The 144,179-nt window shown below is 34.5% G+C and overlaps 3 protein-coding genes, 1 long non-coding RNA gene and 1 pseudogene across 4 annotated transcripts; 2 read left to right on the forward strand and 3 right to left on the reverse strand.

Moving 5' to 3' along the window:
- Positions 1 to 1,536: 1,536 nt before the first annotated feature.
- Positions 1,537 to 37,386, forward strand: LOC128235792 (uncharacterized; annotated as a pseudogene).
- Positions 37,387 to 43,663: 6,277 nt separating this feature from the next.
- LOC128234664 (uncharacterized) lies at positions 43,664 to 44,776 on the reverse strand. Its single transcript, XR_008260993.1, has 2 exons — positions 44,600 to 44,776; positions 43,664 to 44,333 (listed from the first exon to the last, which is right to left on the reverse strand). It is a non-coding gene; the product is annotated as an uncharacterized LOC128234664 (long non-coding RNA).
- Positions 44,777 to 45,628: 852 nt separating this feature from the next.
- On the reverse strand, positions 45,629 to 67,447 carry LOC128235793 (synaptogenesis protein syg-2-like). Its single transcript, XM_052950588.1, has 17 exons — positions 67,353 to 67,447; positions 61,045 to 61,317; positions 60,725 to 60,828; positions 58,296 to 58,473; positions 57,817 to 58,149; positions 57,016 to 57,315; positions 56,487 to 56,804; positions 55,428 to 55,706; positions 54,599 to 54,910; positions 53,323 to 53,601; positions 51,535 to 51,819; positions 51,012 to 51,344; positions 49,576 to 49,881; positions 48,369 to 48,518; positions 48,083 to 48,104; positions 47,639 to 47,727; positions 45,629 to 45,648 (listed from the first exon to the last, which is right to left on the reverse strand). Exons 1-17 carry the CDS (start codon positions 67,432 to 67,434, stop codon positions 45,629 to 45,631), a joined length of 3,663 nt encoding a protein of 1,220 aa, XP_052806548.1. The 5' UTR covers positions 67,435 to 67,447.
- Positions 67,448 to 78,251: 10,804 nt separating this feature from the next.
- LOC128234660 (uncharacterized) lies at positions 78,252 to 79,676 on the forward strand. The gene is made up of 2 exons (XM_052949037.1): positions 78,252 to 78,478; positions 79,409 to 79,676. Exons 1-2 carry the CDS (start codon positions 78,313 to 78,315, stop codon positions 79,579 to 79,581), a joined length of 339 nt encoding a protein of 112 aa, XP_052804997.1. The 5' UTR covers positions 78,252 to 78,312; the 3' UTR covers positions 79,582 to 79,676.
- Positions 79,677 to 114,555: 34,879 nt separating this feature from the next.
- LOC128235794 (hemicentin-2-like) lies at positions 114,556 to 135,907 on the reverse strand. The gene is made up of 6 exons (XM_052950589.1): positions 135,655 to 135,907; positions 131,570 to 131,914; positions 117,642 to 117,769; positions 116,703 to 116,799; positions 115,996 to 116,232; positions 114,556 to 114,857 (listed from the first exon to the last, which is right to left on the reverse strand). Exons 1-6 carry the CDS (start codon positions 135,905 to 135,907, stop codon positions 114,556 to 114,558), a joined length of 1,362 nt encoding a protein of 453 aa, XP_052806549.1.
- Positions 135,908 to 144,179: the final 8,272 nt, after the last annotated feature.

Here is a 144,179-nt window from a genome sequence, read left to right on the forward strand (position 1 = left end):
CCCCCCCCCCCGATCTTGGGAATAGCAGGGACTTGGACTTTCAGTACAGCCAAAACCGGCTAAATTCCATACCATGCGGAGACAAACAGTTGGTAAAATACCCACCAAAGTCCCTGCACCCCGGGGACTCGAGGCAAGGCCAATTACCCGCTGTATTTAAAACAGACAAAACCACCGCATTTACCCGGCAATGTGGGGCCACCTGAAAAGCATAAACACGACCCATTTCACCGGCTATTCCCCGCATATCCCCGGACCTGGGGTGGCCGTGGTTACAATTGACTGGTGCATTAATATCACAATTTTAAAGAAAATCTGAAATACCCTACTGAACTATGCAGAAAGATGACAACTGTGACGCAGATGCAAATTGTTTCGAGTTATTTATATAATCATTATTTTTCACATCAATATTTGCAACAATTATTAACATCTACTAATGCTAGTAATTACACGAAGCAAAACGACATCATTGTTTTTTGAATATCACTTAGTTTGTATTTCCGTGTTTTACTGCAACTTACTTTTAGTGGTGGGTGACCTTTCACCAGATGAATTTCAGTCATTAATTGTATTGCGTTAAATTCAGCCAATTTGACCACAAGGTGATGATGTTATTCAATTAATTATTTTTAATTCTCCTTTTTAGCACTAACAATCCATTGTAAAACTCGAGTGTGCTGCCTTAAATCCGATTTGACATCGGAAATTCCACGGACATGTGTTGGTGCATCCGCCATCTTGGATAAACCGGGTCATTTTGGGTCATGCCATTAACACATCATATTTTGATGATTCTACTAAAAGAGTCTACAGTATGATATATATTTTAAAATATTTCGTTAGTTCAAAGTATTGAATTAATTATGTTTAGCAACAATGTACTTCAGTTCGTAACATTTACGGATTTAATTTTATCGATACAGTAAAATGGCCGAGGAGTTCCGAATGAAAATTTGTAGTAATGTAGTGGAACTATTTCCATGTAGTAGTCAATATTGGCGAAATGATTTATCAATATAAATATTTGATTTCAGTACCAATTGTCAATAAATTATACATGACCCACTTCTCTCACTATTCGCCCAGACATTTTAGAAAAAAACTATGTAACAACCACTTTAAATCAGCTGTGTATTCAAAACAATGATGAGAACTATTTACTGAGCGCACTGGCGTTCTTTGGCTTGTAGTTTGCTCGGCTGATGTGCCTACTTAGGACGGGCCCTGAGGGGCACCGTCCAAAAATGTTAGTGTCTAACCCTGGATAAGATGCTTTATATCCTGACTAAGGTAATGAATCAAACCTATTTGAATCTATTCTTCATCATTTTGCTTTTGCACATGTACATATTTCCAATTGATGTTTTATTAGGAAAGGCTTGGAGACAGAGGTATTAGTCGAGAGGCAGCAGGTGGAGATTTTGACTGCGAGGAAGAGACTGAGGGAAAGACACCTGCACTAAAGATTGCTTTAAGGGTGAGTAGGAGGAAACCAGGTAATCAGGTGTGTATTATAGTGGATAGTTGGCCAGGATGGATGGAGAGGATGAATTGGATGGAAGGACACCTGTACTGCAGACTGCTTCCACAGTTAGTGGGGAGAAACAGGGTAAAGAGGTGTACTCTAAATCACTGTTTGTAGGACGCTGTCATAGGTAGGACGCAGGCAAAAAAATACGAGAAAAATCAGGAGAAGCAGCTTAATACCACTAGCATAGAAAGGACGCAGTGAAATAATTGTCAAATTTGTCATTTGTTTTGATGAATTATATTAAATAGAGAAAATGGAAAAGGTTATTAAATAGTACAGCACATGTGCATAAATGATAAATTATATTGAAATAACAAAGGTACAAGTGGTATAAAGCTTAAAAATAGATATTTACACCTCAACTTCCATTCCTTAAATGAACTGCCTTTCGGCAATTGCGTTTATCAATCGATGAACACAACATCTTCGGATATGTTCAGATCGCAATTCATCGCATAACAATATACATGAAAACTATTGATATTGTTATTGTTTGTATTGTGTCAGCAGGTCCCGTAAGATATAAATCAGCATTTTAGAAAGTGTTAGGTGTTTCAATTTTACATTTAAAAGTGATTTCATGTGGTTGATCTTTTCCGGCGTTATTGTGACGTCATTTGAAAAAATGTTTCTTGTTACAGTCGGGTCGTTCTATTTAAAGAATGGGTAAGAAATGATTACTGAAAGCTTTTCTGAAATGAAATGAAGTATTTTCGGACTCCACACACTTTGACCAGCCCAATTGCGTTCATACCCAGATAATGACATCAACCCCGTAACTCATTCCTTAATTAATTGCAATACTTTGTTAAGTAATCAATAAACAATAAACAGTTTCATTCTGTCATCCCGATGTTGCTCTCCTCAAAGCCCTCAAATTATTTGTTGTTGTTGCGAATTGTTTAAGCAACAGCTGTTTCTTGTTCTTTAATGTTCTGAACACCTAAGCTAAGTATTTCATTCACATGGTATAATGAGACAAACAACACTGTCATCACAACAGTACATACTATTGGTTAAGTCAGGCAGCAGCAGTAAGGTATAGCGAGTTTTTCACACCTTTACACAACCACTGTGCACAATGATGCCACTTCCTATGATGCATGTCTTAAAATGCTACAAAGCACTTAAAAACTACTGTACACTTTTTTCAAGTACTTTTATTAATATTTTGTTGTCGTCTGTTGATGCTAACTGTACCTGATTTCCTACTGCCTATATCACTAAATCCATCAATCGATGTGAGTAATATCCCTTTGAAGTGAAATGTAAACAAACACATTTCTTCCATTTATCCAGGGCTTCCATTAAGAATTCGATACTTAAAGTGTGAACTTCCAGTCCATCAATTTTGGAAGTTTTTCACTGAAATGTGGAAGTTTAAGTCTCCCAATATCTTTTTCCACTATTTTTCAACTAGTATGTTAAAAATGAAATAATTTGCATCTTTAACTTTCGAAATTCACAGACTTAATTCACAGACTTATATTATAATAATTCATAATAATTTTACTTGAATACTGATTGAAATTGTAACCATTTAAGTAATATTGAACCCATGTTTTGATATTATGAACTTCCAAGCTTTCAACTTTGGAAGTTTTCTTCAAAATTATGGAATTTTTTGTACTTCCAAGGAATCAATTGTGGAATTTTTAACCCATTTCCAGAAAGTAATATACTTCCAATCTTCCTTTAACGGAAGCCCTGTTTATCTTCCTATCTAAGCAACTTCGGCCTGAAATGGACTTGAAACGTCAAAAGCCTAATACTATAAGACGCAAATTTTATTCATGGGAATTCAGGGTGGAAAAGGTGCGTCCTATACACAGTGATTTACTGTATTGTAGGTGTTAGTTGGCCAGGATGTGTTGAGACAGTGACAGGGAGGAGGAAATTGAGGGAAAGACACCCATACTGGAGACTGCTTCCATGGTAAGTGGGGAGAAACAGGGTAAAGAGGTGTGTATTTTAGTTGTTAGTTGGGCAGGTTAGTTTGAGACAGTGACAGGGAGGGGGAAACTGAGGGAAAGACCAACATACTGGAGACTGCTTCCATGGTAAGTGGGGAGAAACAGGGTAAAGAGGTGTGTATTGTAGTTGTTAGTTGGGCAGGATGGGTTGAGACAGTGACAGGGAGGGGGAAACTGAGGGAAAGACCAACATACTGGAGACTGCTTCCATGGTAAGTGAAGAGAAACAGGGTAAAGAGTTGTGTATTTTAGTTGTTAGTTGGGCAGGATGGGTTAAGACAGTGACAGGGAGGGGGAAACTGAGGGAGAGACCCACATACTGGAGACTGCTTCCATGGTAAGTGGGGAGAAACAGGGTAAAGAGGTGTGTATTTTAGTTGTTAGTTGGGCAGGATGGGTTGAGACAGTGACAGGGAGGGGGAAACTGAGGGAAAGACCCACATACTGGAGACTGCTTCCATGGTAAGTGGGGAGAAACAGGGTAAAGAGGTGTGTATTTTAGTTGTTAGTTGGGCAGGATGGGTTGAGACAGTGACAGGGAGGGGGAAACTGAGGGAAAGACCCACATACTGGAGACTGCTTCCATGGTGAGTTGGGAAAAAAGGGAATAAGAGTTTTGTATTATTAATTTATTCTGTCACTTGCATACAAATAAGTCCAATAACAAGGTGCTGTGTAAATTTTAGTTTATTAGGATAGTAGACGACGTGATGTTTATCTACAGTCAGTAGGTCATGTGACCGCGAAAACGGACTTTCTTTCTATTCTGAAATGTGAGAGGAAAAGCACAAATAATGTTTCAGTATCTTAATAATAGTCTGCCAACAACCGACTTCAAGAATCACTCGCCTATAGAGTCCCATCACTCTGCATAATAAAGACACTGGCAAAACAATCGATCAGAAAATCTACATGTGATGTGAAAATCTTACCCCACCCGCAATTGCTGGAAACTGTGCAGCATTCAACAATAGTTAATTCTATTTCTGTGGTGAATGACAAAATTTCACTAACAACAGAAATGAATTATCTCTTTGCCGGTGCAGTTCTGAACATCCAACACTATTAACATGAATTAAATCCATTTAACATATGGCGATTGTTTGTAAACGCTCGTGATCTTGAACCATGATCGGTGTACTGTACTAGTTTTTTGTTTGTTTTGAAATTATATTGAATGATTAAAATGCAATGACTTTGACTACAAGCGTATTGAAAAAAGTTGAACAGTTTTGAGAATTATTTTGGGGGCGATTTAAACATGGATACTGTCAGAGTGTGCTGAGGTCAAGCAGGAAAAAAAGTTGCCCCCCTTATTTTTAAAGACACTTAATAATTTTAATGTTATTTATAGTGTTTAAATAAACAAAGTTACAGGGTAAATAGAAAACTGCGGCTCACCCGATAAATTCCTCCGCCTTACTAGCTAAACTTTCTTCATCCACGGCACTAACCTAGTATTCTCTACTTATAGCCAACAGTTCGCATGATTGAGTGGAGATAAAGATAGGGAACTGGAGACTAAGTGACGGACACCAGCATTAAAGACTGCTTCCGCTGTAAGTTGGGAGACATTTGATACTGGTGGGGTGGATTCGGTGGGGTGGAGTAGGGGGTGCGGGGTGAATTGTAGTTAATTGACATAAGGCCAGGTGGGGTGAAATTTTTATTTTTATTTTAAGCTCACCTGAGAACAAAGTACTCCACATAAGGTATTGAGAGGGAGATTGTCCGTCGGTTGATGTGGTGTGTCCGTCCCTCTGTCAACTTTAAACAACTACTTCTAAACCACCGTGACAATTTCAACCAAACTTCTCAGGAATGTCCCTTGGTAGTCCTTTTCCAGATTCCCTCAATAAAAGTGGTTTCATACAGAACCATTGCAGCCAAAAGGAAAACATTGAAAATCTTCTCTTCAGAAACCTATGGCCTGATTTCAACATATTTTTACAGAATTGTTAATAAGGTCATCCTGTTCCAGAATGTGTATGGGCATTATATCTCAAAAAGTTAATGCTTTGTAGCATTTTAAACAAATACATATTTTTCATGTTTTTATAAGCCTGAGTAAAAAACATATTATAGTTTCACCTGCCATTTGCAGGCATGAGGCGTCTGGTAGGTTGTCCTATCAATTACTTAACAACCCTTTGTCCAGTCAGGTGAGCGATACAGGGACATCTTGGCGCTCTTGGTTTAAATATCAAGATGTTATAGCAATGTTGATCATAGCTTTTAATTGTTAAGTTTCCTACCAGGAAATGATTCAGCAACAACTTATAGCTCTCTGAGTGGAGGGTTACACTGAATTGAGCAAGGATACCGTAAAGAAAGTGTAAAAAGTATATAATTCTTCTATACACTTGATCACTAGTGCGATATGCATGTGTGTACCAAAACCAAGAACTGTCATTCTGCTGATCATATTTGTTACGTATGTCCATTTATGATTCAACTGTTGAACACAGATCAAGCTTATAGGTTAAAAATATGATGATATCTTGGGCATCTTCATTAACATACTGCCTTCCAAAATGATTTAAATAATGAAGTATTGAAATATATCTACTGTAGAAACATGTACCAGAGAGCTGTTCAGAGATTGGCACATTTCTACAAGACAGTTGAATAGAGCATTCGTGAATTATAAGGCCTTGTTGTAAGTAAAAACCTTTGTTACTTTCAAACAAAACAATATTATTCATTGTTTTTATCCCCCGCCGAATTACGCTTTAACAAAACAATATTATTCATTGTTTTTATCCCCCGCCGAATTAAAGGTTTCGGGAGGGGGATATTGTTTTGGCGTTGTCCTTTCATTCCGTCTGTCCATCTGTCCAGTACCATATCTTGGTAGAAATTGATCAGAAAATGTTCAAACTTGGTCAGAATGTTCCCCTTGACCAATTCTCGACCACCTGAGAAAGTGGGTCACAGGGGTTCAAAAACTAGGTCACTAGGTCAAATCATGGAAAAATCTTTGGAACATCCCAGAGGCATTATACATGGTCAAATAATCATGAAATTTAATCAGAATGTTTTCCTTGATGAACTCTTGGTCATAAATAAAACTGGGTCACATATGATCCAAAATTAGGTCACTAGGTCAAATCTTAGAAAAATCTTGTCCGGAACCATATCATGGTAATGATTGGTCAAGTTTTATTCAAAATTGGTCATGATGTATCCCCTGATGAAATATGGACCACTTGAAAAAGAGGGTCACATTGGGTCAAAATCTAGGTCACTAGGTCTAATCTTAGATTTTTTTGGTCCTGAATGGTAATGATTGGTCGGATTATGTTCAAACTTGGTCGTGATGTACCCCTTGATGAAATATGGACCACTTCTAAAAGTGGGGCACATGGGCTAAAAAACTAGGTCACTAGGTCAAATCTTAGAAAATCTTTGAAACACATAAGAGGCATTATTTATGGTCTAATATTCATGAAACTTGATGAGAATGTTTTCCTTGATGAAATCTTGGACATGTTTTAAACTGGGTTACATGTGATAAAAATTAGGTCACTAGGTGAAATCTTTCAAAAATCTTGTCTGAAACTATTTTATGGTGGTGATTGGTCGGATTATTTTCAAACATGGTCAGAATGTTCTCTTGGGTTCATTTTCGACTGTGTTTTAAAAGTGGGTCATATGGGTCTAAAACAAGGTCAATAGGTAAAATCTTAGAAAAAATATTGGGAACACACACTAGAGGCAATCTAATATGCATGAAACTTAATCAGACTGTTTTCCTTGATTGTTGTTGAATAGTTTGAAACTGGGTCACATGGGGTAAGAAACCAGGTCAGTAGGTGAAATCTTTGAAAAATTGTGTCCTGAACCAAACATTGGTATTGAATAGTCAGTTATGTTCAAATATGGTCAGAATGTTTGCCTTAATGAAATCTTTCAAGAGTTTAAAAATGGTCACATGGGGTCTAAAACTAGGTCATATCTTACAGAAATCGTCGGAACAATCTAGAGGCAATACATCTGCTCTAATTTCCATGAGACTTAATCAGAATGTTTGCCTCGAAGAAATCTTGGAATAGTTTGAAACCAGTAGGTCATGTGGGCTCAAAAATGAGGTCACTGGGTCAAATCTTAAATAAACCTTGTGGACACTCTTGAGGCTATATTTTTTGCAATATATTTGGACCATTCTTCATGAAACTTGATCAGAATGTTTGCCTTGATGAAATCTAAGATTAGTTTGGAACAGGGTAACATGGAGTCATACATGCTACATTATATACAATATTTTTTTAGTTCAAACAGTTGCAATCAAACTCATATGTGGATGTGAACGCGATTTTGATCATTGTTGTGCTATTGTGAATAACAAGAAAAAGCGAGAATAAAATCGCGCACTCTTGTCCCCTTGATGTTTCATGGTATTTTCGAGCTTAAAACTTAGTTATTTGTTGTCAACATAAAAAAAACCACATCAATTTCGGCAATAAACCCTCTGCAACACTATTCATTGACGTTTAGTTGATCATAACCTTTTAACGTGTGTTTAATTTACCGAAAGAGTTGGTCAGCTGTTCGGCTTTTGGACTTTGGTAACTTCGTTTGTATGACGGTTGCAAATATTTCTGGCCGATGATGTGAGGCGTTTTTGAAATAAAAACAGTATTATGTTATTTTTTTGAAATGAAAGGACATTGATCAGAATATGTTTATAACCGATATTTGTTCACATTCTGACGAACAGCGCAGTAACAGAGACACCGTTTCCCGGTTTATCACGAGGAACATCCGGTGTTAAACTTCAGTGTTTCTGGGTTCAAATTGTGGAATTACAAGTGGTAAGTGCAAATAAAATGTTATTTATTCATTAAATGATTATGTTTAATCAGTATAACACAATCTACAAGCTTCATAATGCAATTGGACAGTTCTTTCACATGGCAATCAAAGTAATTGACAAAACCTGGAAGTGAATTCTGCGACACCTATTGGAAAATGTTTTTTTTGTTGTTAGCAACCGATAATGATCCCCAAAGTTAAATGTTAAATAAACTATGAGTCAGTTCACGTTGTCACAGGCCTCGACGGTACCTTATGATATAGAATATTTTCAAAATGATGATCCAGATTTTGCAAATGTACTACATAAACTTGACAATCTTTATTTCAATGAACTTGTGCAGTCATCTCAAAGTCAAAATATAAAAGATTCAGATGAAAGGTCAATTTTATCATGTTTGATAAATAATGATGATTTTGATTGTGAAATAAACATTGAACAAGAGTCTGATAGTGAACATGATGTTTCTGAAACTAGTTTCAACGATGATGTACTTACTTTGTCAAATGATTATGATGGGTCTTCAAGCCCTGAAGATGTCAAAGAGATTCAAAATGTAAACACACTGTGAGCAGAAACATGTGGATGTAAAGGATTATATAATGGGAAACCATGCTCGTCAGTAGTTGATTTTGAGAAACTATTAGCTTACAGACAAGACTGCATGGACCTTTCAAATGATGAAAGAGAACTTGTTATTAAGAGTCTTTTGCTTGCCCATAGAGTTACCACTGGCAACATATTGTCCAATAAGAAATCACAAAAGACCCGTGTGAAACCATCGCAGATGTATTATTTTATGGGACACACAATCTGTAAAACCTCATTTATTTTTGCACATGCAACATCTTACTGCAGTTTGCAAAGAATGGCAAAATCACTGGATTCTGAGGGGATAAAGCCCAGAATTCATGGGAATAAGCACAAGGCCCCAGCTAACGCCCTTAGCTTTACAGACAGAAGCAGGTTGAAAACCTTTATTGAAAATTATGCAACAGACAATGCTTTGCCATTGCCAGGTCGGCTTCCTAATTGCCCAAATCACTGTTCTTTTATTGCCATCTGATGTTAACATTTCTGAAATTCATGAAATGTATCAGGAAAGTGCTGTTGAGACTGGCTATAGACAAGTGTGTCTTAAAACATTTCGAAACATTTGGAATGAACTTTGCCCTAACATAGCCTTGGCAAAGCCAACGACAGACCTTTGTTTTAAATGCCAAGACTTTGGTGTAAAATTGGGAAAGTCTGGTCAACTGAGTGATGAAGATAAAAATGAACATGTGAGTACGAGGCTCATCTAAGCTCTGCCAAAAAACAAAGAGAGCAGTACAGGGTCTTAACTGCTGCAAGCAAAGATGTTTATAGCAGTGTAATTCTTTCACAAGGTTAGAGCCATGCCAAAACCAAAATAAGATTTATATGTTAATATATTGATCAAAAACATGTGTTCTGAGTACACTTTTCTGTGCCACAATTAATTATTATTTACCCTAACACTTTCTGATACAGTGTATATTACTATCATTTGAAAGTTACTGAATAACGGTCAGATCACCTGTTTTCATAAAATTACAATACTATTTGATTTTTTTTTAAATGCTATAATTATTGTCTTTGAAGTTGCTGAACCATGTAGCCAAGATGTGCACTACCACTACTCATGGGATTTTGCCCAGCAAGTCCACTATCCACATCATGCGCAACAAGTTGGGCCGATATATTTCGCCACCCCACGAAAGTGTCAAGTGTTTGGCATGTGCGCCGAAGGTTCAGGTATATTTTTATGGTTAGATGTCACTCGGAATTAAACAAGGAGTAACAGAATAAGACAGATTTTATACCAAATGTACCAGTAAAAATTGTCTTTCCAAGTCAGAATTAAATTTTTTGCTTGGATTTTTTTATGTTGTCAGCTTTGCATTCTTGTTCAAAAACTTTTACATTGGCCATACTTAGAAATCCTTTCTAAAGATTCAACGTAAACAAGTAAAACACTCTTGACCTTAGCTTGGATTTTAAAAATGAATTCTAATTAAATAACATTGATCTGTAAAAGCTCTACAGCTATCTGTTAGTGTCATTTTGGGTTGTCTACATTATCTTCTTGCTGACTATTTCAGTAACATTTTATTATTATTTGTGAAATCATATAAAGGAGCTACCACTGTATGATGATATGATGTGAAAAAAAATAATAAAAAATGTCGAAAACTGACATAAACTTGGTATTGATGAGTACAATGCATTGAAACTAACTAACTGAAGTACCACATAGTTTACAATTAATTTATTTTTCACATTTTTTTCATATTTTACCATTAAAAAAGATTATGTATGTATACCTAGTAGAATTCATTTTTATGCGTGATTGGCTTGTCGATGTTATCACGTGAGATTACCAAGTTACGTAGCACAGTGAATACAACACTGGACTGCAATTTTGGCGACTACAGATCGAACATTAACATTTTGGTATTTTTTTACAATTATGATATCAAAGAGTAAAACATTTTATTAAATAATTGTCCTGAGATTCGTTACAGAAAAAACATTTTTTTGGTGCCAATCTGGTGTAAAGTCCCTTTAACAATAGTTAATATTTATTTATACAGGAAAGCAGACATTTTATTTGGTGGACGAGGCCGAATTGCCGGGGAAAGGAAGCGACAGTGTCGGCAGCATGGCCCACCACTACTTTTAGCACTTTGGCGTCGGTGAAAACATGCTGAGGTATTTAGTGCTTCAAAACGATTACCCATTAAAATTATCTATAGAATAATTAATGGATTAAAGGTTTTAACAGCCTATGCAAACTTCATCCTTATTGCTGAGAAGAGATTATGAGAATCAATAGTGAATAAAATAGATGATGAAACTTAACATATATGAAACACATTCTTACTCAGATTTTTTTTTCCATTTCACATTCGATGATTGATAACAATTAAATATTAGGATTAAGCTATGGCTTATGAAATGTGTCCCTCATTATAACATTGTACTGCATATAGCTTAAATATGAAAAAAGAATGTATTATATTTTCCAGGTTCATTTAGATAATGCCGCCGGCCAAAACAAGAACCACACTGTGCTTTGGTATGCCATATGACATGTTATGAAAGGTCAGTTTTTTAATCTGTTAATAATTGTTTGTCTGTTTTTTTAGGACTAATGCATTGAGCTGTCTTTTGAAATCAATCACATCATTGATATCTGCGAAGTGGTGATGCTGTAATGCCGAGAATCTTCAAGAAATTGCCCACACTGTATCCGCTCTTCAAAGTCCGGCCACAACATCCCACAGCTGGTTAATGACTCTCAGCAGCCAGTCACATTTCACAGTTGGAAATCATTCCTAGATACATATTTCAAAACTCTAAAGAATATTACCAAATACCACCATTTCTATGTATCAAAATATAAACCAGGAGTTGTAGTTTGCAAAGAGTTTGTAGGTTCCTCAGAAATTGAAGTTAATCTTTTGAGGATGAATCCAGAATGTGGTATTTTTCCTGAACTTAAGCACGCACCATGCCTAGATGCTGCACGTCAATGGTACCTTTACGATTCTATTGGTCCATTCTTTAGATCTGAGTCATCAAGATCTGCAGTATGCCCTAAACCAACTCTGTGTAAAGACAAAGTTGATATTGCCAAAAATGACACACCGAAAGGCAGTAAACGCAAACATAGCCTTCTGTGTTAATTTAATGTGGACTGTTTAAATGTAGTGCTGCATAAATCTGTTTTTGTCAAACCAGTCTGGAAGTTTACTTGTGTCATAAATGGCATTTTAAGCAAGTGTAATAAATTTTAAAATTACATCATAATAATGAATGGTGTTGAAAATGTGAACGCTTTGTAGTATAAATGTGTTTAGCACTGTAAATACTCACATTAGTAGGATTGATATGAATATTATATCACAGGAGAGGAAATGCAAAATAACTTATTGGAATTGTTTACTCAGATTGTTATAGGCTTGCCAAGTCCCTTTATATTAGGTGGACAGAAAACACTTGTTTAAGCAACTTTGTATTAAACAACTTGAGTAATATCCTCTACATCTAAAGACTAACACAATTAAGATATATGTATCTCTGCCATCTGAAACATGAGAAATAATATTTGCTTTTTTGTGTATTACTAATATCATTGGTTGCATTGCATTGTGCAAGTGTTTTTTATAACAAAATCATTGCAAACTACAACTCTGTTTTTTTTTTGCAAATAAAAGAGACCATGCAGATTTTTCCTTAATCACTTGCTAGGCCTTTAGCATTACGGAAATGTGACTTGACAATTTAAGAAGATGCATTTTTTATAATTATTACTTCAGTTGAAAAAGACATCTCGATGAATTAACTATTGTCATTTACTCATTTGTTGGTGAAATGTTGATTGTAGATCAAATGTTTGTGGCAAATGTGAAAAAATGATCAAAAAATGGCTTATCACATGTAACCATAGCAACAGACTGTTGTTTCCATAGTTCTTTTATGTCACTTTGTACATATAATAAGCAATGTGTACTCATTGTTTCTATTAGTTTATGTGTTAGCTATAACAGACAGTAAATTTAGTATTTCGACATTGATACTGCATTTAAAGTAAGAACATTTTTAGTGGACATTGTTTTCAAACTGTTTATCAATGTGTAACAGAATGATCCATATCTTTTGATTTCTTTGTACAAAAATGACTTGAAACTTAAGTTTTTATATCTTAGATACTTGGTATCATTTACATGCCAATAACTTAAAATGCATTGTATATTAAGAACACATTTTTGTGGCAGACTTTAAAAATGATTGGAAATAGCATTTTCATTAGTAACCATAGCAACCGATTTTTGCTTTGACCTTTGTGGCCAATTTCTATGTCATTTAATATGGACATTAGCAATGTTTACTTGCTATTTTAATTTTGAAGTTTATGTAACACTTGTAAAGATAAGTTAAAAATATAAATATCTTGACATGGATATTGTATTCAAAATTAGAACAGTTTTGTTCAAATTGTTTTTTAGCCCTGTGTATCAAAATGTTTCATATGTTTTTTAACTTTTGTGAAATTTGACTTGAAACTTCAGATTTAATTTCTGAAAATACTTAGTATCATAAAGATGTCAATAACTTATAAATAATTTTACTTAGATAATTCTTTGTTATGCAGACTTTCAAAAATGATTGGTAATAGCATTTTCATAAGTAACCAAAGCAACTGAATTTTGCTGTGACCTTTGTTGTAAGTTTCTTTAACACTATGGACATTAGCAATATATACTTGTAATTTTCCTTTTGCAGTTTATGTGATACTAGTAAAGATACATAGTTGTATATTTTAATATTTTGACTTTTATACTTCATTCAAAATAAGAACAGATTTAGCGAACATTTCGTTCAAATTGTGTTAAAGCCCTCTGTTACAAAATGTACCATATCCATTGGGGTTTTTTAATATTTGACTTGCAACTTCAGATTTTATTTCTGCAATTGCTTCCTATCATAAAAATGTCAAAAACTTAAAACACAACTTTATGAATAACATTATTTTTTGAGAAACATGTAGAAAATGAGTGAAAATGGCATTATCAATAGTTACCATAGCAACCAAATGCAGTTATGATCTTTTCGTAAACTTTTGTAATCAAACAATGAGTGCTTAATTATTGTTTCTATGCTAAAACTTATTATATGTTACATGTAAATAGTCCTTGACAATGATACTAATCTGACATGGATATTTCATTCTAAATAAACACATTAGCCCATACATTTTGTTCATATTGATTTCTACACCTGTGTTACGAAAAGTCGAAACTTTGAATTTTTGTTCTAGAAATACTTGGCATCATAACGGTTACAATATCTCAAAATGTCATTTTTGGGCCAGAATGATCATATTCCCATTCCCATCCACATATATAAATTTCACCAACAATTGATTTCCATTCCTTGACTTAGCACAATCAGGCGGGGGATATCAATTCAATGAATTTGCTTGTTTGATTTCCTTTGAGGGCTATTCTATTTAAATATACAATCTGACCCAGAGGCACTTTCTAAATAGATTGCCCCCATTTAGGAGTGAATTTCTTCTTTGTGTTCCGAAAAAACAAAATTGCTATCACAAACTTGAATAACACTTTTCTTCTTGGCTGTGACTCTTTAGCCTATTTTTTAAAATAGCAAAATCATAACCATGAAATTCCACAAATAAAAACAGTGTCGCAGAAGTTATATATTATTGGTTACTGTTATATTGTGTTTACAGGTTCAAGTATGATGGTGGTGAAGTGAGGGATCTGGCTAGCTGGCCATCCTTATACAAAAGTTTACATCAGTTATTGCAGGTACATATAATAAACTTATTAAATACTCCCAAGGATTTTTGCATTCCAAAATAAATGTACAAGGAAGTTATGACCTAACATTGTACAAACAAATTTTGCTCTAAATACTACCACTTCATAATGTATAGACAAAATTATGATGGGAATATCAGTAACTGTTATGAATTTAACCAACTCATTTTTTAACATTTCAATTTCTATAAAGAAACAGTGTTATATACAGAAGCAAGATAAAACAAGTGATTAATATTTAACAATTTAGGCAAGGGAGGCAAATATATCAATGGAAAATGAAAATATGAAAATCGCAGTGACCTCCCTTTGACTGTAAAATTTATTCTCTGTTATTAATATTTATTCTCTGTTATTAAATATTATTATAAAAATTATACTTATTATTAACAGCTCGCCTGTATTTTGGAGAACAACAAGTCATTGGCGTCATTGTGGTAAGCGTTAGCTTGGTCATAAATGAAAACAAGGTGGACATTCGGTTCTTCAAAATACAGTCAAGTTTATAATAATATTATTGATATTCAAATGGAACTTTGTACACATGAGACAGTATAGTAAGTCATATGTACAGCACGTACCATAACTCTTGCTTTACTTATTGTAAAGTCACTTGGCCTTAAAGCTGCACTCTCACAGATATACCATTTTTACATTTTTTTCATTTTTTGTCAAATATTTGCATAAATATCTGCAAAACCAATGATAAAAGATTGCTGACAAAAAATCAGATCACAGATTTTCATATTTCCATTCAAACAATAATGGTTTATGGCTTAAACCGTTACTAACAGTTTAAGAAAAATGCATTAAACATCAAGTTTTTAACTTAAATATTAAAATCTGGGTTTTAATTTTTTGTCAGCAGTCTTGTATAACTGGTTTCCATGGATTTTCACAAAAATTGGCTTGTTTCAAGGCAATTTTAATAAAAAAAGATGTCAAAACGTTCAATCTGTGAGAGTGCAGCTTTAACTTAATAATCATTCAAGATGTTCATATAATTTTAATTTGTGACTAGATACAAAAATCAATGGTTGTAGGAGGAGTCTTGGGGCTCTATCACATTGGGAGTCAAGGGGAGCTGTGGGTGTAGCCTGCCGACTGAAAATGAATTTTTAGCCTTTTTAGACAATTTGAAGAGTAAGGAGGCTTAGTTTTAGGGCAGGTTGGCATTTTACTTATTCATTCGATTCACTTAATACTTCACACAGCTGTTCAGGACCATCACACAATGAGGATTCATAACTCCATATTATGTTAAATACAAATTATGGCCCTGGTTGACTTAGGGACTTCGGTTAAGTTTTAGGGCACATTGGGACAGATTAAAGTTTTAGGGCAAGTTGGGATTTTAACTTATTACTTCTATACCCTTCATTAAGTGCCTCACACATTTGGTAACAGCCATCACATAGTTACTCCATATTACCCTCAAATACAAATTATGGCCCTTTATTGACCTCTCATTATTTTTTTTTTGCTTTTGGCAGGAACATTTTTATATTTTTAACCAAAGTGAAACCTGTTTGTTAGAATGACGTATGCGATTTTTGGGGCGGGCCGGCATAAGAGCGGTGTCAAACTCACCTATGGTATCAAATATTTTCAGTTAGGTTTAACATACAGTAACCAAGAGTCATGGTCAAGGTACAGATCACAGCTACCGCCCCCCCCCCCTTTTGCCTTTCCCCATTCATATTTGTAGTTAATTCAAACATTTTGGCAATGATTTGAAGGTTGTCAGAAACGATTATTGATTATTATTATTCCTATCATTTTTTAATCAGCCTAGACTCAAACATAGTTAATACTGTAGTTGGTCAACCAGTCTGAAGTAAAATGGGATGGGTCAACCAGTCTGAAGTAAAATGGGATGTTAGAGTATTCGACTGACATATTTAGGTAGTATATACGCAAAGCCTGATTGTAGGAAAAAAAAGTTGGTTTTGTTTCGGACATGGAAAAAATAAATAGCTGACCAATATACAAAGAATTTGTATTATATAATTAGCAAAATGTTTCTCCTGTGATCTACCACGTGTTTGGGCCAATTACAAAATTCTGCAAATTAGAAGATATCGAGTGTTCATCAAAGCAAAAGAAAGCAGCTGTTCGCGTAAATCTGATGGTTATCTTGTCATTATTATTGGGATGTTTGGGGATGTGTGAATGACAAACCAGGTTTATGTATTACAATTTTTACTGATTTAGCCATTTTGGACCGAAAATTTATAGAAATGAACAAATTTTAGATCGCTTTGTAAGCCATTTTTTAGCTCGACTCTTCAAAGAATAGGTGGGCTATACTACTTGCCCCAGCGTCAGCGTCGGCGTCCGGTTAAAGTTTTAGGGCAAGTTGGGATTTTCACTTATAAGTCCAATACCCTACATTCAATTGACTTAATACTTCACGCAGTTGTTCAGGGCCATCACATGATGAGGTTAGATAATTCCATATTATTATGCCCCCTTTTGAAAAAAGTGGGGTATATTGTTTTGCACATGTCGGTCGGTCGGTCGGTCGGTCTGTCGGTCGGTCGGTCGGAATACCAAATGGTTTCCGATCAATAACTTGAGAACGCTTTGACCGAGGGACCTCATACTTGGTATGTGTATTGGTCATCACCAGCAGATGAACCCTATTGATTTTGAGGTCAGTGGGTCAAAGGTCAAGGTCAGTGTGACCTTTACATGAAAAACGGTTTCCGATCAATAACTTGAGAACGCTTTGACCCAGGAACCTCATACTTGGTAGGTGTATTGGTCATGACCAGCAGATGAACCCTATTGATTTTGAGGTCAGTGGGTCAAAGGTCAAGGTCAGTGTGACCTTAACATGAAAAACGGTTTCCGATCAATAACTTGAGAACGCTTTGACCCAGGGACCTCATACTAGGTAGGCTTATTGGTCATGACCAGCAGATGAACCCTATTGATTTTGAGGTCAGTGGGTCAAAGGTCAAGGTCAGTGTGACCTTTACATGAAAAACGGTTTCCGATCAATAACTTGAGAACGCTTTGACCCAGGAACCTCATACTTGGTAGGTGTATTGGTCATGACCAGCAGATGAACCCTATTGATTTTGAGGTCAAAGGTCAAGGTCAGTGTGACCTTAACATGAAAAACGGTTTCCGATCAATAACTTGAGAACGCTTTGACCCAGGAACCTCATACTTGGTAGGTGTATTGGTCATGACCAGCAGATGAACCCTATTGATTTTGAGGTCAAAGGTCAAGGTCAGTGTGACCTTAACATGAAAAACGGTTTCCGATCAATAACTTGAGAACGCTTTGACCCAGGGACCTCATACTAGGTAGGCTTATTGGTCATGACCAGCAGATGAACCCTATTGATTTTGAGGTCAGTGGGTCAAAGGTCAAGGTCAGTGTGACTGTAAGCTGAAAAAAGGTTTTCTGATTGTCCATATTTTATTTTCTTATATAGTAGACAGTAGAAATTTATATGTCACTAAATGCATGAGTTGAAGTATCAGTTTTCAGTGAACATCTAGTTTAATTATGCCCCCCTTCGAAGCAGAGGGGTTATATAATTGCTTTGCACATGTCGGTCGGTCTGTTGGAAGACCAAAGCTTGTCCGAGTGATAACTCAACAATTCCCGGACCTATGGTCATCAAACTTGACATGAAGATTAGGTATGACCAGTAGATGACCTGCCTCATATGCATCCAATGACAAATCAGCTGTCATTTCAGTCCATGCATATTTCATTCAATTGTCCAAATATTTCTGGCAACTTGGCGCTCAGGGGGCATAATGTTTGACAAACATCTCTTGTTTTTTTCACAGATTATGGCCCCTGATTGACTATGGAACTTAGGTTAAAGTTTTAGGGCCAGTTGGAATATTTATTAATAACTTCTATATCCTTTGTTCAATTGACTTAATACTTCACACAGTTATTCATGACCATCACACAATGAGGTTAAATAACTCCATATTATCCTAAATACAAGTTATGGCCCCTGATTGACTTAGGTTAAAGTTTTAGGGCAGGTTAAAGTTTTAGGGCAAGTTGGGATTTTCACTTAAAACTCCAAAACCATTCATTCAATTGACTTAATACTTCACACAGATGTTCAGAGCCATCACATAATGAGTTTAGATAACATCTAAACTCCATATTATCTTTTATACAAATTATGGCCCCTGATTGACTATGGCACTTAGGTTAAAGTTTTAGGGCAGGTTGGGATATTGTTTAATAACTTAATTCTATACCCTTCATTCAATTGACTTAATACTTCACACAATTGTTCAGGACCATCACCCAATGAGGTTACATTACTCCATATCCTTAATACAAGTAATGGCCCCTGATTGACTTAGGTTAAAGTGTTAGGCAAGTAAAAGTTAAGGGCAAGTTGGGATTTCAATAAAAAAACTTCTATACCGTTCATTAAATGCACTTAATAAAATTCAAAATTATTTACGAACATCTTACAACAAGAAACATAACTCCATTTTAAGCCTAAATACAAATTATGGCCCTTATTTATTTATTATTTTTTTTGAATTTCCTTTCAAAGGCATATTTGTATATTCTTAACCACATTTTCGTAATGGGAAATCAAGTTATTTGAATGACTTGCGTCATCATCATCAGGTTTGGGCCGGCTGGTGGGAGGGCAGCATCAAAGTCACCTTATGTATCAAATAAATTTAGTTAGGTTTGACATAAAGAGACCAAACTTGGTATTATTACATCGTTATTGTATAATTCTAAGTCAAAGCGGCGTAGTCGAGCGTGCTGTCTTACGACGGCTCTCGTTGTTACTAGAAGTACTTTCCATGCATTTCTACAGCTCAAAAGCTGTTCAAGGTATGAAATAACTCCTTGGAGTCTTGATGAAATGACCCCAAATGCTCAACAGTATTGCAATTAAATATTTAGGTGCTTTATACAACTTGTGCCATTGATATTTCAATTTATATTTACCGGTAATCATTTATGCTGTGCTGTACCATTTAATAACCCTTGCTATGTTCATGATTTAAAATTTGTCAAAACTTGTATGGTTTCTGCCGATTATGACATTTTTTCACTGCATCCTTACTATGGTATAGGTGTTATAAAGTATATTTTCCCTTTTTTTCCTCGAATCTTTTGCCTGCGTCCTATCTATGCTAGCGTCGTACACACAGTGATTTACGGTGAATCTCAGTTTATGAAGCAAACCAAAATGATTGTTAATGACCCTGCTGATTGTGCAGAGATTTTAAATTGTGATCTCACAAGCAGTCACGATTGATAAAAAGCATGGCTTGTCTCCATTAACCCTGCTAAAATGGTTATTCTTTGATAATACCAAATTACATTCCGTTTCTGAACACATACAGGACTGTCTAACCCTTTTAGGCAACTGTAAGTAGAAGTTACAAACAACATAGTCAATAATACCTGGCAACGGTTAAACTTAACCAAAATGAATCTAATTCTAATCATCTTGCTTTAGTTCATGTATAAATTCTGTTTTATCAGGAAAGGCTTGTAGAAGGATGAGTATTATAGTCGAGAGGCAGCAGGTGGAGATGGTGATGGGGAGGAAGAAACAGAGGAAAAGACACCTACACTGGAGATTGCTTCCATGGTAAGTGTTGAGAAATGGGGTAAAGTAGCGTGTATTATAGTGGATAGTTGGCCAGGATGGGTGGAGAATGTGATGGGAAAGAAGAAATGAAGGAAATAGACATCTACACTGGAGACTGCTTCCACGGTGAGTGAAGACAAACAAGGTACAGTGGTGTTTATTATATTGGAATGTTGTCCTGGATGGGAGAAGAATGGGGGGGGGGGGGAGACGATAAATGAGGAAAAGACACTTTTGAGACAGCTTTCACAGTAAATGTTGAGAAACAGGGTAGGGATGTGTATTATAGTTTATAGCCGGCCAGGATAGGTGGAGGAGGAAATGGAGGGTAACATGCCCCCACTAGAGACAGCTTCCATGGTATGTGTGGACAAAAAGGGTAAAGGTATTTCAATTAAAGTTCTCTAGTGGACAGTTGGCAGGATTGAGTGCATATAACGATTGGGAGCTGGAGAAGGAGGGCCCGACACCCGCATTAAAGTCTGCTTCCGCTGTGATTTGGTGTGGAGTGTGGGGGGGGCTTGAATTGTAGTGGCCAGGTTGGTTAGAGAAATAGAGGATGAAAGGAAGTGAACATCTACACTGCAAACTGCATTCACAGTGAGTTGTGAGAAAAATTCCAACTACTGGACTGGTATAAGCTTTATTTAAAAAAAAATCAAAACAAATAATATCCAGATGTTTGAGCTTGATTTAATGTCATTTTTTTGTGTTTTAAAGGTGATGGTCTTAGCTTTGATTTTTTAGAACACTATATACTTACCTTACCAAGGAGGATTTGGTTTGACCCAAACACAGGGAACATACTGGTGACATTTCATAAAGGTTTCCACCCTGGAAAGGATTCATTCCAGCTTATAGCTGTCTGAATGAAGGGTTGGGCTGGGATGAATTACTAAAAAAATATAAAAGAATCTTCGATACACATGATCACAAGTTGTCAACTTGTGTATATACACCAAAACTAAGTACTATTATTCCTTCTATCATATCTGTTATTATGTCTCCCCCTCTCTGGGGGAGACATATTGTTTTTGCCCTGTCCGTCAGTCCGGTAGTCCGTCAGTCCGTCAGTCCGTCCGTACGTCACACTTCGTTTCCGATCGATAACTGGAAAACTGCATGACCTAGGATCACCAAACTTGGTAGGGAGGTTGGTCGTGAGGTGTAGAGGATCCCTTTTGTTTTTGGGGTCACTAGGTCAAAGGTCAAGGTCGCGGCGACCCCCAATATAAAAAACATTTCTGCTCAAAATCTTGAGAACGGTTTGACCTAGGTTCACCAAACTTGGTAGGGAGGTTGGTCATGAGGTGTAGAAGATCCCTATTGTTTTTGGGGTCACTAGGTCAAAGGTCAAGGTCGCGGCGACCCCCAATGTAAAAAACATTTCCGCTCAATATCTTGACAATGGTTTGACCTAGGTTCACCAAACTTGGTAGGGAGGTTGGTCATGAGGTGTAGAAGATCCCTATTGTTTTTGGGGTCACTAGGTCAAAGGTCAAGGTCGCAGCGACCCCCAATATAAAAAACATTTCTGCTCAAAATCTTGAGAACGGTTTGACCTAGGTTCACCAAACTTGGTAGGGAGGTTGGTCATGAGGTGTAGAAGATCCCTATTGTTTTTGGGGTCACTAGGTCAAAGGTCAAGGTCGCAGCGACCCCCAATGTAAAAAACATTTCCGCTCAATATCTTGAGAATGGTTTGACCTAGGTTCACCAAACTTGGTAGGGAGGTTGATCATGAGGTTTAGAAAACTCCTATATTTTGGGGGGTCACAAGGTCAAAGGTCAACGTCGCTGTGACCTCTAATGTAAAAAAATATTTCCGTGCAATATCAGGAGAATGCTTTGATCTAGGTTCACCAAACTTTGAAGTGAGGTTGGTCATGATGTCTAGTTGATTTTGCGATCAGTTGGTCAAAGGTCAAGGTCACTGACCTTGAGGTGAAGAACCGGTTTCTGCTCAATAACTCAAGAACGTTTACACCCAGGAACTTCATACTTGGTATGCCAGTTAGTCATGACTAGTTGATGGCCCCTATTGATTTTGGGATCCATCATTGATTATTTCTCACCTACGACCACACAATGGGGGAGACATGCGCTTTTTCAAAAAAGCAATCTCTAGTTCCCTTTATAAATCAACTGTTGAAAACAGGTCAAGCTTGTTAAAGAGGATACTAGTATCTTGTGCCTGTTTGAAATAATAATGAATTATATCTCCTGTAGAAACATGTACCAGAGGCCTGTTCAGAGATTGGTACATTTCTACGAGACACATTGAATGGAGTTCGCGAATGATATGGCAATGTTGTAAGTATTAACTTTTGTTACTCAAATTGTAACAATATTATCCATTGCTTGTTTAAAAACCAGTAGTGAACTAAATTTCAAGCAAGGGTTTTCATGATATTCATCAAAATTTTAAATGACTTTTTAAAAGTAAGTGTATAAAAATCATCAGTTGAATGTTACCTTTCCTGTTTGTCTTTACGTGTAGACTTGCTAGACTTGCTAGACTTGTAGACGTGTAGCTTTTCTCATAAATATTGCTACTGGGGTCTTTTCTCAACCCTGGTTGTATTTTTGAGGAAGATAATAATAATGCTTTGGTGGAAAAAGCTGATTAACTTGTATTGTGAAAAGGAAACTGCTCATGTTTTAATGGAAACTCCACTTGGATACACTTTGAGGACATTTTAAAGATGTCATCTTGCTACAACTTGGTCAAGCAGTGGTGGATCTAGTGAGGAGGGGCACAAGTGCCATTGCCCCCCCCCCCCCCCCAGTTGGCTGGCATTTGAACCATGAAAATCCCTAATTTTAACCTTAAATTGATACCTTAACAAATAATAAGCTGATCATATACATACAAATTTATTTTTTCATAACTAAGTCCACTTTGTCAGATGTATAAAAGTATTATTGAATGAAGGGTTGAAATCATCAACATTTTTTATACGTGTCATTTCAATACTTGTGAAATAAAAGTTTTGACAGGATTTAAAGGTTGTGCCCCACCCAGTTACGAAATCCTGGATACGCCACTGTCAAGGTTAATACATGAAATTAAATTTTTATGTTGACAGCAACCATAGACAATGAGGAAGCAAGCTCTATCACCCTGTCTGATATTTCTTCAATTGTGCCTTTAAAGGTAATGACCTTTGTGAACTATATGCTTTGCTTTTCCAATACAATTTGTTGTTAGGTTTTTCTTGAGAGGACATAAGTGTGCATTGCCCTTTAGACCACTAATGTCAAGGAAATGGCCACTGTTACTGAAATTAGAAAACCTTTACCTGTTTACTGGTACATACCCACAACCTCTTGTGTTGCATTTTTCCTGGCTGCTCCTGGTTATCAATTCACAACATGGTTGTGAGTGAAATAATTGATATGTTATCATATTTTGTCGTCTACTTATTAATGGATTGGAATTTTGACCCATAGAAAATAAATCACAAGGTTGTTTGCTGCAGTATTTTTTTAAGTCGCTAAATGATAAACTTTTATTAGACTAGACACAGTCATCATCTGTCATTCTGACCTCCTGTGTTTGTTCAGAATGCATTAAAAACATCCAAGTAATGTTACAGGTAAACAGGAAGTGACATCATATTGGGCTCTTACTATTGTGCACCTTGTTTATGTGTTTTTGTGCAGTAAAAGATGGGTAATATTCTTCTTGTGTTCTGATAAGCAAATGCTATCATGATAGATGAAAATGATCACAAACTGAAAGGTCTCATTTTGGCTGGGCTAACACTACATCAAATATATGTTTAACAATGCAACAGGAAAAATAGTGTCACAATTTTCATCTAACATTATTAATTGTAATATTGTGTTTACAGGTTCAAGTATGATGGTGGTGAAGTGAGGGATCTGGCCAGACAGCTGTCCTTGTACAAGAGTGTACATCAGTTGTCATCTAACATTGGTAAATGTAATATTGTGTTTACAGGTTCAAGTATGATGGTGGAGAAGCTAGACAGCCATCTTTGAACAAGAGTGTATACCAGTTATTGCAGGTATCCATCCATGAGTATTAAGCTATAAATACTTCCAAGGATTTTTGCCTTCCTACATAAATGTACAATGTTAATGACCTGACATTTAACAAACAAGATTTTTTTTAATAATGGTTAAGTTTGTAATTTCCAAATTTGTTACAAAGATCCTCAAACTTCTTTTCAAGACTCATATTGCCTTTAACATTTTAACAGACATATTCATAATTTACGTCACAGAGCACATGTACAGGTTTGAGGTTCATCAAGGAAATAAGGAGGAAGTAAAACTGCCACTTCATATTCTAAAAAAAAAATGGAAATCTAGTTATGAAACAAACCAACTCATTACTTTTGATATTTTAATTTCGGTAGGAATTACCATATCAATATTGTATTAAAATAGCTGTTACAGTGGAGTTAAAAATGATAATTTAGTGAGAAGTTCAACATTTAAGGCAAGGGAGACAAATCTATCATGAGAAATGGTGAAAATGCAAATCTCAGTGACTTCCCTTTGACTTTAGAATTCATAACCTACCAGTATTATCATTATTGGTATTATTCTCTATTTAATATCATTATTAGTAATATTATCCTTATAAGCTCATCTGTTTTTAAAAAAACAAAAATACCAGTTATTGTCATAACCTTGGTGTCGTTGGGTTGTTGTGATTTTTTTTAACTTGGTCACAACTCAGAAAATGTTCAAGATAGTCAAATGAAACTTGGCACATGTTTTGCACGAGACACTAGACACATGTATGGCAAGTCCCATAATTCTTCCTTTAACTATTGTAAAATAATGTCCCTAAATAGTTGGAAAAAGTCATGCAAGAAATATCACATGGCCAATAAGTAGGAGGTATATCCCCTAAATATTGTAATGACCCTGTCATTACACAGGTTACTCAGCTGGACATTTACTTGCCATCTTTTTGTGGAACTAACATAAAGTACTGAGATATATTTGAAGACTATGATATGTTTTATAAATTGATAATTTAACGTTACACTTACTTTAGGTCATGTCTGTTTAAATTCCATCCAATCATTTTATTTCTGTTGCTATGTACATACAAGAGGGGTTCTCCACCAACCTTACATATACATGTTGAATGTATGTGAACTGATAAGTTTAACTGCTTCATCATTTTCTTAACTAGATAAACATTATTAACAGATTTATAGTTGTCCTATAATAAACATTTATATTTTGAGCCACTTCGCTACTGCTTGATTTAATGTCTTGAATTTGTATTTTTAATATTGTAAACAAATTGGCTGCCAGAGCGCCCGGTGGGAACTGTGAGTACCGCCCTACCGGTCCCCCTGTTCTGTTAGGGCGGTCCTTCGGTGATTGGTCAGCGTTTCAACGGCCCTTCGGTGATTGGTCGGACGTTTCACTGGTCCGACCGCCATTGGTCAGTTTTGATCACTGGGCATATCCTGTTCTCTATATAAACAACGTTCCTTCGTTGTTTTGACGATATATAGTTGATTGTTACCAAATATAGAAAACGTGAAAGCCAATGCAACGTAATGACTATGTTATCTGATGACTATACATACTGTTTGATGTTTATGATTCGAAGATATAAGAATACACTATAAACCATTTAACGTTCAACTCGGTGTTCGTTGTGTTTCAACATATTCCCTGACTTTTAAGGAAGTTTTGCCTCGACTGCGTAGGTCGTTACAATATGCAGAAGTGTTGGGGTCCTCCCCCATTGGGAGTTAAGGGGTTCTTGGGGCATGGCCTGTCGATCCAAAATAGTTATAACCTTTTTTGAAGATGAATATTGTTTTCTGCATGTTTTCATGCTTTATTTTCATGAAAGATATTGTTTTTACATGAAAAGAATCATGTACAATTAAATGATTGACTAACATTAGGTTCATTAGCTCTTACTGTCATAGGTTAAGAATTACATTCAAGACCACTTGCCTTGTCTTAACGCTTTGTTACTTCCAAAACATTCACAATTTCACCCAACTTACATACATGTATAATCCATCAAAATAACCTATTTGTTTTTACCATGTGTGGGCTTAATGCCAGTAGGGGGATAGATCTCTGGACAAGAGAAGATCTTGGACAGTTAAACAGTGGTCGAAATAAGCACAAGCCCGCAAGCCCTGCACTGGAAAAATGCTTTTCAGGCTGGCTCGAAATCTGGGTTTTATACAGCAAGGCTTGTTCAAAAATGTTATGCCAAGCAGTAGTGTATAAATTCGGGCTTGTTCATCCAAAAGACTAATTTCGACGAATGAGTCATGATCAAACAGATTTTTGTGATGTACCATTTGTTGAGAAAAGGTACACTTTCGTCATATTTACTGGCATTGCTGCGTATATTTCACAAAAAAGGTACATCAGACGTCATGAAAGGTCAAGTTAGTACATAGTTATAAGAGCCATACATTCTGCTGAAAAACATTATTTAATAGCTACAGAAAGCTTGAAATTTACTATTAACTGTTTAATTGTCTGAAATATTTTATTGATATTTAAGACATTACTATCAACCTAGAATTATACCACATATGTAAACCTATTTCAGAATTATAAGAAAAACAGGTGTTTTATTTAATATAGTTAATTTTGGAATCATCACAATGTACATATTTAATAAGTATTCTATCGGTTCCATTGGAAAAACTAGATGCAGCAATAACTCAAAACATATGGCAGCTAGGTGAAAGAAACATGGCTTGTGGATGGAGGGCATGCACATATTTTTCATCCAGAAAAATGGATACTGTGATAAAAAGTTTGCAAGCAACTTAGTAGCTTACATACTTCTTATCACAGTATCCAATTTTCTGATACTGAGTAACTGATACATGAAACTTTGTGCAAAAGTTGTTTATTAATAGGGGCTAATAAGGATATGATTATGACGCACATCAAAAAATATTGTTACTATGGCAACAAAATTGGTTGGGGACTATAATAGAATAGCTAAGTAATACCCAGTGACTTCATTCATAAGTTTTAGAACACGATTTTGTAATTTCATTTCTGAATTAAAGAATTGCCCCCTTTCAGTTTCTACAGGTTATTCACATGTCAAGAATCTATTAAACAATGTTTCACAATGCACATATTCAGGAGAGGAACAAGGAACACTTCCTCAGTTTTGTCCAGTGTCAGAAGTCTGTCAACGATGCCCGGAATTCAGAGCAGTCTGTTTCCATGGTGAAGTCACGCATTGAGAAGAAACTCCACAAGCTTTTCTCACAGAAGTCCACAGACCTGAAACTGGCCAGGTAGGTTATGTTAAAAACATGCTTTTCTTCACATAATCTAATTTAATCAGAATTATGTTTCCCTTCATGATTTAGGCCTCAAAATTCATATTCTCCTGAACAAGCCTGATAAAAATATGTTCATATTGTTACAAGCTTGGTCTATGGGTTTTGGTAGCGCCGACTATTCACCCGTTTTACTTTGCTGTTTTGATAAATATTCTTAAACCTGGACTGTAACTCAAAAACTGCTCAGCATTTGCACACGAAACTTTGAACATGTTTTACTAGTGGTAGGGTTTTAGCTGAAGAGTTGTGGAAGGGTCCTTCATTGGTAACACCCTTTTGCTTTCATGGAGAACAGCATTGGTTTTCTTCTGCCTTTTTATGTAAGTAAAAGCTTAAAGCTGCACTCTCACAGATTCACAATTAAGACATTTTTTTAGTTTTTGTCTCAAAATGAGCTGATTTTGGTATCAATGCCTTCAATTCAGTCATATTAGATAACTCACAATAGAACAGATCTCAACTGTTAGGTAAACTGTAGAAAATTTCATTTTTCCTAAAGCGTTAGCTTTTAGCCATAAAAACATCACTTTTCAAACAAAATATGAAAACTGCAATCTGTTCTTTTGTCAGCAGTCTTAAATCACTGGATTCCAAACATTCACGCAAAATTGGCTCATTCCAAGACAAAAAATAAAAAAGTTGCCAAGACCGTCAATCTGTGAGAGTGCAGCTTTAAGAATGGCAAGTAACTATTTTGTTTTGATTAAAAATTAAATATGATAACACTTACAAACAAACAACATATTTGCTGGTTGAAACCCAATATTACTTACAATGAAAAACAATACTAACATTTTCTGTAAACTTTTATAATGTTGAAGTTCTTCACAGCCTGATACAATGTGCATGTTTTGCAGAACCCTGTCCTTTCTACAACCTGGCTAAAACCCTACAAATGGCAATATGGACATGATAAGCAAGCTTATATTATTTGTTGTGCCTTTGATTGACTAATAAAAACTGGCAAGTGCATGAGGTTACTGACCTGAAGACAGCTGTATTTGACCTCACCTGTCCATACCAGACCTTTAAATTGTTGTCATCGGCAATCCGACCGGAATCCTGGTCACTTTCTGTTTATGGAAATATGATTATAAAGGTAAACCTCTTAGTACATTACATATATATTAAAGCTTAAAAACACCCCAAACAGCATTTAAGTATAGTGTTATTATTATTTCTCAGGGGATTCCGGTAGATTTTGGTAGATTCCGGTAATTAGAGGGATTCCGGTAATTCTATGGACCGTCGCAATTATGCCTAAATTGGGAAATTTTACAGTTAAAAGAACAAGCTTTTAAGTCTCCTGTGAATCAGGAAATTATTAAATATTAGTTTCTTTTCCCTTTCAAAAGACCTTAAACAGGTGAAATATTAATTCTTGGGGTGTAAATATCTATTGCAATAAATCATGACAGATACTCATAGTTCATATTGATCTCTAAATGTGATGAAAATCAATGATTCCTGAATTTGATTATCCCCAAAACTTTACATCACATAATTTAAGGATGTTAAATGAACCATTACAGGTAAAAGGACCTACTTTTGATTGGGATTTTTCTCTGAAGATTGGGAAAAATATCATATATTTTGGTTTGGGAATGGGTCTAATAGTGGGAGCTGTGGGTACTATAGAAAAAGCCCTGGTTATTCATAACATGTTTCTAAGTTGAAATTTCCTTTATAAAACGTTGAAGTGGTTAATCACTGGATACAGTACAACTATTGTGGATACAATCAGGGAATATCTTATGCCTGCAGCTTGGTTCATCACATTAAATAGTTTTATGTCCCATCCGTAGACACTTACAACACATGGTACATTTACATCGTGTCTACTTCTAACAACTGAACCAGTGAAAAATCATACGCTTGGTGTTCAATGAGGAATTTAAAACATATGACTGACACTTTTTTATTTTACCGGTAATGAATTTTCAAGTTTGACAGTTGCAACTGAAAATGAGCTTAAAAGTCTGAATATCAAATTACAATTATAAGGTTTCTTACTGAAATATTAAATGTTTTATACTTCATTTTTGTGTTCTGTTAGCATTTTTGCAACAAGAGATGTTTTTACTAGGTTTGTAACTGAACTTAAAGTTCATATGTAAATAGTGTGCGTTTTTTCCCATTCACTTCAGACCCAATACAGAAAGTGATTTTAAAATTTTATGCATCAAGATAATGCTAAAAAATTAGAATGACCTTGTTTGTTTGTTATTGATTCTAGTATAAGAAAAACAAACTTATTTGCTTCCTTGGGCTTCTAAAAATGGTAGACCATTTACAAGCAGTCAAATTCAAAATAATATCGTGCTATTTTTGGTTAAATGTCATTTATTTCTACTTAGAAGGAATGTAGTCAATTGTTTTGCCCATATCTTTATTTGGCGCCTGTGCCACAAGCCTGGCTAAAAAACATAATAAAAGAATTCTGTCACATTATCAAAAGCATTTAGAAATACAACGCAAAATTTGAAAAAATCAGTATTCCAACATTTAAAGCACCCTGAAAAAAATGGAGCTCGAACCTAATGATTTTATTCAAATTCTTATAACAATTTTCAGGTACTCGGTGTTGCGTTTGGGCGGAAATGCAGAGTTGTAACACCAGTCACTTAAGACACCTTTTCCCTCCGAGACAAGAGGCTCATGTGGACATTCCCTGCAGTTTACGGCAAAGCTCTCAATTATAGCCCTACGAACTTCAGGTAAGTGATCAATTTGGGATATCAAGCCATCTATGCACTTGCTAAAAGTCCATACTTGTTTTGAGCAAAACTCACAGTATCAGCATCAAAATTCAAGTTAAGATCCCAGACAAAACCTTGTCTCCTTTACAATACTTAAATTCAGATGTTCTATACCAGTCGGCAAGTAGTTCTCGGACACTAGCAGTTCTTGAACACTCGGGATTTTGGCCTCATTTTGGAAGTTACATATTAAGCACCTGTTAAGGAAATTTCAACTCAGAAACATGTTAAATCAATCAGGTGTTTGAAAAGTTTCAGCCGGTATCAAATCTTTTCATTAGGTAAGGAATTTAAGACGTTACATTACAAAATTTCCAGTTGTTTACAAAATCACGTTTTACTTTCGCTGGGAATCACAATTGTAGTGCGCATGCACAAAAAGCACAACTTAAAATACGGGCAACAGTTAGGTTATACAATTTGTTTGGTACACTTCCTGTTTTGGACAGACGACATTCTGCATTTATGAAAATATTCATGTTTAGTTGAGCATTTACATTACACATGTGCTTAGAATAGATACCACTTATTTCATTTTAATGAGCTTCATGTTATATGTAAATATGTACAATTAGATTAGTTTTTAATGAAAAGTAATAAGATATATATTACGTACTGGTTTGAAAATTCCATTTTTATATATATTAAATAAAAAAAATCACTTCAGCACATGTTTCCCGGTTTCGAACTAAAATTTAACCCCTTCTGAGCACCTCATTCGGAGCCTATGAGAATGGACTTAAGTTGCCTTATTTCACTTGATTTTGCATTATTTCAACAGAAGAAGAGCTGAGGTTTGTTATAAACATTGGAACATCATATATCCTTTAAAATAAGGATACTTTATCGATAAAACCTCTAAAAGTGTCCGAGAACTACTCGCCTACTGGTACTTGTTTGTACACTACTTATGATGGATACACACTTTCTTAAATTCAGTTTCCCAGATTTACACCCTCCTCTTGCAGGTACTGCCAATGGTGTAGATCCAGTGCACCAGGCCAGTTTTCCAGCTGTCTGGAATTGACATCTCCATCCGAACTGTAGCCAGGATTAATATCAGACTCCTTAACAGCATGGTGAGCTTCTGTGTATTTGTTTCCAAATTAGTAAAAACTGCCAGAAGTCAGGCGTTGTAGCCTTCCTTTCATTTTTACAAAAAGTACTCAGAATTTCTCAATGGAAATACAGCTGTGACAGCATTGGAGACCAGATACTAATTGTTGTTCCATTATGTATAGGAAGCCTTTTTAATGCTTTAAAATAAGTAAACAGGATTCTCATTGATTTTAAGAGGCCTTGTGGACCTTTCATTCTTCACTTGGGGTAAGGGCAGATTAAATGTGTTGGGTTGGGGGTGTAGAGATAAGAAAGTTAATACTGTTTTATAAAAAAAAATGTTTTAGTCACTATTTTAAAGCTAATGATCTATAATATATGCTGAAAATAAATCAAATTTTGTAACTTTAACATTTTTTCTATAGTGAGATCTAAAAAACACATTTTAAATGGAGTGAAGGGACTAAATCAGGGATAAGGAACAAGTATAACACAAACACTGTATCATGTTTGTTTTTTTATTTCTTGTAAATCTATTAATCATATCTGGAAAAACATCAAATTTAGTCTGATCTCCCTTACTCTGAAAATGTCAATGAGTATCACTGTCTTTAAATTGCTGTTGCGGTACAATTTTTCATAGCAAATGGAAAAAAGTGTATTTCTTTTTTAGATAAACACTTAAAGCTGCACTCTCACAGATTAAACATTTTGATAACTTTTTTATTTTTTGTCTTTGAACTAGCCAATTTATGCAAAAATGCATAGAAACCAGTGATATAAGATTGCTGACCAAAAATTAGATCGCAGATTTCATATTTAAGTTAAAACTTTGATGTTTTATGCATTTTTAGCTCCTGTGATTTATGAAAAAAATGACGAGCTATTGTCGTCACTTGATTGTCGTTGCCAGAGGCGTCGGAAGGTGTTGGTTAAGTTGTGTTTAGGTCACTTACATGGAACTATCAAAGCTATCACTTTGAAACTTGGGGAACTTGGTCATCTAATACCCTTCTTCACATTGTACCCTAAAGAAGTTAAGGTTTGCATAAAGGTCTAGCCCACACCCAAATGCTTCCGCGTTGTTGTACCCCTTCAAGTAGTTCTTAAAAGCAATGTTTCTCCCCACTTAAATAGCATTTGATGATGTAAACATTGCATTCTTGTATGTATTTTCAAGTTTACAGTGATTTTTATCATATTTGAAGACATTAATGTGGTTTTGAATGATGTTTTGCAGGACCTCTTTCTTTGGTGGATGGATTCAGAGATGACCCCAGAGATGACCACAGAGATGTGGCCTTGAGTGTGTCACATGGACGTTAATTGATAGTGACTGTAAAGAAATGATGATAGCAGAAACACGAAACTAACTTGATATGGTTTTCTGGTGTTAAATCAACAGACAAAGTGTTCATAAGTTGTTGGAAAATAGTGCTAGGGCTGAAATCTCTTTTGCAAATTCATAATGACCTTGACCCGGGTCCATACCTCAAAGGTCAAGGTCACACGAGACATTTAAAGGTCAGGGTACATATGCTCATGTCCACGCTATAACATACTTATGCATTGATGGATAACCATATTACTTGGTACAAATCTTGTCCTCATTGAGACCATGTGCAGTGACCTTGACCCGGGTCCATACCTCAAAGATCAAGGTCACAACACATTTAAAGGTCATAGTACACATGCTCGTGTCCAGGCTATAACTTATTTATGCATTGATGGATTACCATATTACTTGGTACAAATGTTGTCCTCATTGAGACGATGTGCAGTGACCTTGACCCGGGTCCATACCTCAAGTCAAGGTCACACGAGACATTTAAAGGTCAGAGTACACATGCTAGTGTCCGCGCTATAACTTACTTATTCATTGATGGATTTCCATGTTACTTGGTACAAATGTTGTCCTTATTGAGACAATAAAGTCATTTATACAACAAAGGCATCGGGATTTTTTAAATATTACTTATTAGTGTTAATAAGTTGACTTTGTTCAAAATAAAACTGACTGCTAGACTTTGCCTGACTTTGCTTGGCCTTGCTTGACTTTGATATTGTATCATGCAAATATGCCTTATTCTCGTTCTCATAAAGACAAATATAAAACAAAGACATCTTTTTGTTTTTAAATATTACTTATAAGTGTAAATAAATTGACTTTGTTCAAAATAAAACTATCTTTGCTTGACCTTGCTTGACTTAAGATATTGTATCATGCAAATATGCCTTATTTTGTTCTAATAGTCTTTATACTACAAAGGCATTGTTTATTATTTTAAATATTACTTATAAGTGTTAATAAGTTGACTTTGTTCAAAATAAAACTGACTTTGCTAGACTTTGCCTGACTTTGCTAGACTTTGCTTGACTTAGATATTGTATCATGCAAATATGCCTTATTCTCGTTCTCATAAAGTCATTTATACCACAAAGACATATTTTTGTTTTTAAATATTACTTGTAAGTGTTAATAAATTGACTTTGTTTAAAATAAAACTGACTTTGCTAGGCTTTGCCTGACTTTGCTAGACATTGCTTGACTTTGCTAGGCTTTGCCTGACTTTGCTAGACATTGCTTGACTTTGCTAGGCTTTGCCTGACTTTGCTAGACATTGCTTGACTTTGCTAGGCTTTGCCTGACTTTGCTAGACATTGCTTGACTTTGCTAGGCTTTGTCTGACTTTGTAGTGTTTAGTAGGACCCTATTAACGGATCGACGTAGTTTGAGTTTTGTCCCTTTTAAGATTCATGCTAAATATGTGTACATTATCCAGGACAATTCATATCAAGGGACCATGACAAAATGCATGATATCAACTTTATTGTTCATTAAATCTAAACGAAATAAAAAGGTGCATTGGAATCCTCAACTTAAACCTACTATTTTGTTATTTAAAATGTTGTTATAAATAATACAGTTTTGAAATTGTTTGACAAAATGATCATTTGTATTGGCATTCACTCGTTTGAGCTAACCCCTGTTATAAAATTTGAGTTTAAACTCGTTCAGTTGTCAGTTTAATGTGCTTTATCATGAATTAACTTCCTGATTTAAAGTGCTACTTTTTGTACTACTTCAATGTTGACAGTTCATACACTTAATTCAAGAGATTATTTCAATTGCTCAAGTGTCTTTGCAGTAAACATTCTGTTTGTTACCATTTGTAAAAAAAAAAACCATAAAAAACAATTGTTGATCTTAAATACATAAGACCTAATGTCTGACATATTGACACCATTTTCACTGTGTGGTAACGGACACCGGATATAGCTCAAAAAGTGATCAATTGATAAGCGTTTGATTTTGACACATGACCAGTTTCTATCATTTTTTTTTAGCTCTACTGGCCAAAGGCCAGAAGAGCTTATGCGATGGTAATGTGTACGTAGTATGTGCGTCCGTGCGGTCGTGCGTCTGTAAACAATTGGTTGTGAACACGATACAGTCTTCAGTTTTGATTGTATCTCGATGAAACTTGTACAGTATCTAGATAGTCATTAGAGCTCGGTTCCTTTCGAAAACCAGCCAGATCCACCCATAAATGCCTAGATTATGGGCCATGAAAGTTTTAAAGAAATGCTTTCTATTTTTAGCCAGGTCTGCATGAGCGAATTCTATTTTTAGCCATGTTTACATGTACATGTAAATTCAAGTCTAGAGTTAAGGGAGACAATTTGCAAGTCTAGGATTTTGAGAGACAATTTGCTTTTTGCTTCTGCAGTTGATTTTGTGAATTACTCTGCCTTGTTCTTGTTGAAAGCCCAAAGGCCATTTTTTAGTTTTAAGGTCTGTAGTTTGCGCATTCATCTTAACAAAATTGGTTGTGAATGTTTAAGTTATGCACCTGGTGTCATTACTGGCCACACCCAGGGTTCACAGGTTTGGTAAACATAAATCTGGAAAGGTTTGAAAATCTTTTTGTGTTCGTGCATCCATCTCAGCACAATTGATTGTGAATGTTTGTTCAAATTGATCAATGTTGTCCTAGGATGCCCTTGACTTTGACCTTTTGACCAGCTTTTTTTAACTTTTAAAACTACAGAAATTTTTACTATGAGTACAGTTTTGAAAGCATTTTTTTTTGTCAGATGACTTTTACTTGGCACATATTAAAATAGTTCATGCAACTAATCTGCTTACAATACTTTCTGGGCTCAGATGTTGAACGTGCTACGTTTTCAGGTAACCCAAACACAAAACATAAACTGTATGTCTGTTGCCTTTTACCCATACATACATGCTGTAGATTGATATGACCACAAAAGCCATGCCAGTAGAGCATAGGCCCTTTTGGGCCTCTTGTTTGTATTTTATGGTGATATATTTAACGAAATCGAAGAGTTTTGAATTCTCGCCGAAAGTTGCATGATCGCTCACAAATGTTCATTTATGAGGTACGATTTCAAACATAACTCAACAAATTGAAAATAAGAATTAAAACTGAATCGAGCGATTTCCTTGTAATTACATAATCTAGTAATGTGTAAAATATCAATATGATATATTTTGTTGTTACGGAGATATTCATACCTTTTGATGCCCTGGCAGTGTACTGGGGATAGATGAAGCAAATAAATAACTGCACAGGGAATAGCATTTAAGTGGACTGAGGATAGTAACGATGTATTTAGAATAGCGAGACAGTGATAATGATAACATCTATTTTCCTTCACGCGAGCTCGAGGGAAATTGTTCGATGTTGTTCATATCGAGGGATGAGAGCAAAAACTGTTTCATTTATACATATTAGTTAACCATGATGTGTTTTTCACAAGCATCATTATCTAAATATTTGAAATACGCCGGTAATCTGATTTATTGAGTAACACAAAACATATGGCCGTAGAATGTGGTGTTTGCTATTCTTATATATAGTATTGCTTTGTAAATCAAGTAGGTACGTTTTTGCACACAGGAAGTCACCAGTGATCAGATATTGTGATCAAATTTGGAACACGTAAAGATTTTTTCTAAGCTTGGGTCGATGTTGGTATTACTTAGAACAGAATAATGGTCTCTGCTCGTTCACTTAAGTGAGAAAGAATGTATTGTGACCAACCCTAATATTTACGCAGCTTGCATACATACGTTCATTTGGGAGAGCATGGATCAAGCTCATTGTTAACTAAAGTTTGCTCAAGAATTTCTTATCAAATTGTACTCTCACTTTTTGCAGATTATTTGAAAGTTCGAAAAAGATCTACACATATGCGAAACAATATTGTTTTATATGGGCTCACAGAGAGTATGAGATGGAGTACATTACAACTCGTGCTAAGGTTCATAGAGAACGAACTCATGATGGACACAAGTGACATTGAAATAGAGAGAGCACATCGAATTGGCCAATTTTATGAGAATAGAGGTAGAGATAAAAAAAGACCAATCGTAATCAGATTCCGAGATTACATAGATACTGAGAATGTAATGAGAAATGCATACAAACTAAGGGGAACTCCGTTTGGTGTAGATAGACAATTTCCAAAGGAAATATCACAGGCACGCTCAGTTTTGTATAAATCACAGGAAGCAAAGAGAGCCAGGGAGGAAAAATATAAAGTACAAATTAAGTACCCAGCCAAGCTCATTATTAATGGCAAACTGATCAAGGACATGTTTCCTGACTGGTATCAAGTGCTTAATTCGGACAGGTTAGAATTGAGTCAAACAACGCATAAGAATAACATTACGAGATCAAGTGGGCAAAGTGCATGGATATATTCGCGTGAAACTGTGATTGATAATTATGAGGACAAAGCCAGCAGCGAGGATGACGTGTTTATTGACAGTAAAAAGTCAAATCAATCTGTCATAAATAATAACGGTAACGCCCACTTATTTGTAAACAAAACAAACCCACGTGACCTACATGACATTAATGTACATGAGGAGCAACGGAAACTGAACAGTCATTTACACTTACCGAAAGCCATTGAGTGTGATAACACTTCATCAGACGAAGAACAATCCCAAAACGTTTCACGTGAAAACACAAACAGTAGCACTAACCTACGAATACAGTCCGTGGGAGCAGCAAAATCACTTAGACCGAGTCACGTGGTAACACCGAAGACGACGGGAAAAGTTAGAGGACGAGGTAAACAGGCCGTGACCAGTTCCCAATATAGAACGGGGGTAAAACATAGTGTGGGATCCCACAGATCTGTGTCGAGTAAATCCAAGGATCGGAACAGCGACGAGACTTCAGGGAGGGAAAACCAAGAGCGGCATGGAAGAACAGCCAATCAAGATGGTGAACAGGGGGTTAATAACTAGGACGGCGGGGAGGTGATACAAGAGGTCAAATGTTGTTTATTAAATGTACAAGGACTTTTGGGAAAAACCTATAATAAACTAAATTGTGCAGAGGTAAAAACTTTATTCCAAGAAAATGATATTCTTTTGTTTACTGAAACATGGTTAGATGACTCTTTAGATTATAATGTTGATAATTTTAAATCATTTGTATTGAATAGAACAATTAAAACAAAAGGTGCTAAGAGAAGTAGTGGTGGGATTATTGTTTATATAAATGATAAAATTTCAAGTCATGTTGAACTTGTTAAAACTACTGATGACTGCATTTTGTGGTTGAAATTAAAAGGTGTATTTTTCCATATGAATAAAGACATATTTGTTTGTTTGTTGTATAATGTGCCTCATGGTAGCAGTAGAGAAGTATATCAGGAAATTAATATATTTGACTTATTGACTAATGATATTATTTATATAGAAAATAAGTATGGGGATGGTTGTAACTTTATTTTGACTGGGGATTGGAATGCTAGGACAGGTGAAAAGGCTGATTATGTTGATAATGAAGATATACATGTTTTGAATTTATTACCTGATGATTATGTTATGGATGATGCTTTGCCTAGAAATAATAAAGACAAAATTGTTAATGAACATGGGAAAAATATGTTAGAATTTTGTAAAACAACTGGTTTGAGAATTTTGAATGGAAGGTGTGGTTTAGATGATAAAAATGGTAATTATACATGTATAAATGCACAAGGGTGTAGTGTAGTGGATTATGTTTTATGTAAAACAGACTTGTTTGAATATATATCAGCATTTGAAGTCAAAGAACCAAATATCATATCAGACCATTGTGTGGTTAGTTTTAGCATAAAAGCTAGTGTGCCAGATGATAATATCCTTAATAATGATAACCATGCTATTAACAGTGTACCCTTTAGATATAAATGGGATACTGATAAGAAAGATGTGTTTTTACAGTCTTTATGTGAAGAGTGTAATGTTGATAAATTTGCTAGGTTACATGAAGAAATAAATATTTCTAGAGACAATAATGATTTAGATGTTAACCTTCAGTCATTAACAGATATTATGGACAATATATGTAGTCCTTTGTTTAAAAAAAATATCGGAAAAAGTAAAAATAAAAATATTATTTTAAATAATGTAAAAAAAGATGCAGACTATTTTGATGAAGACTGCAAAGACTTGAAAAAAAGGTATTATAAATGCTTGAATAATTTTAGACAACTTTCTAGTGATGAAAATAGAATAAATATGGTGCAGGCTAGAAGTAACTTTAAAAAAACAATCAGAAAAAAGAAGTTTTTGTATGATAAATCACAATCACATAAATTGGAATCAATGAGATTTTGTAATGCTAAGTTGTATTGGAAGATGTTAAAAGGTCGCAGAGTACAAAAAACATGCTCACTAACATCAAATGATTTTATTGAGTACTTTAAGTCCATAAATGATCCTGAATCTGTATTTTATCAGCCGGATGAAGATGTGTTGCATTTTAATGAAAGGTATTTAGATGGTGAGTTAAATATTATGTTCCAGGAATTAAATGTCCCTTTTACGGTTGTAGAAGTTAGAAAAGCTTGTAAAAAACTTAATAATGGTAAAGCCAGTGGGCCAGATTATTTTATAAATGAGTTCTACAAATCTGGATGTCATAATGAAGCATTTTGTAATGTTTTATGTGCAATGTTTAATAAGTTATTTGATTGTGGTTATTACCCAGACAAATGGTCAGAAGGATTTATTATACCACTACATAAGAAAGGGGCTGTAAATGAACCAAGTAATTATAGGGGTATAACTTTGTTAAGCTCGGTGGGAAAATTGTTTACAAAAATATTGAATACTAGACTTAGTGAATGGGCAGAAAATTATCATGTGTATATTGAGGCCCAGGCTGGTTTTAGGCAAAATATGGGCACTATTGATAATATATTTGTATTACATAGTATAATCACATGTTTACTTGATAGCAATAAGAAATTATATGCAGCATTTGTTGACTTTTCCAAAGCTTTTGATTATGTTGTTAGAGATATACTCTGGTATAAATTGATAAAACTTGGTGTTAGGGGAAAGATGTTAGATATTATACGTTCTATGTATATGAATGTTAAGTCAAAAGTGAAATATAACAATGAATTAAGTAATGATTTTTCATGTTTATTAGGGGTACGCCAAGGAGAATCTCTATCTCCGTTTTTATTCTCAATGTATCTTAATGATATAGAAGAGTATTTATGTACTAATAACTATCAAGGTATTGATTTTGATGTGTTTAAAATATTTATATTACTCTATGCTGATGATATAGTTTTGCTATCTGATACAGAGGCAGGATTACAAGAAGGGTTGTTATTATTAGAAAATTATTGTGAAAGATGGAAATTATGTGTGAATCCAGAAAAAACGAAGGTTATGGTGTTTAGAAAAGGAGGAAGATTAAGTAGAAAAGTAAAATTTATGTATAAGGGTAGAGAATTAGACATAGTGGATAGATTTACTTACCTTGGTATAGTTTTCACACCTGGAGGTTCTTTTTCAAAAACCTTTGATGCTTTGTCAGGACAAGCACTTAAGGCGGTTTTTAGGCTTAAAAGTTGTATATCTAAATATCCTTGCATTTCAATCAAGCATAGATTGGATCTTTTCGATAAACTTATTTATCCAGTCTTGAGTTACGGATCGGAAATATGGGGTCTTAGTAACAGTCTTCAAATTGAACGAATACACTTACGTTTTTGTAAAGAATTGTTAGGAGTGCGATTACAGACCCAAAATAATTTTGTTTATGGTGAACTTGGGAGAACCTCATTATTATGTAAAAGGTCGATTAATGTCATAAGATATTGGTTAAAGATTGTAACAATGGACACTGTAAAATATGTTAAACTTATGTATGATAAACTTTGTATGCACTTAGAGGAAAATCCACATTTCAAGTCCTGGGCTTACAATGTAAGACAGTTGTTACAAGCATTAGGTTTTAATGATGTATGGCTTAGTCAAGGTGTTGGTGACATAAATTTGTTTCTAAATATGTTTAAAAGAAGGGCTACTGATAATTATATACAAATTTGGCAGTCTGAGCTCAGAGAGTCTAGTAGAGCTCGAAATTACGTGCATGTGTCGTTTTTTGAATTACAACCCTATTTGTGTAATGTAAATATAACAAAATATAGATATGCATTGTCTAGGTTAAGAATGTCAAGTCATATGTTGAGCATCGAAACAGGTAGATGGCATAAACCAACAGCAATACCTTATAATGAAAGAACATGCTTATTTTGTAACACTCTTGAAGACGAATACCACTTTTTACTTGAATGTCAATTGTATGCTGAACTACGAGAAATGTATATCAAACCATATTACTTTAAAAGACGGAATATGTTTAAGTTTATTGAGTTGATGACCTCTCAGAAAGCTGTTGTGAATAGAAATTTAGCGATGTATGTGTATAAAGCGTTTGAATTACGAAAGACGTTTCATATGTATTTTGAGTAAAAAACATATCCTCTTCGCTGTTAATACATCATGTCTTACGACCTATGACTTATTTTGCAATTAATGTACGTTTTATAATATGTATACTCATGGACATATTGTCTATTGTATTATGAAATAAAACTGTATAAAACTGTATATATTGTATATTTACAGTGTTACTATAAATTTTTGTGCCATTTTACATGTTATCACCAGGACACACATTTCTCAACTTTAAAACTATCCTCAGTACATAATACGGCTATCCCCAGTACAGTACTATGAACATTTCTAAGGGCATATCTTTAACAGTTTAAAAGTTACATTGCCATTTCTTACAATAAAAATAGCTGAGCTAATGCTTGTGAAATCCTTCGATTCATATTTTTATTTATTCGATATATTTCCTAAAAATATCAATACTTGTCGAAATTCTGTAACTTTTGAGGTGATCAACTCATATTTGAAGAAACATTTAGCATTCAGCTATTAGTTCATACACTTGCTTCATTTTTGGATACGGCAGATATGCGTTAACACAGCAATATCTTACCTCTTGTAAATAAGAACAACTATATAGTTGTCTGTTTACTTATCACTTTTTGAGCTATATCCGGTGTCCGTTCCCACACTATGATTTTCCTTAGCTGATACAAATCACGACTGAATAATCGGCATAATGTCTTACTAGGAAGAGTTTCAGAAAATATTATTAGTACGACATAATATTAACTTTTTGCTGGTGCAGTACGCCATTCATATTAAAACGTTGTACTTAAACGTTCTATTGATCTATCGATATGCTGTACATGCATACGATGATAAACACAATGTTCTTTTCTGTTCTGTTACAAAGTTAAACTGTGAGTAAAAGTATAGTTCATGGTCCGTAATGTCCCGAAATATGGTACATTAAATAGTAAAACAAACTGTGAGTTAAATTATAAATCATTGTCCGAAAATATGGTATGTTATAAAGTAAAAACAAACTGTAAGTAAAATTATATATCATGGTCCGTAATGTCCCGAAATAGTGTCCGTAATGTCCCCAAATCTGGTCAATTTTGTCTGGTCCGTAATGTCCGTTACTCAGGCCAACAATGACACTATTTATCATATATCATTTATTTTACTTTTATAGATCACGTTAAAAACAACGGCATTTCAAACATGTAGATTATAATGGCACATCCATTTTTTTCTTGTCTGGTCAGAAATAGTTTTGACGAAAGTGAAAATTTACGTAATTCGGACGTTATAGATTTTTGGATATTTGTTTATTGCAAAAAAAATCATATTTGTCTTCAACTTCTCATATTAAGTCTGATGGCTAAAATGGGAAATCAAATGAATATTATAATGCAACTAGTAAATATAAATGTAAGTGTGACACTGACTTGATTGCATGTTTTTTTGTTTGGTTGCTTAAAATGAAATGGAAATGCTTCATACATCAGTTTTCTCAAGTTTCCAGTTCTATTATTCATGGGTTGGTCGAAATTAATTGACTGCCAACATTTTTCTTCATCGACTAACATTAACTTATTAAATCATTCTTGATGCCAATTGTGTCTGTTTATTTCCATTTGTCATAAGAGGGTGTTTTTTTCTGGGTGTGTAAGCTACCACCATTAATGGGAAATTTTGACATTTAAGATTGATCTTTTTTTCATGATGTTGAAACTATTGTTACTTACCTCATATTCTTATACGACGGGTTTAAAAAACAAACAACATGGACAAGGTAGATAACCAGGCGTACTACCTTAGTCAATTCAGAAATATTATTATATAATTAACTTTAGAAGCCTTTGTCCAATCATCACCAAATTTAGTCAGAATCATATGTAAATAATATATAAGACAAGCTCTTTAACCAGCCATATCACTTGAATCAATCAATAGTAATCACCTTTTAATTAAATAAATTACCTGAAATTTGTTTCGTTCGATCACTTACTTTAGAATCCTTTTAATAGTTTCCAAATATCAGACTTTGTGTGGATTATCTTGGTAAAGTTCGATTACAAGCCATGACACCTCTGTCAAATCCAGATTTATGACCCTTGAATTGGCAAGAACTGTCGTTACAGTGTACGCTCTCTAAATTAAATAAACGTTCAACCACTCATCACCAAACTTGGTGCTCTATTGAGAATTAGGATGGGCGTATTTTGCGGCAGTTGGTGCTCTTGTAATTTCTATATTTCTGTCCCAGTTTGAACAAGTGGGCTTGTATTACTTTGCACATGTTGGTCATTCTGGTTTTAGGTATCGCTTCTGATACTAACAACAAGGTATGCTCAAGTCTACAGTCCTCAAACTTGGTTGGCAGATTGGTCATGAATATTTGATGACGCCTTATTTGAGATCATCAGGTCAATGGTTGGGTAGAGTAACCTTAAACCCAAAAAGCCTGACCCATTTATTACTACAATATGTTGGACATGAAAAGCATATATGACCTCTATCACAGAGGCATTCAACATGTAAAGCTATGCAGTTTGATAACTAGAATTTACTTGGGTGCAGTAGACAATCAGCTTCATCAATAATGAAGTTAACTGTTCTTTAACTTATGCTCCCTGAAATACTAAACAAATTTTACACTTTTTAGTTTCTGTACTTGCTGATTGATTTTAGCATTATATATTAAGAGGAGCTATACTCAACAACAAAATAACCATTATCAGTGAAGAGCAGTTTTTCCGGTAAAACATCATCATTTAACGTCATCGTTATGTAATCATTTCATAATGTCTTGTTCCTTGTGTCACTTCTTATAAATTCTACGAATTCAGCATATACTATCGATACAATACTATTTATACAAAGAATATATGAACACAGAAATATGCATTATCTGTTCTTTTTGCAATATTTTCCTCATCTCATAGGCAGTAATGAAGAAATGGTATCATTGAATCTTTCACTCGAAAAGAAAATGCAATTGTGAAAATTTAATGCCAGATCTTCAAATAGTCAAACGGCGTCAGACCATCTTATTTGAGGTTTGAAGTATCCACTTAAAGAACGGTTTGCGCAGGATTCTTCATCACCGTGTTGTTGTAAACGGGGTCCTCTGCAAACAAACACAAAGTCGTCAGAAAGACGATATCAAGCTGTTACTCTTTCAAAGTGATACACAGATATGGTGCAATTTGAATTTTAGTAACGATATCAAATTTAACATACTAGAACTATATGTGATTTTCCTTCAAACGTTATCTTCATGAAAGCTCAAAACGACTTGTGTTTTGCATACTTTGATCGTTATACAATCATCCACAGACCACTCAAATCTGCAGCAATGCACAACTATCTGTAAAATGTAGACAAATTTCATACCTTTCTTGACATTTTCGTAAAACACGTGCGACCTTGAACTGGAATCAGCCAACGGCGTGTACACGTGTGAATCATCGGGTCTGAAATGTAATGTTAACAAAAGATTACTCACAATGTGCTGGTTTTCATTGCATACTAAAATTTAGCAAAATAAGGCATAAAAAATAAATTGTTTGGTTAGGGTATCATCCTTTTCAAAAATAGGTAGGGTAGGTAGGCTTTTTTTTTTTTTTTTTTTTTTACTAGGCTTTATATAAGAATGTCGTTTTCATCATTGGAAAAGGTGTTAAAGTTATCTTCTGTATATGCATTTAAGGTTTTAAACTACATATTGAAAAACATTTTTTTTATTTTTTTATTTTTTATTATTATTATTATTATTTATTTTTTTCAAATCGACTATAAAAACGGTAGGGTCGGCGCCTATTCGGTAGGTAGGGTCGGGTTACCCTAACCAAATGTATTTTTTTGTAGGCCTAAGGGTAAATGAGATTTTCAATATTGCAATGACAAACTATGGCGAAAATAGTTCACTAAAATAGCAAAATACAACACTTATTCGTTTTTTCAATCAGTCAATCTGTAAATTAATGTAAATCTTTCAAACTCTGTTCAAAAGTCAAATCTGTTGTTCGCATAACATTTAGACAAAGAAACACTTGTGCAAGTTTTAAAGCCATAGGTGTAGCAGGAAAAGGCATTTATGTGACGGACGTGTTATTTATAGTTATTGAATCGGTGCGTTTAAAAGTAATAAGTATGTCAAATGACAAACACATAATTTCCTAAATAGGTGAATATTAGACTCGCATAAATTGTCCCAAACTTATTCATACTTTACATGTATTATCCTATTTCACATATTTAACATTGTATTGAAACAATACGAGGACAGGGTTAATATATGGCAGACACATTTGGACATTGGAAGTGATTTGGAATGTGTATTTTGTACATGAATACAATTGTATCTCTTACATTATACGACACATTTATGACTTTTAAAAATATAATCATGATATTTTATTCTTACCCATTGTTTCCATTTTCTGAAAAAAATATAACGATGGAAAGTAATTACAATCACAGAACATATACATTGCCTTTTGAATTTAATTGCAATTTCAATGTATACTTAAATGTTCATTTAACAATTCCATTTCAGATCATTGAAGTGTAAAATAGGGTCTGAAAACAGAAAAATGACACGAAAGTAATAAGTACATACAAAACTATTCAAATGAAATGATGTTATATGACTACTATAAATACTTATAATTATTTTCCTTTCAAATATTAATGGGCTTCCACATTTTGTTCTAGAAATGTATTGTATTGGTAAGACATCCTAGTCCCTTAACAAAGTTCAACACAAGTGAAAGTGCTGCAAATGCGGCGTCATTTCGTTACAAATGATAACAAGATTCAAGGATGCACACCCCTAATGAGAACCTCATTTGAAACTCTTCAAATTAAACGCTTTAGCCTCTGATTTAAAGCACAGGACTACATTTTTTTAGGGTTTTATGGTAATTAATTCCATGTTTTACATAAATATAAGCTTTGTCTCTTCGAAGAATTTCTTTCTTGCAGTCATGGCTGGAATAGGTGGTTGGGACGTTCAAACCATTTTTTTTTAACGAGACGGTAAAAAATTCTGATTTTTTTTGCATGATGTTAGAAAAAAAATTAAGGTTTATTTTTAAAAAGGAAAAAGTCGTAAATATTTCTAGAACTTATTGATTTTGCTTCGAAACGTCAATGTTCCAATTTTTATGCTTCAAAACAGTGTGATTGAAAACCATATTTCCGTATAGTTTGAATATATATCAATATATTGATCATTGATAAAACATGTTCTGGAAGCAAATGTATCTTTTCTTACACTGATATCAAATTATTACCAAAATGTTGAAAACTAAATGAATAAAGGATTTGTATTCTCTAGGGTTAAGTCAAATTGTTATTTGTAAGTATATTTCTTTCAAATAATGTTTTTGAAACCAGGAAATTATACACATTAAGTAATTAACAAGCTGATCATAGTTTTGAAATGATGACTATTATAAGAAAAAACGGGATTGATGTCATTATCGGGGTATGAACGCAGTTGGGCTTGTTGAAGCGTGTGGAGTCCAAAGGACGTCTTGTTACTTATATATACACCACAAGTTCTTTATTTCCTTTAAGAGTTGATAAAATTACTTCATTTCAGTTAGGAAAATATTTCAGTCATTCTTTCTTACGATTATGTACATAGAACGACCCGATCATAACCGGAACCAGTTAACCATATAACGTCACAATAATGATCACTTCAAGTCACTTTAAAACGAAAAATTGAAACGTAAATGACCACGATACATTCAAGATATCATTAATTAACACTTTCTTACAAGTTGAATTACGAATTTCCTATGACGCTGACACCATACATGTTTATAAATATAATATGGGTCGCAATCCGAACTTACCCCACTTATCATCAGAAACTATTCGCCGAAAGGCAGTTCTGTTTAGGAATGGAAGATAACCTGTTCCTGTTGTAAATATTTATCGTGCAATGTGAGCTGCACAAAACATCAACGGATTGAAGATGCTACATTTAAATGAATATTAAACAGCTTTTGCTTGACGCTTGGTGGAGAAAATATATACGATTGACGCGGTTGCGGTCTTTCTGAGGGAAGAGATGATATATTTAAGGAATGAGTTATGTTTATAAATAACTTAGTTAGATGAGTACTTCAAAATCTCATCCAGAACATTGATGTTACACGCATTCAAAAACAAATAAATATATTACTCGGTTGATGTTAGAACTGGGTATGTTTACTTTGCCCACAGCGACCGCTTTCTCGCTCGCAAGATAAACTGCCCTCATCTCAGCACCAACCATGTATTCGCCATATACGTTGTATATGCGTATGGCGCAAGGTTACGAACAATGCGTTTGCTACAACAGTTGCTGCCTAATGAATGTGTATAATAATCAAAGATAACACAATACAGAACTCCAACATTAAGTTTTATACTAACTCAGAGCATCGTAGACTGATGTTCCCGTTGTCATGGACACATCCTCGTAAGTCTGGGCAGCGTCGAAACTAGGATTGAAAGCGCCGGATCTAAAGAAAAAACAATTATCATTGTGTACACTGACTTACTTTGAAAAAACTTAACATAAATCGTATACAAATGACCTCATTGATTTCCTCATTTATTTCACCATAATTCAATTTCTTTTAACACTCACTGCTTAAACAAAGTTATGTGTAATTTCAATTCAAATCTATATTTATGTGCACTGAATTTTGCATCGCAACTGCCTTGTACACAGAACTATTACAAACAAACTGACAACGATGATAAATAAAATCATTTCTAACCTCGATTTAGCAAATAAAGATTCTAAAGACCAATAATGTAGTTACTGTAATGTTACAGTTACACGGAATTACAAATATATGTACTAGTACTTACATCGATGTCTCAGAAGGGCCTTCTGAAAATAAATTAACATAGTTTGATCCGTTTAAACATGTTGTTGTACTCCTGCTTAAGATACAGACATGAATCAAATCGGTTATGTCTTGTAAAGTTTTCATAGAAAGCAAACATGCACTATCACATCTAGTTTTTAATTTAAAAAAATGCGTTTTTTAACGGTTCATACAAGGACATTTACTGCCATACAATTACTTAATGGATAAGTAAGGATGGCGGGATGGGGTGATCGGGCTAATGATTTAATGAAACTGCTTCGAACCTTTTTTTCTTGTTACGAACACGTTGCAGTGAAATTCGTATTTCCGTCTGATAATGACAACGAGGACAACTTTTGCCACGACTGTTGCAAGAACTCCACCAATCGCCCCTCCAATAGAGGGGCCAGCATTTGGACTTTTCTCTGTCGTAACTGAAATACAGATTTGTTCGAACGTTTTGCGCATGTTGGGGCAGCTCTGAGGTAGAGAAAGTGTAAACTTGTTTAATCACCCAGATAATTATTTACTTAGTTTGTATTGACCGTAGCCAGTTAGTTACCTCAACTTTAACCATTAACGAGTTGAACTTGAATGGATCATGGAAGTTGAAGTAATACGATATAAACTACAGGGGCAATATCAAGACCCAATACCATGACGATGTCCTTTTTCAAAGACTCGATGTTACCCTAAAGTCAATGAGGGACCCACAGACTCACAAAACAGACAATTCTACAAATTGTACAGCAAAAAATATACTGATCGGCCTTAACCATTCCTTGCAGTAAATCAGACATTTAAAAGATATGACATGTAATTCTTAATAATCTGGCATAAAACGCGTCAAAAGGTCAAAGCATATTTCTTTTCTGGCACTATTGAAAACTCATTTGAAATGAAGTTAAACATGTAAAACATATAATAAATAAAAAAAATTGTTTAACCAGTTCGTTTATGTTGTATCTGTTCACTGCATGTGTATATCCTAGTGTGTTTACTTGTTCTTTAAACTGCATGCTTATGCCATTGTATACACAACTGTTAAAAAATAATAAATAAAAACTTTTAATTTCGATTTTATTCTTATTAGTTACGGCTATCACAGAGTTAAATAGCAATACGGTTAATTGGGAGGCTTGAACGGGAACGAAGTCATATAAGAATACTTTAGCTACAAGGTATGTTCCTGTAGTTCTCTTAGCAGTTTGAAGTTGGTGCATGTTGTTGCCTGATTAAAATAAATGAGACGTCCGAGAACTGCTTGAAACGTAACGCATATCACCAACGACGATGATTGTTATTGCAATTTTGATGACGCTATTTGATAGAAAATCAGTACTTTTAGCGCACAGCTACAGCTTTTTGAAGTTTGTTTTTTAAATAAAAATTCTGCGTGTAGTTCAACGCACTGATACAATTTTAACCATTGTAACAAACAATGTATCAAATACATGAAATGTTCATAGCAAACGCAGAAAAAACACTTACCACTGTCTAATAGTGTGACATTGAAAATTCTCGTATATCCACTTTTTCCTCGATTGTTTTCAGCATGCATTCGTATGTAATATAATGTTCCTGGTTGAAGTTGTTGCAACGGTGTGTTTACTTCATTCTTGTCTTCATTTTTGCCTTCATTCAATATTAATTTAACTTCCCAACGATGACTGTCGACACTGACTTCAACATATACACTCTGATTGAACCCGCCATGAAATCCTCGAGTCCATGTCACCACCACTGAAGTTTGTTGCACGTTGTTTATGGAGATGATTTTTAGGCGACCTGGTGGACCTGTTGGTATTCAAAATGTTTTTTTTTTATTTTCCTAAAATATGCAAACAACCTGATTTATATTTTATAGTGTTTATGGCAATTGGAGTTTTTGTATGAGATTAATAACATTAATGCTATTCTACTGGCTAAAAATAAATCAAATAATATTAGTCATAATTTCCCCTTATTTGACAATGACGCCACCTTTAACACACTATTTAAAACCTATAAATATTATTATTTCCATTTGTTTCTGACTCGCAAATCGCGTGGAATAACGATCTTTAACAGAATATTTAGATGACGAGAGATCACTATCAGTTTTATTTGCAGTATCTGTACTACGTTAAGTAATTAGAGAGATTATCAGGGGGTCCAACGTGTTTGGTGTTTTCCGAAATTGAATTAAAGGAAATGTGTGATGCGAATAAAATGGCGGTGTTCGAAGAGATTTTATTGTTTTGGGAGGATATTTTCACCTGGTAAGTAAGTTTTATCACTTTTCTCGCAATATTAGTACGCCTACCCGGAGGCCACACGTGTGAGCTTCTCTCAGTTTTTAACGTATGTTTCTAGAGGCATTAACAAAAACTTTATTGAATGTATAAGATGAGCGATTGCTTGTTTCCAAAGTGAAAATAGAAAATTGCGTGACTTGAAACTGTGTTTTTAGTTAAAGTGCACCTTTCTGGTACCTATTTTAGCTATTTTTCGTTGATTTTTGGCATATTTGTTATTTTCGAAGGTAAGTGCACTTACATGGACACTATACGGCCGATTTTTCTATGTTGAAACACCTTTTATGTTGGGCGAGGAAGTTTTATGCAGTTTTGTGTGATGCAGAATCAGAATAATCGCGTGTTAATAAAAATGTAGTTAAGACACGCACTGTAAGACATGTTATTTTTCATAACACTATGGAATTTGTAAGTCAAAAAAGAACATCGCCATTTTATTCCGCATCACATTTCGTTCACTTAAAATTCGGAAAACAAAAAATACGTTGGACCCGTTGATTATCAAGAACCTAAACATTATATCTATATTAACAGAAAAATAAGTAGAACCCCATCAATGTTCGAAGCATCCAATGGAATCTTTCACAGATTAACACCATATTGCATACATGTTATGAGATATTCACAAACCTTCTGGTATAAGAATTAGAGAAAGACTCCGACTTCCAATTGAATTTCGAACGAAAAGGTTGTATGTTCCGAGTTCTTCTTGTTTCGTTATATTCAGCTTAGTCCGTGCAAGAAAGCCAACAACTTTGATATTGTAACCAAAAACTTTTATTGTCACATTTTTAGGCATTATCGTCGTAAATGCAATATCTGATATTGATTTAGAGTTTTCATTTGTAATATTGACTGCTTCTTCTAAAGCATTAGAGAAAAATTCAAACGAAAATTCCGAAACTTTTCCGATCTGAACTGCAACGTTAATCGTGGTTTGAGCGCTTGCAATAACAGGAAAGGCTGAAAGCAAAATCAAAGCTTATGATCAAGTCATAGCTAGTTTTGACTAGCGACGGTAAATTACATATTTCAGTTACGTTTTAATATATATTGAAGCTGCTTAAAAATGTTGGTAATTCTTTAAAAATAATACACCATTGAACATACATCAGGACAAATAGTTGTTCATGCATATACAATATAAGCGTACACAGAATGTTGAGTTGAGCCTGTCCTTTTCCCACACTAGGGTTCCTGCTGTACGGAACTCCGTTCTCCACTTTGCATGTGTAGACCCCGCTATCCTCGTACGTAAGCCTTGTCAGTGTGAGAATGTTTGAACCCGAAAATATTCTGACCAGTCCGTATCCCGGCCACACCTGCTCCCACGTCGTATACGTGTACGTTGCAGGAACACCAATTGGATTGCATCGTACATCAACTGACGACGCATTGACAGTGGTATTCTGTGCAACGACAATAACGTCTGGTGCGTCTGTGAATAGAACGACTGAGACAGTTAAAACTGGACAATGATGAATAAATGTCAGATGCCGGTAACATCATCATGTTATTTATGCTGTGCCGTTTACTTCTTGGACATTTTATTTGTGTTTCTTACAACTGAAAGCAAAAGTTGTTTTTTAATTTCAGTCTAACGGAATATAAAAACAAGTACATAGTTAAGCATAGTGTAAAAAAAACAAAGTATAAGTTGTACTCCAACATTGATTCCTTTATTTTATGATTTTCCATGGGTATGTTATTCTAAACGTAACCAGTACAAAACTCAACAAGAATTACACCCACCCCCTTTAATCTTAGCTTTAAGCTGTTGACTTTCCTTTTTTGTAACAAAACATTCCGCATCCTGCAACATGTAGTAAACCCATGATATGATCCATTATGTAACATTTCAATAAACTGTAAATCAATAATTATTTAAAGCGTTTGAATTGAATATGCAGTTATAGTTTCCATTAAAAACTTATGTAATAATTGTTGTCTTCCTCGAAGAATATGATAGCAGAATGGTCGAAGGATTCAAACAATGGTTAAATACATAATTCCACAATATGAGGCATGTCTGTGTTACAAAAATTGGAACGACGTGTTAGGTTAAGGCTGGTTTTGATCCAGAATGAAAAAATAACCCAAAACGATATAATCAAATAAGTCCTTATATATTCCTTTATATTAGTGCTAAGCCATTGCGTTAATTGCAATCTTTTTTTAAAGATTATTTGTGGTACTGAACGATAGTTATTGAAAGATATTTCATGCAAATCTAGTATAAACATCCATTGATATAATGCGCTATCAAGCAAACATACTCTTCACTTACATTTGACGTATTTTTAAACATGTTGACATCATAACAACTGTTTGTCGTACATCGTTATTGTTACCCGACATTAATCTCATGTGCTGTGATTATGCTGTGCTCTAGCGAATTGCTAATTTACCAACCAGCACATCATTTGACGCCATCCGGCCGCGTATAAACGAATACATCTATACAATTTCCACTGGACATGTGTTTTTGGATACTTTCTTTAATAGTAAATAAATGAATAATGAATATTTATCAATAACACATTTCTTTCAACTGTTCTTTGACCATGTTGTAAAGGTACCGTCTTGATATCTATGAATAGACAAAAACGCCGATATGAAATATAATTTAGAAAGATATGTTTTGGATTATTCGCTGACTTTTCTATGAATCAGGCAAAACATTTGCTTCGTAATCGCTAAATATTAACGCGCATACCTGTCGTAAGTTTTAACGATAAGAAACACAGGGTACAAGTCCATCGCTTAGCGAAATGCGTTACAAATAGTCTTGTACAAATAACAAGTACTGACATCTGACGGCGATCTGAGTATTCTTATTCTGACCTGACGTAGATGTATAGTTCTCGACGGTGTTTGTACTGCGCTCTAGCGATCTCTGCCGTTTACCAACCACCCCTTCATATGAATATCAGCTACTTACATCTGACGACGATCAGGGTATCGTTGTGCTTGTTGCCTCCATAATTGTTGTTTGCCGTGCATCGATACTGGCCGGCATCCTCTCTCTGGGTAGTGCTGATCGTGTACTCTAGCGAGTTACTGCCTCTAGTCAACCTATTTGTCGGTAAGGCGCTAGCGCGGTCGACCCTGGTCCACGTGATTGTGGACGGTGGTTTACTGTCGACAGTACAGGACAAGGAGCCTGATTGAGTCTCGTCTATCTCAACTGACCCCGTAGTCACGGAAACGCTAGGGTCGTCTGAAGAAAACAACAATATTAATTTTAAATGCTTGTGGTGAAATGACAATACGTATTCATTTAACGAATGTATCATTGGAACTGTTTAAAATATAATTACGCATATTATAACTTAATACTATATCAGAATCAGAAACGCAAATACTGCAAAACTTAAATATACGCTCAATGACAATGGCCCATCTGAGTATCAACGGTCATGGTAGTTGTAACTTCACCCACAGCAGAGCTATTAAGATGATACACGAGCGCCTCAGTACGAGTGTATACTTTTGACCACGAAAAAAAGTTTGTGTAGTAGCTGACTTATACAATGTTTTTCATTCCAATGTTCAATAACTAGCGTGCATTGTGCTAGTGAAATGCGTTGTAATTTATCCGCGAAATAGTTATTGCACGGTTAAGCTCCGTCTACTTGTCACCGGTGCGATGTGGGAATAATGTATAGACGGAAACAAAGATATCACTCTACACGTAATGTAATTGTATCAGGGTAACACCATGTTGTCAAGAACAACGTGCATTAATAAGTGTTTATGTAAGTGAATAGCATTGTAATTATCCACGTGATAGTTATGGCATTGTTAAGCTGTTTTGCATATTTGTTACCGTTGCGATATGGGAATTAATGTATAAATGAAAATAAAGACAATACTCAACCGTCTATCAGTATCGAATATGTGGATTTTATGAAATAATGCCCATGATTTGTATAAATTGTATTCTCGTATATATGCACATGCTTAGTTGAATCATACACATTAACTAATGGACTATGCATGGGACGCGTTATTAATCAAGGAATGTGGAATAGAGAACAAATTATGTAAAGTCTGTTCCATAAATATAAGGACAAAACGTTAGACACCAAGCCCTTGTGGACAGACAAAAAGAAACCCAGATTAAATAGAACTCTTTGCCCGAATTGAAAGATAGTTGATATTGTTAAAACTAGTGTCGTCCCATGTTTGTCTCAACATACGTTCACACAACTCACATTTTAGATCAAGTGCAACTCGAGCCCACTGGGCAAGTGAGCTTGACATTTCGTTTCCAGCTCTACACTCCACCACATGACCGTCCATCTCCCGCGTGGGAACAAACTCTAGAATTTGTGACGTGATTTTCCCGCCATATTCCCCTCCAGTACTCGTTAACGGCTTGCTACTGGTAACCAATTGACTGTCACGATACCACGTGATGCTGGAAGATGGATTTGAAGATCCAGTGTTGCATGTTAAATTCACTTTGTTTACGCCATTGGCATAAATGTCTGTAGCTCCGGTGATTGTTGTATTCAGTGCTGGAACTAAAGTCGTGGTGTAACATATTAGTCCGCATTTTTTTGTTGTAAAACATTTTTGTCAGGGAAATAGTCAGAAATTATGTTCTGCTTATAATAGACGCATCAATTAGTAACTTGATACGTTCTAACAATGAAATTAAAAGAAGGGTGCATAAACACATTGCATAGACTGTATTAAATTAAAACATTTTAAAGTTAGGACAACTGATACCTGAACCTATGAATGTAAAATATGTCACCAAATTTTGCCTGCTTTACTAAATTGAGACTGATCTAACAGTTTTATGATATATTGCATTTTTGCCACGTATACGAGAGGTGATCATGGACGTTTTAAGAACATTATTTTAAATTGTGTAAACGTTAGAATTAAAGAAACCTAAAACTTTAAATGTAAATGATGGCACTTATTCAGACAGTTAGTAACTTGATATATTGCATCATTGAGAGGTATCGAAGTATTTAGTTGTTTTTTTCCATTTTACCATTAAATATCAAAAGTTATGTGAATCAAACGTACATTGTACAGATAAATGAACGTGTTTTGCATCAGCATTTCCTACTCCATTCTCTGCACGACACTCGTAGCGACCAGCCTGTTGCCTAGAAACCACTGGGATGACGTAAGTACCCGAGTTGTCATCAAGCGTCCCAGTGACCTGGTGAAGAAGGGTTGTGTTACCTTCTTTATACCAGCGAAAGGTGGCGGGAGGCTTGCTCCATGCCTGACATTTGAGTGCAAAGTTTGTATCTCCTTCTCTTGCCGTTTGGTCGATCATTGATGAAATAATTGCACTGTCTGTAAAATAACATGACAAGCACGTGTGCATAGTGTTTTAACATGAAGTGATCATATGAAAGCATGTTTCTATCATTAGTTCGAGAAAATGAGATATTGTGTGCGTGAGTTTCACACAGAAACGCACAATAAAGGTTGATTTTAAGTAGATTTGAAATAATTGAATTAAATAATATAAATAATGTTGTACTTGCTACTATAATGATATCAAAACACATTGTAAGCGAAATGCATTTACTCAACACTTACAAACAAACCTTTTTATCATCGTTGCGTATGTTTTCGAAAGTTTAACTATTAATTTTTTTCTATGATTTTCAGACACATTTATGTTTGGACCTCGCAACTGCAGTTGTAAGAAACGTTCATATACATTTTGAAATTCCTAATTTTCAGCGAAAACGCTTATTTCGCTTTTGCCTTAAAAACAATGCTTTATGATGAAACCACAATCCTTTTTGTCAGATAACTGAGATATTCATAACGTTTATATAAAGTTCAAACGAATGTTGACTATTAAATGTGACCGTCTAACATTAACACTTGGAGGAGAAACATTTTTATTATCAAAAACTTTGCTTCTACATTAAATGAAACACGTATATTATTTTCACGCTGAGCTGTTTGATGTAACGTGATTCTCCCTTGTTTGGTTTGAGATGTTATCATTCAAGCACAAACTTCGAGCAAAACACCGTGAAATTAAATCGATTTTAAACATAAATTCAAACACTTATGAAAATGTGGTTTAGATTGGTTGTAATTAATAAGCAGACGTACAGTGAAGATTAAGATTGATGGTGGCCGACTTTTCGTTGCCGATGTTGTTGCTAGCAGAACATGTCACCGATTGGCCTTCATTGTAACGCGTCGGATATATATCCAGTGTCTGCTCCCTTGAAACGCCGTTAAACTGTCCTTCTTTGTCTGTATACGGCTGGCTGTTTGAAATGACGTCGCCACCTAATGTACCGTTATACCATTGTATCGTTGGTGCCGGGTTGGATGACCCCACCTTACAGGTCAAAATAAGACTGTGTTTCCCGTCTGCATTGAAGTCATTTGTGTTGCCGGTCAGGTTGACATTTAGAGGGGAAACTGTATCAGGAAAACTGTCACAACATTTGGTGTTCTTATTTTGAAATGAAATCGATTAGAGCAAATATAACGAAATGGAATGTAAATAATATTTTCTGTTACTTGACGCTAGCATTAGCATGAAGATCAATGAATTGATGCGTACTCTTATGATAAAAACATGGAATTCACATTATAAATCTTACATGTCATGGTAAAAGATTTGACTTACATGTCACATTAAGCACAGCGGTCCGATATATGGGTGTTACAAGTGACCTGTGAGAGACGAAACATTGAATTGTCTTCCCATTGTCTGCCTCAGTAACTGCACGTGTGAAAGTTGATACTGCAGTGTACGTGTATGTTGTGTCGTCTATGCTGGTTGTCACCTGAGGTGAAGTGGTGGTACCATTGTATGACCATGTCAAACCTGCGGCCGGTCTTCCTCCGCTTGCCGTACATATAACACTGACTGAAGAACCAGACACCACAATAGCCAACTGAGATACACTGACTTGCGAAGGGGGGACTGAAAAACAAATATACACTGGCATGATAAGAAGGCACTGAACATGTAGATACATACTCACTTGTTACAAGGGGATGGGGGCACCACACTGAGACACACAGATACAGATAAGGAAAGTATGCGTTAAATGATCATTTGACATCCATATCTGAGAAAAAAGATTTAAAAGAGAAGATCTTAACATGTTTATTTTTACCGTTCCGATCCTTGGTATTAATTATGCAATTTTATGCACATGGTGTGTACTTTTTCTCAATAGAATACGTTGAAAACAAAGTTTCGGCTATGTTTAAGATTCGGTTAATAGTATCCATTTTATTGCTGTACCCATTTGCATTGATGATAATGATGATGATGATGATGATGATGATGGTGATGATGATGATGATGATGATGATGATGATGATGATGATGATGATGATGAAAATGGGAACAATATAACAACTAATCCAATTGAGTATTATTTGTTCACATATATAGGCTAATACTAGAATGTCTTACAGATTAACCAGAGTGGAACACAGCTCCCACGACTGCCTTTGTAACCATTATCCGCATTTGGATAGGACGAGTTGCAGCATAATATTTTCAAATCGTCTATGCGTGCTGGTTGTGGCATGGTATACGTCACGGCAACTGTGTACAAATCATTATGCATTGTTCCTGTGTTCGCCGATGCCCGTTGCTTACCGTCAAAGTACAATACGACTGTCTGAACGGGATAGCCACCGGAAGAGGTACATATCACATTCAATGGGCTCCCCACATCCCCACGTAAAACTACCTGGTTATATTCGTTGGCGATGTTTGAAAACGTTGGAGCATCGGGAGTGGCTGAAACGCACAGATTGTATAATAATACTAGGAAATTAAAAAGTATAGATTTCTAGCCTGACTGTGCCATTATTCATCACTAATACAGCTATGAGTCAATCTTGGCTTGTTTCAAAACTTTCACTGTTTTTACTGATGAAACATACCTATCCGGAAAGTGCCACTGATAGTATTAGCTGTCAAGGTTGTTACCACTGCTCTATACGTGTACTGTCCGTCCGCCAACGAAGAGTCTGAGGTCCATGTGCAGGAAAAATAACCTTCGAAAGTTGGACTATGAATGCATGTAGGAGTGCCACCGAGACTCGTTGAAGATCCACCACTCTGGAACGATACAATATTGTTCCGATTAGCATATATGATAATGTGTTAATAACACAATGGGAACTACAGATTACCAATACAGCAGCCCAATATTTAATTATAACATAGTTTAGCTATACCAACATTGTCGAGCATGCAGATAACACCGGCAAGGCGGCGCATCTCAAATGTTGCTTTCAGGGAAAACATAATGATTGTGTTTGGCAAAATGAACATAAATATACTGAACCAAACTCATTACCTATCAACTTATACTCTAATATTTTATTTTATTGACAATACCTTGTTAATTTATTGTAGCAGTGTAGTTTCTTAACCGTATATTGCGGACATTCAGATAATATTCTTTTTGATAGAACAATTACACGCGGCTTATCATGTGTTTGAGTTTTTGAGTTCTAAAGGGCATTAAAATCAGGTTAAGTGATTCATGTTGACGATTAATGTGTTTAATGCATCCCGTGAAAGTCATAAACGCTTAAGTCGAGGCTGGATTTTTAGTTTGATTTGATAAGTTTGCCATAGAAAACAGATCTCCCCTAATCTCCTAGAATTAATCTTGCTCGAAATGTAGCTAATACTTTATACATTTTATATCGCACAAAAATGTTGCCTTAATTAGATGTTTTTTTCAGTAATAACTTAAGCATTTTGAGTTTGGTTCAGTTTATAATGCAAAACTATCACATGTTGGTTTATTGTAACTCATTTGATTAACAATTCGCGTTCCCTAGTTTTTTTTATCTAATTTTGACGCGTTTTAAGGGCTGTTTTTTACGGATTTCGCTCCTTTTTCTTGAATAAGTTTCCATTTTGGAAGTCTGAAGAAACTTGACATACGAAATCACTCGCACGCTGCATTGTTTGGAAAGCAGCTTTGTTACATATCACTTGTCGGAGTGTACTATAGAACCCAGCTTGATTTTGGTCACTTGTGTAAGATGTGCTCATGGGTACTTATTGTACGTAAACGTTTGGATTTATGTTAACATTCTAATGCAGCGTTTTGACCGTATCTCTCTGAAAATCAGTACAATTGCGGAAGATACTGAGATCAAAACAAAGCTTCTAGGTCAAATCATTGAGACTTGTTTGTAAATACTCTAGAGGCCATAATTTTAATTCGATTGTTATGAAACTTTATCAAAAGGTTTATGGTGAGAAAACGTATGTAGAGTTCAAAAAATGGGTCTTACATAAATTACACGACTTTTAAGGACCCTTTTTAACCAAATAAAATAGATGATTTAGGTTAAGAGTAGTTTACTTTTTCAACAAAAGAAAGACTGGTATAACCCTCTTAAGTTACATGATTACGGCATGTTAATTGAATTTGATCAAAAAGTTTGTATTGATAACATCTAGGCCAAATACGACATGTGTTTGAAAAGGTTGAAAAAACTTCGTTGAAACATAGTCATACACGGTTGTCCTGGTAATATAAAGACATATAACATGTACATGTCGGAGGAAAAGAGGTCACAAGGTGAGATTTCCCTGGGTTATCAAGGTTTTGATGTCCCTGTCCACACTCTAGAGGAGATGTGTTTGGGCAACCTGAATACTAAATGCTCGTCTTAAGGTTTTCGAGCCGATGAATGTCAGTCCGTTATATACGATATATGTGTTACACACATCCTAGAGACAATGAACTTATATACCTTGCTATTAATCATGCTTTTCATGTCTATCCTTTTAACGGCATTACGTTAAAACTGTAGAATTTCCAATCGCAATGTACATTAATGGTATTCAATAGTTTGCATGCGGTAATAGTTATACTATGTCTAGGACTTAGTCAACAGATTGTTCTACAATTAATCGTGCTTATCAATTCTATAAATTAGAAAGTCATTCTATGGTCACACAATGTGTATTATTAGAAAGTAGTATATAATAATTCCTAGGACAAAACCAAACTTTTTCATCATCAAGATCAACGGAATGTACGTTCTACACTAATACAAACCGTGTCAGACAATTCAAGAGATTAAAAGTAATTCGATGAAAGCTGTAAAGTTATTTTGAGTAACACAGTTATAGTAATGTACGGACAAACAGGGCGGCACACTAACGGACCGACTTGCATACCGACATAGTGACTATATGAAACCCATTTAAACTTTGTTTTGCTGGAGTTATACCATGTGTTTCGAGACCTGATGCATTGTATGCAATTTGAATTGATGATTTGTTTTAAATTAACACAACCTTCATATTTCCATAGGTAAATCATTTAAGATAAACATACCTCAACCCTAGCTGTAAGCGAAATATTTCCTGGATACACCTTTTCCATCCGTATAGTTAGTTTCTTTGTGTTTATAATTGTTGCAGCATACGACGTTACCTTACCTGAAAGATGATGATGTCTAGAAGATTCATGTTAGGAACTTTAATTGCAATCAAGTTTATGAACCATTATAAGCATGTTAACATAACTCTGATTTAATCAATGGTCAATATACCATAAGACGTAAACAGAAACATGGCAATTGTTTTGGGATACTAATACGCAGTTTCAGTACCCTTTCGAAAAAGAAAATATAAATTGGAAGAAGAATCACTTACATTCAAAAAATAAAGACACGCCCAAAGATGTTGGACTGTAACCAGCTGCACAGGTGTAGGTTCCTATATCATTGAGACTGGTGTTGTGTATGGTTACCACAAGAGTGATCCCAGATAAACTGCTACTATACTTAGGAAAGTTAGAAGCATGCGTTAGAAATTTTGAATCATTATGATAAATAGCCCAAAACGAGAATGGGTTAGCATCCGTACAAGTTAATGTTGTATCCTCTCCACAATTTGTCGGGGATGATATCGTCAATAATGCAGCATCTGAAAGAAAGAGTTGGATATCATCGGAAAATGGTAAATTGCATATTTTGTTATTATTGGTAAATTAATTAAAGAAATGTTATGGCCTTGTGTTAGTTAATATGATTTGTATTGCTTACTCTGGAAATCGATGATATATATTATCTATAAAAATAAATATGAATATACGTTAATACTTTCTTGAGAAATATATAAAACATGGTCACATGTGAAATATATTCTTTCTAACAAAAGAGTAGTGTCTTATATCAAATGAATCAAACTATTTATTTTAAATGAAAATATATAACTATTATACTATTATTAATTGGCTATTCCTTTTTTATGTCGAATTTTTGGAACACTGGGTTTAAGTTCATCTTTTATTCATTCTATCATTACGATAACTGACAATACAAGGGGTATTTTCTCAAAAAGAATTCGCGATTAATGACATTTGTGCTGAAAAGTTTCTGTTTACTTTTTGAGGTTTTGTTTATGATATTAGCAACTGTGAACGATGCTTTAAGGACAGATTGTACGTCTTAAAGATAACACGGAACTCCCTTGCAACTACAGTTCGTCCGCAGCCGATGGAGACCCGACTGAGGCCATCTATGTTACAACATGGCGGCGCATTGGAACCCAAAATCAGTCCTCGTGGTTACCACAGTATTATCGCATAATAATTTTAAATGACGTAAACATGTTAACCCAATAGCGGTTAATACCCTTTCTTGGTAATACAATCACACAGGGTGAGCGTGAGGTGATCACACCAATATGCCACACATATTGGTGCGGGAAGAATTTGATCACCTTAAATACAAACTAATTACAGCGTGTAGCTTTCAGATGTTATATGTGGACTGCCCCTTATATAGTTTAATTTATTCTGATTTTCATTAGGAGACGGAAGCTCACAGGGGTGATGAAAATTGTTTTGGTATTATAATAATTATACATACAATTAGATCAAATGAGTACTGCAGCTTCGATTGTGTATGCCTTTTTATGAATTCAACTCGCACATTTCATTGAATTCAGGAAAATTTACATTTGTATAATAATGTCAAAGACCAAACCCAGTAGTAGTGATGGTAAGATTTGAACCCAAGTCAGGATAGCCATACATTTAGAAGTTTTGTGCTCTTCACACCGCGCTTTTAACGTTTTTGTTAAAAGTGTTTACAGAAGATAAACGTAAATATGAAAAATGTAGCTTATATTCATGATATGTTATCCATTGTTAATTAAAGATCTTAAAGGATGCAAAATATATCAGTTATCATACGCATTGTGCCAAAATTGTATTCAGCAAACTATCTTTATTTGGAATATACAGTGGTCTGTGTCAACCATTATAAATTCAAATTTAAGGAAGTGTTATGTAAGATGATCGGGGGTTATGCAGACCATTTTTGGATTAGGGCACTTGTGGCCTAGTTTATAGCGATGCAAACGATTGCTGAATTTTCAGAACGAATACATGGGTTCACTGACGTAATGTATTCATACGCTCTATTTTGATTGGATTTCCGTTAGCGAATTTGAATAATCAAGTAGTAGTACCAGGACTGATAACAATGAAAACAGCAAATAAAAATAGTTCTCCTAACAAGACAAGCTAATTGTATGGTCTTTAATGAAGCACAAGAAATGTATAAGTAGAGAGTCAGTTAATCGGGTTAACTACATGAATGTTCTTGCATACGGTACTAAAATGCAGATAACAAAGGAAAAGTTTAACGTATAAATCAAGACGAAAACAGAATAGAAAAATGCAGATTATATGCAATAAGACTATGAACATGTTGGAAAAGTACACATCGAAATGTTCCCGTTCAATGCTCTGTATTGATAGACTGGTACCCTTTATCTGAAATGAAACCAGTATCAGCTGACCACCGCGCGGTGCCCGTCGCGCATTCGAAATGTCTTGTGAATACGTAAACCGAATCAAGCCTGCGGTCTAACTAGTAATCAACCAGGGAAGATGATTTAAAAAAGTTAGTGTTATCCTTTGTATAGAATGTTGGTATTTATTTATCAAAACGATTACCATTGTTGAATAAAATAACTTCAGAAGTCGGTCCCTGTCCTTTTTTTGGACACAATTTGCATGTTTCCATAACATGTTCTTTTCGATACAAAGTTTAATTGTTTAACTAATCATTGCATGACACTTAGCACTTTTTTTAAATGCAACATGTATTTTGGTATTCATTGTTCAAATACTATTAATGTAAACTAAAAACCATATGCCGTTTAACGTTATATTTTTTGGGAAAAGTAACTAAGGGTACCAGTCTACTGTATTGACCTCATTGACTCTGATCCGAGCGGCTGCATGATTCAGACATGTCATCACTACTTCCGGATGCTGATGATGTGAATTTTACACGTGTTTTATTGTAGAAATTTATCAATAAGGCCGCCATGGAATGATTACCACCATCATACGGTTTTATTTTCATCTTACCATGGGTAGCATGTTTAAATTGACACGTAAAATTACAAGCAATACAAGTTCGTTTGATCCCGACCAAATCATGTTATTTCAATTTTGCAAAATGGAGATAAGATAAAGAAATATCAAATATGCGCATACTTATTCATGAAGTTTCATGATGCATAGAAAAGTTTTGGAGCCACTTTTAGTGTAGGTACATAATTATTTTATTCGTTTTGTTCAATGACATTGTGATAAACCGTCGCCATTGGTAAAACAATATTGCCTGCTCAATTTTGATTTTCTCTCTTATAAATTATAAGGTTTTTGTTCTGGAGACACTATGCGCTCACTTTTTGTTTCCTAGCCAAGAATGATAATCCGTAATCAGTCAGAGACACAGTATCGTGATGCATTGTTGATAGATCAATATAAATTTGTTAAATATTTGAGGGAAAGGTATTTGGTAAAATAATTTACATGTGTAACTTTTGAGTTTTATTTAACAAAGCAGTGCTGAATATTGTGGAGTTAGAATTAAAGAATATATTTGACATTTGTATAAATCAGTCGACTTGTGGCGTTTAGGAAACAAAATACACATCAAAATACTCAATAAAGTTCCCTTATCACCCAATGTTGTGGCATAGTAAAGAAATGAAGATTTAACCTCACAACAGTCTTTCTAAAATGCTGTCCAGGCTTTTTTATGATTTAGAATAACTAACCTGGCGATGTCAAACCAGAAAACGTCTTGGCTTGAGATTGGATCATTATGCAACAGTCAATTGTAACCACGGCCCCACGTCCGGCGTATACCGGGGATTGTCGGGGAAATGGGCCGTGTTTTCACCTTTCAGGTGGCCCCGCAGTGTCGGGTCTTTGTAGAAAATATAAGTCGGATGGGGCTTAACCTAATGTGCCTAGGGTGCGGGGGCATTTGGCGGGGATTTTACCATCAGTTCATCCTCGCAGGGCGGAGATTTTAGCCAGGGTTGGCTGGACCGTAAGTAAAAGTCCCCGCTATTCCCTGGACCTGGGGGGGGGCGTGGTTACAATTGACTGGTGCATTAGCTTGTGTATTCTGATTCAGGGTTTGGGTGTGCAATTGACAAATTAACTCCAACCTGATCAGTTGATCCCTTAGTAAAGGCAATCCAACAAGTATGTTGAGGCAGAAGTTAAGAATATATAAGTTATACTTGGCAATCTAAATCAAAGATTTGAAAAAGGTAACCTGTATCAATAAATGCGAGTATACATAACTAACTGTGCAAGTCTTTATGTATCATCCAAATATGAGTACCTCGCAGGGTGAATGATATTTGTAAAAATTATACTAAGTGAGCTTTCAAGATTAGCTTTCCAATCGCATACACAATGCAGTTTGAAACCTGGATAATTAAAACAAATCTTGGTTGAAGATCATTACTATTAAGTATTTGATAAGCCACAGACATTATAAGGTGCAGTTTAAAGGGGCTGTACTCAGTATGATGAAAAAGCGAAAATAAAAGAAAATTGTCGAAAACTGACATAAACTTGGTGTCGATGTGTATAATGCATTGAAACTACTAACTGACGTACAACATAGTTTACATATAATTTATTTATAGCAGTTATTTCGTATGTGTCCATTAAGAAAAGATTACTAAGTATGTTACAGTACTGTTTAATTCGGAGTGCCAGAAAAGAAAGCTAGTTGATTCTACATTCAACGTCTTCTTTCTGTATGACACATTGGACCAGGAGAATCATGAACCTATAACCTTTTGCTACTATGAGATAGGGACAGTGACAGAGGACAATACAAGAATAGCCAACCTTTGTATTTATTGAGCCATCTAATGCATACAAATAAAGACGGAGAAAATAATTCTTCATTTTTCCAAACATCTTCCTCAGCATTTTGTATGTAGTCTGACATACATGTAGTTGTCTTTTACAAAGATTGTTCAAAGTTACAATGGCCCTGTGGTTTAAAGATGCTCTGTCCAAGGGGTAACATGTTTTGTATATAATAGGGTTATTATATAAAATACTGCGTTTTGATCAAGGAGGTTGTATTCGACTCAAGTAGATTTTTGCAGATTCGGATTTCACAAGGCGCATGCCGAGTAAAATCAAAATCTACAAAAATCCTTAAAAGTCGAATGTGACATTCCGCCATATCCGGATCAAAACGCAGTACTAATAGCCCTTTTATTATATACAATACTGGTTTGATCACTTAAAGCCACATCTTTGCATAATAAGTGTCATTTTAAGGATGCACTCTTTGGTTTAATGACGTCAATTTAACATTGCGCAACATACTTGTTATGACGTGACGTTACAAGAGTGGTCTACTGCCGTATTGTTCTGGAGCGAAATACGGGCTAAAGTATTTTGTGGTATGTATTGCAAGTGGATTGATGATGGGTATATAATAAAGAATATAATTATGTTTGGTATTCCATTCTCACTAGCAGTGTGATGTTCTTCTGATACCATTGTATGAAATTTGATGGTCAGTGTCATGAGCAGCACTTAGTTATCATGGTAACAATTTATATGAATGGAATACCAAGCACAATTAAGAGGGAGAAAAAAAATCTTCACTTTTCAAATAAAATCTACTTCCTTATAGCATTGTGTATGCAGTCTGACATAGGTGTACAATGTAGTTGTCTTTTACAAAGATTGTTCAAAGTATGGCCCTGTGGTTTAAAGCTGCCCTGAAAAAGGGATGAAAGGTTTTCTATATAGAATATAATTACATCAGACCTTTGATATAAAATGATTTGATTGAAATATCGTGTACATTGGTTAATATATGCCAATCATGTAGATTTATTTGTTTAAGTCTGATTTTACGACTGAGAAATTCAAAAAAACTATGACTTTATCTGATTAAACGCTTTACCCCCCCCCCCCCCCCCCCAACCCCCCTACACACACTTAACGAGACTCTTTGCAGCTTGCAAGCAGTTTTAGTCTAAAGTTTAAACTAATTTTAAACTAGCCCATTCAACAGTGACCCCTTGTGGTGTGATTTTTTTCAATGCTTAGAACATAGTTATCAACATTCCTCTAAACGAAGCCCTAGTTCATCAGTGCTTTCAGCACTTTCATTAATTTAAATCTCAAGATTTATATTGATTAACACCTCTTGTTTTATGGATACTTGAAGTAGGATTAAATGCTCAGTGACTCTGTATATTTTATACACTATTAGTTCTATTTTTAAATTTACAGGTTAGCTTTAGATGAAACGCGTAAAAACTAAATGCAATGTTTATTAAAACATTCAGCATTAGGAAGTAAATTAAGTTAGTTAAGCAATTGTGTTATAATTTGTATACGTAAGAGTACATCAATTCATGAATGACATGTTATACAGACGTTAAGTTATTATAATAAATATATTATATGTTCCTGTGTTAACATTGTATATACTTTTATTAAAGCTTAATGGGCGAATTAAAACATGGCTTTAATAGAAAAAACACGTAGTTTATTTTAAGTTACCTACGTCTAATTTATAATATATGTTTAGCGTAGTTTGCTGTCATATTCAACTTCGGTGCTAATGTGTTTATGCGAATTTTAAATCAGAACCTACCTGCACATTTTAAAGCCAAAACAATTAATTTCACTGTACAAAACAACCCTTTTATATACACCTTTTCCATATTCAAAATCATGTTTCACCTTGAAACTATCTTCTATTTGTATAATGAAATGGTTTACATATCTAATAGGAAGTAAACTATCGACGATTGTAACAAGTTTATCAAATACGATCGGGGTTTGCATATGTCTATATTAATTGGGGCAAAAATCATCATTTTAATTCAAACGACCTCCACTTTGCGTTAAAAATCCCGGATTGCGCAAACTCAAGAAACGCTTTAACATTTTTCATTGACTTAAGTGTTCGATAGAAGGCTGTTCTTTTGTTCGTGATTGTGTTTGAAAGTTACTCATAATGACCCGAAAATTTTAACGCTCGCAGTGTCTTTTTGCAAAACACGTTTAGAACAAAGCATCAAAATGTATTTCAGAGATAAATTCCCCGAAAGTGAAGTAATGTAAATCAATAAGTAAATTGAGTGTTTTTATCCGACTCTTTGACAATGATCTTATCAAATAAATACCTTTATCCATTTAAATCAACCATGCAGATACTGTTGTTTGCTATGATTGTCTGAATGATGAATTTCATGATAATGCATTTCTTAGAAGTTTCGATTCATCCTTATGTTAGAAAATATTAATCTTGAAAGTAATATTAGATACATATGAAATGAACTAACTCACAGATTTTAAGTTTGCGGCAATTTGTTAAAACATTGTGAAAATAAGGTTAGTTTACGTTCATGAACAAACTGCAAAACTGCCGTAACTGGCAGATCCTCGTTTGAACAGACATTTTCAGTCCAAGCCCGTTTAAACATCGTTACTAGAGATGGCAACGAGTAGTAACATTAATACTCGAGTACTCGGACGATCGTTCGAGCGAGTACTCGGGTACTCGATTACTCGGAAAAATTGAATATGTGTTCACGAAGACAAGACATGTATATACATGTATACATGTATCGTTAATGACGTATATTGTGCGTTGGTCGTATTATTGGTCATTTTCACCTTTAAAGTAAACCTTCGTTACGTATTTTAACAAAAAATAATATAAAATGAAAACAAATGTTGTTTCAGGCTTTTAACTTGTCTTATTCGTTTCATCTTATACAAGTATGCACTGCAGAAATGAACAACAATCAAAATTACAATGAACGAAAATTAATAGCATACATAAAAATAGTAAACGAAATTCAATACGAAGTTCAGTTGTTTAGTTGTTTACTCTACATTTTTTTTAAATGGAAGTTTTTCGTACTGTGTAATTTTTGTTTACCTCATTAATATTCATAATTCTTGATTTAAAATATCAACCAATCAATTGTGATAATCATTGCAAAAATACGCCCATTAAGAAATCAATTCTCGTCGGTCGATACTCTTTCGCTCGTTAGCGTCGATTGTTTGGTGAAAGGTTTCTAATTAGTATACAATAGAATGTGTAGGTGAAAATACCGCTATCAAAACTTCGCTAATTAATATCAGTGATAATTTGAAATAGGGGTCCTTTGTTGACCGATTGCAACTATTACAACAACTGTCAACTAATTGATTGAGGTCAATTGTGTACACAGCGGGGATTAGTGGGGCCGTAAATTGTCCTCTTGGCAACTAACCAGATCTGATATTTTGTCTGTAAATCGTGTATTTGGTGTTTTTTTTATAGATTTAAAAAAAAATCCGAGTACTCGAGTAGTGATTTGGTACTCGAGTACTCGGACGTTCGATCGAGTACTCGGGTACTCGTTGCCATCCCTAATCGTTACTAAAACAGCCATAATTTAAACCTTTGAAGCAAAATTGATTGAGGAATAGTTATTCAACACTTTTCATTTAAAACGTTAATACTAACGAAAAACAGACTCTAGGCGGTGAAACGCAAAAATATGTTGAGACGGCTGCAAATACTGTTATAAAATATTTATGAAAGTAGATTAAGTGTGACCTATGCCCTACAAGCACGGGGTTCTGTCCTCGTTTGGTCCAAATTCTTTTAAAATCTTCTAAGTCATGGCCAAGCTGCTGCTCGAACAAGCCAAAACGAATAGACGCACGCACTCACACAAAGGCTGACATAAACAAATACACCGAACGTTCATTGTACATAGCGACTATGTCGAGCTCACCGAAATCAGTGTTATACCCATAATAAAAAGCCATTACATACGGGTCATTGTGAGTATTCTGTTTTCGCAAAAACAATGTCAATCCAACTCTAGGTTACAATAAAACAAAACTCCGCAATGTTTTGTCCGGGGTTCTACTGGGTTAATATGATTAGAAACTGATTTGGCGGTCAATTTGACGCCGATTCATAACGCAATGTTACGTTTGAGTCATTAGATTTACCTTTTTTAGAAAATGACATTTTAAGGCTATCGAAAACATTTGGTAAAAAATACATCTTATAATGAGGATGTGTAATTAGTTTTTTTTAAGAATGTCAATCATGTATTTGGCCATCGAATCACATAATATTATTAAGCTTAATGTATTTTCCCCATTCCTGGTCTACTGGTCTTATTATTCAAATTTATAAGAAAGGCAACCAATCCAATACCCATTTTTAAATTTAATTCAAATGAGAGAGAGAGAGAGTAAAAACATTGGCTGAAGAAAATTATATTTTATCAGATGCTCAGCGTAGATTTTCTTTAGCACGAATGATTATTCTTTTTCTTTTGCACTTAATAATTCAAAGGTAGCTCGAAAACAATAGAAGAATCTACTTCGATTTTTTTATTATGAAAAAAAGCTTATTGTTGTATTGATAGAAGAAGCCTTTGGTACACACTTATTAAATAAGGCATCGACGTTAAAGTTTTGTCCCCTGTAAGCAATAATGTGAGGTGTAACCTTGTGTAAAGCTAATGGGAACATTGCCTGATTTTTTTCAGGAGCATCCTTGGCTATTTCAAGGGGAGATGACTTCACCGTTTTTTTTAAAGATACCGAGATGCAAGAAAATGTTGATGGGCCAAATTCAAATGTTTGTGCTGCTATTCGCAGATGATGATGACTGTCTCAGAGACAAGGGCGAGATTGCATAATTTTCATTACAGTTTATTATCAGATTGCTGTAAATTAAACCTTACGACCATTATTATTGTTGCAACTATGGTCAACGGTGTTGAATAAAGCTGGAAGCCTTGGAAATAATGATTTATACCATGACGAAGAAATCGTTAGGGTTTTTTTATCTAAGAATTGTGTTACTAGTGGAGGATATTTGATACAGATTACTAATCACGTTTTAAATTTGAATATATAAATAACTGGTACTGTTTATAACAACACTTTGATATAATTATATTATTGTTAATGAGAAAATGCATTAATAATAGTAGTATGTACACTATTGCTATATGTGAGTACATTGAATTATATTTAACTATATAGTAAATATAAATGAAACAAAAACAAACTGATGCCTTTTATGTAATTGTTTTAATGTTTCACTATTGATTCAAATAGATGACGAATTATAGTTCTAAATGATTGATTATTGGAATAACAGTAAGTGAATAGTGCGGTATTTTTAACGTAATATTTTCATGTAACTGTAGAATATTACTTTTCTAATATGACGGTCATATAACAGGTTGATATCGAGAGATTTCAAAGACTTCTTTCATAAACAATGTAAATAACCAAGTGCCACGTACATACATAAGGATCGATCGTTTTAAAGTATATCAATACTCAAAAAACAGAGATCATCAGTTTGAACAGTGTTCATCACGGGAGAAAATGCCCTCTCATTATATGGTTTATTTTTCCACCACATTTGGTTCATTATTATATATAAATGTAATTTTTCAGAAATCTGTAAGATGGAAAATTGCATTACATTGTCTCGATTGCATCCTTCTTTATACATTTTCTTCAAATGGCCAAAGTCAAGGACTGAGAAATCACTGCGAACTTTATTTATGCTAAGAGTTTCAGATATTTCCAACTAAATATTAATATATGCTTATTGATGTTTGAAGTTATTTTTAACCACGGGCTTGTATTAAAACATTTTCGAAAGATCAACCCTTCAAACATGGCTAATGTCTTGTAAAAAGATACATGGCTGAAATACCTGAGTGTGTATAACCTTGTTTAAATCGTCTTCAAACGTCTATTGAACAAGCGGTGAGCATGTGTACCTTTAATTTCTTATCAAATCGGCTATACCTGCGTTCTTAATTTCCTGATTGTGCAGACAGATTGTAGGTTTATATACTGTTTAACTTATCAACGAAAGCGCATACTGTTATGTTGATTCCAAATTTAAAGGAGATACGGGATTGTATACCTAGGTGAGAAATCGAACAACATTGATATATTGACAGATTATTTCTTATGAATAAAGCAAAAATACACTAACCTTCGTTTTGTCAATAAAATGAAGAACTTAAGGCTGAAGTCGTTTCATTGTATACGTTTTTATCCAGATAATTTGTTTTGATTGTTTTTGAACGGGGGCCTGATTACACCGTGATTCGGTCAAAATAATGCGCTCATTGAATGCTTGAATACACATGACGTCTTTAAACTTCAACAAATCTGAATTGATGTATAGTAATGAACACTTGAACTCGTACATTTTGCATATCCCGGAAAATGCAGCTGAAAATAATCACAAAATGAAGACAACATATTTATACGCAACCGCTCGAAAACGGCGAAAAACTAAATGTATTGTTACAGGTGTGAGTCGGTATAAGAAGTAGTTACCGTAATTGATTAATCGATTCCAAACAATTCTAAAATTTCCTTAAAAATGAAATGATATGTAAACACTATTTCACTGATCAATAAACAAACAAACGAAGTGAATGCTTTTTGGAAACCGTATATCGATAAAGTATATTATACAGATTACTCCGCCTATATTTAGCGTAATCATTTCATTTTATGATCGTCGCCATTTTGTAAGCGCCCTGCCTAAGAGTATCTCATTGACTTGACTTCAGCTGGATTAAATGTGTATTTTAAGTATTTAATAATCAGATTGTTACACATGAACGGCTCTACGTGTGCGTGGCATGACAGTTATTGAAATTGTTTCATTATCTGCACTGTATACATATTGTTCTTTGTGCAAATATCTGTGTTTTACCTGCGTTGTTTATGTGCGTGACCTAATTAATTGAGAGGCCTAAATCGTGAACATGCATGTTTATTCTATCATTTAATTTGTTTAGATTACGATGTGAATTTGTGTAGTTCATCTAGCTAATTTTGATGACGTATATTATGCTTTTCGTTAATTTATGCATTCGTGCTGTTTGTGGCTCACACAGCTTCGTGACCTTAGGTGATCTACTACGTAGTTACATACCATGAATGTACTCTGTAGCGATGCCAAGTCGATTGTAGCAAACTCCCCTTATGAATCTCATGAATATTAATTTTTCACGGAAGGCGACTCAATGCTGGTACCGGTTTTACACCATTTAAATCACATGTATCAACATTTGCGGAGAACCATGTGGCTATTTATAGTTAATTAGATGATGAAATATTCTGGGATCCAGTTAAGAGTTCACTGAAAACTTGGTTTTTCTAAAAGAAAAAACGAAAGTGAAAATTTGATTGAACGTTTTTTTCATGTTTTAAGGCAAGTACAAAGGATTATTTTGTTTGTATTTAAGTATGGGAGTTTCTCTTATAGTTTTTATCACTTTTGATACGAAAACAACTGGACTATGAACGTTCTTAGACCATTTATAGACTTCGCCAAAATGTAAACAAAAATCTAAAATGGCTGCCGCGAAGTGAAACTACAATTTTCACTTAGTCAGATGTTTGATGATTAATGCATAAAGCAGTCGCTGACAGCTTCAAAATGCAAGTACACCTTGTGTAAATAGGAGTAAACATTAAGCATGAATACATTTTATGTCTGTTCTTTAAATATTTGTTAAAAAAACATGTTTTTTCACAAAGTTTGTGTTCGTCCCCAGTTTCGTATGGTTTCGTTCTCAAATATGTATGTAATAAAGACGTGTTTATATAAAAAATGCCCAGAAAAAATGCCAGATTAGGTTACATCAGTAGTTTTCTAACTGGAATGTGCTATTGGGTTCATCTTCAAGTGTTGGCTTCATCGCACCTGTCATGAGCAGCTTTTGTTCGTGGTGGAACACTTAAAAGTTGAACCCATCAATTTAAACTGGTATGCCAGAGATGTGTTAATTGAGTATGTTGTGTAGGCTATAAGGGCGTCAATGATTGTATGTTTGGGTGTTGTTGATTTATTTATTTTCCTTTCTTATTATTTGTTATAATGCAAATTAAAGGCTTTTATTTATTTGACTTAGAATTTCTGGTTAAGGTTTTGCGTGCAAGCACACATAGGTAAATATCTCATTAAGTACTTGAGGTATTGCATTGAGACTTGATACAATGGTACTTAACCATCCAACCTACTTAATTAACAAAGTTAGATAACTGTAGTTTAATCCAATTATTAGGACTTTATTATTCGACTTGGAGATTCTGGTTAAGGTTTTGCGTGCAAGCATACATAGGTTAATATCTCAGCAGCTACTTGAGGTATTGCATTGATGCATGTTACAAGGTACTCAACCATCCAACCTAATTAATTAACCAATTAAGATAACTTGACTTTGCATTTAATGCAAATGATAGGCCTTTATCATTCGACTTAGATATTCCGATTAAGGTTTTGTGTGCAAGCACACATTATATACATATCAAAGCAACAACTTGATGTATTGCATTGAGACAATTGTACTCAACCAACAAACTTCCCCATGTAAGATAGCTCTTGTTTCATTTAATGCAAATAGTTGCCCTTTATTATTCGTGATATAAATTCTAGTTAAGGTTTTGCGTGTAAGCACACGTAGGTAAATTTCTCAGCAACTACTCGATGTATTGCATTGAGACTCAATGTCATTGAATAACCAAGATATATAACTGTATTTTGCAAATAATTGCCCTTTATTATTAGACTTAAACATTCTGGTTGAAATTTTCCATGTAACCACATTTATGTTAATATCTCACCACATGAATTGCATTGAAATCTTATCTAACAGCGATCCATGCATGTTTCGCCAAAACTTTTCAATCCTTACACTGAACAGCGGCTTTCAGCGCTTTGATTATTTTTGTAACAGTTTCAATATTTTTGTTTTAAATATATCAATTATGTTGTGACTTAAACTAAGTGATGACGTCAGTCTATACACGCACACACGCACGCACGCACGCACGCACGCACGCACGCACGCACGCACGCACGCACGCAAGCACGCACGCACGCACGCACGCACGCACACACACACACACACACACACACACACACACACACAAATGTGAAACTGTTTGTAGATGCCATACTAAAAATATACTGATAATGTCTCACTTTGAGGTGGTGGTTACAATCATTACGCTAAAAACAATTCTCCAAAAATATTTCCAAATATTCTATTGTCTTATAATATGTTGAAATGATTATAGCAATATTATATATATATATATATATTTAAGGCAGCTTTCCACAAAGATTCTCTTGTTAAGCAGTTGTAAACTTAATTACCTAAATTTCTCCCTTATAGAAGGGAAAGGTTTAATGCTTATGTTCAAATAAAAATGTTAAGTGTCTTAAAGTAATCAGAAACTACAGAGTAGCATGCTACGAAAAATGCACACCCATTTAGTATTCATTTGTGTTATATGTTCCTCTTGCAATTTATTTTAAGAACGTGTAAAATCCAAATATTATATATAATATATTAAGCACATCAATTGACCTCAGTGCATTTTACATATCATAACTGTTGTTAGATATCAATTCAGAAAAACAACCCCGGCCATATCGGAAGGAAATGCTGAACGAATATTGCACTACATTCACTTAGCGTTTTTCGCCACAAGATATATGACGAAAATGGTGTCGAATAATGAAACAATGTGATAAGAACCTCTCCATGTATATCAGCTTATCTTTGAGAAGTTTATATGTGCATTCCTACTTTATGGACACAAATGATCTGACCATCTAGTACACTTAAAATACGTCTCAAAAGGACGTAAAAACGATTCGAAAAGATGAGTTATTGCTTTTTCCGTAACCACATCTTATAATCTGCAACTTATATACATTTAACAGTCCTTCAATTAAGGGCAACAGTTCATTGTTTTAAAAATCGTTAAAACAATATCTTGATAGTAAGCAGATCTTATCTAACTTATATTATAATAATAACGTAATCAGAAATTCACAGCTGTTCAAATAAGTAAAATTAAGTACATGTACAACGGCAGACGTTTAAAATTTGTATTATTATTATTCAACTCTTGTTTAAAACAATTACAGCACAAATTACCTGCACAATATTTTTGCAATTGCAAACCAGATGTTTAGCGTTAAGAATGTTGAGGGGAATAATAGTACATTTAGTCGAATATTCATGGAGGAACGCCTTATTTAATATAATATTATAGCGAATACTGGTACTAATTTTCTTAAAATAGCCCGTTAATTCACCAAGACGAATTTTATTTGATTGGGAGATTTGGACAAGAAGTTTAAAAACTCTCTGGGTCTACTCTTCCTTAGGTTTTTCATATCTATCATGCGTTCTCTATAATCAACAATTTCAACCAAAAGTCTTATGATTGTTTTCGTGTTTTTATGCATCAGTAGTTTATTATAAAATAGCCAAAGTGCCTCTCAGTAAAAGCTTCGAGCACTAGTACATACATGGCCAAACCAATGTTTACCACTTGTTGTACAGTTTTCAAAATATATTTCATCTTTTTAACGACATGTTTTAAATATTAATGGGCCAAGTACACCACGAAATGTATTAATAAACAATTGTATATATAAACATAACAAGCATACTTTTAACACAATCTTTGCTCAAACAATCTGCAGTTGTAAACAATATTATCACAATCAAACAAATTCGCAATTATCTCGGAGAGAAACTGCTCCCGATAAGAGAAAATCCATTTATATTTCATCTCTGAGTGATTTGTACATAAGGTATAGTATTGTTACATAGCAACGAAATAGTTTATTACGACTGATCGATTATTTCATTTAAATATTCATAAGTTTAATCTTTAATCTTGAGTTCCTTTGATAACACGAAATCAATCAAAAACAACCGTCATGTAACATCTATTTACAAATATTTTTTTTTAACCCGTAGCTATTATACAAACGAAATTATGATCCGGACTCTCAATTCAACTATTTAATAAACCATGTATAACAGATTCCTTTTTATTTCAAACCCTTATGTTTAAATCACCCCAAATAAATACACAACCGGTATTATCCAATAAAACATATCGATTTCTGAAGTGCCAATCAGTTAACATCGTTTTAGCCATACATTTGCATTTCACTTATTATGTCTCCCCATTCATCAAGGTCAAGGTCACGGTTTCCGATCAAGAATTGAATAACGCTTGCGCCCAGGAACTTCATACAATCCAAACTTCGTTTACATTTTTCAAGATTAATCAACAACACTTTTTTCTCTTCACTATTAAATACGGGTGAATAAACTTCACTGTTTGTTCGTCTCCAGTCCAAAATTACAAATTGCATGTCCATCATTTATTTTTTCTCAGCTACGACCACACAATAGGGGAGACAAGCGCTTTTTCAAAAAAGCAATCTCTAGTTTTTTATTACTTCAATTCCATCACGTAAATGATATTTGTAATATAAAACTACCAAGCCACTTTTTCAATTGGCACTTGAAAATTATCATAAAAATTATTTGATTTATAAGCACTTAATGCTATATTTCTTTTAGAATCACACCATGGTTCAAGTCAACACTATGAGTTACCTCCACTTTGTGAATGCAAATCCGGAATTTCGCAAACTCAAGTATTTTTAGATACAATGCTGCCAAATATTGGCCTTAAGGTTCGGCAGAAGGCTTTATTTAGACACTATTTGGGTGTGTTTTTGTTTGTGAAATGTGGTTGGACCTTAGTCATATAAATATTTTATGGGAAAAACACTTAGCAAAAACTCCAGAAATGCCATTTTAGATATAAAAATCGAAATTAATGAATGTATTGAAGTTATTGTCTAGTTTAAAAGTGAATATAATAAAGTTAATTTTACGACTTTTAATTATTTGTTTTATCATTAAATATAAACGGTTTATATGTCCGTGGTTATGTTGATTGTGTTTATGTCTCGAGCTTATTTATGGCCTTAAAACCCTTACTGTGAGTATTTTATCGATATAAATATTATCCTCGAAATACATGCATACTCCCTTTGTCCAGTGTATTTGATTGTCTAAATGATACATTTTATTGATGACTTTTCATCAATTCATTTTGACAGTATTTTAAAAATCAAAGTATAATAGAAATCCGATTTCTTATAGTCATAATGATGGATAACTACACATGGTTTGATTATGTAAAATCCTTATCCCTATGTTTCAAATTATTTGATGTCGATGGCGAAATAATATGCTTATAGCTTTTTATATACCGAAAACACATTGTTTTCCATTGGATATGGCGATCAATCGTTTCATGTACAAATCAGAACTCATCCTTAAATATAAACCCTTTTGTTTACTGACCATCTAAAATTGAAAATATCATAATTTAGTTTAATATCAGATTTCAACCTTCATGTACTACTATTTTTTATTATTCTTACAACATAAATTATACATTATATAAACAATATCATAAGATCAAAATTAATAACATTTATAACTTCTTCTTCTTGAATTCCCATATTTCAACAAGTTAACATATATTATTTTTGTATTGCAGTAATCCTCTTAATCAATGGCATACGAAGTGTTGAAGTGGCAAGGGGTTTTACGGCAACAATAGTTTGTGACATTGCCTGCACATACATTAGTCCATCCTGGGACGATGGCACTTCTAATACTGTTTATATAGCTGAGTCACAGGCAATGTTCAACCCAAGTACAACTGACTCTCGATGGTCACGATCTTGTGACACAAAGAACCTCATCATTGCTTCAATTGAGGAAACTGATGCTGGACATTACAGATGTAGCATCATCACACCAATTACAGACAGCTATACAACAACACTGACAGTTACAAACCCAACTGGTATGTCATTGATGACAGACTTTTATGTAGCTTATAAATACAGTATCGTTTGTTTTGAAAGACCGTATGACATTTATGTAGATGTTTTATTGAAGGCTGCGATCTACTTTGACAATATTTATCGTTATTTAGTTTTCATGTAACAAACAATTTCTTAGTTTTGTCAAGTCATTTGTTACATGGACTCGCATGTTCTTTCGAACTGTTCAACCGTCAATTCAACCAATAAAGGATATTTTCAATTCATGCGATGGTTTTTGTTGTTTCACCTTTCCAAAGCTAATGATCGTTGACATTTATGAGCGAGGAAGTATACATAAATACTATTACTTAATGGAGTTTGACTGACATACTCTTATATTTTCTAAAATCATTTGTCCATCTGTAAACGCTGAGCCTTTTTAACCAAATACATTCTATGTACTACATGATGACAATTAGACATCCAAAACACTCATTTCATTATCATATTTTGTTGTTATTGTATCCTTCTTATAAAATTTGTAAGTTTACATGTATGGTATTTTGGCATTGTTGATTAATAGCAGTATAAGATCAAATAATATTTGTTGCAAACTACGATCTCTATATACAAAACTGAACTGAAATGTACATACCTAACGTTCCTGCTTAATTCATTTCATGCCAGAAAATTCAGCAGTTCCAATACATGACAAACGTGGTCACTATGAATAGATTTTTAGGTTTTCGTAATAGCTGGGATTAAAGTTATTACCATCTTGACGCCTTCTGTAATTCGCTCCTGAAATATGTCCTGAAAACGACAAATCGAATTGGTTTACTTCTATCTTTTTAACGTATAATACTATAAAATTATACTCATGATGGTCACGTATAATTCTAAACCTCATGATGCTTTTATTTTACATTTATATCGCAAGGTGTTGAATCGTCCTTTACTGTTTTCAGCGGGTATTGATGGAACATGTAGTAACACAGCTCCAATCATCGAGTGTTCTACAGAAAATGCTGAATGTTCTGCTACCAACAAATGTGAATGCAAAACAGGATATGAGCCAAATTCTGCAGGAACAGAATGTAGTACTACTTCATTCACAGATGATTTGATTCATGTTGACTGACACTTCCCTATCGTTAAAATGCTAACACAAACACTTCTGTGTCAGAGCTGTGCTTCCTCTGAATATCTCGTATTCATGATACAGCTTGAACAGAACATCCGTTGAAGTATATTACTCCCTAAAAATTGGTTAAAACTTTAAAAGCATGCGTCTTGAGATAAAGTTCAAAGTATTAAACCTTGTTTCAGTGTTTTTGTATGGCCATATCTTAACGAAGTATTCAGTTGAAATACATTGTTTGAACATAATGTTTTGAAGTAGGCATATTTTAGTTGAACATTGTTGCTCCTTTTTACGAAAGTAATTGGACAAATGTGGAACAAATCGTAGTGTTAGATCAATGTGGGCAAACAATTTTGTCGCGTGACACACAAATGGTCATGTACACAACGGAAGTAGGGCAAAATAGTACAAATCAGGCATTTGCAAGTTATTTGCATATTTCTACGTTATTGACTCGCTTCTTAATTAGACACCTTGACTACCGACTGCACCAATTCATAAGCTTTCCGAAAATGTGCGTATTATCTTTCAACACGTTTTCCGTTTTGAGAACATTCAAACAATATTTTCCGACATAGCAACAGTTGACCTATTTGTTCCTTAAACGTCCCAAAATACCGTAAAAATCGTTGCAAGTGTTTTGCAGTGGCCTTCTTGATGCAAAAGAAGATTCTAACCTTCTTAGATGCTTTAAATTGCAGGATTTTAAATAAAACCGTCAAAACAAGTATTACTGTAAAAATTGCAACGTGCACACTCTTGATCGGGTGACCTTGTATGTGGTTCTCCTCTAACATTCAGAATAGAATAGAAGTCCGTTTTCACGGTCACATTACCAACTAATTGTTGATAAATATCACGTGGTCAACTAATCGCATGTCAAGTGTATAAGGCACCTTAATTGTTATTGGATCGATTTGAATGCAAGTGACAGGATTAACTAGTTTTTCGGTAAGTTTGCTCAACTCCTAATTCCACCAACATATGTTGCAAGAATACATTTAGTATGCTTGATATGAATTTAACATTAAAAGTAAACAAAAGTGAAATTTTAAAACATTTTAATTAATTTGAAACCTTAGATACATCGGATCGTTTGAATTATGTTTATCGTTTGAATTATGTTTATAAGTAAACTTCATAAGATGATATTCTATAAGAATAACAACAAAAACACTATACTTTTAACGAACATTGCTTTATTTTAATCTATGACGTCATATCCGGAAAGGTCACGTAGTTATTTGCTACTTGTTCATAAAGTATTTTCCAGTGTAAGAACATTAAGCATCGACCGTCTTTAAAAATGTAATTCGCTATATCAAAACGAAATACCACGCTTTCCTCTTAAAAAGAACTACTGTAAAATATTTGATGGCTATTTTAAACCGAAAACAAGGTTTAGTATATGATCAAATGTTTTTCATTCGCCAAGATCTTTTAAACACCAATTTAATTTAATCCATTTTGGCATGTGTTAGACCGAGTTTGACTGAATAGATGAGAATTAATATCCAGAATTAAGAAATGCTAATTGTATGCTAATACATTTATAACCTTGTAAAAGAGATTTCAGAAATAAACAATGTATAAATGAATACCAAATTAACCTGTACCATATTTTTGGTGGATATAATTTTCCTCCCGATGAAGACCTCCGGATTACCTGAAGGCCTCTTTATCCATATGGGGTGCAGTGTATAATACCCACAACATTGGAGATCCTGAAAAGTGTTTTGTTATCAGTTAAGGTTACTATGAAATAATAACTACTTTACATGCAATGTCAAGTCAAGTCAACAGTTTATTGAGTAATTAAAGGCCACTGGCTCAAAATACAAAACATACAAGAAAGGCATGAGTTGTGCCAGGGTAAATAATCGATACAAACAAAGTGTATATAACAAATTATGATTACTTCCCCTTAATCTTAACTATTAATGTTCAAAAGGAGATTCTATACATAATAAGCTAGTTTTCGTAAATCTCCAGATTGATTTGTGTTTAATTACCTATAAACATCTTCTAATTCCGTACCATTAGAATACCAATTTAATAAATATTGTGTTCGTATATCATTATATTTACAACATTTAAAGAAAATATTGTATTCACAGTTTAAAACAAGACTGTTAATATTATCTAGATAAAACCGACAAACACGTTCTTTTCTTTGGATATGATTATTATCGTCACGTGATATCAATGGTGGCGGTGGAAAAATGGGCAGTGAAAAAATGGATGATTTTATGTTTCTAGGAAGGAAATAAGTGATAGATCAATCATTCAGACACTATTTTGGATTAATATGAAGTAGTCTTAATGACTAGAAAAAAGAAAAAAAGTCAAAAGCCTCACCGGGAGAAGAAAAACAAACTCCAAGTAAACGGCGGGAAAGAAAACAAAGACAAACAATGGACACTGACAAAGATCAAAACAGTGGCAATAACAATAACAATGGGATTACGACCAGCCAGTTTAGTCAATATCCAAACCCTCAAACTCCACAGGCACAGTACTGCAGCCCGGGATCTGGCTTCATGTACCCGCAGAGCTTAAACATGGCGGCAAGCCCGTACCTGGCCTGGGGATCGCTACCACCCGGGGTGCCACAGAGTGGACAAACAACATCAAATTCACCAGGTACAATAAATAATGACCTAGTTTCAATGCTTATAAACAGATTAGACAGCATGGACAGTAAACTCGCTCGGCTGGATTCCATTCAAACTAGTGTAAACAATATAAATACACGGATCCAGAGCATGGAGACAAAGATCAATGATCTCGAGAGTAATGTGCGTGACATTGAGAGGAGCCGCGAGTTTGATAGCCAAACACTGTCGGAAATAAACAAACAGCACAAAGACTTAGATAGTTACATTCAAAAAGTAAAAAAGTTTGAAAGTGAGCGCAATGCCAGTGAAACAGCTCTAAAAGCAGAAATCCAGGATCTCAGATGCCGCAGTATGCGTGACAATTTACTGTTTCATAAATTATCAGAGGAAAAGGACGAAAACTGTGAGGAAAAAATATTACAATTCATACAAGAAAAACTAAAAATAGAAAATGCTTCTCAACAAATACGTTTGCAGCGGGCGCACCGGTAGGTCCCTACAATCCCGAAAAAATTCGACCGATTGTGGCCAAGTTCGCCGACTTCCCCGATCGCGAGAAGGTACGCCGTGCGGCGAAAGAGCTGAAAGGCACAATCTACGGTATTTCTGAACAATTTCCAAGAGAGGTAGTCGAGCAACGCCGGAAACTGATACCCATCATGCTCCAGGCCCGGAAGGATGGAAAGGAAGCCTACATTAAGGTCGATAAATTGTTTATTAACCACCAGCTTTACCGTGGACCCTGTTAGGACGCTAGTGAGAGTGTGCTAAAGTGTATATCATGGAATGTAGAAGGGCTTACACTTCAGAAAAAATCTTCCAATAGTTTTGTAAATATCATTAGTGAATATGACATTATATGTTTAAGCGAGTCATGGACTAATAAGAACTCTATTATAGATATAAAAGGATATTCTAAACCTATTCATTCATATCGTAAATATCAAAATCGACGGGCCAAACGATCCAGTGGTGGAATTATAGATTTTAATACGTTCTCTAACCATGCACCTGTGTCATTCTCATTTAAAATAAAGACAATACATCGGGATCCAAGCGATGGAGATAATGAATTCACATTTTATAAGTTTGATACAAAATACACGGCTTCTTTTGTGAGAGATATAACACAAAATATTGATAGCCTGATACATGATCTAAATACTGAGATCAGCGGGGAGGGGAATGTTGATAGATTGACATCGATTTTTACAATCTTTTTATGTGATCACGGAAATAAGTATTGTCGTAAAACAGCTACAAAAAGAAATGTCGGATTTCATGATGGGAATAGGAAACAGGAATGGTTTGACGATTTGTGTAAACATAAATATGAAATATATAAAAATGCAGTGCGTCAATTTAATCTTAACCATTCTGATGTCGATAGAGCATCTTTGTATAACGCGAAGAAAGACTACAAGTATCAGTGTCGGAAGTCTAAAAATATATTCAATTATGCACGTTCTCGTAAAATGAATGATCTCAGACGAAAGACCCCAAGAGAATTTTGGAAAATATTTAAACCATCGAAGATGGTAAATGGGTCCGATAATATCACTAACGAGGAATTTCGAACTTTTTTTAGTAACCTCATGTCAGGTGTTGAATCTCGTGATAATGATGACTATGATGATTTTGTTGGCCAGTTCGATGCGGAGGTAGAACAAAATGTTACATTTGATTCGTTGGATGCACCTATCACAAATGATGAAATTAAAAAAGCAATTGGGAAACTAGGCTCTAATAAGGCTGCTTCTATTGACAATGTGTTATACGAGTATTTTAAGGTATCAGTCCCACTAATCATTGGGCCATTGAATTCTTTTTTTAATCATATATTGGACATGAAGTCATTTCCAAGGGCTTGGGTATCTGGTGTTATTATCCCAATCCATAAAAAGGGTGATCAATCAGATCCAAATAATTATAGGGGGATAACTCTTAATAGCTGTTTTTCAAAATTATTCACTGTTATATTGAATGAAAGATTAAAAGCGTGGGCGGAGGAAAATAGTATATTAACAGATGCGCAATTTGGGTTTAAAAATAAGTACAGTACTGTGGATCCTGTTTTTATTTTGCACTCATTGATTCAAAAGCAGTTTGAAAGAAAAAAAAAAGCTTTACTGTTGTTTTATTGATTGTAAAAAAGCTTACGATTGCATTGATAGAAACAGACTCTTGTATAAATTTATTAAGTTGGGAATTGATGGTAAAGTTTTGTCCCTAGTAAGATCAATGTATATTGAAGTGAAACTATGTGTAAAACACTTGGGAACATTATCAGATTTTTTTAATAGTGACATTGGCCTGTTTCAAGGAGAGATAACCTCGCCGATATTTTTTTCTCTCTTTCTTAATGATATTGAAATGCATTTACAAGAAAACCTTGACGTCGGAATTAACATTGACCATATTTCAATTTATTTGCTGCTTTTTGCCGACGATGCGGTTATTGTATCAGAGACTAAGGCAGGATTGCAGAATTCTCTAAATAGTTTACATTCATACTGTCGGAAATGGAACCTCACTGTTAATATAGATAAGACTAAGGTAATGGTGTTCAGAAAGGGTGGAAGACTAGGTATTAATGATAAATGGTTTTATGACAATAAGGAAGTGGAAATTGTTAGCTCGTTTAATTGTTTAGGAATTGTATTTAGTAGTGGCGGTGCATTTATGCAAGCTACAAAAACTTTAGCTGGAAAGGGGTTGAGATCACTTCACTCTTTGATGGCGCTAGTCCGTAATATTAAAGTGCCAATAGATATAATGTTTAATCTGTTTGATGCATACGTATTATCAGTCCTTAACTATGGTTCTGAAGTCTGGGGTTATATAAATTCGGACGTGGTAGAAAGAGTCCACAAAAAGTTTTGTATACGGGTATTAAATGTGAAACAGTCAACCAATACGTTGGCTTTGTACGGAGAGTTGGGCAGGTTCCCATTATATATCGAAAGACATGTAAGAATGGTTAAGTATTTCTTAAAACTTCATATAGTCAAGCGAGATAATTGCATTTTAAATGCTATATTACAGAATCAAATTTATAGTGTTGAAAATCATTCGTCTACGAACTGGGCATCAAAGGTTAAGGAAATTCTCCAATCATCCGGTCTTTATGAACTATGGTTATACCCTGAGTCGGTAAAAATGGACGTATTTGTTCCCGTACTAAAAAGTAGACTCAGAGATATTTATATCAGCAATTGGAGGTCTTGGTTAGACTTGTCTCCGTCTCTAGATGTGTTTAAAGAAATTAAGACAAATTTTGAACAATCTTCATATCTCAGTCTTGTTGAAAATACAAAGTATAGAAGTATTTTATCTAAATTACGCCTTTCATCCCATAAACTAATTATAGAAATAGGTCGACACAATAAGGTTCCTAGGAATGAAAGAAAATGTTCACTCTGTAATTTAAATGATATTGAGGACGAATTTCATTTCGTCCTCAAATGTCCAGTATATGCGGACCTTAGACGTCAATATATTCCGAAGTATTTTACACTCATACGAGTTTGATGAAATATATTGTTTTAATGCAAAGTAACAATCAAACCACCCTAAGGAAGTTAGCGCTTTACCGTGATAAGTCCTTCAAATTACGTGATTCCTTAATATAGTATAAATTTTTGCTATGTTTCTTTGGTATTTTGATTGTATCATAAACGGTAGTGTTTAAACATAAATCTGTAGATCCTTAGGACATACGAGATGTACATGTCCTTTTTCCTTTTGTGTGCTTGTTTTTCCTTTTGTTGTTATTGTTGTTGTTGTTTTTGTTGTCTTTTTTTTGTAATATTCATATCCTTAAACAGTAGCCACAAAGTTGTATGTATCACGCAGCTTGAACCTTGCGGCTGTATTAATCAACGTTGAGAAGTATTTATATATAGAGAGAAATTCATATAGATTTTTATAACACCGAAATCATTACCTTTTCATATTATACCTTAATATCGATGACATTCTTGTTATTGTTATACACACTCTCACAATATTTATATCAAACTTATGATTGATTTATTAATATAACTTATGTTATAATTGTCACATGACATGCATTATTTCTATACATATTGTTGTGACGATGAGCTTTTTATGCTTAAGTCGAAGAAAATTTCTGTTCTGTTCTGTTCTGTTCTATGATTGTGTATACCAGTTTCAATCAACACTTTACAATTTGAACATCTAAACTTGCTAAAATCTAATTTATGTTTAAAAGGTATGTCTAATAATAGATAACGTTCCACATTAAGCACAGTTTTATACTCTTTCTAATGGAAACACCGACTGGAACTGTTTATAGAATCGTGCCAGTTTTGGTTAAAGCAATCAATGGTTCATTGTTTGAAAACACTGATAAATATGTCGCCAACATCTTGAGATATCCAGGTATAACCGAAGCCATACATAAAAAACCATATTCTTAATATTAGTTGCCGAGCAGGTATGTCCAGCTTCATCCAACGACTTGATCATTAAGTATCACTGTTTAGGGTACCTATTATTAGAAAGTTGTAATAAAATTGCAAAAATATCTTAAACAATTAGAAAATAATATATACATAAACGCAATCTTCCACATTCTCCAAAAATCATACATGTGTTAGTGCTTTTATTTACACCAATATGCTTCCTACAGAAATCACTTTTGTACTTTTTTTTGGTAACGATGCTTTATTCGGCTGCATGAAACATCAAATACGAGTTTGCAACTGCTGCGTACAAATCCCCATGTTTATTTAAACATCAAAATTCACTGACATGAAAACAACGTGCCGCCATTATATAGGAACGCAATGATTACTGCATCCACATACTAGTTACGAATTGTAATTCAGGCTCAAATTTAAATGGAATATGTAGTTTCAAAAAATAAGGAAGTGGATAATTCCATAAGTGTTTTAAATTTGTAACTCATTTCAATGCTGTTAAAATAAATGCTAAATGTACTGGTACATACCATTAAAACTCACATTAAACCGAAGAAATAGTAATGTAAATAAGACAATTTGAGGACCTACACATTTGTCGTCTTTACTACAAATAACATGTATACAATGTTTATTTAATTGGTAAACATAAAAATCCATGTGCATATATATTATAGAGTTATACTTATAGTATACTGAAAGTTGAGAAAGACTATAGATAACTTACTTTATAGTAACCTTCAGCTATAAGTACAGTAATTATGCACCCTAGTGATTTTGTACCCTCAAGTTATCGGTGACTTCGTATTCTTAAGACAGTCATTTTGTACCCGACGGGTAGCAATTTCGTAACCTATATTTTACAACGTCTTGAACGGTTTTATTAAACACAACACATTCATTAGGTATATATGAACATAGATCTGATGTATAAAGTAAGTGGTTGCTTTTTAAAACAAAATCATGTAAATGTATGATATAAAATCTATAAGTGTATGCCTTTCATTGGCTAATTACGTACCATTGTCTTGTTCTACCCTGGACACATTGCAACATTTGATCGATACGTATGGTTCAGTGGTTTGGCAAAAACTACGTTACTAACTATCTGATCAAATGTTACACGATAACCGAAATTTAAAGAGTACACGATGACAAGGGTAGGAAATGTCCAACAATGGTAGGTCATCTTCACGGAGGGAACGTAAATAACATTGTAGTGTTAAGAGTAAGTCCTTTTCAATTAAGGCTTCAAAAGTGTCAATTTCACGGACTGCTGCTTAATTTGGCAGATACGTTCACCGGAGGGGAAGCGGATATACTGTTCTGCTAGAGCCAATATCACCGCTCAAATATGGCAGTAAACTTTATTGACTGTAGCTGGCTAAGGTTGACAATGTCAAAAATAGTCAAACGGAAGGCTCCGGTTGATAACAGCGCAGATAACTTAACACGCACAACACCAGCGGTATAGCGTAGCATCTTCCGTTGTCTCGGGCCGCCGCCTGATACAAATCCAACAAGATGTAAATGTTATCCGGGCTAAAACGATACCGGGCAATTATAATATTTCGCCTTCCTCCCCCATGTCCTCAAGAGGGCTATCGTTATATCAAAAACGCCGTGAACGTTGCTCTTTCCTCTGATTTCTCTAATTTGTTCTACGTCCAGCAGCCATGTTTGAAGGTAGCAAAGCTTCTGAAGTATGAGCCCCAGAATCAGACTTTGAACTCAAGCTGTTGACCCAGAAACTTTAATGTATACCATTTTACAGCCCCGAGTCTGACTCTTGAGTCCTCAATCCACATTTGAGGCTAAGACCACATACGTGAGTACCTTGGTGGCATATAATCACCAATTACATGCCTGGAGCTAAAATGTCGCCTTAGTTAGCCACATTTTATTATGTGGTTATGCTGTAGACGCAGTAAAGAAAGCTATGTACGTAAAACGTAATTAAAGTTTTTAGTTTTAACAACGACACCTTTTCCAGACAAATTAATCCTAATGCCATGTAAAGATAAAGAAAGGATTTTAAAGGGTTTCATTATGATTGTAAGATTGATTATCTTCTACAACTATGTATGTGTTTATTAACTATGAAATCGTGTTGTAAAACTGTTATAATAAATGTTCAATACACTTTAATCTTGTATTTCAGTTTACTTAAATTTGGATGTTTTGCAAAAAAAATAAATCATTTCGGTACCATTGAAATGAGTTTGGTAATAGTAATAAAAAATATTTTTATTTCTGAAAATTAATTCAAAAACATGATAATGTTGTATGTAAAGTTTACCTTTCGAATAGGTATCCAACAGGAAAGAAGCCTTACCATCAAAAATTGGCTTTACGGAAGTGTTCCAATTTAAGAATCAGCCCAACATTTTTTGTTGGAAATTCTTTCCGCTTCCAAAAAAGGATTAAAACACCATTTTTGTCATAAATTGTTATTCAGCTTATTCGGCAAAATGCGTTCAATGTATAATTTTCATTTTCTGAAAATATTTATCCCGTCAAGTATTTTTTTTCCAATTGGTATTCTCCCACAATTCAAAATCGGAACAATGACGAAATTAAAAATAAAATCTAATTGGAAAATAGTCCAATTGAAACCGTTGGCAATGGACTTTTTCACATTGGAGATTTTTACAAACAAATGAAGTGGAAATTATTCCTACTTTTATTAGCTGGGCGACTAAATCTCTTTTACTTTATTTTGTTTAACTGAGATAAAAACATTTACCAATGCCGCGCGTCTAAGATATGCCACTCCCAACACTCACGAAGGGTGTTTTGCGGAAACTTGGTAAACCTTGTTTCCGCATAACACACTACGTACGTTCGTGTTGGGATTAACTTACACGAAAGGCCATGCAGGATACTAACAATTATCCAACGAGGGTAGGTCATTTTTAAGGTAGTCACTATTTTGTCAGTTATTATTTCCTTCTTTCTTCTGGATAAAGATATTTTGACCCTTTTCGAAGCAGGGGATCAAACTGTAGTGCGGGAAGTTTTATGATTAACCTTTTGGAATAGTGATTTTGGTTTTTGAATGTAATCGTTTCTTGGCTGTTGACTTTTTTTACTTGTGAACGTACATGGAATGGGTTTTGCTGGAGTGTATTATGCAACCATTTATTGTATTACAGAGGGACAATGAGTAGTTAGAAGTTTCCCAATGACGGCCTTCGTGCAATATAAATTGATTTTTTTTAAATCATTCAAATTGATGTATATTTATTTCATAAAAGAGATATGATTTGGAATGATAGTTTTGGTTTGTATACATTATCGTCACGATTGAGAGAGTGATACAAACTATAAAATAGAATAGATTGTAAAGCATACTGATTTAACATAGTTAGCTTTATTTAAGAAAAATTCACGTTAACAACATTATATATACAATTGACGTTTACAACAACATTTCTTGAAATATCAATTTTCTTTAAAAGAACTAAAATACATTTTACGAACAATTCGTTAAATAAAAGAAATGAACAAACATAACTTTTTAACACATGTTTGACTCCTTTAATATTAATTATTTCTAAGAAATGTATACAGAACAAAGATTCACGGCGCACACAGCGTTTCATCGTTCTACAAAATTCCGTCGTGTAGAAATTTTAAATATCAATATTCTTCAAAAGATCTAAAATACATTTTACAAACAATTCGTTAAAAAAATAAATGAACAAATATAACTTTTTAACACATGTCTGACGACTTTTAAATATTAATAATTTCTAAGAAATGTATACACAACAAAGGTTCACGGCGCACGCAGCGTTTTATTGTTCTACAAAATTCCGTCGAGTTGAAATTTTGGCGAAGAATTGCATCGTAAAATACAAGCAAATCTAAAAATAATTAACACTTGTAGAAGCCGAAATAGGCTTCTTTTATAAGCTAAGAAATATGTTAATATCTTTTCTCTCCAAACAGTCATTTAGGAATTAACGTCACTTTCTTGTTTGTTTACATCGGCTTAGTCCCTTGGTGACCCATGTGAGAACCCCGTTAAAGTCACGTGTTTCCTCACCCTGAATATATCATATCAAAATTATCTGCAACTCAACTAGTGAGACGAAATCCATGTTAAACTATTTTGAAGCTTGTTTCCTAATATTAAACGCCATTTTAAATGAATCAATTAACATATGGTTATGAAAAAGTTAGGAATTGACGAAGTGTGTTTGGTACAGGGTTTAATTACAACATTTCTTCTCTATGGCTTTGTTAATATCATAACACTATAATTGTAGCATTGCCTTTATGGTTAATGAACAGGCAAATCTTTCGGTTATGTCAGGCACCAGGCAATGGCAAAATCACTACTTGCAAATTGTGCAGGAAACGTTGTCTAGTCGTATAAAGACATAAGCACAGGTTAATTAAACTTCGCACATGAAATGGGCTACGTGTAACAGCGTTTCTTTATACACGTAATCGAGAGTAGCTCGTACCAGGATTTCATTAAATGTCTGTGCACTAGCCATGTCCCAGAACCTCACAAGGCTTATACAATCTCTAACTCAACCTCATCCCCTGCCCTCGACTGTTTTACTTCATTCGAAATATTTCTCGAACCTTAAACTAATCGGACGTGTTCAAACATTATGATAGACGAGTGCAATGATTTGACGTATAAACTTTAAGTATCATGGGATATATGTTACAAATTTAAACAGTTAAATAGTTAATTTATCGATACCCTGGTTAATTCTAAGATGATAGTACACTCATTTGATGTCGGTATGGTAATTTACATGAAACGTAATATCACAGGAAGTTTTTAACGATTGATAGATATCAATCAATATGAGTTATTTAAGTTGCAACACGACGTAAATTTAATTATTATTACCTAAATGTGCTGAAAACCTGTTTAACATAATCATGCTACATTCAATAATCAATCACACATTGCTGTGCCGGGCTTGCCAACTTAATTTTTGGAAGACCACAAGTAATCACCACCAATTTTATGTTTATTACCTAAGCGTTCAATATCTTCAAATATATCAATTGCCTTATTCTTGTAGTTCTATTTTTCAAATTACTTCTTTTCTTAATTCAAATCAAATCTCATTATTCTGTAGTAAACTTTCAGGCTTGTCTTTCCGTTGTAAGGAATGGGCATTGGTCCATTCAAACGTCTTATTCTAAGAATAAAATAAACCAATTATTATTATTATTATTATTATTATTATTATTATTATTATTATTATTATTATTATTATTTTTATTATTATTATTATTATTTTCACTTTTATTTTCTTTATCATTATTATTCTTTTTCTTATTTATTTACAAAACTAACACCGAAAACGGGGTGTGATATTATGGAGAAGAACACATCTATTAAAGGCAGCCAAGTCTGAAGATATAAGTCAGCTAGGCAATTTGTTGAAATTGAAATTATTAACCTCATAAATGTACAACTATCGACTTGAATAATTAACATACTGTACAAAGCATTTCAAACATGACAATGAGTTGATGCCCATGAAACAAAAGTCTGTTGTTTTAATAGGTAGAGGTACAAAATAGGTAACAAGTAATTAGATAAATCGTTTCTAATTATATTCTTGCATACAATTACAAAACGTTAGATGGATTAGAGCACTGTTTACAATGAGAACATCAACTATTATCTTTCGGCTGTACGATCAGTCCACACGCGCACGCTTCATCTAGTTGACTTTCGATTGTAAAATAAGTTCTTTTAAGAGTATAAATCAAGAAATAGTATACATTTTAAACAGCAAAATTGTAAAAAGCATTATGCGCATTGGAATTACACCATGGTCCAGTGATTTGTAATTAGTAAAAATGTTATAATTGATAAAGCTTGCTGGAAAATATTTTTGGAAAGTATTGCTTAGAGGAGGTAATAAAATTATCATGTAACTCAAATACAACTAGATTTTAATGATATTATCAGAATCCGTAGCGTACAAGGACATGATTGCTTCCATGATCGGCTCAATTCCTACCAATATAAAAATTATTATTCATATCCAAATGGCCGCTGAATTCCTTTCTGGTATTTGAATGCCACATCTTGTCAAGTGAGTGTAGACCATCCCGTGTTCCGTAAAGACAAAGGGTAAAAGAAAGTCAGTGGAATACCTGATAATTCTCAATTTCTTCTTTTTTTTAAATGATAAAAGATTATTTGCACATTGAGCATATGCAAGAGGAACCTGTCCAGTTCTTCCCATATTTAGTTGTTTTTGCCGCTTGGCACATCTCAACATATTTCATATCTGAGATAAAAATTAAATGTCTTAAAAGGTACATGGTTTTGAACTTGAGATACCGATCAAATATTTGGGAGTTTCAGTAGCCAGGGATGTATCATATACATTTATTATTTTCTTAAAATAATAATCACGTTATGATTTTTTTCGAATTGTTATTTTTCCATGATTCTTTGTGGAAAATTCCAATCGGCCTATTCTCCTTTTGAATGATCCAACTAGAATCATTAGCAATTTTGTATTTTGTCAATTGGATATTCTCATACAAAATATATAACAATTATGGAGTACGGACTATGTTTTATCATGTTTAAATTACGTTTTTAAAGTTTACTTGTGTCCAGACATAGTATTCATCCAAATCCACGCTAAAACATCTATTCCGATATCTAAGTGATAAGAGTCATTTAATAATTATTATGCAATAAATCAAATAACAAATTCCCTGAAACATTTTAACTCAACAAGTAACACAAAACCCATGTTACATATTATTGTAACTGGTTTCATCCTATTCGCACCATATTTGATGGACCGATGGACCATAGCATTAAGTTATAAAGGATTACAACAGTTTTCCTCTCAGTTGTTAATAAAAAGTGTTTTTGCTGGTTGTCAATAGATTTGTCTTTGTCATTGATTTTAATGTAGAAGTAATTGATAAATGTTCAGTCATATGAAAGGTAATACTATTATTGTATTCAAAGACATTGTACTGCAATAAGATAATTACATACCCTTCATCGTGCGTCCATGGAAATCCTAATCCGATCACAGTGGATCAGACAATCGGAGTGGATTTGCATGTTTAAGAAAAAATACTGATTATTTTGGGGTCAGTGAGCATTGCATTACAAAATTATCGATATTGGTACTAGTAAAGTATCACTTTAACTGTAGTGAAGTAGCGCAGCCGGTTATACAGCCAGGAAATAGAGAGGCTACGAAACACCAAGTGCTCTTCTACTTGTATCTCCACGAACTTGTAAAAGTTGAGTTTACGAAATTTCACGAAATAAAAGTGTACTCGTAAGCAAACTTCGTATAAATCACGTTATGTAGTACACAAAACAGCCATCGCGTACATATACACGCCCAAGAAGTGGCTAGCAACCTATCGTAGGTATATCCCTCACGCAACGTGCTCAAAATCGCAAGAACCTTACGTGTTTCGCAATTTTGAAGTCCAATTGGTGTCTTAGTGGTTAGGAAAGTCTACCCACGCCCATGCATTGGCTACATTATGGTTTGACCCGCCATGTTCTATCATAATTGTTCGATACTACGGTACTCAAAATATCTAAATGACTAGAAATTGAAGTCTCACATCCGGATAGAAAAAGAGATAAATAACATAGCGTGATCCAAGATCCGTGTGTTTTACCCTAACGCTATACATAGCTCTTGGGCCCAGTTTTAAGTGGCAGTGCACGGAAAATAATTTTCCTCGGGTTAAAACAGTGCTTGGTACTCGAAATTGAATAGCACTCTTACGTCAGGCGACGGGTAAATTGTTACACGCACCCTGTGTCGAAAACATTGTTTGGTAGTAACACATCCAAGCTGACAACCAAGATGTTACAGGTTCAATCCAATGTCGTACCTCAACTAATAAGTATCTTTCGTGAGGAACGCTTAACGACGGCCCCGTTTAACTGTGGTCTTATATTCATGTTAGAGAACCAGGACTGCTTTTACCTGGATTGCATTAGATTTCTGTACACTATGCCCCACAACCTAACAAGACTGCCATTAAACGGGGTTTATGTTCAAACTATTGGCTATTGAGCTTGTTTCTTTAGTTTTTCATATAAATATTGATTCAATACTCTTACTAGCCCCCCCCCCCCCCGGACTGTTTGACTTTTGGAGATTTGCTTACTTGTTAATAATAATTGTTTTAGCTGTTCCTATTTCGGAAACATGTTTGGTGGTCTATTTGCTATTTGAAAAGTTCTTCAGTGTATATATGCGCTACTTGGTTACAATAACATAAACGATATACATCGTTATATGGATATATGTGTATTCTTGTTTCCATGCTTCTCATTGCACTTCAAAGGTGTAATATTTTATCTATTTATTAGTATAAAAACATGACCTGTGAACAATTATGAGTTTTATAAGATTAGTAATAAAACTGTTCTTCATAGAGAATAATTCTTAAGGAAGGTTTGAGAGAGCAAAATGTTCACAGCTATTTTATTAATTCCATGTTCTACACAAAATATTTCAAACGATTTGTTGTCAAATGTTTCATATCTCTACCCACAAGACATTTCAATTTTGTTTGAATTTTAGTACGAACACGGTAGACATTATTCATCAATTATACTTTTTCGACTTTTCATGACATACCTTTTACATAAGTAGCATCAAAACTACATTATAAATGAATACAGAGTATTTATCTTATATTAAGAACTCCTTCATTCAATTTATCAAACTATCTTCAGCGTAACAGGTTTAAGTAACTATATCCAAGTTAAGCCAAATGACTTGCATTAACTCAAATTTCCTAAACAAAACTTTTTTTTATCACGAATGTTCTGAAACTGTTTTTCCTCCGTACGCTTAAATTATCTTAAAGAAGAGAACACAATTAATACCAATACATAGTAAATCTAGTGTACTTGGCTTCATCATTTGATTAAATATTACGACAAATTAAGAAATTGGTTCCAGTTATTTGACATATTAAGGCACTGGTGTTTTGAGCGCTGTATTGTTGTAAACAGGATCATCTGCAAACAAATGAAATTCATGTTTAAAAAGTATAATCTTTATCATTTCAAGTGTTATTATGAAATGTTATTTGTATAGCAAAATATTCCTTTGCAATATAAACAGTAAATAAATCATACCCTCCTTGTAATTTTCATGTGACATTGAATTGGCCTCATCCAACAGCATGTACACGTGTGAACTGTCCGGTCTGAAAGGATATTCAAATGTATGTGCTTGTTAATTCATCCGAATAAGATTAAAATATATTAACAAAAAGCTTAGTTAGCTGTATATGAACTGACTGATTGTTTAACTTTTAAGAAGTATATTGTTATAAATGGGAAGATCTAAGGCCAACAAAAACAAATAGCGTTGAATTGAATTCATTTTGTTCATTTCCTCCTTGAAGAAGGAATATGTATATACAAACTCGATATGCGTTGTTCAGACCAATGGATGACATGCAAGGTGAATCTGAATAATAATATGACAATGTACAAATTCTTTAGTCAGTAAATGATGAAAATATACAAATTCGAAATAATAACATGAAAGATTCACAAAATATAAACCCGTGTACTGTTGTCGATACCAAACAACCATATATATGTATTTTTCTGTAACTAAGAATGTATGGTCAGCAGTTTGATATAAACTGAAAATATAACAACAAAAACGCAATTCCAATAATGGACCATCTTATTTCCCCATTTGTCTCACTGTTAACATACTTACATTTAACCAAGAAAATTGCCAAACAATATCTGTAACAAGCCGGAAACCTCACACGATAATTTAGTCTGATTTAGAGCTGTTCAAATACATTCAGGACTAGTGGACTAAACGTCAGATACTTGAAGTTTGTTGTGTTGGCAAATACATATGTCGCTTCGATAAAAACGACATCATGTCTTAGCAATATCATGCATACTATTCTAATAGCAGCCCTATTACGTATCTTCTGTACAAACAATGGGCAAATGATTGGTTATACCACTCTAAAGAAGGCGGAATCTGAGTCCGTCATTACTCTAGTTTTCCACAGTTCAACTTCGCTGGAATACACTTAACATTTGACACTATTTTTCCACATAGGCATATTCAGTAGTAAGAATGGATTTACTTATACTTTGTTAGTAAGCAAATGTAGACTAAATGTCCAGAGAAGGCAAACCGTCTTGAACAAAACGGTTATCGTACGTTTGATTTATATAAAAGTCACGGCGTTTTCGTTAGGGGCATTGACTGACGACTGGCGCCGATCTTTCCAACCTTTCTTCGTCGACCATTTTCGTCGGCCGAAACATGGTATCATTTAATTTTAGTTTTATAAATTTGAAACAATTTCATATGCTTACGACCTAAACTTTTCGTACAAAATCCTGAAGTATACATAAATTTGCTTGAAATAACCATATCACAACTTCACGGTTAAAATTAAGTCAAACCGTGCGAAATAGCCAGGAGAAACGGTAGATTTCAAAAATGCTTGTCAAATGTTTTGCTACTTTATTTTTGTTTCACAGCATTATTTGAAACCATATTCGGCAATAAGATTTAATATTCGAGGAAGTGATAGCCATTGGCCTGAATAAGCAAGCGGAAATTACGACGTTACGTTGCTATGCTATTAATTGTCTTATTTTTTCTTACCTATCGGTTCCAACACCTGAAAAAGAGGTAGTCAAATTCGAATGGTCATTTCCTATTTAACCATAAATCTACTAGGATAAAAAGTCATGGCTAAGGTGTCTCGCAAATCAACACGCGTTTTTTTTTTATATACAATGATTTTCAACGTGACTTTTGCAGCCCAAAGTGCAACCCAAAGATACATCTTTACCTTAGCAAGATTCGTACTAAGTATTTTTTTTCTAATCACGAAATATCATTCTTATTTCGAGCCATAAGAACGGCAACGTCTTTAATATTGATATAGTGAAAAGTGAGCTTAATATTGCCAACTACTCAAGTGTAGCCCGTGTATATAAGTCATGGTAATATTCATACTATATAACCATTACAGTCTTTAACTTCTATAGTGGCCACATTGTCAGCTCGTTTGTTTCTCTACGTCATGGTAATAATCATACTATATAACCATTACAGTCCTAAACTTCTATAGTGGCCACATTGTCAGCTCGTTTGTTTCTCTACGTCATGGTAATATTCATACTATATAACCATTACAGTCTTTAACTTCTATAGTGACCACATTGTCAGCTCGTTTGTTTCTCTACGTCATGGTAGTATTCATGCTATATAACCATTACAGTCCTTAACTTCTATAGTGGCCACATTGTCAGCTCGTTTGTTTCTCTACGTCATGGTAGTATTCATGCTATATAACCATTACAGTCTTTAACTTCTATAGTGGCCACATTGTCAGCTCGTTTGTTTCTCTACGTCATGGTGGTATTCATACTATATAACCATTACAGTCCTTAACTTCTATAGTGGCCACATTGTCAGCTCGTTTGTTTCTCTACGTCATGGTGATATTCATACTATATAACCATTACAGTCCTTAACTTCTATAGTGGCCACATTGGCAGCTCGTTTGTTTCTCTACGTCATGGTGGTATCCATACTATATAACCATTACAGTCCTTAACTTCTATAGTGGCCACATTGTCAGCTCGTTTGTTTCTCTACGTCATGGTGGTATCCATACTATATAACCATTACAGTCCTTAACTTCTATAGTGGCCACATTGTCAGCTCGTTTGTTTCTCTACGTCATGGTAATATTCATGCTATATAACCATTACAGTCTTTAACTTCTATAGTGGCCACATTGTCAGCTCGTTTGTTTCTCTACGTCATGGTAATATTCATACTATATAACCATTACAGTCCTTAACTTCTATAGTGGCCACATTGTCAGCTCGTTTGTTTCTCTACGTCATGGTAATAATCATACTATATAACCATTACAGTCTTTAACTTCTATAGTGGCCACATTGTCAGCTCGTTTGTTTCTCTAAGTCATGGTAGTATTCATACTATATAACCATTACAGTCTTTAACTTCTATAGTGGCCACATTGTCAGCTCGTTTGTTTCTCTACGTCATGGTAATATTCATGCTATATAACCATTACAGTCTTTAACTTCTATAGTGGCCACATTGTCAGCCCGTTTGTTTCTCTACGTCATGGTAGTATTCATACTATATAACCATTACAGTCCTTAACTTCTATAGTGGCCACATTGTCAGCTCGTTTGTTTCTCTACGTCATGGTAATATTCATACTATATAACCATTACAGTCTTTAACTTCTATAGTGGCCACATTGTCAGCTCGTTTGTTTCTCTACGTCATGGTAGTATTCATACTATATAACCATTACAGTCTTTAACTTCTATAGTGGCCACATTGTCAGCTCGTTTGTTTCTCTACGTCATGGTAGTATTCATACTATATAACCATTACAGTCCTTAACTTCTATAGTGGCCACATTGTCAGCTCGTTTGTTTCTCTACGTCATGGTAATATTCATACTATATAACCATTACAGTCTTTAACTTCTATAGTGGCCACATTGTCAGCTCGTTTGTTTCTCTACGTCATGGTAATATTCATACTATATAACCATTACAGTCCTTAACTTCTATAGTGGCCAAATTGTCAGCTCGTTTGTTTCTCTACGTCATGGTAATATTCATACTATATAACCATTACAGTCCTTAACTTCTATAGTGGCCACATTGTCAGCTCGTTTGTTTCTCTACGTCATGGTAATATTCATACTATATAACCATTACAGTCTTTAACTTCTATAGTGGCCACATTGTCAGCTCGTTTGTTTCTCTACGTCATGGTAATATTCATACTATATAACCATTACAGTCCTTAGCTTCTATAGTGGCCACATTGTCAGCTCGTTTGTTTCTCTACGTCATGGTAGTATTCATACTATATAACCATTACAGTCCTTAACTTCTATAGTGGCCACATTGTCAGCTCGTTTGTTTCTCTACGTCATGGTAGTATTCATGCTATATAACCATTACAGTCTTTAACTTCTATAGTGGCCACATTGTCAGCTCGTTTGTTTCTCTACGTCATGGTAATATTCATACTATATAACCATTACAGTCCTTAACTTCTATAGTGGCCAAATTGTCAGCTCGTTTGTTTCTCTACGTCATGGTAATATTCATACTATATAACCATTACAGTCCTTAACTTCTATAGTGGCCACATTGTCAGCTCGTTTGTTTCTCTACGTCATGGTAATATTCATACTATATAACCATTACAGTCTTTAACTTCTATAGTGGCCACATTGTCAGCTCGTTTGTTTCTCTACGTCATGGTAATATTCATGCTATATAACCATTACAGTCTTTAACTTCTATAGTGGCCACATTGTCAGCTCGTTTGTTTCTCTACGTCATGGTAGTATTCATGCTATATAACCATTACAGTCTTTAACTTCTATAGTGGCCACATTGTCAGCTCGTTTGTTTCTCTACGTCATGGTAGTATTCATGCTATATAACCATTACAGTCTTTAACTTCTATAGTGGCCACATTGTCAGCTCGTTTGTTTCTCTACGTCATGGTAATATTCATACTATATAACCATTACAGTCCTTAACTTCTATAGTGGCCACATTGTCAGCTCGTTTGTTTCTCTAAGTCATGGTAGTATCCATGCTATATAACCATTACAGTCCTTAACTTCTATAGTGGCCACATTGTCAGCTCGTTTGTTTCTCTACGTCATGGTAATATTCATGCTATATAACCATTACAGTCTTTAACTTCTATAGTGGCCACATTGTCAGCTCGTTTGTTTCTCTAAGTCATGGTAGTATCCATGCTATATAACCATTACAGTCCTTAACTTCTATAGTGGCCACATTGTCAGCTCGTTTGTTTCTCTACGTCATGGTGATATTCATACTATATAACCATTACAGTCTTTAACTTCTATAGTGGCCACATTGTCAGCTCGTTTGTTTCTCTACGTCATGGTAGTATTCATGCTATATAACCATTACAGTCCTTAACTTCTATAGTGGCCACATTGTCAGCTCGTTTGTTTCTCTACGTCATGGTAATATTCATACTATATAACCATTACAGTCTTTAACTTCTATAGTGGCCACATTGTCAGCCCGTTTGTTTCTCTACGTCATGGTAATATTCATACTATATAACCATTACAGTCCTTAACTTCTATAGTGGCCACATTGTCAGCTCGTTTGTTTCTCTACGTCATGGTAGTATTCATGCTATATAACCATTACAGTCCTTAACTTCTATAGTGGCCACATTGTCAGCTCGTTTGTTTCTCTACGTCATGGTAGTATTCATACTATATAACCATTACAGTCTTTAACTTCTATAGTGGCCACATTGTCAGCTCGTTTGTTTCTCTACGTCATGGTAATATTCATACTATATAACCATTACAGTCTTTAACTTCTATAGTGGCCACATTGTCAGCTCGTTTGTTTCTCTACGTCATGGTAGTATTCATACTATATAACCATTACAGTCCTTAACTTCTATAGTGGCCAAATTGTCAGCTCGTTTGTTTCTCTACGTCATGGTAGTCATCATACTATATAACCATTACAGTCCTTAACTTCTATAGTGGCCACATTGTCAGCTCGTTTGTTTCTCTACGTCATGGTAGTATTCATACTATATAACCATTACAGTCCTTAACTTCTATAGTGGCCAAATTGTCAGCTCGTTTGTTTCTCTACGTCATGGTAGTATTCATACTATATAACCATTACAGTCCTTAACTTCTATAGTGACCACATTGTCAGCTCGTTTGTTTCTCTACGTCATGGTAATATTCATACTATATAACCATTACAGTCTTTAACTTCTATAGTGGCCACATTGTCAGCTCGTTTGTTTCTCTACGTCATGGTAGTCATCATACTATATAACCATTACAGTCCTTAACTTCTATAGTGGCCACATTGTCAGCTCGTTTGTTTCTCTACGTCATGATAATATTCATACTATATAACCATTACAGTCCTTAACTTCTATAGTGGCCAAATTGTCAGCTCGTTTGTTTCTCTACGTCATGGTAGTATTCATACTATATAACCATTACAGTCCTTAACTTCTATAGTGACCACATTGTCAGCTCGTTTGTTTCTCTACGTCATGGTAATATTCATACTATATAACCATTACAGTCCTTAACTTCTATAGTGGCCACATTGTCAGCTCGTTTGTTTCTCTACGTCATGGTAATATTCATGCTATATAACCATTACAGTCTTTAACTTCTATAGTGGCCACATTGTCAGCTCGTTTGTTTCTCTACGTCATGGTAATATTCATGCTATATAACCATTACAGTCTTTAACTTCTATAGTGGCCACATTGTCAGCTCGTTTGTTTCTCTACGTCATGGTAGTATTCATGCTATATAACCATTACAGTCCTTAACTTCTATAGTGGCCACATTGTCAGCTCGTTTGTTTCTCTACGTCATGGTAATATTCATGCTATATAACCATTACAGTCTTTAACTTCTATAGTGGCCACATTGTCAGCTCGTTTGTTTCTCTACGTCATGGTAATATTCATGCTATATAACCATTACAGTCTTTAACTTCTATAGTGGCCACATTGTCAGCTCGTTTGTTTCTCTACGTCATGGTAATATTCATGCTATATAACCATTACAGTCTTTAACTTCTATAGTGGCCACATTGTCAGCTCGTTTGTTTCTCTACGTCATGGTAGTATTCATGCTATATAACCATTACAGTCCTTAACTTCTATAGTGGCCACATTGTCAGCTCGTTTGTTTCTCTACGTCATGGTAATATTCATACTATATAACCATTACAGTCTTTAACTTCTATAGTGGCCACATTGTCAGCTCGTTTGTTTCTCTACGTCATGGTAATATTCATACTATATAACCATTACAGTCCTTAACTTCTATAGTGGCCACATTGTCAGCTCGTTTGTTTCTCTAAGTCATGGTGGTATCCATACTATATAACCATTACAGTCCTTAACTTCTATAGTGGCCACATTGTCAGCTCGTTTGTTTCTCTACGTCATGGTAATATTCATACTATATAACCATTACAGTCCTTAGCTTCTATAGTGGCCACATTGTCAGCTCGTTTGTTTCTCTACGTCATGGTAATATTCATACTATATAACCATTACAGTCCTTAACTTCTATAGTGGCCACATTGTCAGCTCGTTTGTTTCTCTACGTCATGGTAGTATTCATACTATATAACCATTACAGTCCTTAACTTCTATAGTGGCCACATTGTCAGCTCGTTTGTTTCTCTACGTCATGGTAATATTCATACTATATAACCATTACAGTCCTTAGCTTCTATAGTGGCCACATTGTCAGCTCGTTTGTTTCTCTACGTCATGGTAATATTCATACTATATAACCATTACAGTCCTTAGCTTCTATAGTGGCCACATTGTCAGCTCGTTTGTTTCTCTACGTCATGGTAGTATTCATACTATATAACCATTACAGTCCTTAACTTCTATAGTGGCCACATTGTCAGCTCGTTTGTTTCTCTACGTCATGGTAGTATTCATACTATATAACCATTACAGTCTTTAACTTCTATAGTGGCCAAATTGTCAGCTCGTTTGTTTCTCTACGTCATGGTAGTATTCATGCTATATAACCATTACAGTCTTTAACTTCTATAGTGGCCACATTGTCAGCTCGTTTGTTTCTCTACGTCATGGTAATATTCATACTATATAACCATTACAGTCCTTAACTTCTATAGTGGCCACATTGTCAGCTCGTTTGTTTCTCTACGTCATGGTAGTATTCATGCTATATAACCATTACAGTCCTTAACTTCTATAGTGGCCACATTGTCAGCTCGTTTGTTTCTCTACGTCATGGTAATATTCATACTATATAACCATTACAGTCTTTAACTTCTATAGTGGCCACATTGTCAGCTCGTTTGTTTCTCTACGTCATGGTAGTATTCATGCTATATAACCATTACAGTCTTTAACTTCTATAGTGGCCACATTGTCAGCTCGTTTGTTTCTCTACGTCATGGTAGTATTCATACTATATAACCATTACAGTCCTTAACTTCTGTAGTGGCCACATTGTCAGCTCGTTTGTTTCTCTACGTCATGGTAATATTCATACTATATAACCATTATAGTCCTTAGCTTCTATAGTGGCCACATTGTCAGCTCGTTTGTTTCTCTACGTCATGGTAATATTCATACTATATAACCATTACAGTCTTTAACTTCTATAGTGGCCACATTGTCAGCTCGTTTGTTTCTCTACGTCATGGTAATATTCATGCTATATAACCATTACAGTCCTTAACTTCTATAGTGGCCACATTGTCAGCTCGTTTGTTTCTCTACGTCATGGTAGTATCCATGCTATATAACCATTACAGTCCTTAACTTCTATAGTGGCCACATTGTCAGCTCGTTTGTTTCTCTACGTCATGGTAATATTCATACTATATAACCATTACAGTCCTTAACTTCTATAGTGGCCACATTGTCAGCTCGTTTGTTTCTCTACGTCATGGTAGTATTCATACTATATAACCATTACAGTCTTTAACTTCTATAGTGGCCACATTGTCAGCTCGTTTGTTTCTCTACGTCATGGTAGTATTCATACTATATAACCATTACAGTCCTTAACTTCTATAGTGGCCACATTGTCAGCTCGTTTGTTTCTCTACGTCATGGTAGTATTCATGCTATATAACCATTACAGTCCTTAACTTCTATAGTGGCCACATTGTCAGCTCGTTTGTTTCTCTACGTCATGGTAATATTCATACTATATAACCATTACAGTCCTTAACTTCTATAGTGGCCACATTGTCAGCTCGTTTGTTTCTCTACGTCATGGTAATATTCATACTATATAACCATTACAGTCCTTAACTTCTATAGTGGCCACATTGTCAGCTCGTTTGTTTCTCTACGTCATGGTAATATTCATACTATATAACCATTACAGTCTTTAACTTCTATAGTGGCCAAATTGTCAGCTCGTTTGTTTCTCTACGTCATGGTAATATTCATACTATATAACCATTACAGTCCTTAACTTCTATAGTGGCCACATTGTCAGCTCGTTTGTTTCTCTACGTCATGGTAATATTCATACTATATAACCATTACAGTCCTTAACTTCTATAGTGGCCACATTGTCAGCTCGTTTGTTTCTCTACGTCATGGTAGTATCCATGCTATATAACCATTACAGTCCTTAACTTCTATAGTGGCCACATTGTCAGCTCGTTTGTTTCTCTACGTCATGGTAGTATCCATGCTATATAACCATTACAGTCTTTAACTTCTATAGTGGCCACATTGTCAGCTCGTTTGTTTCTCTACGTCATGGTAGTATTCATGCTATATAACCATTACAGTCTTTAACTTCTATAGTGGCCACATTGTCAGCTCGTTTGTTTCTCTACGTCATGGTAGTATTCATGCTATATAACCATTACAGTCTTTAACTTCTATAGTGGCCACATTGTCAGCTCGTTTGTTTCTCTACGTCATGGTAGTATTCATGCTATATAACCATTACAGTCCTTAGCTTCTATAGTGGCCACATTGTCAGCTCGTTTGTTTCTCTACGTCATGGTAATATTCATACTATATAACCATTACAGTCTTTAACTTCTATAGTGGCCACATTGTCAGCTCGTTTGTTTCTCTACGTCATGGTAATATTCATGCTATATAACCATTACAGTCCTTAACTTCTATAGTGGCCACATTGTCAGCTCGTTTGTTTCTCTAAGTCATGGTAGTATTCATGCTATATAACCATTACAGTCCTTAACTTCTATAGTGGCCACATTGTCAGCTCGTTTGTTTCTCTACGTCATGGTAATATTCATACTATATAACCATTACAGTCCTTAACTTCTATAGTGGCCACATTGTCAGCTCGTTTGTTTCTCTACGTCATGGTAATATTCATACTATATAACCATTACAGTCTTTAACTTCTATAGTGACCACATTGTCAGCTCGTTTGTTTCTCTACGTCATGGTAATATTCATGCTATATAACCATTACAGTCCTTAACTTCTATAGTGGCCACATTGTCAGCTCGTTTGTTTCTCTACGTCATGGTAGTAGTCATACTATATAACCATTACAGTCTTTAACTTCTATAGTGGCCACATTGTCAGCTCGTTTGTTTCTCTACGTCATGGTAGTATTCATACTATATAACCATTACAGTCTTTAACTTCTATAGTGGCCACATTGTCAGCTCGTTTGTTTCTCTACGTCATGGTAGTAGTCATACTATATAACCATTACAGTCCTTAACTTCTATAGTGGCCACATTGTCAGCTCGTTTGTTTCTCTACGTCATGGTAGTATTCATGCTATATAACCATTACAGTCCTTAACTTCTATAGTGACCACATTGTCAGCTCGTTTGTTTCTCTACGTCATGGTAATAATCATACTATATAACCATTACAGTCATTAACTTCTATAGTGGCCACATTGTCAGCTCGTTTGTTTCTCTACGTCATGGTAGTATTCATGCTATATAACCATTACAGTCCTTAACTTCTATAGTGACCACATTGTCAGCTCGTTTGTTTCTCTACGTCATGGTAATAATCATACTATATAACCATTACAGTCATTAACTTCTATAGTGGCCACATTGTCAGCTCGTTTGTTTCTCTACGTCATGGTAGTAGTCATACTATATAACCATTACAGTCCTTAACTTCTATAGTGGCCACATTGTCAGCTCGTTTGTTTCTCTACGTCATGGTAGTATTCATACTATATAACCATTACAGTCCTTAGCTTCTATAGTGGCCACATTGTCAGCTCGTTTGTTTCTCTACGTCATGGTAGTATTCATACTATATAACCATTACAGTCCTTAACTTCTATAGTGGCCACATTGTCAGCTCGTTTGTTTCTCTAAGTCATGGTGGTATCCATGCTATATAACCATTACAGTCTTTAACTTCTATAGTGGCCACATTGTCAGCTCGTTTGTTTCTCTACGTCATGGTAGTATTCATACTATATAACCATTACAGTCTTTAACTTCTATAGTGGCCAAATTGTCAGCTCGTTTGTTTCTCTACGTCATGGTAGTATTCATACTATATAACCATTATAGTCCTTAACTTCTATAGTGGCCACATTGTCAGCTCGTTTGTTTCTCTACGTCATGGTAATATTCATACTATATAACCATTACAGTCCTTAACTTCTATAGTGACCACATTGTCAGCTCGTTTGTTTCTCTAAGTCATGGTGGTATCCATGCTATATAACCATTACAGTCTTTAACTTCTATAGTGGCCACATTGTCAGCTCGTTTGTTTCTCTACGTCATGGTGATATTCATACTATATAACCATTACAGTCCTTAACTTCTATAGTGGCCACATTGTCAGCTCGTTTGTTTCTCTACGTCATGGTAGTATTCATGCTATATAACCATTACAGTCCTTAACTTCTATAGTGACCACATTGTCAGCTCGTTTGTTTCTCTACGTCATGGTAATAATCATACTATATAACCATTACAGTCTTTAACTTCTATAGTGGCCACATTGTCAGCTCGTTTGTTTCTCTACGTCATGGTAATATTCATGCTATATAACCATTACAGTCTTTAACTTCTATAGTGGCCACATTGTCAGCTCGTTTGTTTCTCTACGTCATGGTAATATTCATGCTATATAACCATTACAGTCCTTAACTTCTGTAGTGGCCACATTGTCAGCTCGTTTGTTTCTCTACGTCATGGTAATATTCATACTATATAACCATTACAGTCCTTAGCTTCTATAGTGGCCACATTGTCAGCTCGTTTGTTTCTCTACGTCATGGTAATATTCATACTATATAACCATTACAGTCCTTAACTTCTATAGTGGCCACATTGTCAGCTCGTTTGTTTCTCTACGTCATGGTAGTATTCATACTATATAACCATTACAGTCTTTAACTTCTATAGTGGCCACATTGTCAGCTCGTTTGTTTCTCTACGTCATGGTAATATTCATACTATATAACCATTACAGTCCTTAACTTCTATAGTGGCCACATTGTCAGCTCGTTTGTTTCTCTACGTCATGGTAATATTCATACTATATAACCATTACAGTCCTTAACTTCTATAGTGGCCACATTGTCAGCTCGTTTGTTTCTCTACGTCATGGTAGTATTCATACTATATAACCATTACAGTCTTTAACTTCTATAGTGGCCACATTGTCAGCTCGTTTGTTTCTCTACGTCATGGTAGTATTCATACTATATAACCATTACAGTCCTTAACTTCTATAGTGGCCACATTGTCAGCTCGTTTGTTTCTCTACGTCATGGTAATATTCATACTATATAACCATTACAGTCCTTAACTTCTATAGTGGCCACATTGTCAGCTCGTTTGTTTCTCTACGTCATGGTAATATTCATACTATATAACCATTACAGTCCTTAACTTCTATAGTGGCCACATTGTCAGCTCGTTTGTTTCTCTACGTCATGGTAATATTCATGCTATATAACCATTACAGTCTTTAACTTCTATAGTGGCCACATTGTCAGCTCGTTTGTTTCTCTACGTCATGGTAATATTCATACTATATAACCATTACAGTCCTTAACTTCTATAGTGGCCACATTGTCAGCTCGTTTGTTTCTCTACGTCATGGTAGTATCCATGCTATATAACCATTACAGTCCTTAACTTCTATAGTGGCCACATTGTCAGCTCGTTTGTTTCTCTACGTCATGGTAATATTCATACTATATAACCATTATAGTCCTTAACTTCTATAGTGGCCACATTGTCAGCTCGTTTGTTTCTCTACGTCATGGTAATATTCATGCTATATAACCATTACAGTCCTTAGCTTCTATAGTGGCCACATTGTCAGCTCGTTTGTTTCTCTACGTCATGGTAATATTCATACTATATAACCATTACAGTCCTTAACTTCTATAGTGGCCACATTGTCAGCTCGTTTGTTTCTCTACGTCATGGTAGTATTCATACTATATAACCATTACAGTCTTTAACTTCTATAGTGGCCACATTGTCAGCCCGTTTGTTTCTCTACGTCATGGTAGTATTCATACTATATAACCATTACAGTCTTTAACTTCTATAGTGGCCACATTGTCAGCTCGTTTGTTTCTCTACGTCATGGTAATATTCATACTATATAACCATTACAGTCCTTAACTTCTATAGTGGCCACATTGTCAGCTCGTTTGTTTCTCTACGTCATGGTAATATTCATGCTATATAACCATTACAGTCTTTAACTTCTATAGTGGCCACATTGTCAGCTCGTTTGTTTCTCTACGTCATGGTAATATTCATACTATATAACCATTACAGTCTTTAACTTCTATAGTGGCCACATTGTCAGCTCGTTTGTTTCTCTACGCCATGGTGGTATCCATGCTATATAACCATTACAGTCCTTAACTTCTATAGTGGCCACATTGTCAGCTCGTTTGTTTCTCTAAGTCATGGTGGTATCCATGCTATATAACCATTACAGTCCTTAACTTCTATAGTGGCCACATTGTCAGCTCGTTTGTTTCTCTAAGTCATGGTAGTCATCATACTATATAACCATTACAGTCCTTAACTTCTATAGTGGCCACATTGTCAGCTCGTTTGTTTCTCTACGTCATGGTAATATTCATACTATATAACCATTACAGTCTTTAACTTCTATAGTGGCCACATTGTCAGCTCGTTTGTTTCTCTACGTCATGGTAATATTCATACTATATAACCATTACAGTCTTTAACTTCTATAGTGGCCACATTGTCAGCTCGTTTGTTTCTCTACGTCATGGTAGTATTCATGCTATATAACCATTACAGTCCTTAACTTCTATAGTGGCCACATTGTCAGCTCGTTTGTTTCTCTACGTCATGGTAGTATTCATACTATATAACCATTACAGTCTTTAACTTCTATAGTGGCCACATTGTCAGCTCGTTTGTTTCTCTACGTCATGGTAATATTCATACTATATAACCATTACAGTCCTTAACTTCTATAGTGGCCACATTGTCAGCTCGTTTGTTTCTCTACGTCATGGTAATATTCATACTATATAACCATTACAGTCTTTAACTTCTATAGTGGCCACATTGTCAGCTCGTTTGTTTCTCTACGTCATGGTAATATTCATGCTATATAACCATTACAGTCCTTAACTTCTGTAGTGGCCACATTGTCAGCTCGTTTGTTTCTCTACGTCATGGTAATATTCATGCTATATAACCATTACAGTCCTTAGCTTCTATAGTGGCCACATTGTCAGCTCGTTTGTTTCTCTACGTCATGGTGATAATCATACTATATAACCATTACAGTCTTTAACTTCTATAGTGGCCACATTGTCAGCTCGTTTGTTTCTCTACGTCATGGTAATATTCATACTATATAACCATTACAGTCTTAACTTCTATAGTGGCCACATTGTCAGCTCGTTTGTTTCTCTACGTCATGGTAGTATTCATGCTATATAACCATTACAGTCTTTAACTTCTATAGTGGCCACATTGTCAGCTCGTTTGTTTCTCTACGTCATGGTAATATTCATACTATATAACCATTACAGTCTTTAACTTCTATAGTGGCCACATTGTCAGCTCGTTTGTTTCTCTACGTCATGGTAGTATTCATACTATATAACCATTACAGTCCTTAACTTCTATAGTGGCCACATTGTCAGCTCGTTTGTTTCTCTACGTCATGGTGATAATCATACTATATAACCATTACAGTCTTTAACTTCTATAGTGACCACATTGTCAGCTCGTTTGTTTCTCTACGTCATGGTAATATTCATACTATATAACCATTACAGTCCTTAACTTCTATAGTGGCCACATTGTCAGCTCGTTTGTTTCTCTACGTCATGGTAGTATTCATACTATATAACCATTACAGTCTTTAACTTCTATAGTGGCCACATTGTCAGCTCGTTTGTTTCTCTACGTCATGGTAATATTCATACTATATAACCATTACAGTCCTTAACTTCTATAGTGGCCACATTGTCAGCTCGTTTGTTTCTCTACGTCATGGTGATATTCATACTATATAACCATTACAGTCCTTAGCTTCTATAGTGGCCACATTGTCAGCTCGTTTGTTTCTCTACGTCATGGTAATATTCATGCTATATAACCATTACAGTCCTTAGCTTCTATAGTGGCCACATTGTCAGCTCGTTTGTTTCTCTACGTCATGGTAATATTCATACTATATAACCATTACAGTCCTTAACTTCTATAGTGGCCAAATTGTCAGCTCGTTTGTTTCCTGACGTAACAATTGGGAATATTGTATTATTCTTGATGTCGTTGTCGGCGTCGTCGGTTTTGTGCAAAATTAAATCCTAGCCATATCTAAAAAACTGTTCAGGATATTCACTAAAACTTTAAACAGATTTTACCAGTATTATCTATGCGCACAACTGTGACTTTAAAAAACTTATGAGCTATCCCCCTTGTTCGACAGGAAAAATCTACCCCAAAACAACGAGCGTTGGCGTTCGCGCTGCGTCGATCTTGTTTTGATATGAATACAAGTAACGTCCACGTTACACGATCACAAATATCCCCAAAAGAAGTTTTGCTTAAAAGCATATACACAAAAGTGTCGTTACCTAATATTCTTCCGGTGTTAATGCATTAGGTTGAAACAAACATTGACATCTTTAATAAACATTCTCTTTGTAAACCTGGTTTAACGAAAAGAATATGAAGCTTAGAAATGAAAACAACACACTAGGTCTGGACTTACTTGAAGCATCGTAAACAGGGTTCTGTTTTGTTGCTGACTTCGAATCGAATGTTACGACAGCGTTATATCCCGGTATATCAGAACATTGGCTATAATTATAAGATAACACTTAGGCAATAATGTTAATATATGCATACGTTTGTGTAGTAAAACATTATCTTTCATTTCCGTTGTATCTCATTAATTTCATTACGTACTAAAAAGATAATACAAACTTATTCATGAATCGGAACAGATACTTTAAAATTTACCTTAGGAAACCCTAGACTCGAGTGATGAAATTAATACAAATGGGAAAAGGTAACCCCTATATGCGCTATAGATAATTGAGCTTTAGAGCGAAACGCCAACGATTTTAAGCCCTCCACTCAATATAAATGATGTAAGATCTATGTGAAAGATTGTTGAATTAAATATCAAATTGTTTTTTATGAATATTGTTGAGCTCATTTCATTAAATTGACAATCATGGTGAAAATGGTGCAAACTCATTTTATCATATCATTGAACTCCCAACGCATTAATTGAAGCCAAGCAAGCCCCAAAATACATCCCTTACAAATGATGTTGACTTTTGATCTACTATTATGGGCCTTGTACCTAACATATGGATTGCACATGGTTAACATTTGGGCCAAAAAATCCTAAAAATATTAATTCAGTTTCCTGCTTCAGCCCTTACCTAACAAGCTAAAAAAAGATTTTTTACCGATTCACTTGACCTTTCGATCAACTCTAATGAGTATTCCCGGCGACACGCTAGCTTCCATTGGGGGACATTTTGGCCACATTTTGTTATAATCCCCAAATGTTTGAAGGAGATTAAGTCCGAACAAGCCAAAATACAACAGTTGTTTTACAAATAACTCTCTGGTGTGGCATTTACTTATGAAGTAATGACAGGGGCCTTAAACGGGACTCACTTACTATTCATGTAAAAATGTATCCAAATCTTGTTTTTAATTTTTCCTCATACGGCCAAGTTAAAGCCTGTACAAGCCAAAATATCAGGAAATTAACATTGACCTTAATAGTGGGTTTTGTATGCGACAAGGTCCTATTCATGGCCAGGTTACAGTAATAATAAGCCAATATAAAAGGATTTGCGACCAAATATCCAACAATGCGACATCGACCTTTGACCTACAAATCAACCCCTTAACGCACGGCAAGTTACAGAAGGATAACCCAAATTAAAAAGATAGTTTACCAAAGATCCTTTTAGGTGAAAGGTGAAAGAACAATACATCACTTTAAGATTTACCGTCTAGATAGAACATATTTTGCAATAACATTTATAATTTATATAAACCGGACGTCTTAAAAATTCAGAAACAAAGCTCAAATGCAAACGAATTGTGAAAACAATTACTTGAACTTGAGTGATGCTAAATATAATTCTTTCTACGGTATATTCTGTCCAAATTTCATGTGACTTTTACAACGTACCTGTTTTGTCCTGTATTAATATCTGGAAAATAATTGGAAGAATGTTATTGCAACATTTGTATATCGAAAACAACACAGTTATCATTCAATAACAACGAAGTATACACGTGTATATGCAACCGTATTTAAATTATTTCTGCTATCTCCAAAACATATATTTAGATCGCTAAACATGCACCTGTTATAATCCTACATGTTCCCAAATAAAGATGTGGAACAAGCCAATACCATATTCTAAAATGTTTTCCTTGTTTTGGCTACAAATTAACTCCCATATCGGAACAATATAAATTGGCGCAAACGTTCTATAACTACAGTGCGGCTATTCACTTATATCGCATGTTATTACTTAAACGTTGTCCTTGACATGGTACTTTCAAAACAGTTACGTTGTCCACATCTCTCGTGAATGGAAGCATGCACTTGCACTAAAATGATTTTTAATAATCTCAATAAATCGGGTTGTCGTTGTCGTAGCCATTACAAGTAATTTAATCGATCAATATCTGTTAAGAATTGTCTTTAAAATTTGAAAAACACCTTTTGAATTTCATAGTCTTTGGAGTTTTTAAAATGTTTTAAATATAAGCAAATAAAATCATGAGACCTTAAAACATAAATATGAAAATGCTATACACAATATATCCTAAGATTGATTAAGCAAAGCACTCGTATTTACTGGTGATATAAATCATAAATTATGCAACACCAAAATTTTGAAGAAAAATCCACTTACCATTGATAACAAACAGGTATATAATGTTTTTAGATTACACTTATTATTAAGTATTTTTAACACAAACGTATTCCTCATAACATGGTCAAAATATTATTTCAAGAAATTTTCTTTAAGTAATAAGAATGAATGTACGTAAATTTCAATTAATAACGATTAGTGAATATGGTGTTTGGAAACTGTAAAAAAAGTATATCAATTTGGCTTTTACAACTTTATGGACGTAAAACTATTTTTGTAACAAAACATTGTAAGATAAAAAAAGATCCTTCAGGTAAAATGGTGACTTCATATTTCGCATTTCGTTTAATTAAAATATATCTGAATAATATTACGACCTACCCAAAATGCTGCCGTAAATGACAACCTGCACAATTATTTCCAAGGTAATATCTACTATAGCGCTGATGATTAATTTTACCTTCTTTTTTCGCTAGGGAACAGTTCAATGTGTACTTCCGCCTAAAGAGGGACATTACTACGATCACAATTACGCAGAGACATACGCCAATCACACCGCCAATAACAGCAGTAAGATTTGACCTGCTATCCACTGAAATTAGTTAATGACCTCTATGATTGTTACAAGCGATGCAAGAAATAGTGATAAACAATATATTACATGATAATATACACATTGACAGTTTTGATCTTCCCGATAAAAGGGTGACACTATAGAAGTCAGCACAGAACTGTTTTCATTCTAACCTTTTCCTAATTTTAAACATAATGATAATATTGTCTGTAAACGCCAGTTTTATATTACAATAATTCTGGATTAACTGACTAAACAAATACCTCTTATTGATATTTTTAGAAACTACCTCATACATTTGGATAGCATTAGAAATACTCGTATACTAGAGGTTCCATTCCATTTAAAAAAATCTTTATAAACCTTTTATGGAGGTGGCCACTGTTATAATGTAGGAGCTGTTTGATCGTCCAATATCATTCTTAGCATACACTTGTATCTGATACGTTGTACCGGGTTGAAGGTTTGTGATTATGTGGTAACTTTGGCCAACATGAATATTTGCACTTTCTTGCCATTCAGAAGAGGAATAATCTCGATACTGGACAACGAAAGTCTGTGGCAACCTTCCATCAAACCCTGGTAACCATTCTACGGTGATAGAGGAATCAGTGATATTTGCCAAAGAGCGCAGGTTAAATGGAACTTGTGGAGTTGCTGCAAAACATATTAATGACTTCCAAAATATATTCCAAAAAATATGACTTAAGTCCAGCATTAGAATACAATAACCGTTTTTGTAGATGTAGAGGCGAGCGACCGAAAGTGTTAATATAACTATTTGTGTTATGCTTAGGTACTATAATATCTATAAAAGTTCATAGTTCAATACCTCGTTCTTGTAAATGAAAGATGTGAGAAATCGTTCCAAGCTTATTGCTAGCATTCACCCTGTATGATGTAAAATCACTTTCCACTATTTCCTTAAATCTGAGATAGGACTCGAGACCATCGTTTGAGATGGAGTTTTCCACACTTGAGCTGTTGGAAATACCTTTCCAATAACATTGTTCAAGCTTCTCCCAGGTGTAGTTTGGTTGGGGATAAGCTGCAACTTTAAATAGTAATGTAGCTCTGATCCCTTGGCTGGTTGTGATGTTTACGTCAAGAGTAAAGTTGCGCGCCGGTCTAGGCTTACCTTTTATACAAGATATATAAATTATTATCGGATCACATTTATTATAACATTAACATGAAAATCAACATGGTCTCAAACGTTTACAATGGTTGTACAATCGGTACTAGATCATATTTGCTTCAATTGCAGAAATAATCGTACTGAGGTATTTTGCTCGGTAATGTAGCTGGCTTCCTGCATTTTCTAATGTATCTGTTTTAGGACCGTATGAAAGCAATCAATATGAATTCGATTCATTTTATTATTTATTGTTATTCTGCTTTTATATGTAAGTCAATCATGACAAGTAGAGGACATATTGAAAAAAAAAATACTTATGCGTATATTTATGATATGAGAATTCACTGAGTGAATCAACATAAGCCACGACCCTTATAGAGAGATTTTCGGTTCTTGAACAGTTCGCTAATGAGACAGTTCTTATCGTGTTTTTAAAATCTACCTAAATAAGGATAAAATACAACAACAAAAATAACATCTTTTAAAATAAACTCCACCATATCAGTAGATGTTCACAATGGCAATAGTCAATTTGGTTGACCTGTCGCTCTTTTCTGCCATATTACACAGGCGACATCAATTTTTTATACACAACATGACTTACACTGGACATATAATGTTAGGTCCATTGCGACGGTTCTATGTTGTGCTTGTTACCCCCAGTACACGTGTAAACTCCAGTGTCTCGCTCACAATCGCTACTCTGCTGTGCATAGTAAAGGCTTGTTTCATATAAAGACTCCTTCATCACAACGCCATTTTTGATCAAAGTGATGTTCGATTTTGGATTGCCTTCCACATCACAAATTATGCTAAACTGCAAGGGCTGGATTATCGTCACTTCAGTCCGTCCTTCAAATGTTTCGACATGGATATCTTTGACTTTAGAAATATCTAGCGAAACACAAAATATATTACTAAATAATTCATTCGACCATAAACAAGGACCATGAATGGAACGAGAGCTATCCAGCGACAAATTCACTTAAACTTATCACAAACATGATAAGTGTTATAACAATTAAACTTATACGTTATAGAACACGGCCTTGATATACTCGAGTTTTTCTTTAACAAGCCATATGTAACTTGGTAGTTTAAAAGAAAGTGTGGAATTTTTGACAACGTTTCGTAGATGAACTACGGCATTGTCTTTGGACATCTCTTCTTAGATGCGCTTAGACTGACATTCTAGTTAGTTGTATATATATCCCAGATGTGAGACTATACCATATTTGAAAGGGAACTAATTTGTCACGTGTGAAGAGCGTGGTTACATCGAATATCCCCATAACCAACACAAACATAACTTCACTGCACGTCGAGGTAAACATCACTATAGTCAGGTTTAATACTGGAATTACATCCGGAAGGTCTCATTACGTTGGAGGCGGTGCAAGTGTACAATCCTGTTTGCTCACGCGTCACTCTCTCAAGTTGTAACTGCATATGCGAAGTCACCTACAACACAACAGATGGTAACGTACAGAACATACATTGTAAGTAAGGTTTAAGTACCTATAGCCAGGCTCAGTCCGGGGTCATAACTGGTCTCATTTAGTTCAAGTCGGTAGAGGTGTATTCCGGACTGCCGCCCGGTTATAATAGTTGTACACTGTTGTGAGTATTCTCAGACAACAATAGGTACTGTACATTTCATATACTGTATGCTTAGGTAGATGTTCATATGGTCTGATTCAGTGTGATGATCAGTCACCTACAGTACATCATTGGAAAAGTAACACTATATATACTGTACGTCTGAATGGTCAGGTGAGGTTCTTGAGTAATATCCGGACGTTCCCATTAGGGTCAACTTGTGAAAAATCTTGACTGCTGCTGGTTTTCCCATCAAGGATTAATTGCTTATTTGAAGTTCAGTACAAAACCATAGTACATGTATGTTTTACACTGCACGTCTAGATAGACGCCCCTGTGGTCATGTTCAGTCCGTGAGTCACACCATAATGCCCAATGTTCCAAACCTTCCTGGACCGTCGATAGGACAAGTAAGCTGTCATTTGACGACGGTTAATTGATTATCCAATTTCATGTGTTTGGGGACCGGAAAGGTAACAAATATCACGGATATTTAGGGAATAACTTATATGAATAGATAATAAAAGATTGGTATGACGTAATACTTTCCATCAAAGTGTTTTGTCCTCATAATAAAAAAGATTAGTAAAACCGTTGTTTATTGCGGGATAAACTGTTGGTACATAGGTATAAGTGGAGACACAGAAGCAAAGAGCTTTGGAAATAGTCAGCTCTACATTGCAACCATAAATATATAATCTAACCTCTGTTTTATTCAATGACCAGCTAAATGCTGTTTCTTTTGGGTTCCCATGCGTAAATGAGCAGTCAATAGTCACTGTTTCGCCCTCCATAACTGTCTTGTTGCCGAGCGGAAGGACAACGGGAGGAACTGGAAGAGAAAAACTAACACGTATGTCAAGATGAATGTATGTAAAATAGAACGGATTGTTTCCATGTATAACGGTACATTTCTATACTGTTTTATAATAATGTGGCTCTGCATTACCATATCAGTTGTATATCATCCGTAAAATTGCGTTTAATGTATCATATTACAACAAGTTTGACTAGATTTTCTTTGCTGCTCAATTAAATTTTCAATTGCATGCTCACCAATTTTGATTTTATCTTTTTTATACGTCAATCACACACACACACACACACACACACACACACACACACACACACACACACACACACACACACACACACACACACATATCATTATCATATTTATACATACTGTCCAGTGCAATGTACTCAATATCAAACAAGTGCAGAGTCCCTATCTATTGTTTTTTATTTTGCCATCGTAACTTCTAGAGTATTTCAATAGAACGCAATTATAGAAATGTTTATTTGACCATCGAATTTAGTTCAAAGACGGTACAAATGCGATCACAGACATCTATACGTATGACACTTGTTTATATGAAAAAAATGATGTTTTAGCAATCCATAATGTACTTGGCGTAACAAGTTTATGTACAGTATATTATACAATTATTACAATTGATTTAAGTATAAAGAAGACAGAATAATATCTACATAAAATATCAATGGCGAAAGTCGAACTGTTCCTCCCGGGTATCTCGTCATCAAAGGTCGTGATCATCTGATTTGAAACAGCACATGTATACATTCCTTGATTCTGCGTATCTACACTGTCAATCACAAACTTGTGGTTAAGTGAGGACTGGAAGGCAGACCAGGTATATCGAGGTGGCGGGCTGCTATCTGACTGACATTCGACATTCAATGTTTGCCCTTTTATTACCTTTAGCGAAGACGGAACGATGGTAATGGCACCGTTACATGGTCGATAATATAAGACTGGTGTTGACGGTGGATCTGAATTGGATTATCAAACTTTAGAAATGCAGATACAACACTACTTTCCTAAATTGATGAAAGGTGATCTATTTCATAAAATAATATTTACACTTAGGTATGTGCAGGGAAAACAAGGAAAATTAATTGAAAACTCATGCATAGATTTTCATGTCGTATTGTTTTGCATTTCTTTTCACAAGATATGCCGATCTTTATTTCATGACATTTTTAAATCCCCATTCGCTATATCATAGTGTTATATATATGATTATGTGCATTGACTCTGGATAAGGCTCCGATATATATGTTTACACAACTTACACGTACATGTATGAGTCAATATTGTCCTCAAAATTCCCCGAATTTGTTTCTAGTTCATCACTATTTCATCTTATCCATGTAGGAAGTAATTTTAAGTCATTAGTTGACAATAATAACATATATCTTATTCATTTGATGTTTTTCATCCGTCATCGTCTTCAGTTAGACCTTAACAACTGTTTTCCACAAATGTTTTCGACTTTAAAGAAATAGGGAGTGTGGCTCTGACTTGAAATTTCACTCAAACTATTCCTGTTTTGTATCCAAACTCATGGTCGTCAGTGCATACAGCTGGTTATCTTAATGTGTTTAGCCCCGAATCATATTTGCAGACACCGAAGTTGAATATGATACACAGACATTGTCCATGTTCTAATAGGTTGTTTGTTTATTATTGTCTTATTACTCGGTGAAATGTATGAAAACTAGGCTAGTTTACACTAAATCAAATTACTTAACAATCTATAGATAGTATACTAACAGTGTACTGTGACGACCAATCTGGCACTTGTATAATTTGTCACAGGGCCATAACCAGTGGGTGTCATTGTATTTCTCACTCGGCACTCCTTGGACGTGTTCTCACTGGCGGTGAAAACCCACATTTGACTGGTTCCCTCCCAGGTATAGCTTGGACCCGGATTGGCAGTGGACGCACATGCGATAGTTGAGAAGTTCCCTTATATCACGGTTATGTGTTTGTTATATATCTCTGGTCCATCTATGCTGCCGTAGTGGAAAGTAGGAGTAGACGGAGGGACTAGAGTATTCAAGATGAAAGCTAATAACATATTTTTATCAATGCATATGTTTACACAGAATATTTTAACGTTTACTCCTAAAAAAATCATGCACGTTTCTTGAAATGAGACAATGTCATGTTTGCATTGATTTAACGTGTTGATGTTGTTGGTGTTGTTTCAATTACTCAATTTAATTGATTGCTTGTAATATTGTAACTTCCATATTTTTTGTTAGCTGAATGTATTGTTACAAATGTACGTTGTTAAAATAACACATATTTGTCAAGTTGCGCTCTTGTTCGTGTATCGGTATACTCGGTACTGCATTGACGAAAAAGCCATTAATTCATATGTATATCCTTCATGTTAATAAGAGCTTAAAGTTTTTCTATGGTTTATGTATACAATAGACTACTACCATTCTTGCCGGTATGATGGTCTTCAAAAATGTTCAGTGGATGAAAACCAGGAAAGCTTGTCAGCCTTATGTAAATAACTCGAAGGCATACCGGAAGGAAAATTGCGCATGGTGTGATCTCAAAAACCAATGAATATCAATCCGGAAACACCCGATGTATTTTCGCTTTTAAATCCGTAAATGATGCGAGCAAAATAATGGTTTAATTGAAACGTGCGTTGTAAAGAGTTTTGATTTTGATCGCTATTTATATTATAAATGAAAATTGTCTTTGTCATAAAAACGTACATTATTACGACAGAGATTAATCTTTTACCGTGCAAAGAAAATATGAAATGAAATACGATGTATGTGTACTATTCCATTTATTGCCCACTTTGAAGTCAACATAACATCCTTGCACATCTTAGGTAACCAACCGAAAATCAAACCATGACGAATTAATTCGTTTCAAGGTGAGTCATTGAAGACAGATGTCTCCATCGGTCTAATGGAAGAGGGTTCCCCCTCCTGACATGCAGTCCTTTTATTGAACTAACATGTCTGAAGTTTGGGGTTGGGGAGGGTCCGTACGTGATGACCTAAAATACTTTTCGGAATTATTTGCTATGTTTCTTTAAAAGACAAGCAAACATACTAAACTACCTTCGGTGTTAATGCAAATTAGGTGTAATTTTTCCGACACTTCATACATCAATTAAACGCAGAAAAATAATGTTCAATTCTTAAATAAACAGAAGCTGGGCCAAAATTGCTGTTTTCATTGAATGTTTCCAATATAATTTTTAAGTTTACTTTTTTTCTCCTGTTCCTGTGCAAACTTATCAAAACACATCATGAACATTCATCAATACACTTTTATTAATGAATGTATGTTCGAAATACAGTTAATGTATATATAATTTTAAACTTTAACAAGGCAAACTTACAGTGGTCGTCAAGTGAATAAACATTGGATTAAAACAGTTTTCAATTGTTTAAAGTTTGTTTCATGACACATGTTTTCTTGGTACATGCATATTACTTCACCTTCTCTCTAAGAGATCGGTCGTATTTGCTCATTTCCAAGCTGGGGTGAAGACCACGCTTCGTTGTTGAAATGACTTTTGGTGAGATAAATTTTAACACATTTTACTTCATCATTGAATTGATGTGTGAATTATCCGTGAAGCTCGTAGTACAAAGTCAGCCAGATTACGAAGATATCAAATACATGCTACTTCATCGAATTTACGTCCGAACATTTGTTTTTGTCTTATGTTTTGAATTTAATACGGAAGCAAATGTTCGAGCATTCAGCTTAGAATAGCGTCTTTAAAAGTGTCATTTGCCTTATAAATAGTAAGTTGTGTTTATTAATATAAACTTCAAACATACGCAATGTTTTTTAAATCATTTTTTTACATAACTTTCCGGTTCCAATATGCTGTATTCTGTTTTGAAGAAAGGAATGTAAGTACAAGTTGATTGAAGTAAAATATCTTTATGTTTATATTTTCACTTCTACGTTTGCAATGAAAATATATACTTTCAATGATGTTATTTCTTTGACAAAACACAATATTTAACCAAAAAGCAGAATATACATAAAGGTATTTTACTAAGACAAACAGTTCTTTTGTTTATTATTATTATTCATAAAACTGATATACAATGCCATTAATTTCAAGTGTTTCGGACAATTATGCTTAATTATATGCGAAATTACTATTGGAAACGTTATTCTAACGTATGCTTTGTATTCGGGGGCCGGCTCATATTTAAAAAACAAAACAAAAAAACAGTGAAAGTGTTATATAACTGTTATATAATGTTTGAAGTGCCACTTTTATTATACTGATCAATCAATCACCGGAGAAATGTAGGGACCATAGAGAATCTTGTTCATTAAAATACTAGATAAACAATGCCTTAGCCTCGTTTTTGTCAATTTCAGAAAACTTTTTCATTTTTTTTCATATTATTATTCTCATTTTTTTACAAATTTTATTTCGAGTTTTCTGAAAGTATGTGGTATCCTACATGCATCATGATCTCATTGAAGTTTTAACAAAACTGCAATGAGTGTTAGGAATCAGAGATGAAAATATCTTAATTTTACATTTTAAGTGAGTTATCCTGTTTGTTAATAAAACATTTTTGACAGGGGGACCACATTTTCGACAAATAACACACAAAGGTCCTTTAGATATTAACTTTAGATACAGTTAAATCATATAGGGCAAAGTTTCAGTGCACAGGCATCATAAATCTGGTTGCGAAATATTTTGAGTTTTTCCCTTTGTTCAATGTCATATTTAGTTTTTGTCTTGAGCGTGTCTCTAAAAGCATTTGAGGTATTGACTTCATTTACATATTTATCGAATTAGTGCACAGTAGCTCAATTTAAAAAAAAATATAGCCCTTTGTCATTTGTACATGCTAGTTTTGTCTTCTACATGAATATTCATACTCAGATATATCATATTAAGGACAAATGCAGTTCTCTCATACCATTACTCTTGCGTCAGTATTTGTTGCCCTTATGTCAATTGCTATCCTCTCTCAAATTGCGAGAAGAAACATGGCCTGATTCGGGATGGAATAAGGAAGTCTTTGTGAATGATCTTGTTGTTTTTAATAAAAATTGAGTAAATGTTGGGCCATGACTTTATTTCATGTTCCAACCAAATTTAATTTATCATATTTAGTTTAAAAACACACTTACCTTTTTAATATTGCAATCCTTAGTGTTATCCAGAATTGTGATACTGCTGTTGAATTGTGATCAATTTGATTTCATTCATTATTTATGCATATTCATTTTTTATCAAATGAAAGGGATTTGAAATGAGTTCATACTTCCAATCAATCTTAATATTTGATCATCTTATATATTTTTACATATATATATATATATATATATATATATATATATATATATATACATCACCTTTTAAATACGAGTATAAGTAAATATTTCAGCTTTTATTAAAAGTGATGTCTGCTCCATTTCTGATATTTTTGTTGACTGCTACCCTAATCACTAAGATTTGTTTTTGTGAGAATAGCAATCTGCATGGATTCCAGTGTTTAAGAACAATTCGATTGTAATGGATTTAAATAATTCATGAAAGTATTTCTGATATGTATGTAATGAAATCTAGGGTGATATTTGTTTTAATTGCAATGTGTTATATTGGTTGTGCATTTTGTATTTTTGGAAGGTTTGTTAAATTCTTTCTCCGTATTTCAAGATATCAGCACCAATTAAGAAACCCTTTCCGTGTGTTTCACTATTTTTTATAATATTATTGTCTACATTAGTAGACACACTAACCGGATTAAATGACACAAGGGTTGAGAGTTCAGAATACAATGAGATCATTTAGTTCCATACGTTTGTAAGTGTTGATTTCATGCATGTTTTGATGCCATTACTGTATTATCTTTCTATTGAATGTTATTTATCTCCTTAGGCGTTTGTTGATACAGGCAACTAAACACTTAGCAAGAAATTGTATGAGATAAACCTATTCTTAAACATATTAGATAATAACTAAGCGTGATGTTGTATTTTACTTAATGTCGTATATATTATACTTCAGTGTGTTAAATCAATGTTATCCAACAATGACAATCAACTGTATAGAATGATGAACAGTAAACTATCGATGGCAGCTTGGTTTTTGTGTACACCCGGACATAGTACCAACCACGACCGGTTTGGTTATATATTATTTATATTACCCTCATAAAGGTCAAGAGAAACAGAACATTACATAAAATATGTGTTTTATCTCTATTTACTGATGACATCATTATTTCACATTCCGATTTTTTTCAATAAAATATATGTTCATGGCATACAAATAAAAGAGTGAAAGTATGGTTATATAAAAACCAACAACGCTAAATTGTCAAATGCAGCAGAACTGCTTGTTAAATAAAAAGTTTCATTAACATAGACATAAAATTAATTCATACTAACCAAGACGTATTCCTAAATTATGGCATTCGTCATTGAGATAAATTTTCTTGACGTAAGACAAGTTATGTTTTCTTTGGACAAGCTAAGGATAAATTTTCACCAAGACGCATTTAAAACCGAATAGTGGACACTGAAATGTTATTATGCTTGCCTTTGAGAACAACTAAGATGTTGTTTTTACATACTATTTTATATTGAAGAAAGCTATTGTCATACCGCGCAATAAACAGTTAATTCAATTTTATGTTACAACCCAGTGCATGCTCCGTCCAAATATCGAATATTATCAAATATAATTAGTTTGCCTTTTTTCGTGAATAACATGCGACGCTTGTGGGGACAGCGCTGGTGCAATAAATATGTTTCAAATAGTTATTTACAAGTAAACAAAATAGATTCCAACTAACTATATCTTTATTTTTATTATTAAATGTGTTAAAATATGTATGTTCAACTTATATTTACATGTGCTTTCGAATCGATCTAAAGATGGCATCGATCTATAAATGGAATACTTCATTTCTTTATTCAAATTGAAGAGAGCATTAAACTTGGAATGAGTGCAAGTATTCAAACAACTTGTGTTGACTATATTAAAGGTATACTTACACAATATTTCAGTTGCGAAATTAGTACTGCTTAAGCCGCGTTCTGGTTGACCTAGTGAAGGTATCATTGTGTTTGTTGCCGTCAATGAGTACGAGACTGCAGTTTGAACGTTGTTTACGGTCAACCTTTCTCCAGCACTAGATCCAAAATTCGGTATTGTCCAAGTAAAGTCCGGAGGCGGATTTCCAGTGCTAGTAGAATTGATCGTTAATGTTCCACGTATTATTTTAACTGTACAAGAATTAGCTGTCGAGGTTCCGACTGAACACTGTGGAGCCGATGGTGGATCTAGAATATTAAAACAATTTAGCATACATGCATGCAGGTGGTTATTTGCTGTAAGGAAGCAATGTATCAGCAGTAATATTAATTGACGGTAGATATACCAATTCGTCTAACGGTACACCATCAGCAGTATTGACCCGAGCGCCAATCGTTTTACCGGTTAGGACAAAAGGTACAAAAAGCCTTTTTAATATATATATATTTAGTTGAATAGATGGCAGTGAATGAGTTCGATGAAAGCAAATCGTTAATAAATGCAAGTTGACAAACTTTCATTCAGTCCATTTATCAGCTTGCATTAACATCTAAGTGCCCGCTGAATATAATTTTGTAACTACAATTATTATTCTTGTCATTATTTCTCGGACTAAGCAGGACTGACTTGGATCTTGAATAACTTATGACTAAAGAGGCTGTACATGCTTTTTGGCTTACATACATCTTTTCCTTAACATACGATCACAATACAACTTGACAATCTGAATCTTGTTACATAATCTTAAGTCATTACGATGTCTTATATAGAACATATCAATCATGATTGTCTTCAAGACAAGATATCGCTCATATTAAGTATAGAACACAATACAATAAACCCTCGTCTGCATTCTGCAAAAGAAACATCTTACCAGAAGGTTTTGTAAATCTAGAGCTGTAACAACATAATTGGAAGTAATTGAATTATGTTGTTATACATAAACTAATATATGATTTTAACCATTCACAGTTATGCAATACATTATTCAATTACATAATTGTGTTTTAATGTGTATATGTATTAGAAAGTTGGATCGATACAATATAATATTTGCTCGTGCGCGAGTGTGTATGCGTGCGTGCGTTCATGTTCCGTTTTTCATTTTCAATCATTGTAAGTAAAAATTATTCACTTTACAGTCACATGTTGCTCATTCGGTAGATCTACGTCCCATTTGGTTTGATCATACTAACAAGTGGGTTTTCTCCTGAACAAATGATGTCTTACTGTTTTAATATTCTCGGACCAAAGTATTCTAAATATGTCGTACTTACGCATATTATTTTTCACTTACACTGAGCAAATGTATCCACCTAGGCAAATTAAACTCCTCCGGGGAAGGCTTAGCTACAAACTTGGCAAAGCTGATTAATTTGGCTGGTGTTTGCTAGTATCAACCACATAACGTGTATCAAATGTAATTGTATTACTAGCTTGAAAGAAAGTTCATTTCCGTAAGAGCATTAAACGCATAAGAGAAATAGAAACAAGCAAGAACTTTTAAATAAAGTATTGAAACAGCTAACAGTTGTATTATGTTAATATTATATAAATCATGTGAATTTAAAAAACCCAGGATAAGGAATTATGTCCATTTGTTCACACAATTTCTTCACTGTATGCTAGAGTGTCCACATAATTAAATCTAAATTAGCCGTTAAACACACTAATTGAGCACCGTTTAAATCCAACAACTCTTTTATAATAAATTGAAAATATTTTAAACGATTTCCGTTTGTTAGTTTCATTCTGGTCATATGTTAAAATATTTACCAGTAAGCCAGCATTCATGCCTACATGTGCGAGTTTCAAGGTTTCAACAAGATAAGTCCTAAGGTTTGTTAGGACTTTACTTATCAAAACCGAAGCACGGCTACAAACGATTCTAAGTTGTTGAATAATCAGCTTATTACTAAATAAAGGGCCTTTCTAAAATGAGGGTGTTGTCAGAGATAACACATTTACAATGCTTTATGTCAATACGTTGAATAAATTGTATTATCTGCGAGGTATGGTAAACGCAAAAGTCTCGTCAAACTCCAGAACAAATTAAACGAATTATTATCCTAGCTTCACATGTGATTTACTTTCACTGGTAACCTGTGTTCTTCTTAATACCTTAAAATTGTATCGAGTAAGATCCAGTGACAACGTTCTGCTAGACGAAGAGGTCAATTATAACCCTATGAATTTGTACGCAAGAAGACACAACAGACTAATGTAACACATTACATATCGGTTTTACTAACATATTTTTAACATTGTGATATTAATTATCATATTTTAACGACCATTAGCAGACTGACAAGTGCTTAGCAATAAACATCTACAATACATTGCAATGAATAATCCATTCTAAAATCGATTAAAAATGTTTAAAGTTATTCAGTTTACTACTTTGTTTAATGAGTCATGAAGAATTTTGCTCAATAACATAACTTAAGTTGCGTGTATACTTGTATCGGTAGAGCAAAGGTTCGTAGTATGCTAACAAATATATAATAAAACTTTTGTGTTTCAACAAGAGCATCAACACACGGCCATATCGCCTGCCGTATGGAGTGTTCATAAAGAGTTGTCAAGGTTATTCTATCGTTTTCACAGACATGACATTGTGAAGGTCGTACTTCTATACTCCTGAGCAATAGCAAACTACATGTTTTTACAATGCGAATATACAACGGTGTACAATGTAAATTCCATTTTAATAACTTTTTTTTTGTAAAACATTATTTCTATTACATCTTTATATAATGCGTTTCTATCTTTTTTCTTGACAACAATGTGTCCTTTGAAGGAGATCGTTCACGTTTTATAGTTCAGACTGATCTGAATGTCATGTTGCTTGGTCACCAATCCCCCGGTCCTGAATCCAACAGATCCATTTTCAAATACGTACAAATCTTTATATGGAAAACAAACAGGTTCTACTTATCCCAATCAATCCACTCTAATTCATTTTTTATTTCCTATTTCTATTCCTCATACCCGCCATATTTCCACAATTTGTTTTCAACTTTAGTACAAATACATTCTCAATCAATCAGTATGTGCATATTTTAATTCATTTTATTGGTTTGCAATTGTTTCATTTACAAGTCAATATTAACCAAAATACGATATTGCGGGAAACTACTGTACAAACCATAATGGAGGGAAAGGGCTTTCATAAGTTATAATATATTCCAATCCAATCCTATATTCCGATATTGTATTATATTCTTTGAATAATGAAATATGTTTAAACCAATAAAGGACAATACCACAAAACATACTATAACCAAAGTTAAAGGGACTAGACACCAGAGGATATCATTGCAAGAAAAAAGGAAAGTGACAAAAACTTACATAAAATCAATATTGATGTGTACCACGCATTAAATCATACTTGCTGATGTATCACATTGCTTATGTCACACATATCTTCGTTCAAATACCGACGCTATATTAAGCTGTACTAATCACATGACTGTCAGATGCTACATACACACTCTATAAACTGGGAAACTATTGTGCGCTACTTTGAAACGGATAATCTGAGCTGAGACAGAGACTTTCATCATCTAAAATAATGTATTATTGGCCTCATACCAGATTGTGTTCATAATTCTAGGCTAATTATGGGTAAATACTGTATTCGGAGCCATCTGGTATCCTTCCCTATAATGTTCCAAGGCAGTACACCTTGTCCTTAATAAGATGCATATGTGCAATCAGTCCAAAGTCAGACCCCAAACGATATTTGGGGTAATGCTCCGTAGGTTCGATTAGGCAATATTTCTATTTAAGTACAGACCTTCATAATTACGCATAACCTGACAAATTTCCATTGATTATGTAGATTGAAACAGATTTTATTGTATTATCATGATGAAATCTTAAAGGCACAAAGTCTGTTTTGGCCAGAGGATTGTTTCTTCTTTACAAGCAGAGAATGAATCTGTTGATTGCAAAAGGTTTTTCTAAAAGTTCTTATTAACATTTAATAATAGCAAAATATGTCAACAAAATGAATAATTGTGTACAAAGTATGTTCAAATAAATACACTACAGACAATACACATTTGAATGTTGACAAACCTCACTGTAATGTTCACAAATATGTTGAAATTGTAAATTGAGCCTTTAAATTTCATAAAAGCTTCGGCATATATCTGTCAACGTTGAAATGGCGATAATGGCACCTTCAGACCATTAGGACACAGGTTCGATAAATAATGCTGCAACATTTGCTTTAATCTTTAATTTGTAATCTCCAAGGTTTAACATTATCACACATTTGTTTCTTCAAATATTCAGGTATATTTTGAACATGATTACACAAAGACTGTAGCTAATAGTCCTTTAAATTTGTTAAAAAATATATGTGACATCTAGTTTATCTCCTCGTCTACAAACGTATGCAAGTATGTGTGTATTTTTTAGACCTTGCGGTTGATGATAGTTTGCATTCTCATTCCTAACACTTTGTTTTATTTTACATCTGTTTTGAATATGTCTCATGTGTAAGCAGATCATTGTCAAATGGCTTCTGGTAAGTTTGGACTTAGAGGACTTAATCAACCAAAATGGATATCTCTGAAATTAAACAAATACTTTTACCATTATGCATGTTAACAACGTATGTTAACTTATTGTTAAAATATTTAAAGGGCAGCGAGTCAAACCATGTATCCAGGAGTGAAATAGCGCATGCAAAGGGATATGAAAATAAGAAAAATAAGATGTTTATGGGCAATCATGAAGATTTAAGCCGCTAGTGGCCTGACAGAATACATCTTTAATGTAGAAATGTTTAATGGGAAACTAAGAACAAAACAAAATGTCTAACTTCAACTGGAAAACCTATTAATAAACTTTTATTCTAACAATATCTATCCTGCAGACATTTAGATTTGTGTATATACAGTACATCTTTATTCAAAAAGCCCATTCTTAATCACATTATAATTGACTGCTAAATAGTGGCCGAATTTATCTATCACTCACTTGTAAACGGATATAGATCATTCATTAAATTTAATAACAAACTTAACAAACTTCAGTGCTATTAATCATTTATCTATTAACATTCAATATATGTTTAAAGATTTTGAAAATTACTTGTTACTTAGAGCTTATGTATTTTTCATAATCCATAAAGATACAGATTTTCATATTTTAACCCAACCCACCTGTAAGATGTACATTACGTTGAGTATGGACGTGGTAATCTACATTTACATTAATAAACTGGTAAAAGTATATGAAAATATGTATAAAAATGATGTGCTTAACATGTTTTACTCATCTATTAAATTATTTTGCCTGAAAATGTGCTGCCTTTTTCTAGTTTACTAGATAACTACGAAATCAAATGCAGAAATAAACCGGAAGTCACTTTATCGCGAAGCAATCCGGGCTACTTGAATAAGATAAATGGACGGCATGAAAACAGTTGTCATTTTAAGGTTTTAAATTTGGCATAACTGGCAAAAATTCACCTATCATATAAGAATGGTAACAAATAAATTGAGTCAATTGTAATGCTATTCAAAGATCCCGCTCACTACTTATCAAACGTTGTTCTTGGTAACAATGTACAAAATAGCTGCGTCAAACTCTTGAGATAAAAATTGAACAATTACACTTAAGCGCTTGTGTTGAATCTGAAAACCTTGGGTTGTAAGTGCCATTATTACTGAATACAAATTTAATAACACTACCTGACCAGACGTTAGAAATACCTCAATTGATGTCAAAACTGGTTCTTTAAAAATGTGAAAGAGAAACAGTATCCGCTCAATTAAGGCTTGGGTTATACGATCAATTGTCCTAATATAGCTTTCCGTGTATCTGCTAACAGTCGCTCATTTTGAAGAGATTTCATTATAAACATCTATGACCTCAGAGGCGGTGAAGTTACACGTAACCAAAAGTAATTACATATAAACAAACAATTAAACATTTAAAGTGACACTCTTATTCAAAATCAATACATACGCATGTATAACAAACATAAATTTGTGATAAACCTATAACTTCTTACTAAATAATGTATTTATGAAACATATTTATTACTGATAGCAAGATTGTAACCGTGTATTTAATAGCTGAAAACGCAAAAATATTAAATGATTGGAGAGTGCTAAAAGATTAACTGCGATCTACTTTCGTCTCATAAGGTAGAAATACCGTGTTTTCTGCACCTTTTTTCAAATTAAACTCGGTATACTTCGTAATAACCATTGTTTTTGACATTTCTTCATCCTTTTTGGTATATTAGAACAATTGTATAAATTGTGATAAATCGTATTTGGGAGTAAACTTTATTTCTATAGTTTTCATTATTTCATTTATTTTTGGTTGACCATTTTATGTGATAATGCTACGTTGCACATACATTATATATAAAGTGTTTAATAAATATAAGAGCATCGCGAAAATACGGGATTAAGTTGCATATTTCCTTCTTTATAAGTAGATATAGCCAGACCAAAAAAGTGTCGAATTATTTAATGTGTTTTCATGGGAATAATTATATCGTATTCTTCATCAAATAATTGTTATTACCTTTTACCAGGAAAGTCCGCAATTATGGATAATGATTTTGTTCAAATATTTCTGGAATAATAACAGCATCAAAATGTCGAATGCATTGATAATAACTGAGCATATTAACTTACATCTTCGCCTTTTTTTCTGAAGAACAACTGAACGACTTTAAAAAGTGTAAATAATATTTGGTATTTGTTTTATCTCAGATTACTTACACTGAACGTTAAGAATGGGTTTTATGGAAGACGTGAAATCCTCTCCTCCATTGCTGGCATTACAGTACACGGCCATACCGTTGTCAACTCTGTTTGCAGTGTAAGACAAGGTACTCGTTGTTGCAATAGTTTCAACCTCGGAGTTGTTTAGATAATCGACAGAGATCGAGGTCGAAATCTCAGAGTCGTCTTCTGTGTAACCAGGGTTATTGTTGTCTTTATACCATCTCACTGAGGCCTGTGGGAGGCCAAAGGTAGTAGTACACACAAACTCTGCCGTCAGAGCCTCGTTTACTATTACTGGTGAGATGGTTGGACTTGTCATGTTCACGTTCCTGATTGGGACTGAAACAGAGTGAATGTAAAGTGTAAAATTACTGCTTGGCACGCCCTTATTAACTATTACTAGATAGATATATTGTGTTGTTAATGTATATATGCTATGTTTTTTAAAGCGCCTTTGTTAACTGTTACTACGGAGATGTCAGTGCTATACTTTTGAAAGGAATTTTTATATTTGCAATATTTTTTAAAACTGCGCCGTCCGAACCTTGTTAAATGTTGCCTGGGGTGTGCCGGGAGATGTCATTGGTACGTTCGTGATTAGAACTGAAATCGAGCGGTCTTTTTTTCCTTTCAAAGTTCATTGTTTGTTCCTCGTCAACAGTTACTAGGTAAATGTCCTGGAATTGTCATGGTTATGTTTATGATGGGACCTGAGAGTGCAAGAAACGTTTACAGTTCATTGTATGTTCCTCGTAAAATATAACTTGCGAAATGCCTGGAAGGTGTCATCAGTATTACCGGGGGGGCTTGGCGTAGGCATAGTTACGCTCGGAAAATATGTTTGTGTAATTTGGTGTGCAATTTAGCTTGGTATTTAGTTGTGATAGCAGTGTCTGAATGTAAATTAAACTATATGTCATTACAAGTACGGAAATTAACCAATTCCATTCGTTACTGTGGACACTCAGTGGTCTACGTCATACTCGTTTTATGAGACTCGTGCAAATTGCGATAAAACGTATCATATCAACACCATGTTGCAATGGCAGTGAGATGTACACACTCGCCGCAAACGCGTTTTTGTGTGTGTTAATGAGACAACCACGTTTATTCCATTTGCGATTTATTTATTTTTTAATTTTGGGGTTCAATCTTAATCACGTCATGTCCTGTCTAAAATGCGGTTTGTTTCAAAAATATCCTTTTTTACTTTTGATTATCATTTGCTACATTTTGGCACGTGAACAGTAAACATACATAAAGCATAATCTTGAAAATAAATTTGCTTTTCAATATCAAAGCAAAACGTTCAGATAATAACAGGAGGAATGCTTTCCTGTAAAGTCCCAGTATAACAAATATATGATAAAAATTAATATGTCATTCAAAGCCTCAAATATTTGCGCGAGGGGATGAGTCGAACTTTTTATATAATCTACCGACAGTATAATGAAGTTTAAACCAGTTTGAATACATCGAAGAGAACAAACATCATAATAAATATTTGTTTATCTCTGAGTGTACATGAATTTTTATATAAAAGAGTCTGTCTAGGAAAATTATAAATTGTTCGTAACAAGTTATATCAAACGTTGTATTAATGACAAGATATGAGTTTATGAAGGAATATTTTTTATGATATGACACATCGGGCGCAATTATATAAATATATGTATAGTTTATATACGAATTTATATATATATTTATTTATTTACTTTTATTTGTCAATGTGTCGAAATATTGATTTACATGGTGAAGCTGTATACAAATTCTTACCCGGTATCCGACCATTATATGCACAATCTAATATTTGGTGCATATAGGGTGTTTTGGGTCAGCCTTGTCGTCTGCTGCTTGTTTAAGTGAAATGAGAAGGGTATTTCTTCAATATATTTTTTATTCATAGATTACCATACCAGAACTTTGTGACTTATTTTATTAATTTGGCAAACGATATCAACTCTTCCAATCTTTATCTTATGACAATTGTATTCCAGTGCGTAAAATATGCCATTAAACATTTGTTCCAAACTTTGCCTGAATTCGGTTATTTGCATATACTCATAGGTAAATCCAAGATTGAAGTCGTTTAATTTCCATTAGTATTATTAACGCTTGTTGGAAAAAAGGATTTTCTGTCATATCTTTAAATAATTGGTTACATTAGAGGTCTTATTTGAACGTTTGATGACATTTCATCATCTTAAGAAGCGATTTGTTCACATTTAACTTTACTTTTTGCTTTATGTCGGACTCTTAAATGTGAAGAAGTCCCTTGCATTTATACCAAAGGCAGAAATCTACAATTATACTGGATTTGGTTGAATTTCATATAAGGCTTTATAACAACACTGATAAAACCGCAATATATTGTTATTGAGCCATAAGTTATTTAGCCATTGCGGAGGTTGTTTAAATCATCAAATATTAGAGAACTTTCAAGAATCATGACGGCGATAATCTTTCAATGTTTTAAAACAAAATTGTTATCATTTATACTATCGTTGTAAAATCACATCATATGAAATATATATTTTTTATAAGATCAGGTATTTTAATCTAATGGCTCAATCTATGGATTTGACCAATATGTGGTATTGGTGATTGGTTCGGAGTGGAAAATAAGATGTATTCCTTCCGGAGTGCAGTTTATTTCACAGATGCAATGTTCGGCATTACATATCCCGAGCCATGCAGCCATCGATAAATGATTTTCTTCTTTCCATTTATCACATTAAACAGAATATTTAGTTTTTGCCGGAACAATTTTGGCAGTTTTGTACTTATCTGCATAGTAATTAACATTCAACCAGTCAGTCATTGTTCTACGTAATCTAGTTCCAAGTTCCAAACAGGAACATGCAAGAAAATAACAGAAAATGATAGGTTTTAAGATATTTGAATCGATAGAAAAACCATATAAATCAGTATATTTGTTTTCTTTTGAATGTTCATAAAAGTAAAAGAAATAGTTGAAATCAACAAATCTCAGAGATAGGCACTCAAAGCATTTTGTACTGTTCTACAGTAAATACGTTTTTAAGATGTCATAAAATGTTAAGTTTACACTTAAAACTATAGTGTTTATGTATGAGTGTATGTCCAAATTGAATTCCCTCTCCCTAATTTGTCAGCTATAAATAATAGCATACTATAGTTGTCTTGTAAGAGTAACTGAAGCCGAAACAGGAATGAACCCTTAAAGTTGAAAATAGCTCATGTTTTAACAGTTTTGAAACCTGAACATTTGGTACCGACCGGCTCAACTTGTTTCAGGCAAAATGCTGTGTACACTATTGTTTGTCGTTAATCAAATATTTTGAAAATTACAGTGATTGGTTGTAAACTTGTTTCAATTCCATAAGGGAATGCATTATATTGTTACTAAAATGCCAATATTTGCCTTGTTTCTTAAACGTGCTTAGCAATGATACATGCTATAAAGGAATACTTGGTTTAAAGCAGTGCAAAGGAGACAATCGGTTGCTATATTTTGAGGCGTTTTGTTTTTGTTTTATATGATTGTACTTGCACTAGCCTGAAGCATGTTGGAAAAAAAACGGTACAGATACAATAGTTTGTCGCATAATAACGCAAGCCTATATCGCACTTGCAATGACATGTATTATCTTAGCAACAGATAAAACAAGCGTCTTAGACGCCCCTTTGCTTTTGAAGCTTATAGAAAGTCTAAGTCAAATGAGTAGTGAAACCCACACAGCATGGAAGCTGAAAGTTCCACTTTCAAAAAGTTATAACTATATTTTCAATAATAAAAAGTTATAATTACTATTAAAAAAAAAATACCACATGTTTCAAATATAAAACAATAGCATTTATTAGACGCGATGGACAAGGATATATGGATAATTGTTAAGATTGTAAGAACAGTGAATACGAATCGATACACATTTCTTTCATTTGTCCTTATTCTACGTGGTAACGGGACCGATTGATGTCCTTTAGTAGTAAAACAATCAATCCATAGTATGTTTTATAAAGAAATGTTAGCCAGACGGCTAACACGGTAATGTACAAATTTATTCACTTGCTTTTCATTTAAACAGGTTATATCATACCAGTGACCTGTATGGTGATCACGTTGCTCCTGACAGTTATATCGCTATTATCATTAGCAAGGCACCGCCACGTGTCGCCTCTCATGCTGCTTGTCACGGGGTCGATGGTTAACGTGTACACAGTGCTGTTCGGGCCGTCTCCAGTATAAGGCACAGGGAACGACGGTGGGTCTTTCTCACACATGTTGCTATGGGTGCCGATGTACAGATTTGTGCTTGCATTGTTCAGGAACCAGCTAACTGGTATTTTCATATCTCGCAATGAACATGTCAATACAACAGAATCATCTTTAGGTACGGTGTCTTTATCGGCTACTTAGGCAATTTGTTGTGCATCTGAAACATTGAACAAATGTTTATCTCCCTATGTTGTGCATTACCATCAAGAAAATATAAGAAGGAGGACAACAGCAGCTAACCAGATATAGCCCTCATTTTATCCGACACAATTGGTTTAAAAACTATTTGGTAATGATTTAGTAACAATTCATAACTACCAACTGAAAATTTTAAATAAGAAATAATAAAAAAGAAATTAGTCATATTTTAGTTTCATTTCGTATTTACGATTTTAATTCCAATGACTATTGTATTCATTCTTTCCCAGTACGTTTTTATATTTTCGGAAGTAAAAGGTGGCTCATGCTAAGGAACTATCACTTTTGTTATGTTTGTTTTATTTTGTAACTCGTAATCGTTCATGCTGATAAATTGTCCCCGTTGGTAGGCTATCACACAATCATCAACAAACCATTTTTTCTCGACTTCAAATACTTTGGTTAATGTTTTCTGATATTGACTTCTTTTATATAATTATATAACAAACCTAGCCAGCAAATTTACTGAAACGCGCGCCCATTAGAAAACCAGTTATTATGTTACTTATTAAGAGGAATTCACAAACCATAACTAGATAACAAGTTACTGCTAGAAACCAAAAGTGCATCCATAGATAAGTGGTAACACGAATCTTATCTAGTTAACCCGTCATTAAGTAACATATAAAGTGGAAATTGCAAACCATAACTAGTTTAACTGTTATTGTTGTATAGCTAAAAAGGGTAAATGGTGGCAGTTCTGGGCACTTTCAAGCCAGTTTTTAGTCTTATGATATTCATCTTACCAAACAAGTATCGCGAATATTAACTAGATAGCTAGATAATTATCGCTAAAATTAAGTGAAAAAACAATTCGCCAACGCTGTCAGGTTATCTTACGGCAGTAATATGCCACCATCGATAATCAAAGGCGTTTAAAACTCCAGTCGTTTGGAAAAACTAACGATAGCGTAGCGTTAAAGCAAATGACATAGTCTGAAGTAAAATAACGTCACGTCTTATTAACCTAATAAGAGCACCTGTCCTTTTTATGAATGGACTACTACTGCTGCTGCTGCTTCTGCTTCTGCGGCTGCTACTGCTACTGCTACAATTTCTATTACTACTACTACTTCTATTACTATTACTGCTACTGCTACTGCTACTACTACTGCTACTGCTACTGCTACTGCTGCTACTACTACTGCTACTACTACTGCTACTGCTACTGCTACTGCTACTCGAGGTATCCATTCGGATTGACTATTTGCTGCTTATGCTGTTATTGTATCTGTAATACAACTTCATCCGGAATTTAACGTGTTGGAGAGGTAAGGCAACCATAGGACCCCGAAAGTATCAGTCTTACACGTTGTATTCTTAGAACAAAACCGTCTTGAATAATCCACAAGCACTTGTGAATTATTGTAGAGCTTTTGATATATGAACACGACATAATAATGAGTGCTTGCTAGTGATTACCTTAACCAATGATGAGTTAAAAGTTTCTGCAGGGAAACCCGACCCTCCTTGGCAAATTTGGTGTACATATGATGATAATTGGACAACAACAACATCGGATTTTTTTCAGGCTAATAATTATAAAGTTATAATACCTTTAAATCGTCTTTGATAACTGAACTGTTATAGTACGGGTATCATGAATGCTCTGTAAAGTAAGTGCAAACATGCAGCATGATGATGATGATGATGAGGATGATGATAATGTTAACTGAGAGGTACTGCATTTGAAAAACTGTTGAAAGATACTGTTTTGACTGGTTGCTTTTATTGTATAAAGACAATGCATACTTCAATCTTTATTGTGTCAATCGTTGTTAAAACTTTTAAAAAACAGTATTTCAGATCAATTCAAAATACGTGATAAAATTTAAGTTCAAGACATGATTTAAAGACTTAATACATGCACCCCTAAAACCGACATTTTGTCACATGGAGGACAAATTCGGATACATGAAACAAGGGTGTTTATCAAGGGTGGTTGGTTACTCCATGGAATGGTCAGCAAATTATAAATGTAAATGTATTGGGGTTTTAATCTATTTTGTATGCACAATCTCACACTTATCTTAACAATCCCCAATAAAATAGAAACATAAATAGTACGTCTTATCCTAGTATGCATTAACTTAAAGAAAGTACAGAATGAAACAAAACATAAATAATTATAGGTAAACCCAAAGTCTCTCCTATGATTTAATGTTTTATTTTCATTGTTAATATGTACTCTGAAAATTGTATATGCACGGATTACAAACGTTTATCTAATATAATTAAGATTCAAAGTTTTAACGAGTTATATGTGCCAGAATGGAATCCTTCAAATACAAATAATCATGTCATTATCTTCAATATGAATAAGTTATAATTGGACCCAAGTTAAAGTATGGCTTTACATATACTATAAAGTCATTTGTCATTTATAACACGTTTTGCACAATTATATGATTGAATACTTTAAGATTGTGTGAATAGTCTGTGTACAGATATGTTGTTATGCATTTCGTATATTTAAATGGTAGTAAACTCTTAATTTACCCGTAACGGCACAAATAAATCTAGACAAACATCAATACATCAACTGTTGCACTTTAACCTTTTATAACTCTTCATTTAACAACTCTACATTTTGAAATTTGACACTTTACAAAAAAAACATTGTACATGTTGACATTTTACAAGACTAAACTATACAAGTTAACATTTTTCTTAACATTAAGTTACAAGTAGACACTTAACAACTATATTTTACAACTCGACATTATACTACTTGACATTTTATAACTCTACATTTTACAACGCGACATTTTACATCTCTACAACGCGACATTTTACAACGCGACATTTTACATCTCTACAACTCGACATTTTACAACTCGACATTTTACAACGCGACATTTTACATCTCTACAACTCGACATTTTACAACGCGACATTTTACAACTCGACATTTTACAACGCGACGTTTTACAACGCGACATTTTACAACTCGACGTTTTACAACGCGACATTTTACAACTCGACATTTTACAACGCGACTTTTTACATCTCTACAACTCGACATTTTACAACGCGACATTTTACATCTCTACAACTCGACATTTTACAACGCGACATTTTACAACTCGACATTTTACAACTCGACGTTTTACAACGCGACATTTTACAACTCGACATTTTACAACTCGACATTTTACAACTCGACATTTTACAACTCGACATTTTAAAACTCGACATTTAACACCGCGACATTTGACAAAATTTACATGTTGCTACCCGGCATTTTACATCTCTGCAATTTATAAATTTTTCATTTTGCAACTCTACGTTCATAAAGTTAAAACGTTACAGCTCTACATTTAACAATTAAAAGAGATTATCACTGTGGGGATTCTAGGACAGGTTGACTTGGGGGCACATTCTTAAAGCTGCACTCTCACAGATATACCATTTTTACAAGTTTTTTTTATTTTTTGTCTTGGAAAGAGCACATTTTTGCGTAAATATCTGCAAACCAATAATAAAAGATTGCTGACAAAAGATCAGGTCGCAGATTTTTATATTTCCGTTTGAAAATTAATGTTTTATGGCCTTAATCGTTACTAACGGTTTAAGAAAAATGCATAAAACATCAATTTTTGAACTTAAATATAAAAATCTGCGAACTAATTTTTTGTCAGCAGTCTTATATAACTGGTTTCCTTGGATTTTCGCAAAAAATGGCTCGTTCCAAGACAAAATATCAAAAAAGTTGTCAAAACGTTCAATCTGTGAGAGTGCAGGTTTAAAGCACAGATCCAGGATTTAGCGATAAAGGTGAAACTTTTGGGCGCATCCAGAATAAAAACATTTATTGTTTAAATGTTGATTGGGTGGGTTTGGAGTCCTCAAATAAGATTTTTTTTTTCTTTTTCGAGTCGAAAGACTGTATTGTGATGTATTTTACTTACTTTTGTCTCTGATAGTTAGGGTTACGGTTATCCGTAACCTGTTTTATCGCTGCATCACGTTCTTGTCACAAGTCAACAATAAGTTGTGTGTGATCTTCGCTTTAAATACCGAAAGAAATGATGACGTCACTTCCTTTTCCTTTCTAATATTCTCTCAAAGGGTAACACATTTTTCCTCCTCCAGAGTTCGATTCTGTTTAGCCATTTCTGCAATCAATCTTCTATCAATTACCTGTGTATTGGTAAATGAAATCGTTAAACGAAACGTTACCTGAATATCTCAAGCAATAATTGTTAATTATTATTATTATTTTATGTTTCGTTGCCTGGAATCGGCAATCCTTTGAATTTGCACACCACGCCTCGTTGGCATTTCGAACCTCAAGAAAATGCATAGGTTATACTTAAAAGGTTTTATAATTCAGATTTCCACTGTAAATCATTTCTCAAGTTCATGCTAACATATAATAACATTCTCATTTGAGAAACCATACAGGAACAAAGATAGTGACGTCGTCCATGCTCCATTATGGAAAAAAAACCAGGGACCCGTCTAATGCAGCCGGCTCCCCCGCCATTGGCCACAGCGCCATCCGCAACGGCCTGCACGAGTCGATGGCCTTCTAATGAGTTTCCCGGGTATAAGGCACTGATCGTTGGTCCTACGCCGGGACAAGGATTTTCCGAAAAATTGGCTTAGGGTGCCACAATAACAGGTAATCATGTGCTAGATTTTCAGCCATTTCCAACTATTTCTGCTTCCCTTGGTGTCACTGTCCAAACAGCTTAGCTCATGTCAAAGCCAAAAGTATCGCTGGGCAGTTTGTGGAATTATCTACCTTGCTTGACCGCCCGATATGACGACAGAAAACAGCATAGCGCTTTCTTCCCAGGGCGTCCTTTGGGGCTTTCCTTAAACCCGTGTCTCCGCACATTCTGAAAAAAAAAACACCAAAATTTATTAAAAATATATGAATATCATAAGAAAAGCTTTTGAGCGCTGTAAAAATGGGAGGGTAAACTATGACAAGCAGTTCAGATACCGAATATCTAAGGATTCATTGAAATCCTGGTCAGAAATGGATTACGAACTGTGGTTGCTATTTGTCATGTCCGAGCCGACCCCATTACCCGAGCCTGGCTAATATCCTCGTAGGTATTGTAACCAATAAAACTACAGCAGCTGTACGCGCGTTTACTGTCAGTACTTCCACAAGTGCATGATATGTCAAAACCCTCCACCTTCCATGTCCTTTCCTCGTGCTCAGAGCCAACCTAGTTCCTCTGTCTACAAGGGTCCCCAAAGGTTGGCTTCTCCCCGGTACTTCCGGCCGCGCAACCCCGCCCATCTGTCATTCAGGCGACATCTGGGACCTAGCACACCCACATGTACTCGCAGACATAATTGTAAAACAAATTTCTATGTTACGGATGGATGGCCCCTTTAAAATACCCCCACGGTCAAATTTTAGAACAAGTTCCAAAATCAAGCGGCGGTTTTCGTTTAATCACACATCTTTCTTACCCACCTGAGCTAAGCGTGAACGACGGGATTGATCATGGTTTATGTACGGTGAAATATAGTTTTGATGCAGTCGCAGATATGATATTTGATTTAGGGTTCGGGGCTTTAGTTGCGAAAATGGATATTAAATCCGCATTTAGATAACTACCTATACACCCGTCGGATTTTCATCCCCTTGGCATGAAATTTGGTGACAATTACTATTTCGAAATATGTATGAGTTTTGGTTGCAGCAACGCCCCCACTCTTTTTTAAAAAGTTTGCAACATTTCCTACTTTGATACATATCGGATGCATGTAACTTACAATCTCTGATCCATTATTTGGACGATTTTACATTCGCGGGACCCCGGGATTCAGATATTTTGGTTAATGGGTTCACGTATATTTGTAATCGCCTAGGAGTTCCTAACGCGGAAGAAAAATCCGCCAGTCCTACAATTGTTTAACGTTTCTTTGAAACAGTAACTATAACGATTCGAGTACCTGTTGTAAAAATCTTAGACTTACATAGGTCAATAAGTTACGTCATAAATCGCAGAAAAAATCAGATTGCGGCAATCACTTGTAAATTGGTCTTTGAATGTCAAGCTATTAGCCTTAAGGGGGTGGGGCACATTTGCCAGACGATTGTACGATGCAATAATATGTATCGTCAAGCTTTACTTGGACGTCCGTATAACACAGTCTTTAAAGGAAGATTTGATGACGTGGTTAATTTGATTAAACACATTTAACAGCGTGAGTCTGTGTGTATTTCCAATGATATGAATGGTGGACTGACAGCGCCGACGGTTTAGATGCAGCATGCTTAAAGCAGGGCCTGTTTAAATGGCCAGCACAATGATCACAATGGGTCTAATTGAGGATTTTAAAGGATATGACATTTTTAGAGCTAGTTCCCGTTTTAATAGCCGTTTACCTTTTGGCCCCTCGTCTCTCCGCTAAAAAGTTGATTATGTGGTATGACACTGTGGGCCTAGTCGAACTACTTAATTTACAAATAGTCTTCAAAATCAAAGCGCGTGATTCACCCACTCCGCCCCTTATTCCTGTGCATCATGTAGCATGACATTGTTTTAGAGCGCGTTACATAACAACCAAAGAAAATTCAGTTTGTGATCCTATTTCATGCAAGATGTGATAGAAGTTCCGCCAGTTGTCGCCAGAGGCGGACCCATTTCCGAAAGTTTTACCGACGAAATTTCCTCACCCTCATTTACTCACAGAAGCTGAAAGACTTAAATTCGGCTATAGCCTAAATCACCATGTCATCGTATGCCCAGTGTTTCGTAAGACACACAACCTGGGAGAATCATGGCCCCCACCTGTCGATAACAGAGTACTCTTCATCTCATTTGTGTCATATCATTCATGCGCCCCAGCCACTGCACGAGTATATGTTACAGCAATCGGTTATAAGTCCAAAATGATGGGTGCACCAGATCCCCAGATCCTTCGACTTAGCTTATAGTGATTAAACTCCTAAAACGCTACCACCGTCAACGAGCGGGAAATGACACACGCCTGCCTTGTAACGCCGCATAGCGGCATCGCCGCATAAACGTGTTTTTTTTTTCGTTTATGAGGTGATTTTCAACGCATAAACGTTTATGCGGTGACGCTCAACGCATAAAGCAGAAATTGCTTATATGGGGTGCAACTGTGCCTTTTTACCACATTAACCTAACCATTTATTATAAAGCTAAAAAATATTTCAACAAAAACAATGGTGATGACGTTGAAGATGATGATGATGATGATGATGATGATGATGATGATGATGATGATGATGATGATGATGATGATGATGATGATGATGATGATCAAGATGATGATGATGATGATAATAATTATGATAGTTATGATGATGCTGGCGTTGGTAATAAAGATGGTGGTGGGGATGATGATGATGGTGGTGGTTTTGATTGTGGAGATGATGGTGGTGGTTGTGATTTTGGAGATGATGATGGTGGTTGTGATGATGATGATGTTGATAACGATGATGATGATGATGATGAGGATGATGATGATGATGATGATGATGATGATGATGATGATGGTTGTGGGGATGATGATGCTGGTAGTGGTTGTGATTGTGGTGATGATGATAGTGGTTGTGATGATGTTGTTGATTATGGTGATGATTAAGATTAGGGCGTTGCATATTACTGCCATTTTAAAGAAAATATGGGAAAAGTTGGCATGCAAGTTGAGCCAAAATGGAAGTTGAAAATAAACCCTTAGAGTGTTCAAATGACTAGTGCATTAAAACACAATCAATGAATGAAAGAAGTCCATGATGACCCTATTATTAGTTTGAAATGACGTTGAAAGTATGTAGTTAGCGGCCTAGCGGCCTGTCGGCCTAAAATGATATCCTATTTTCTTATAAAACAAAGAAATATTAACTGAGTATTAAGCACACACTATCACTCTGAGGCGATTATCAACATTTTTAAAAACAAGTCAAACAAGCAGTCAGCTTTTCAAAGCATGTGAACATGCCTCTTCTTCTATTTTTTTATATATATATTTTCTGTGTTTATGCCCAAATTATCACTCTTAAGCAATTATAAACCTTTTTTTAAAAAAATGTCGATCGAGCACTTCAGCGGCCAAGCGGCGTGAAGTTAGCGGCCTGGCGGCCTAGCAGCCTTAAATGGTATGTATACATGCGTTTTCTTCCAAAACAATGATAAATCTATGGTT

Source organism: Mya arenaria, chromosome 5 (assembly GCF_026914265.1).
Source record: "Mya arenaria isolate MELC-2E11 chromosome 5, ASM2691426v1".
Lineage (NCBI taxonomy): Eukaryota > Metazoa > Mollusca > Bivalvia > Myida > Myidae > Mya > Mya arenaria.

Excerpts from the sequence above, each read along its gene's own strand:
- LOC128235794 (XM_052950589.1), bottom strand. The coding sequence starts at position 135,907 with ATGAAAATACCAGTTAGCTGGTTCCTGAACAATGCAAGCACAAATCTG. Across the intron at positions 117,770-131,569 it reads ACCCATTCTTAACGTTCAGT|TTCCTCCCGTTGTCCTTCCG; the intron begins GTAAGTAATCTG and ends TTTCTCTTCCAG. Across the intron at positions 116,233-116,702 it reads CGTAATGAGACCTTCCGGAT|ATATTTCTAAAGTCAAAGAT; the intron begins GTAATTCCAGTA and ends GTGTTTCGCTAG.
- LOC128235793 (XM_052950588.1), bottom strand. The coding sequence starts at position 67,434 with ATGATTTTGAATATGGAAAAGGTGTATATAAAAGGGTTGTTTTGTACA. Across the intron at positions 54,911-55,427 it reads CGTTCATTTATCTGTACAAT|TTCCAGCACTGAATACAACA; the intron begins GTACGTTTGATT and ends CCACGACTTTAG. Across the intron at positions 49,882-51,011 it reads TCTAATTCTTATACCAGAAG|GTCCACCAGGTCGCCTAAAA; the intron begins GTTTGTGAATAT and ends GAATACCAACAG.
- LOC128234660 (XM_052949037.1), top strand. The coding sequence starts at position 78,313 with ATGTTCAACCCAAGTACAACTGACTCTCGATGGTCACGATCTTGTGAC. Across the intron at positions 78,479-79,408 it reads GACAGTTACAAACCCAACTG|CGGGTATTGATGGAACATGT; the intron begins GTATGTCATTGA and ends TACTGTTTTCAG.